Source organism: Macaca thibetana, chromosome 13, assembly GCF_024542745.1.
Source record: "Macaca thibetana thibetana isolate TM-01 chromosome 13, ASM2454274v1, whole genome shotgun sequence".
Lineage (NCBI taxonomy): Eukaryota > Metazoa > Chordata > Mammalia > Primates > Cercopithecidae > Macaca > Macaca thibetana.
The window spans coordinates 5871051-5975218 of record NC_065590.1 but is presented as its reverse complement, the minus strand read 5'-3'; the positions used below and the strand labels follow the sequence as shown (position 1 = coordinate 5975218).

Sequence of the window (104168 nt, the reverse complement as noted above, 5' to 3'; positions counted from 1 at the left end):
AGTTTTGATTTCACAGATCTTTTTGAAGGATCTGTCAGGGACCCATACGGCTCCCACTCTTTGAGGACCTCTTTCTTAAGCTATAAATAGAGATTATTATTTATTTCCCCTACCATCAGCAGTAAACGAGGTTCCTCTATATATGTATATTCTTCAGGGTTTATGTCCTCATCCAAAACAAAACAAAGGTGTTACTATTTTTATAAAAGTCATATGATTTGCATTCAGAACTATTGCTATAAGCAGTGTTTCTAAAGTTATAAAGTTATTTCTAAATCTTTTTTTTACGCTATCTTTTTTCATTTTCACTTTATGAATAGATGCATTTGTGTCCTATCTTCTTTCTTAGCCTGAGGACTATATGCCAAGTCTAATGGGTATAGTTGCCCTAGAATGTATGAAGTTAAGACAGGTCATCCCAGTCCCCTGCAGTGCCTCTCACTGGACACTTCTGACATTGCACTTTGCCACTGATTCTGTGAATCTGAAACTTAACTTCCTGGGATGGTCTCTGTGCCAAATGGGTTTCCTGATACATGGAAAATGAACACTTGGCTTTGAAGGCAGAACTGATTCCAGGCATTGTAAACTTAGCAATTAAAAATAACAGGAAACCATAACATTTACTGCAGATTCTCAATTACCTGGAAAAAAAAAAAACCTTAAATGTATTCATCTCCTTCGAACATTAAAGTTTTACCAAATGTATGTTTTGCTCTTATAAACATTGCTGCTCCTAAGATTCCTGGTAATGTCCTTCTCTGCGAGTATTTCAGGGGTCGTTTAGTGAATGGAATTACAGAATCATTGGGTAGGTACATCCTCAATTGTATTAGAAAAGCCCCAATTTTTTGCCATAACTATATCCTTTAGAGGAAAATAATTTCATTGCTTCATGTTCTTACCAATATTTGGTAATGTCAGACTTTTAAATTTTGCCAGTTGTGCTGCTCTGATGTAAAAGCTATCCTGTGATTTTATTATATATATGTTTAGATAGGGAGGTAAAGCCCATTTTTCAGAGATGGCAGTGGTAAAGCCTCCATAACAGGGTGTATAATATGTAATAGATGCTTATCACCATCCCCCTGCTTGTCTAATTCTCTCCCACTTGCAGATATTTTTGCAATGGGGAATATTCTTAATGTTTTCTAGCATTAGTCAGTGGCCATAGGAAATATATTTTCAGTTGGTTTTTTTTAATGAAGTAAATCAACTTCCTCTAGAGATTCATTACTTCATTCTGAGAGCAGACAAAAAGCAACAAATCTGTGTGTGAAGAAGGCATTACAGAATTCTGCTTGGTTGAATTTTACCTTCAATCTATTTGGCCCTCAGACTAGGATATGACGGCTACTCAGAAGGGTAGCAGGGCAACAATTTGGATTAAAGATTTCATATACAAATGTGTATTTTACATGATGCCTGATGTCTGATGTCTAAATGTCTGATGATTTCCCATTGGCCATAACCCACAGATAAGGTTTCCCAATGAGAATGAAACAGAAATATATTCACAAGCAACAATTAAACTTTGCAAAACTCAGTATTAGGTTGGGGTGGGGGTTTCGGGCTCCACCAAGATCTTTATACTTTTCAGGCCCTTAAGTTCTCATATTTCCGCTCCGTGAGGCTTGGGAATATATAGCAGCATTTCTGTAGCAGACTGCTATTGTTGGGATAAAATGAACTTCCAGAAATGGAAGCAGCAGCCAGGGAGACTAGAGAGAGGTCCTTAAAGCACTTGGTTTCCTGCAGTACTGGGCTTAATCTCTCCCTTGAGCTCCGTTCATTAGTTCGCTCAGTCCCTCATCAAATATTTATACAGTTCCCACTATGTTCCAGGTGACATTCTAAGTGCTGGAAATACAGCTGTACAGAAGACAGACCCTCTTAGAGTTTACAGTCATTCTAGTGTCAAATAAATAGAAACTTTTGAAGGATGATTTCAGGTTGGTGAGAACCCTGAAAGCAATTATGATGAAGTGATGGAGATGGTGTTGGGGAAGTCCTCCCTTCAGAAGGGTCTATGGTGCAGCAGAGGCCCGTGTCAAGGCAAGGAGTCCAGCACGTGGAGGTCTGGGAGAAGGGCTCTCCCCAAAGTAGGAAACAGCTAGTACAGAATCGCAAAGGAGGAAACAGTTTGTAAATTCCAAAATAACACAGATGAAGCCAATAGCCTCGGCTGCCTCAGCCTCCCACGTGGCTGGGATTACAGACATGTGCCACCATGCCCAGTTAATTTTTGTTTTTTGCTTTTTGTGTGTTTTTGGTAGACATGGGGTTTCACCATGTTGGCCAGGCTGGTCTCAAACTCCTGGCTTCAAGTGATCCGCCCACCTCAAACTGTAATTGTTAAGTGAAACGTTCAACCATGTTAATAGTTAACTGGCAAAGTAGTGCTTATCGCAAAGGATAACCTTTTTTGTCTATCAAATTCACAATTATTTAATAATGAGTATTCTCAGTGCCACACACTGCTTGTGTAAGAGGAGCAAATGTCTCTATGGAACATCAAGAACCTGAAAAGGAACTTGCCCTCTGAATATATGCTAAGCAAATGATTAGGGAAGTAAAGATATTAGAGAAAGGATAACTATTGCACTTTGACTACTGATAGCTAAAACTAGAAATAATCTGGATATCCAACAAAGGCAGCAATGCTATCAGATTATGGACCATCCATTTGGTAGACTTAGTGACTACTTATAGATTGTATTTCATATAATAGTAATGCAGGCAAATATTTATGCTAAGTTTTAAAAAGAGTATTAAACTCCATGTATATGGTCTCAGTTATGTCCATAGAAAAGTAATAAAATATCAATAATTATCTTTAGATTGTGAGGTTATGGGTGACATTTTTCTTCCTTATATGTTTTAGAAATTTCCACATTCTCTCAAACCGTTATTGCTTTCATAATAAAAACAATTTCTCCTAATTTATTTTATAAAATGTCTTAAATGTAATTGACTCCCAAGGGGATTACTATACCACCTTCCTAACAACCTCCCTATGTAACCTTTTACCTCTTCCCAATCTGCTGCACAATAGTGCTGTATCAATGTGTTTCTTTGTTCTTCCAACCTGTTGCCTCCAGTATCTCCCATATACCTACTCCCAGTGGTAAAGTTCAAATATTTCAGTCATGATTTAAGACCCTCTATCATATGAGATTGTTTCCTGAACAACTTTCTCTTCACACTCTTCTTCTCTGGCTAGATTTCTGTTTTTTCTTACTTTGTAATTTTCTCCGTGTCTAGCATAATGTTATCCACATGATTAGCACCTTTTAAAAATCTAAAAGTAGGCTTCAGAACACAAATATTTCCCCTGTGTTTTTGCATTTGAGAGAGGACATGGGTCCAGTTTTAGGAAAGACAAGCACTCAGAAGCAATCAAGTATAGTGTGGAAGGCGGGACTACAGAATAGTATCTGATGATAAAAAGTGTTGAGACAGGTGGCGGCTGTCCACAGCCTTGAAAGCAAATGAGAAGCTGCAGTCTGTCCCTGGCTAAGCAGGGTAAGTGACATAACATGGCTGAGGAGGGAAAATGCAGTGTTAGCCAGGGAAGGATTAACTACATGAACCAAAGCAGGAGTGGGTCCCCACACAGGCTGTGAAACATGCAATACCCTTTCACTACAGAAGCCTAAGGAATCTCATTCTGAGGACGTGTAGATTGACAGGAAAACCAATGAACACTGTAGAATGGTATCATTGTAGCCCTTCCCTTCCGGAAGCAGAAACCAAATGACACTTGGGATCACTGCCAGGTCAAAGGTTTTAAGAAAAACAAGCTTCATCGACTTCACCCTGTAGGTAAATTAATCTCTCAACTGGTTGAGCACAGCTTTAGAGAAGTCAACAGCCTCCTATGAGTCTAGAGTCAGGTGATACAGGTTTAACTGGTCTAACAGCTACAAATTTTGAGAGACTGCCATGCTAACGTTTGGGGCTCAGATTTAAGGCACAGGTAGGATTTACGTATTTTAATAGCCAAGGCTTCTTCAGAAGAAACCTGAGCGGTGTGTGGTAAGATGAGCATGTTTTTGTTTTGAATGATTAATACTCATTTTAAATAGTATCACCTATTCCTGTAACTCTCCCTCTCCTTAAAACTTAAACACCCTGTCCCCCCACCCCATCCCCCCCCACACACACACTTTGGTTGTAAAATGAATGTTATCACATCAAAAATTACCCCTTTCCTCTGTCTTCCCACACACATTTTTCCATGTGTACTCCATTTTATGAATTATTGCCACTGTGGTGATTCATTTATGTATTTTATTTTAGTAAAAGAGGAACAATTTTTCCCTTCTAGCCCAACCTGCTTTCTTCTCCAACTGCTATGCTCCCTATGCCCTGCACGCTAAGCCAACCTCACCACACTCCCAGAGTCTCACGTCAAAGGCGAAAAGATTTTCTTTTGACAAATAAGCTGGAGGAAATCTCTGATTTCATAATTGCATGGTATTTATGCTTAGAAGTCCTTCAATTACTACTTGGGGAATGTACTATATGAAAAATGCTAAACCAGATCCTGACTTGCTAAAATGGGATTAGGTAGCAGCTGTGATCACTTAAAAGTTAACACCAACATTATATCGCCCCTCAACCCACACACACACCTAAAACCCTAGCATTTGAAAAATATATATTTTGGATGAATAAGTTTTTTTGTTTTATCTGTACTCATCAAGTGATAAAACTAAGGAAATATATTTTGAGATTCTATCCCATATACTGGACAGAGGCTTTCTACATATAAACATCTTGTAATATAGGAAGTCCTGTTTTACACATGAGAAAATGGAGGTTCCATACAACCAGGTGCTGTGTTCTGGTTTCAAAGCTGTGACAGTGCAGGAATTTAGTCCCGGGTCTTTTTCTACCAGATGGCATTCTTGTTGTAAAATAATTCCACAGACTCCCTAAAAACCTATTTTGCATTTACGGGGGAAAAGTTACCTGATGAAGAGAGGAAAAAGGATGACTTTTAAATGGTGGTTAGCACTGATTTTCCTAATGGTTTGCACATTAACTGGTATCATAACCAAAATGTGGTGCAAAGCTCCCTGAACTCCTCCAGTGAGAAACATTCTTTCAGGCTGGGGGCTGGTGGAGGGGCTGGGGGCTGGACAGGGCTCCTGGCCTCTGTGGTTATACAACTTCAATTTGACATTGTGTACTTTGTCCGTAGTGTCAATTGTCATTTCTAATTTATAACTCCTCTCTATCCCTTCCATTTGCACATTCTAATAGGACTTCAGATAAGCAATTCATAGAACTGCTACTAACAAAGCAACCATTTTCTGAGAACCAGCTTTAGGCTAAGCACTAGACTTGTCATAATATATTTAATCTTTTTAATCCTAATTCTGTGAGTTACATATTATACCTATATAATGAGTAAATTGAGGCTCAAGTACTTTGCCTAAAGTTTCACCCCAGGTAGATGGTGGAGGCAGTGTTCATTCATAGTGGACTCAGACTCTAAGCCAATCTGCCCCTTCTCCCCAGGTACTGACAGAGTCACCTGCCCTTTAGCATTGCTATGAGGTAAGGAGGCACTGACTGGGTGTCATCTCTGACCATCAGAGTTAACAAGCTTTAGAGCATGCATTTTGGAGAGCAAGTTCACCAATTTTACCCACCTTCTGGGTCAAAGGAAAAAATAAAAGCCCTTTGTAAAATGTAAAAGTCTATACAAATATCCCCTTCATCATTTTTGGACAGGTAAATGGTAAGTTAATAGTAAATTCATAAGAAGCCAATAAACAAGTTAATGATAAGGCTCACATTTTAATCCATTTTAGAAGCAGGTGAGCAGAGGGAGTAGAGTTTAGCTAGAAGAAGGGAGTTAGGGCTCACTGTTAGGCCAATAGCCTCTGACCTCCACTCCCCTCCCCTCCTCCAGCCCCTCCCCACCCCCTCCGCGCAACAGGAAGAACTCTCTGCAGCAGGTCTCCTCACCTTGTTCAGGCCTGGGAATGTGAAAATGCGCAGGTAAGCTGTGGACCAGACAAAGAACAGATTCTCAAGGATAACACTCAGTACAAAGTCTGAAACTTTTATTGGAAAATAAGTACAGTCTATTGATCCGTGATGCATGCTGTACACGAATTTGGTGTTTTAATATACAAAAATTTGGCTTCTGCTGCAAAATTATATAAACAGGTTTAAAAAAACTCCTTCATCATAAGCTAGTACAAACATAATTTATCAAAAATGTCAGTTAAAAAAATGGCTCAATACCTTTTCTTTTATTGCAAATAAGAAAGGCAAGAGAGGGAAAATATAAATTGTGCTAAACCAGTTTTAACAACCGGTAATTAAATATTTTGTTGCATTTGCAAACTCTTCTTCAACACTTAGGGCATCTTTTTAATAATACCATTAAAAACTGCAAGAAAATCTAATTAAAGTGGAAGGTATTAAACGTGTTTTGTTTTGTTTTAGTGGGGGGACAATAAGTCAAAGGAAGTTCACGGGGAACTAGGAATGTGTCTTCTTCCTCCAGAATCCAACCCTTGGAAGATAGGGAATAACTCTGCACTTTTCTGTTTGGATCCTCCTCCACCCAGGCTTATCCACTGATTCTTGTCCTTCCTCAAATTCCAGCTGCCATGCTACTTGTCATTCTTGGTCCTCGTCACCCCCACTCTCTGGCCAATTTTGTCACTAACCTGAGTTTCCAAATTGGCTTGCTTTCTTGGCACTATGGGTGCTCACACATTTTCTAGATGACAGACTAAAATAATCTGCACAATTGAATTTGTAAAACTTCTAATAGGCTTTTCGGGACGTGACACCCCTGGCCCATGGGCTTCTGGCTGCAGTCTGTGTGCCAAATGCAAGCCAGGCCCTGTCTGTTGGAACAGCAGTTCCCGAACAGCACTGGTCCTTAAAACGGGCAAAGTGGACCCAGGAGAAAGCAGGTGGAAACGCAAGAGTCAGAGACTTCAACTCAATGTGTTTTTGTTTAGGAGGAATATTATTATTCCAAATAAACGTTTGTGTTCACCCATATTAAATACGAGAAATATAAACACCAGAAGACCCGCCCATGTTCATACAACTCAGAAAACTGTGCTTGTGTCCTGCAATTGGTGGCATATAAATTTGGCTTTCTGGTTTTGCAGGGTTTCTCCAATTATTCTGAGGCCTGTCATCCCATTTTTAAAAATATTTTTTCTATACCAAAAAAAAATGTGCTTTCATTTTTAATGAAAATGAAACATTTTAAGAAATGTTTGCCTCTAGGGAAAGAATATATGAAAGTAGAAGAGTTTTTCATAAAATCTAAATATAATTTTTGAAAATTCCAACATTCAGAAGTTCGGAATTTGGTGTCTTGAATAAAAGCATTGCTAGACTCGGTCGCTTCCTAGCAAAATGTCATTTCTTCTCACAAATGTGCCAGTGTGGAGTGAGGGGGGACCATGATTGACCTGAAATCAAGTACTCAGAACACCAGACTAAAGCCAGAAATGAGGCTCAAGTCCTGGGTTCAACAGAACTTAGAGTGTGATTTTTTAAAAAAATAGGTCACTTTCTCTATGTATAAAATTAAAATAATTGCAAAAATTAAATAAGATAACTGGGGAATGTTTTTAAACATAAAGCACTATATAAATCTATGTTACATGTGCAAATTGCTCCTGGAAGGCAGTGAGGGACAGAGACAGCCACCCACAGCCTCTTCCTCAGACAGCAGCGATTCCAGCTGGAGGGAGACCAGCCTCCCTGACGTGCTCACTGCCGTCACTGCCGTGGGCCTGACCGGAGAGAGAGGGCTGGAGAGGGAGTCGCCTCTTAGGGAAAGAAAGTCTCCTGGAGACTGTGGAATTGGAGGATGTTCTGAATTTCGGTAAAATTCTGATCAGCTGGAGAAAGTAAGAGAAGGCCTTTTAGGCAAAGGAGGAGGAAGGGGGGCAGGCAAGAGCACAGACAGAGGAGTGCTGGGGGCAGGCGCCATGGCCACCAGGCCAACCTGGGAATTCACACAGCGGGACAGCAAGGGGAGGCTGGAGGACAGGGCAGGGAGGCGGGCTGGGAGTGACGTGCTGGTGGGAGAACATGGGCTTCAGCTCCAACAGGTGGAGCCTGCGGGAGGTGTTTGAGCAGGAGCGGGATGACAGAAGAGCAGCATCACAGAAAGGACGGTTCATGTGTGGGCTATGCAAGGGACGTTGCGGAGGGACGAAGCCGTTAGGGAGCTGTCCTTCCGAAGATGTAAAATGCAGAATAATAACAAAGGACAGGATGGTCATGCCAGGGAGGAAAGCATTAAGAAGTGGATCAATTCCCTGCTACTGTTGCTTTTTAAGTTCTGTCTCTCCTGTGGAAAGCTAAGATGACTTCAAAACCTTGGAATACCAGAGAATGCCTTTGTTCAGTGAAGTGAGCTTTCAACATATGTAAAATAAAATTCGGTCTTTGGAAACTAACTTCTGCCTGGGGATGTGTATGGAAAATGCAAGCAGATGGAAAGTTCTCCAAGAATACATCTCCCTTCCTCAGTGAGGTGTCAGTCTCACTTCACCTGCAGCACCTCTCAGGAGAGCCGCTCCAGGGCCAGTGACTCCACGGGATCCCCAGACAAGGCACAGCCCCGCCCTTGGGCTGTGGATGACTTAACAAAGCCATCTATAGATGGTGGCCATTTCCTGCATGCCCTTTCCTCTAGTTTGCTGTCTCCATGCCTTTTCTTGGCAGTTCAAACATTCAGAGAGGGCATTTATTGCCTCTTTTTTTTTTTTTTTTATTTTTTGAGATGGAGTCTCACTCTGTTGCCAGGCTAGAGAGCAGTGGCCCCAACTCAGGTCACTGCAACCTCCGTCTCCCGGGTTCAAGCAATTCTCCTGCCTCAGCCTCCCATGTAGCTGGGATTACAGGCGTGCACCACCATGCCCAGCTAATTTTTTATTTTTAGTAGAGATGAGGTTTTGCCATGTTGGCCGGGCTGGTCTCGAACTCCTGACCTTTGGTGATCCACCCACTTCAGCCTCCCAAAGTGCTGGGATTATAGTCGTGAGCCACCACACCCAGCCTACTGCCTTTCTAAAAGATCTTCCCAAGCCCTCTCCTCCGAAGTGCCCTGGGCTGCTATTGACATCATGGCTTATTCCCTTAACAATCTGATTCCTGATTCCAGGTGACCTCAGGGATAAAGGATGATACAGTTACATTCCATGAACTCTACAAGTCAGCATGAGGCACAGCCTGGCCTGCAACGCCGTAAGATAGGAGGCACCCAAAGAACTCTTGGCAATTTCTCCATGCTACCCGAGAGGCACATGAGCCTCTCTTTGCAGTTTTTCCTTAGTGGCCGGTGACGGTAACTGGTGTTTAGATGAAGGTGACCGTCGCTGGACTGGCATGTGGTACCTGACATTCTTCCAGAACCTTGTCTTTGCAGACTGTGGCCCCTGTGTAAAGTCCCCTGACCAGCGGATAACCCCATGTTTCCGCTTAATGAATTTAATTGATTCTGGCATTTTCTCATAGTCTTGGATTTTCTCCAGCTCAAGCAGGACAACTTTAATTCCATCCTGAACAAGAGCATTATACATGGCTATTTGCTCTTCAGATGAACCACCCAGCCAGCTGAAGCCTGATATTTCTCTGACTAAAATGATAATCAGTCTTCTGCTTTTCTTTACGTTTTCATTAATGACCTCAACAATGTCTGAAAAACAGGAAGCACAATATAGTAAGTAAATTTCTATTTATCATCATTCTCTCCTGAACCAAAGTCACACACGGCTTTCTTCAACCCTATGGCTCCTAATGCCCCTTTCTTGCCTTATGTAAAATTAAAGGAGTTTCCCATTTTTAAAATTAATTAGTTAATTAATTAATTTTAAGAGACAGGCTCTTGTTCTGTTGCTCACACTGGAATGAGGTGGCATGATCTTGGATCACTGCAGCCTCAAACTCCTCAGCTCAAGCAACCCTCTCACCCTGGCCTCCCGGAGTGCTGAGATAACAGGCGTGAGCAACTGCAAACCTCCCACTTTATAGACGAATTCAAAAATTGGCCCTCAAAAGACAAATATGTCATTTAGAACTCAGAAAACTTTGTTGGAATTTTAAAAACTTACTATTCAATCATTTGATCTCTACCACTCCTGTTTTATTTTATCAGTTGTAAAGCAACTGTTGGGTTTAACTAGTCATTAAGTTTTTCAAAACGAAATGAAAATCACTTAATTATTTCTCTGACAAAATATGTGAGAAGTAAATACTTTGCATTTAATGTAAAAATCATCATACACTTCTGAAGAGGTTCTTTAAATTGTGAAACATACACCCCTATGCCACAATCTTCTGGAAAGATGGAATCCACATTTTACTAAGTAGTTTTATAACAATAAGCCTTTACTTTGTTCCATGACACACATACCTTCCCCAACGTAGTCATCCCTTCCAAAAATGAACAGCTTATATCCACACTGTTTTTCCAAGACCTCAGGCAAGACTTTAAACACAAAAATATCACAGTCAGAGGTAGACCCTTCCCCAACTGTCTTTGGATACAGTATATATGCGTCATAGGTCTTTCCATCTGAAGCTAAAGGAAAAACATAATGTATTTAGAACCACAAGGCAAAAATAAGAGATTTGATAAAGTTAATATCACAAACATTCATTTCATAATGAACTATTCATCTTTTTTTGTACAATGGCATGACTGAAGCAGCAATACCAAAAATATAATCCCTTTAAAAAGTGTTCATCTCTTACAAGGTTTCTATTTCTTGTGTTTTACAGCAAATTTGCTCTTCTATTTGGAGGCTGCCTCGTATACTCTTAGTATAGAGCCATCCTTAAAGTCTCACTGTTCTCATCTTCTTCCCCAAAGGTCTCAGCCCTGAATTCTATCCATTTTTTTTAGACATTGTGGTATTCCTTTTTTTTTTTTTTGCAAAGTTTAAACAAAGAAGAGAGAGAGAACCTCCCCGATGCACGAAGATCTAGTCATTTAATTTCTTTCATTAAGGTAAGATCTATGTCTGTTCTACTCATCACAGAGCAAGGCCTCCCAATGGCTTGTGCATAACAGAATTTATAAACAGATGCTCTAAATACCTGTTTATTCTACCAATATGAATGTTGAGGCAGGAACTTAGAAAACAATGATATTCAGCCTAACGAGTTATAAAACTATAATTCTGTGTAAATATAACTAATATTCTTATATATGCCACTTTTCATTTTAGAACTTAAGTAAAAACCCTCTTAGTCATCTTCTACATCTCCTAACTATCCCCTATCTCCAATAAGAAATACTGCATGGAATACAAAATTATACCTTTTATTGGGAGAAAATCATAGCAGGAATCCCTGTACCAAAGCACAATGTCAACCTTGAAGATTTTATAGATGAAAACAGAACACATAATTATGACTGTCAATGTGACACATATACCAATCATGTGCTTCTGGAATTTAGTGACTATAGGAAAAAAAAGAGGAGAAAAAATATTAGAACCAAAAAGAATTAAAACTTTGAGCACAGCAAATTAAATATCTTCATCTCAGAAAGACCATATTTGGGACTGGCCTGTATTCAGACAGTATTAACTCATTCATGATTATCACTTTGGAATGGATACTAACGTACAAAGCAATCTAGCATGGATTATATAAAACTAAGGTGCATTCTATGAAGTTTCTACCTAAATAGTATAATATACAATAACACGGAAAAAAAATACCAAAGACCACAGGATACAGCATTCCACAGTAAAACAGGGAAAAGTTAAAATCACTCAAAAGCCTACAAAAGTTCCCTGAGGTCAGAGAGTCCATTGGGTAAAGACTGGTGGAAAGGGAAAAAGGTAGAGGCTTAGGGAAGTTTCACATTTCCACATTCTCCTGGCCTCCTTCTCTACTTAGTTATTCAATAATTACAGAGGAAGTCGGGGAGCAGATGGAGTAGGTGATGGGGAAGGAGCTAGAGAAGAAGAAACAGGAAAGAAAAAGAAAGTACCTTCTAAATATCAGGAACCATGTAAGCATCCAGAAAAGGGAATCTAAAAGCTTTATTTACTTTTCCAATTTAGATGATTTGGATACAAAATAGAAATCAAGTTATACCATTTTCCAGACAAATAACCAGCTGGCCCAAATGATAGTTCACATTTACGATCTTAAGTACTGTCTCTTCATACAAGATCATGATGCCTGTAGTAATAATCCTCCAGATTTATTTTTCCTATTTAAGACCACCAGGACTATACTTGGTCCTTTACAGTTCCCTGTGACTTTTACAGGTGTCCACAAAAACACACCCATACAAACACTGACTCTCACTTGCACAAATGCTGCTGAGATTTTGATTAAAATTTTTTGGAATCCATACATTCATGTCGGGGAGAACTGACATCTTCATAATATTGAGTCTTTCAATCTATGAACATTGTATATCCCTCCATTTAGTTCTTCTCTAATTTATCTCAATATTTTTTGGTTTGTATTACAGAGGTCTTGAACAGCTTCTGCTAGATTTATTTTTAAGTATTTGATGATTTTTTATGCTACCATAAATGTTATCTTTTAAATGTAATTTCTATTTGTATGCTGCTAGTATTTAAACATAGATAGAAGTTAATTTTTAGGGTCTTTCAGATATTCTTCCATGCACACAATTACAATATCCTATTTTTAATTAAACCACAAATTACCTTAAAATGTTTCACAAATACTTTCAATATTATGTTTTATTATACCAATTCATGAAACCCAGTGACTTTTGATGTCCTCTTTGAAAGTGGATATTTATTTAATCTTACTCTATGTATCCATCAATGTAGTCACTTACTTCAAAATATTCATTAGGTACCTACAATGTACCAGACCTAACTTGCCATTAGCTGTGGAAATAGAATGATTACTAAGATAAATGGTTGCCACCATCACAGAATTGACAGTTAAGTATAGAAAACTAAGTACCAGAGATCCTGTGACATATGGTGCTACAGAAGTAAATACAGAGGCCCTAACCTCCTCTCTTTGGGCTGAGAGCTGGGTTAAGGGCAGGCAGCAGGACAGAAAAGCTTCCAAGAAGACAGAGTAAAAGAGAAATAGAAGTTACCTAGGTAATGAGGAAGTGAAGAGTGTTCTAAGCAGAGGAAATGGCATTTCAAACTTCAAGGTCATGGAATCTTACTACGGTAAAACAAAATTGTGTTTCAATTAGCTTGTTGTTTACCTGGATATATTAACTGGACATATGCTGCATCCATACCATGTGTATTCCTGGCTAAACAGGTAAATGGATGTTTATAAAATCTACTTTCAGTTTCTGATATATTAAGCACTGTGATGAGGGTACTCCTTCTTTTGTTTGCAGGATTTTCCACACTATTCACGAGAGAGAGTAAATAAACTTGTGTAAGTAAATTGCATCGATTACAAATACGACATGTATACCCTGTGTATTTCCTTATTGGTGACAAAATTGCAGCTGAAATAATCACCCTGCCCAATCATAGTCACAATATTCAGACTGCTGGCAACACTAATCTGAGATTTTACAACCCCAAGACCACTGTCAGTAACAGGCTCAGGAGAAGAGAAAGCAAAAAATTACCACTTCCAAGAAGAAAAATGTAGACAAATGCATTGTGGTCTCCATGGGGCACAGAGAATAATATACAATATACTAAACAGAGGAGATTGGGGCAGATGACAAAGTGCTTCGCAGGTGATGTGAAGGAGAAGTCATAGGACAGGAGATCCTTGTCCCATAGATGAGCAGTAGGAAACCAGTAGAGGCTTTTGACAGCAGTGTGGATTGCCTGATTCTTGAGCTCATTAATGAGTCTCTTCTAAGCTACTTGAGGAATATGAAGAATAATGAAAGATAATTGCTTCGTTGAAATGTTGCAATATGTATAACTTAAGAGAAAGGCTTCTAAGTGGCCTGTAATTTGCACCACAATGGCATGTACTTTTTATCTTAAATGTACAAGATCTTGTAAATTCTACTTAGCAAAATAAAAAGGGCAGCAAAGGGTGAGGGGCAACTAACACTTGCTTTTAAACTAAACCAACAAGGTTATAGAAAATACCATGTGGGATTTAATATCAAACTGTGAATGACTCTGAGCATACATACCTGTAATAGTCTTCCCCTAGCACTGGGTCATCTTCATCAATGAAGGACCCATTCCACTTCCAGTAGGCAGTATCACTCAACTGGCCAGTGACATTACAGATCAATTGTATCTGGGATCCTGCAAAGAATGTATTTTTAATCGTAACATTAATTGATCTTTTCTGATCTATCTAGATTAATAAATGGCTATTGAATTAAAATTTTAAATATAGAAATGCACAAAGAAAAAGGAAAATTACCCTAAACCCACCACCCAGAGAAAACCACCATTAGTAACCTTATGTATCTCATTCCTTATCTTCTCTGTGAACACATGCAATTTTTGAAATGGGGTCTTATTGCCTACTATTTTGAAATTACTGTGGATTGGGAATTTGGGCCCACATGATTTGTCTTCCAAAATGGACTGTGTCATGGCTGCTTAGCACTCCATAATACATATACACTATGATTAACTATTTCCTATTGATGAACACAATTTCCTAATTTTTCATTATTAAGATTAATATTTTAATGAATATCCTTGTTTGTACACATCCTGAAGTATTAAAATCTGGAAGTAGGATTGAATTAAAGAAACATATTTTAAAAGCTAACCTCCTCTCTTTAGTGAGGCTGTATCAGTCTACATTCTCTGCAGTAGAGTATGTGAGCACGATTTTCCCCCAAACCACCAGATAACAAGTGTTTTTGGTTAGACATTGCCTTTTGAGAGAAGAAAATGTCACTTAAGTTTTCATCTACATTTCTTGAATTCACGGTAAGTCAACATGCTTTTTGTTAGCTTGGTGCTCATTGACCTTGCTTTTAAAAACTGTTATCCCTCTATCCATTATTTAATTGCATTTTTTTAAATGAGACAGAGTCTCGCTGTCACCCAGGCTGGAAGTGCAGCGGCGCAATCTCAGCTCAATATAACCTCCTCCTGAGTTCAAGCAACTCTCATGCCTCAGCCTCTTGAGCAGCTGGAACTACAGGCATGCACCCCCACACCCAGCTAATTTTTGTATTTTTAGTAGAGACGGTGTTTCAACATCTTGGCCAGGCTAGTCTCAAACACCTGGCCTCAAGTGATCTGTCCACCTTGGCCTCCCAAAGTGCTGGGATTACAGGCCTGAGCCACTACACCCGGCTGGATGCATGCTTTAAATTTCAGTTTTCCTGAGATTAATATTCAGGGTTTTGGGTTTTTTTTAGTTTTTTTCCTCTCTTATAAATTCCACATATTTTCAAAGTTTTTCTAAGATATTTTATGGACACTTCTAAGACATTTACTGGTGCAAATGGCATTTGTTTTCCTATTATGCTTTCTAGCTGGTTATTGCTAAAAAAGTCTTATATTTTAGAACATTAATTCTAAATGTTAATTTGTTATCTGACCAATTTATATAGAATTAATTCTAGTATTTCCCAGCGATTTTCTTGGGATTTGTATGATCTGGAAACACTAATAAAAATGTCTTTTTTCCCTTGTGGTAAGCATACCTTGTTTTTTTCCTTCAATTGCATTAGTAGGCACTTCTAGACTGTGTTCAGTAATAGTGGTTACATGGGCATCTTTGTCTTGCTCTTGGCTTTAGTGAGAAGGTCTATAGTATTTCACCATTAAGAATGTTAGTGACTATTGGCTTGCACTGATGTTATTTATTAAGTTAAGGAAGTATCTCTCAATTCCTATTTTTCTAAGTCATCTTAGGAGTAATGGTATGGGATCGTATTGCCTATTTAACACCCTTCAGGATAATCTTACGACAGGGTACTATATGCTTCTGATCCACTGTCAATACAATACATTAAAATAATTATTTCCTAATTTGAAGCTTTTTTTTTTAGATTGAGAGATCAATGCAGCCTAGGCATCAGAGCCCTCAATTACACACTTCTGGGGCAGGCACTTCCAACAGGGGCTGTGGCCAGCAGGGCAAAACCTGGTTCTTGGGGAAGAGGCAACAAAACCTTAGATATTACATGGTTTGTGGTACTCCAAAGGGCCACAGTATATCAGCAGATATAAAAATCACTGTGGTATTGAAATTTGAAGACAGGAAAGAGAATTAGGTGGAGGAAGACTTTTTAGACTCTAAAGGGGAACAATCTAAAACAAAAAAGATGATTGAGAAACATTATTCTAGAGCCTATTGGCCCATATTTAATTTTGAGTTTTGACATTTTTGTTTCTATCTAAAAATGTCTTTCTACCACCTTCTACCATAAATAACAAGTACAGAACTGGCCAAGTACAGAATTCGCAGATCACAAACATGAACCTTTGAACCTCTGTATGGTTCTTGACTGCTGTCATGTAGTTACTGTTACAGAAGGCAATTCCAAGGCCAGCCTATTTTGGGTCCTCTGATACAAAGAATCACTTTTTCTCTCTGGATCAGTGGTTTCCAGTAGAACTTTCAGTGATGATGGAAATGTTCTATATTCGTGCTTATCTCTACAGTAGTCACTTGTCACATGTGGCTGTTAAGCCCTTGAGATATGGCTAATGTGACAGATGAACTAATTTTTAATTTAACTAAATGAATCAACTGACTTAATTTAATTTTACACGTCTGTAACCCCATGTGGCTAGTAACTACTGCACTCAACAGTGCAGAACTAGACGCTTGTGGGGTTCTTTATTCTTGAATAAAAAATGTTCACTAACTTGGAAAAGTACTTTTCTAGAATGACTACCATCTTTGGGGCCTGTAGTCTTACTCTTCTGACTCAAAGCTTGGATCTGGTCATAAGAAATCCAGTCCTGAAATTGTAACACTGCTGATGTCTATCGTACAATAATTAATTCTTCAGAAGTTCTCTAAGATGTCAAATATAATTTTTGTTTAATTCAGAGATAAGTAACACCTGCTCTATTGATTCACTATTACAGCAAACCCTAATTTTGTCATTAAATATTTTAACTCTGTACCAGTCAACAGCATTGCTGGTTCTTAGGCCTTTTAACCTTGGTGTCTGGTTGGTGTTTTCATGGTAGTAAGTGTCCACAGAAAAGTAGGGCTGGAGATATCAGACATGGCAAGATGTTTGCCATAGAGGCAAGAAATAGAAAAAAATTAAGATATAATTTGTGTCACTTTCCCTCTAATTATAGATATATGCAGTAAATGGCTTGGATTATATATAGTAAAGATACAATTTATCATACTCTCACGTTTAAAAAAAAACTGATTCCAACATATCCTGACTGGAGCCCACTTACCCAAGTCTACTTCTATTGTCTCATTAGCTGGGCTCACAATCACAGGCCTTGTGGGTTTGTTTTCCTCTGAAAGAAAAACATTCATAAGGTTTGTCAGTCTCTTATAGATCAGAATCTCAAGTGACGACAACACTTAGCAAAATACACTAAATTACTTCTGGCCAGATACTCCATCAAGTGTTCAAAGCACATATGCCAGGAGACAGGAGGCAGAAAGTGAAGGAAGAAAGCTGAGGCAGAGGTCACAGCACCCTGTGAACCCTGGGGCAGAGCTAGACCTTGTGAACCCATAGAGTGGGGTGCAACTGAAAAAAAACACATCACCAGGTCCCTGGGTCCCCAGACAAGTGCCTCTCATAAGTGAAAGCACATCAGGAAAGGCAAGAGTAGTGGGAAGTTAGTTCCTTGAATTGGGTGTTATTGACCAGCAGGGCTAATCAGTACTAGACCTGCTTGCATTTAATGACTGTGGTAATGACCCAGTAGTGAGAACTACAGGGTTATGGAATAATGCTGTAATTTATTAAAATAGGCAAAAAGAAGTATCAAGGAGCCCCAGAAATTAATCTGACTTATTTATGAAAAGATTGGCTTCAGGGGTTGACCTGTGGCCATGAAGAAACTATGAGAAACTATAAAATTGAGTACTCGGTATTCCCCCAGTCAAAAAAAAAAAAAAAGTGAACACCATGAAGGTAGGATATTCTCTCTTTTGTTCCCTAACGTATACCTATAACAGTTCCTGAAACATAGTAAATGCTTAATAAATATTTTTGAATCCTTGAGTGAACAAAAGGCACTAAGCATCATTGGGGTGGGCCTTGGGAAGAAAACAAAATATTACCCCACCCGGAGTAGAGTATATTGTTTCTACAAATGGGATCAGAAAAGGGAACAGAGAGTATCTAAAACACACTCAACCTAGCTTAAATATTCCCCAGTGCCCAGTTCTTTCTCAGGTTCTACTTGCTGGTTTGGTTGCTATGTTTCAGGAAAGACAGACCAGAGCTACCCAATGATAGGCTGCTAAAGACTCAAGAACATGGTTTGATACAAAGACCACTGAAAATTAGGATTCACTGATGCTTGTGAATGGCAAGGACCATGGCAAGGAATTAACTTTTGTTTAATAAAAATATTTTTAGGAAAATAAAGTATTATATAACTAGAAAAGTGAAGCCATTTATAGGGTGATCATATTCTGAGATTGCTTGGGATAGTCCCAATTTATACCTGTTGTCCCAGCATAACTACTAATAGATACGCCTCTAACCTACAAAAAAGTTCTGGTTGGAATAACACTTCTTATATTACATAAAGCTTACAACATCTCATTATTTACAAAAAGTTTGAGCATTCTGACTATCCCCTGGTAATTTGCGCATTTTGTTTAATTTTGTTGTGATATAGTTTTCAATATGAAACATGGTTAATGCAGAATTGAAAGACACAAGAAAATGAACAAGAACAATCACCGTACACCTATTAATTGCATAGCTGTTTTGCACCAAGCATTTCTTTGCACCAGGCACACGAGTTTAGTGGACCCCATATCTCTAATCTTCCCAATAATCTTGGGAGATTGCATCATCTTGTTACAGAAGAGGAAACAGGCTTAGAGAGGTTAACACCTAACACAGAACAAACAGGAGGTAGATGCTGGAAATGTGACTTATTCCAAAGCTCATTAGTGTCCACACCCATGCTTGCTGCTAGACACTGAGACTCACTGAGATTCCCCAAGTGCAAGCTCTCAGAACATTCCCATATTCCAGCCAGAGGGAGCCCCAGAGCTTTCAGTAAGAACCATTTTTAGCCATGCCAAAGAACAACCCTCTTAGATCAGTTGGAAAACACAGCTCATAATGTCTCTATTTAATTAAAACTATATCTGAAGCAGGAATGGAAAACATTACATAGTGTTTAGTAACAAAAAAAACAAAACTAAAGCCATGTGACTTTTGTGGTATCACTGAGGTCGTCTTGGATTTTGTTTCTTCATGGACAATGAAAGTAATATTACAATCATAGTCTCTGGGCCTTCCCAGATCTAAACCTTCTAGGGCTGGAGCTATGACTCACCTAGAGTAATAAATTCTATTACCCGGGTAATAGGATATTGCTTGCCCAAGTATGTGTAGGATGCATGACAAGTATAGTTCCCTCTATGCTTTTCAGCCACATTCATCACGATGAGCCTATCTTTGACTCCACTAAAGTGTATATTGTCAAGAAGTAGAGGTTTGCAATCCTAGATAAAGGGAGAGAGAAGCATTGAAAACCAATAACCAATAACTTTCCCCAATCTACCAGTCAAAGGAACTCCATTTTTTTCACCTTAGCAAACGTTATATTTTTAGAAAGAGACTGGAAAACTTCCTTACATAGAGTAAGTTTTAATACTGGTTTTTTGGAAACAGTTAACTATATTCCTATGACATTAAGTTTTCAAGTCTATGAGACTTCATAGTACAAGAAGTGAATGCCAATTTATTTTGCAGGAAAAACATGTTTGAAAAAAAGTTAACACTATATAGTTTCTTAACAATACTGCACTTCATTTCTTCATTGATATTATTTATTTAGTATGTCTTACGCTCTACGAGAAGATTCCCCATTTGAGTTCCACCAGACTAGGCAGATTAAAGATACCACAACATGGGGTGTTACATGGAAAGCTAGTCGACTCACTTTTAAGACAGTTATGGAAACTAGCAGGTTATTTGAAGACCATAGCTTTAATAAAACACACATAGTATATTTTATAATAAATAGTTATATCTTAAATACCTTAAGCTTATAATCAGCCTTCTCTTTAAATATCTATTTATAGTACTTTTCTCAATTACATCTTATTAAATTAAATAAAAACAATAGCAAGTAAGTTTCTAGTTAACCTTCAAATTAAGTGAATGCAGTCTTATTATTCTTTTTAGGTTCCCTATCAAGTGTCACCATTAAAGAGAAAACAATATGCAAAATAAAAAGGTACCTTGCAGATTCATTCTATTGTCCAGGGAACTATTTTATTTTCCGGAAAAGTGAAATGTCATATTTAAAATAAAATTACCTTATACCACAGTAATTTAGGTAACTCATTATTTTCGTCTTTAAAAAACTCCATATAAGGGCACACAAGTCCTCCATCTCCTGCAACGGGTAGTCTCTGCTTAAATATGGCTTCTGCATTATAACACAAGTTAGGCTCATTCTCCACAAATTTTGCAGTTATTTTAATTCTGAGGCAGTAAGATGAATTTCTAAAATAAAATAAAATAGGTAAGTTAAGCATTATTAAAAGTATTTCTGTCCTTAACAACTGCAGGAAACTAGAACACGTTTGTAACATACTAATTCCTCTCTCACCTTACCACACAGTAGTAATGTCCTGAATCTTCTACCTTAGCAGGAACAAACCAAAGTTTCTTTTTGTGCTGATGAATCCTGGAGGCTTGTTCTGTAGATATAGGTGTCTTGCTGTCATTTTTATACCATGTTATAGTGCCTTTGTATTCATTTGGGTTAAGAGGACAGGGACGAACATCAATTTCATTTGCAGATGACACTAAAATTATTTTTTCTTCACGTTCATTGCATTTATCTTTAAAAGGAAGAAGGGGGGAAGCAATTTATATAAAAAATCTGTCAGTGTCTCTTGATTTAATATCTACGAAGAAATACATCGATTATTAAATATATCAATTCACATTACATATAAAAGCTTCACAGCCTTGTGATAAGGGCATTATCCTGGGAGTCTGAGAAGCGTATTCAAGTCCAGCTGTGTCACTTACTGCCTGTGTGCTGTGCCTTTGGCAAGTTATTTAACCTCCTTCACCCACTTTTCACTCATCTAAAAAGTGGGGATAATGTAGGAGAGTCATGCCTTTCAGCACAAGATGGAGTAACAGAAACTGGATTTACCTTCTCAGATGAACAACTAAAAAATGGACAAAATATATGAAACAACGGTATTCAAGACATTGAACATCAGAAAACAAAGGACAGAAATCCCAGAAAGATGGGGAAGAAAGGAGGTGAGCTCTACTGTTGTCCAAAATTACAGCCAGGCCATGACATTGCCGAGAAGAAACACAGGCAAAGCCCAGTGAGTTGAAGAGATGGAGCTGAGAACCTGGGTAGAAAAGTTTGCAGGGCAGAGTCCCCAAGTACTTAGAGCTGCATGATGACAGGGAGAAAGAGTCTCATGATAACTGAGAGTCTCCCCCAAGTTTTCAGCTGAGTATCTATCAGTCAGCGTAAGCATATAAGAAAATTACCCAAGGCCAGAGGGAGTATTGTCAAAAGAACTGGAGGGAGTAACACGTGGAGCACAGCCAATGCTGGAAACAGTTGCTGTTCCCAACAGCCAGAGTGGAAAGCCTCATGAATGACAAGGCATCAGGCGCAGTACCCAGAAGGCTTCTGACTCAGGCATTCGGGAAAATTAGGCCTAGAATAAACTTTTTCCTGATCCTAATAAAGCTTAAAAGCAAGACCCGAAAGGATTAAACCATTTCCAAGTAACAATCATGTGGCAGAACAAAGCTCAAGAACATTTTGGGGAATATGAAAATATCCAGCACCCAACATGGTAAAATCCACAATGTCTAACATTCAAAAAAATCATTAGGCATGCAGAGAAGCCGTAACATACAACCAATGATAAGGAGGAAAAAAATCGATCAGTCAAAACTGACCCAGAAATGACACAGACAATAGGCTTAATAAATTTAAAAATTAAAATAGTTTATTACTATTGTATTCCATTTATTCAAGATGCTACAGGAAAGATCAAACATGATTGGTGAAGACATGAAAGAGATTTTTAAAAACTTTTAGAGATGAAAACAATAATGTTGAGTTATAAAAAAACAATGGATGGGATTAACGGCAGATTTGACATTGCAGGGAAAAAAAAGATGAGTGAACTTGAAGACACAGCATTAGAAATTATCCAAAGTTAAGCACAGAGAAGAAAATAACAGAATAAAATGGGCAGGGAATTATTTTACTTAGGACAACTTCAATACATGTAGTATGAATCGCTGAAGAAAAATGTGGAAAACAGAAAACATATTTGAAGTTTTCCAAGATGTGACAAAACTGATGTATACATAGGCTCCCAAATCACAATGAACCCCAAGCAAAAGAAACATAAAGCAAACTACAAACGCATAATAATCAAATTGTTTAAAACCAGTGACAAAGATAAAATCTTCTATGTAGCCAGGGAGAAATGACACAATTATTGCAGAGGACAAAGACAAAAAATGATGCAGCCTTCTTTCCAAAAACAATACAAGCCAGAAGAGAGTAAAACAATATTGTTAAAGTACTGAAAGAAAAAGTCTACTTAGAATTCCATATCCAGTGAAAATATATTTAAAATTTAGGAAAAAATATTGACTTTTTCAGATTTGCCAAAGCTGTAAAATGTCATCACCAGTAGACCTGCATTACAAGAAATATGTAAGTCCTTCAAAAAAGACAATATTCTAAGATGAAAATGAATCTACACAAAAGAATGAATAGCAACAAAAATGGGTAATTATAAGACCATCTTTCTTATTATTTAAATCTCTTTAAAGAAAACTGAGTGTTTAAATAAAAAATAACAAAATGCTATAAAGTTTATAGCAAAGAAGTAACACGTATGGAAAGAATAGGGCAAAGTTCAAGAAAGGAGAAATGGGAATATAATGTCTTAACTTTGTATACTATATGTGAAACTGTATAGTGTCACTTGAAGGCAGACAGAGATAACTTAGATATGGCTATTTAAGCCCCAGAGCAGTCATTAAAAAACACATACACAACAAACAGTTATGACTAAAAAGCCAAAAAGCGAAATAAAATGAATCCTAAAAATGCCAATTAATCTAAAAGGCAGCAAAAAGAGAGAAAAAAATAACAGAATTGATGGGACTAATAGAAAAACAAATAGCAAGATCCCAGAACTAAGCCCTAATATATGAATAATCACACTAAAATTTCAAATAGTCTAAACACTCTCATTGAAAGGCAGAAATGATCAGATGGGCTAAAGAAAGGCCCAACTATGTGGTGCCTAACATAAACACATACACCTACATACACAGATTTTATAAATAAAGGTAAAAATAGATTAAAAAGAAAAGAAAAATATTTGCCATGCTAACACTCATGAAAAGAAAGTTTGATTAATTAGCTAGGCTTAACCATATCACAATTGTATACATATACCAAAACATCACATTGTACATTGTAAATATATACAATTTTGTCAACTATACCTTAATAAAAATTAATTAAAGCTTGAGTGACTATTATTATCAAAGTAGATTTTACAGTAAAAAAAATTACAAGCAAAAAAGGGGCATTTCATAAAAATAAAGAAGTCGGCCGGGCATGGTGGCTTATGCCTGTAATCCCAGCACTTTGGGAGGCTGAGGCAGGTGAATCATCTGAGGTCAGGAGTTTGAGATCAGCCTGGCCAATATGGTGAAACTCTGTCTCTACTAAAATACAAAAAAATTAGCCAGGTGTGGTGGTGGGCACCTGTAATCCTAGCTGCTTGGGAGGCTGAGGCACAAGAATCACTTGAACCCAGGAGGTAGAGGTTGCTGTGAGCTGAGATCGTGCCACTGCACTCCAGCCTGGGCGACACAGTGAGACTTTGTCTCAAAAATGAATAAATAAATAAATTTTAAAAAAGTAAAGAAGTCATTAATCAACAGGAACACAATAATACCAAATGTTTAGGTAGTTGCTAACAGTGCTTCAAAATACATGAAGCCAAAACTGATAGAACTGCAAGAACTACAGAAACTAGTTCTGCAAGAAACTAGAGAAACCCCACTCACAAGGAGTGATAGAACAAGCAGTAAAATTAAACAATCAGTAACAACATAGAAGATTTGAACAACACTATCAACCAATTTTACATAATTGATATTTGCAGAAAATTCCAATCAACAACAGTAGAACATTACACTCTTTTATAAGTGCACACATAAAACTGAGCAAATTTTCCATATTCTTCCCCATAACCCAAGACTCAGTAAATTTAAAAGGATTCAAATTAAACAAAACTTATTCTCTGGTGACAATGGAATTAGATTAGAAATCAATAACAGAAAGATATCTAAAGAATCCCCATATATTTGAAAACTAACATACTCCAAGTAACTCATGAGTCAAAGAAATCAAAAAGAATATAAAGTATTTTATCTGAATGATAAGGAAAACATAACATATCAAAACTTGTGGCATTCAATGAAAGCAGTACTTAGAGGGAAATTGCTAGCATTAAATCCTATATATTTTTTAAAAATTTCAAATTGATGACTTGAGCTTCTACCTTAAGAAACTAGGAAAACAACAAAGTAATTCCAAAGTAAGCAGCAAGCAGAGATTTTACGCCTGAGTCTTCATTTATGGAGCTGACTGAGTGACAAAACAGAGACTAATGCCATTGAAAGATTTGTATTACTTAGTGGTTTGGACAGAAGGGGTATGCCATACCACGCAAAACCACAAAGAGAATCACCAGATTGGGTTAGGAGGCAGAAGCAGAAACAAAAAGAAAGCCTAGGCCAGAGTCTTCACTGGGGTTCCCATGGGAAAGGCAAGGCAGGACAGCATAAACAGCTTCAGACTGGGCTGTTTGAACCATTTTTGCAGGCTTTGGGCATAGAGGCTGTCCCTAGTTCTCTGGTACCTGGCCCTGTGTTGACTGAGGCTGGGGTAATATTGGTTTGGGTGTGTGAGAGTTGGATAAGGAGGCGAGTGGGGTACAGTCTTGGGTCAGGCAGTCTCACATGAAGGGCAAGCTGTGAGCTGTCCACAACACACCTAGGAACTGCTTAGCCCTTGGTGGGCAGTCTCTCCCTAGATATGAAACACCTTCCAGAATGTCAAAATATGTAAGACACAGAAAATAAAAAACACAATTAATATAGCAGAAGAAGTAAGAAGAAAATAGTAATATAGATCAGAGAGGAAATCAATGAAATAGAAAACAGAAGAACAATGAAGAAAAATCAAAGATACCAAAAGCCAGTTCTTTCATAAAAACAATAAAATTGATAAATCTTTAGCTAGACTAATCAGGGAAAAAAAGAGATGACATCTCTTTTTTAAATAATTTGTAAAGGGTCATGAGGAAATATTATAAACAATGTTATGCCAATAAATGTAATAACATAAATGAAATGAGCAAAATTTCCAGACTACTAAAGCTCCCTCGAGAAGAAGTACATAGCCTGAATTGCCCTATATCTATTAATACTATCTTCTATTCAAAGAAATTGAATTTGCAGGATTTCCGATATGGCGGGGGGCGGGGGTGGTCTCATAAATCATTCCTCCAAAAAAGCAACAAAAAGACTGGCAAAAAATTTCAAAAATCAACGGCTTGCAATAACCAGAAGAGCATTTATTAGAAAATAAGGAAACAAACAGAAACACGCCAAATCACAGATCAGCAGGGTTTGTAGCTTTATAACTTAAATGACTCCCATCCTACTCTTCCCAGCTCTACGACAGCCATGAATAGCAGGAGCTCCGCAGACACAAAGGCTTTGAAAACCAGCGGGCTTGCAAGAACAGAGAGGGTTTGGAGCACCTCAAAAAGTCCCATTTCCAGAGCATTGCCACTCTTTGACTTGACCAGTAGGCCCTCAAAGTCACATTCATAGGGTGGCGTTGTTATTGACCTCACCAAGAGCTCCACAGAAAAAGCACTAGCCCCAAGGTGTTTGCTGGAAAAACTCAGTGTTAATTGCTTTTTACAACTACCAAAAGCTGCAATACCAGAGCCATAACCTCCAGAGGGCCTTGAAAAGCTCTGACACATTCCTGGGGAACCTAGAAGGGTGCCCATGTATGCAGGGCTGTGTGCATGCCCAAGAAATTGCATAGAAGGCACCAGACTCTCATTTCTGGATGACTCTGAGGTCATACACAAGCAGGAAGTGAAGGCTAAGGCAGAGTTGTAAACAGCCTTAATGTTGAAGGCATGCTCCAACACACATGGAGCCCCTCAGCAAAGGGGAGAAAACTTACTGAACCAAGGAATTTAAGTCAATCTCTGGCTCAGTCCTTAAAGTTCTTACCTTTCCTAACTACACTCCATGATCCCATTCAGTCTCATGGTTCTCATACCAGCCGCTTGCTGAGGTCTCCAATTTTATATATTCAACCCAGACCTTTCCCTCAGGCTGCAGACTGCCTAGTCAAAGCCACCATTTAAACATCTAACGGACAGCTAAACTTAACACGTCCAGTCTGAAAACCTGATCTTCCCTATCCCATCAATGGCAATTTCACCTTGTGTTTGCTAAGGCCAAAATTTCCTAAGATAATTCTTGATTCTTCTGTTTCCCTCACACCTCACATATGACCCAACTCCAAATCCCTCTTGGTTCTGTTCCCAAAATATTTCAAAATTTGTCTGCTTCACACTTCTCCTTGCTATGCTTTGACAAGCCATCAACATTTCTTGCCTAGATAAAGCCATCATCATGGCTTACCTCTTAACTGGCTTCTCTATTTCTCTCTTTGGCTCCCTCGGTTCTATTCTCAAAACAGGAATCAAAACATAAGTCAGATCACCTCTCTGGTTCTGAACAAAGAACCCTGCAGTTTTCCCATCTCAGCCAGACTACAAGCCAAGACCCTAAGAAAGGGCGCAACATTCTATATAATCAACCCTCCGCCATCTTGCCATTACCCAGATAGCCTGGCCCCTTATGACTTCCCTCATCTCTCACTATGCTCCAGCCTCGCTGATATTTTTATTCTGAAAGCACGCCAAATACTCTTGGCCTCTGGGCCTTTGCACATGCTGCCTGGAATATTTCCACACCCCAATCTGATATCCAAATAGCTCTCTTTTCCCCTTCCTTAAGGTCAACTCAAAAGTCAACTTCTCAGGGAGGTTTTTTCCGGCCACATTCAAAAAATTAACCTTCTGCCCACTCTAATGACAAAACCTTATACTCCTTTTTCCTGCTTTTTTCCTCCCTATACTTGCCATCATATGACACAATATATATCTACTTATCTGTCTCTTCTACAAGAATATAAACCCTATGCAGGCAGGTATTTCTGTCTGCACTATTCCCTGCTGTATCCCCAGTAGCTAGCACCTGGCACACAGAGAACAGATTAGAGAAAATGAAGAAATGGAAAGAAGAAGAAAAAGAACTGTATCTTGATGACTTCCAGCTGTGGGTTCATAAAGACTATACATAATATCTCCTCCAAATGAAAGTCAGAATTTCCTGTATCACACTTTCAACCAGCAGTCAAGTAGAAAGAGGCCTGAACCTAGATGGGAGACCTAGATTTTAGCTTTATGTTCCAAAACTAGCCACATGACCTTGGGCTCTTAACCTCACTGGGCCTCAGTTTCCCACTCTCTATGTGAGAGAATGAGAGGAAGATGCTGAAAGGAACTTCCAGCGATACAGGTCTATGACCAGGAGGCTCTGTGCCCAGGGATTCAACAGAAATGAGTATGAGAAATGACTGTTAGGGAAGGCACTTCATGTATTCTAAATAACAGATTTTCTTAGCAGACAAGAACACAAAGAAATACTTAACTTACCAGCCTCCAGAAAAGAAATCAGTAGAGCAATGAAACAAATAAGTCGGAGTAACACTTTCATATTCTCCTGGAGAAATGGAGGAATGGAAGAAAGACAAAAGCAAAAATGTTACTTTTCCAGCAAATCTCTAAAACTAAATATACCGACACCATCCCTGTCCCCACCCTCACCTCCAAGACAAACTGATGAATTGGTTTTTCTACATCATGAATGTTATCATGTTTGACTTTTGGTTAAAAAATGGGATGGGGAACGAAAAGGGATAAAGAGTTTTCACAAAATTGAGAACAAACTCAACAACTTAAGATTTTAAACATTTCTACCTTCTGTCCCATTATACATTTCCAGTCTTACATCCCATTTAAATTTCCCCAAATCTAGTTTACATCCAAAGTCAGCTATGCACTCGCCCCTAAACCAGTTCACCTCCGTTTGTGTGAGGATTTGTTCCCCACTTATGTCCCCTGCCGTCAGGACCCATTTGCAAAAATCAACCCACACTTTTGGCCAGTTCAAAGGTCATGCCTTCATTTTATATTGCAAGATACTGAATTGCTTGTACAATAGGATATAGCTACATAGAAATTCACCCAAAAAACCTAAAAGAAATGATAACAACAATTAAAATTGGGTTGGGTGGGTTTCCCCTTGTCAGGGCTTTCTATACTTTCTAAAATATCTACAATGAACTTTGTATGAAAAAAAGAGGAAAGGACAAAAGAGAAAAAAACTCTTATCCCCTCTGCTCAATCTTAGGAGCAATGTCTACAGTAGACCATGTAATTCTGTGCTTTGAAAACATCTGCCTCTTAATTTTTACGGGAGATTAAATTTGCCTATATTCTTATCTGTAGCTATAAGTAAGTAAATAAATATGAAAACACAAAATATTTTAACACAACACTCATTCAGATTCTAATGACATGCAGTCATTTAAATATTAGCTGGAAAATGTCCTATTTAAGATGATGTATTGTGGCTGGGCATGGTGGCTCACCTCTGTAATCCCAGTACTTTGGGAGCCCAAGGCAGGCAGATCACTTGAGGCCAGGACTTCAAGACAAGCCTGGCCAACATGGTGAAACTCCATCTCTACCAAAAGTACAAAAATTAGCTCGGTGTGGTGGTGCATGCCTGTAATTCCAGCCACTTGGGAGGCTGAGGTAGGAGAATTGCTTGAACCCAGGAGGCGGGGGTTGCAGTGAGCCAAGATCATGCCACTGCACTCCAGCCTGGGTGCCAGAGTGAGACTCCATCTCAAAAAAAAAAAAGAAGGTGTATAGGTATTTTTTTAAGTTACAACATGCTTTTTAAAACAAATACAGGGGGAAAAAAAAAAAAAAAAAAAGATTATCTAACCATGCGAGACATACCCATTCATATTCTCTTCACTTTACCCTCAGTATCAGGATGATGATCCCTAAGCCTGGTTCAAGCCTTGAAACCTACCTCAGAGCAGCAAAACTGCATTCCTTCATTATCTTTTAACTCTGACCCTTTATTTACATTACTGGCTTCCCAAAATAGTCTAGAATACCAGTATTATTACCATATTTACCTTTAAACTATTTTCAGATGACTAAATAAGATAGAAGCCTTTGAAGCCCTGCAGCCTGATCTATGAGCTCTTTCTGTGACTGCATGAAGTGTGTTTTAAGTCTTTATGATAGAGAGGAAGGAAAGAAGGGTTAAAATGTTTCCCAATCACCAGTTCCAGGCCAACCAGCTATTTGCATTAGTTTATCAACAACAAAATAAGGGCATTGCAAAATCAGCTGAACACTGCCAGCTGTCGGTTCATTTAGTTACAAGATCTGGTTTGTCTGATCATTAGGCAAGGGAGAAGAAAAAGAAGGCATGTGACTGAACTTTATGGAGTGTATCATGAGATAATAATTCCAAATTAATTGTGGACAATGTTTAATCACAGGTCCGAGGTGGGTGACCTGTACCACGAGGCAGGGTGATATTGGACGCGACTCTCCCTGGGCCCCAGTGTGCTCATTTGCACAAGGGGTAATGAACCAGCTGAAGTTGGACCTCATCCTCCTCTAATAGACGATAAAAGGACAAAGGGCCATGACCCTGGGTCCAAGTTTACTTCTGCCCCAGAGCTGCTCTGGGAAACAGTCAGGGGGGGTGGGAGTGGCCCTGTCCTCTCAGGAGCAGGCTTGTGGGATCCATGTTGATCCCCAGGACCCTGGGGCAAGGAGTCAGCACTGAGCTTGGGAATGGGCGTTAAGGGTCACATGACCAAAGGGAGCGAGGACATCAGAAGGGAAGGAGATGAGGGTTGTACCTAGATTAACCCACACACTCCCAACAAAAATCAACGCAAACCCCATTATGCCCCTGAATAACAGAAATTCCAAGGCAGGGCCAGTCTGACTGGCCTCCATAGTGCTCACAGTTGAATGGCCATACAAGTCAGAAGTCCCTCAACATAGATGGCACATTGAGTAAAAGCTCAGCCTCCATGCCCCAGTTCCCCCTTTTGACAAGCAATGCAGTGACAGCATGTCACTGATGGCGCTATGTGGGTGAAATCAATGGCCGCATGCAAAGAGCTTAGAACAGTGCCTGGCAAATGGTCACTCCCAAATCTTAGCTATTGGAAATCGGCCCATGCTCTGATGACAAATAACAGTTTTGATAGAATGTTTTCAGTTAACCATTCATGTCTTTATTCACTTACTGCTGCATTCAACAATCATACATCAAATATCTATTTGGCTCTGGGAACAAAAATAGGAACAAGGGTCCCACAGCCTGGCTCCAGGAGCTCAGCAGTCACAGGAAATATGGACACAGCGTTAGACTGTGATGTGGGGGTGTCTACCAGAAAAGCCATGCCCAGGGCAGGAGGGGAGACAGAGGCTAACTCAGCCTGGAGGAGGCAGAGGGGAGGGTCCAACAACATCATGTTCTGGAGCATAAACCAGAGGTGGGTTCTGAGGGGGAGGCTGAGAAGCCCCAGGTTCCCACAACATGCGGAGGTTTGATGAGGAACTGGGACTGTCATTTGCAGGTGGCAGAGAAGCGTGTACAGGTTTTAAGCCATGGGCCAATGTATGTTAGATCTCCATTTTTTGCAGACATTTTGGCACCTGTGTGGAGACAGGGGAGCCAGGGAGAGCAAGCCACCACAGAGGTTCATGGGAGAGAGGATGAGGGCTGGGCCAGCTGCAGTGACAGACAGGCAGGCGGGGGCATATTTGAGAACGCCCGGGGCCAAAGGGGAGAATCAGGGATGGACCGGGCCAGACTCACTGAGGTCGGGGCAGGGAGGGCAAGGGCCAGGTTGGGGGGCAGGTTTAGGTACCCACAGATAGCTCAGAAAAGATGCTCAGAGGGTGTCACCCACAGCATCATAGACCCAGGTCTCCTGGGACGAGGTGAGCAGTACTGACTCAAGCAGAAAGCAAGAATTTGAACATGCAGTGACAGTGGAGTGAAAATGGACAGCAAGGCCTGGAAGGGGCTGAAATTGGGAGAGCTTGGACACAGCACTGGAACCCACCATTTTACTGTAGCACAGCCAAGGTGACCTGGGAAAGCGGACAGGCATTGCCTCTTACTGGGGCTGAAGCCTCTTTCCAAAATTTAATAAAACCATCAAGCTGCCCCAAAGAGTAATGTGTCAACAGAAATAAAATATTTTTGCATACAATGGGAGATAGTCCAGGGCCCCTGGATCTGAGCGTGGAGGAGTTCAGCTATGTGTGAGAAAACGCCGTCCGTGGGATCCTGGGGTGACACAGCCCTGTTACCTTGGAGAAGGCCTTGTCTTTTACCAAGGGGTCCAGCTTCTCAGGAGGGAGTCACCATCTTCAGAGGGTGCGTCTACCTGGGGAAGGAAAGACACATGAGTGAAGTGTGAATGAAGAGGTCCAAAGGCACCAACTGCTGTGAGGATCTCAAGAGGTGTGTATTAGTCCGTTTTCACTGCTATAAAGAAACCTGAGACTGGGTAATTTATAAAGGAAAGAGGATTTAATTGACTCACAGTTCCACATGGCTGGGGAAGCCTCAGGAAACTTACAGTCATGGTGGAAGTGGAAGCAGGCACATCTTACATGGCAGCAGGAGAGAGAGCAACGGGGGAAATGCCAAACACTTTAAAACCATCAGATCTCATGAGAATTCACTCACTATCATGAGAACAGCATAGGGGAAACAGCCCCCATGATCTAATCACCTCCCACCAGGTCCCTCCTGGACACGTGGGGATTATAATTTGAGATGAGATCTGGGTGGAGATACAGAGCTAAACCATATCAAGGTGTCAGAAAGGTCATGACATTTAAATGATCATGAAATGATCATGAAAATGAGTCCAACGTTTAACCAGTGTATGTTCCATAATCCTTGGGGACAAGATACTTTCAAGAAATCAAATCACAGGGAGAAAAGAATATCAAGAGCTTGACAACCACAAGCTATTCTGATTAAACACAGGGAAGAAAGCAGTGCAGAGCAGACCCTCCCGACTCCCACACCCATGAGGAGGTCCATCCTACACATCTTGCACATCTGTCGTAAGAGCTCAATAAATACTTGTAGAAGAAAGGAAGGAGGGAGAGAGGGAAGGAGGGAAGGAATCCACCTACCTACCTACCCACCCACCATTTTTGCATGAGACATACAGGGATGAAAACCCAGCCTAGAATCAAAGAAGAGAAAGGATGGAATAAGGGTACTGGATGTGGGTCAGAGAATAGGATTGCAAGGGGAACCGTCACTGGGGTCTGGAGATGGCCAGAATCATATAAGAGAGGGTAGAATCCTACATAAGGAGTTAGATAAAGAGTTCACACCCAGATGGTTATCCAAAGAGTTGAGGGGTGGGGATGACCCCAAGGAGAGGGAACTACAGGAATAGGACTACAGACTAAGAAATGTTACTGCCAGAAGGCATACTAGGTAAAGAAACCTCCCTTATTCAGAACTAGTTAATCAAAGTCCATTGTAATTTTTTTTAAATGACTTATAGTAACATTCAAAACGTATCTTTAGAAAATACCAGTAACAATAAAAAGTCACAGATGTGTGTATGCCACTGTGTTATTTTTCAGATTGAATTTTCCACATAAAACAAGAAAGAGAAAAGGATTAACTTACTGAATACATTAATAAGCCACAGCATACGGTTCCCCCTGTTTAGCCTTCAAGCAAGGATGCCTGTGTTATGTGTGAAATCCCCGGACTGGCTAACATCCTCTCCATAGCAACTTCCAAGAACGACAGCAGGGAGTGCTCAGATGCTGATGTCCAGACCCAGGGAGTCAGCCAGATCCTAGGGTGACCCGAGGCCTAGGCTGGTCATCCCCACTTCCGGAGGCCTTGTCCATTCACCGCAGCACACCACGGCTTTATGTGACAATCACATCCAAAAGCTTGCGATTGTGAAGATCTTCCCGAATACGGCCCCCATGGCTGTTTGGTGATCGTGACGTATTTGGAAACACTGGCGTATCACAACATGACTACAGCAGCACGTGCAACACACACAAAAAGTTATTTGTTGATTAAAGATAAAATGAAAATGCATATTTGTGGCATAAAGTAATTTCCCACTAGTCCCAGAAGGAGAAACTGTAATGTGAAACAAATTACAAAAGTAGAAATTAAGTACAAGAATTAACAATGAACATATTGGCCCCCAACAGAAGCTCCCCTTCCAGGAAATACTGACTTCATCCAACAACGCCTTCCTGTCCCTCTGCAAGGAATTTCATACCCAGGGCACACACGGGAAAAGTGGCAGCTGGGGAGAGAGGGGCTGTCACAGGAACCCAGGTTTCTTCCTCAAGGCCTAGGCCTAGTGCAGGGGAAGGAGGCATTTTTCCTGCTCTGTAGCCACAGTGCATTTATTAAACAGCTTCTTTTTCTTGAGGAATTTCCCACAATGTTGAGGAATTCCATTCTTATTCTGAGGAATTCCCCCACATTGTGAGCCCTGCCTTCTAGGATAGAAGCTCGGCACAGGCAAGATGGCACACAGCAGAGGCACCCCCGATCAGAATCTCCTGAAGGTCCACTTCTGGGAACAGCGGCAGCAGAGGTGCCCAGAGCTGGGGGAAGCTCATACTGGCACCTGGCATTCCATGTCTGTCCAAACACAGGCTGTGCTGTCCTCACCATGAGACCTGCACACAGCAGTCCCACCGCGCGGCTCCTGCTGTGTCGAGCTACGTTAATCTCCATTCCTCTGTCTCCAGCCTTTCCTATTGGGAGGGGCCCTGAGCATGTACACGCCAAAGTCTACCTGTGTCTATCCCGCTCTGTACAGCCCTGGCCAGTCTATGAACCAGGCAGTAGAGTCCATGGGAATGACCACACAGGCCCTGGAATTAGGGCCCAGGGTGTTTGGGGAGGGAATTCAGGGGTCCCAGGTACATGAGGGACATGATTAAGAACAGGGGTGCTGGTGGATTAGGATTAGGCCAAGTGGGCACATCCTCTTGACCTTCCACACTTCTTGCCATGCTGAGGGATGTGTCTGTCCAAGCTGCAAGAGCAGAGCCCTCCAAGGCACAGGGCCAAACCTCTACAGAGGCCCAAGAGGAGAGAAGAGACAGCAGTAGGTGACTCCTCCTTCTTCCAGGGACCTGACATAGCCAAGCCCCAAATCTGAGATTTACAAGAAAATCCTCACTGCACTTTCTACATGTCCACCTGATAGCAACACACTCTTCTACCTTCCCATGCAGTGATGAGTAAATGCATTTACAGCATCATTTAATACAGCCTCTCATCCCTAATATTAACCAATATGTGCATATGTGTAGATCTGATGTAATGGAGAAATACTCAGAAAATTAGGCTCCAACTTATTTGCCGTAACTGAGAAGTGGCCATGGATGAGTCCTGAAAAAACAAGAGCTAAAGCAGGTTCGTTAGCTCATCAAATGTCAGAGCCCATGTGTTCTACTGAAAATCGGTGGAAACTTGTACGGGGAATGTGTTACAGTACTGAAACCAAGCCCATAATTATGATGTTCTCCTGTTACCCTTTGTTTGTTTGTTTGTTTTTTGAGACAGGGTCTTGCTCTGTTGCCCAGGCTGGAGTGCAGTGGTGTGATGACAGCTCACTGCAGCCTTGACCTCCTGTGTTATTCCTTTGTTATAAGAATTCAGACAGTCCTTAAAAAGTCCCCATCATTGTTAAAAACAAAAATGTCAGTTTGAAAGAGAAGATTAAAGGAACTTACAAAGCCATAGAACCACACACTTATGGAAAAGACAGTATTTCCTGGAAGGGGGGCTTCTGTTGGGGACCAATATGTTCATTGTTGATTTAGACATCCATACTTACCCAAGCCCTGGTTTAGAATCCACAAATTCCCAGGGAGAAGCTACAGACAGCCGGAGAGCCTGAAGTCTATCTCCCTGGGTTACTAATTTCACCCATAGATTTTCTCAGGGGAGTTATTTTTCTATTAGAGCAAACATGGCTATATTATGAAGCAGAAAGAAAAATCTCCACGATCTAAGATAAAACATGAGGCTTCAAAGAGGCATCACTTACAGTGAGCTGCTTTGGAGGGCTAGGTTGAGCCTTTGCTTTTTATTTCCCAGAAGGAATCCCTGGGAGGTAAAATCCGAGAGGCACTGTCCTAAGTAAATGTTCATAATAATCTCTATGCAATTCTGATGAGAAATGGAAGCATCAGGGCCCCACACACTCACACCTCTAATTAGAGTAACCAATAGGGGTAAAGTAACCTACCCCTAATGATCACAGAGCCCACCCAGGAACTTCCATACCCAAGCTAGAGCAGGAAAGTGTGGAAGTAACCACAGAGCGTGCTGGGGACCACTGTGTTACGTTCCAAACGTGACACAATGGTTTCCACACTGTGGAAATTAGTCACCCTCACGCTATCACATGCACACAACCCAAAAACCCAACTGTGTGTTCGATGTGGTCACCTCTGCTTTTCCCCCAGAGAAACAGCTCTACCAAACTATGAGCAAACACTCCCACGGCAGGGAAACAGAAGCTCACTCACCCTCTCAGAAAGCCCAGGAAACACCAAGCCTGGCAACATTCCTATCACTAGAGGAATTCTAAAGCCTCGCTCATAGTTATCAATGGCTTATTTACCCATATAAATGGGAGAAGGAAAGTTTTATTTTTCATTGAGGATGCACAAGGATATGAAGACAAAGTAAAAATTTCCCAAGAGGTTTCAGGTGTTGCTACGAAATCTCAATTATTCAGCTAATACAAGGCGAAAAGCCACAAGATTGGTGGTTTCAACTAAGGCATGTGGATTTTAAGGGCAAAAGGGGCAATGAGACACAGTGAGACAGGATCACTGTCACCAGATGCCACAGATGGGGATGGACCTACCCCAAGCCTCTTGACCACTAGGTTCTAGGTTGAAGTCTGACTTTTCCACCTCACCCCTACAAACCTCCTAGGGCTCCTGGACAACAGAACCAGAAGCCAGACACAGGGATGGGCCTCGTCTCCTGTCCCTTGTCCCCTTTCTAAATGCCCTGCCTTGGGTTTCCCAGCCTCCCCTGTACCTCCAACACACCTCCTCTCCAGCCACCAGGGGCTACGATGCCAAGGCCACTGTTGCACTGGACTTGTCAAAAAGTTGACTCAGAACCAGAGACCTTTCTCCCTGGAGCACTGCCTCCCAGTCAGGCAAGAACAGCTGTTTCTCAGATTGGGATCCACAGACAGTTTTAGAGGACTAAGTCTTCGCTACAAGAAGTGTTACATTGTTTTCACTTCTATAATTTTTTTATTGGGGTAAATATTTTTCACCATATTGCACATGGTGAAACACACAAAACTTAAGTGAACAGTTCCATAAATTGCCACAACTGAGTGTACCAGGAATACTTCATCAGGATGTAGACCTGCTACCCCTCAAAGTTCCCTTGTGGCCGTTCGCCCCCACGTACAAAGCACCAACATTTCTGATTTCTAATTTGACCTCTACGATCCTATAGCAAGTAACGGAAGTGCATTCCTGATGGCTGACTTAGACATGTCCGGTGCCCTGCTATCTCAGCACCCACGCCTGCAATGGCACTTTAATCACTCACTACCCAGCAATGCAGGGAAAGCAATGGTTCTCACTGGGGTGGGTATGACCCTTGAGGGAACATTTCGGAACCTGTGGGGAAGGGGACCCTGGGTGATCAGGATGCATTTAGCATTGGAGGCCATCGAAGCTTGACATCTGGAACAACACAGGCAGTTCTGCTCAGTAAAGACTTGTCCTGCATGACCTCCAGGGGTCTCACAGACGTTCCTACTGATGGAAACATATTTACAGTGTTTGAAACTAGCCCCCCAACTCCCTTCCACATTTATATAAAATACATACATTGTTGGCACAAGTTTATACACACTAAATTTTTCAGGAATGCAATCACTGTGAAAATTGAGAGAAGAATGGCCTTTGGCTACCATCGAGACCTTGACCAAGAGTCACTCATCCTTCAGTGGCATTTGGATGGCCACTGAGACTCACCTGTACCCACCCCATGCCAGCTGTCCTGCAGTCTACAGAAAGCACCGGCTCACCTCACTAGGTTGTAGTTCAGCTTAGCTCAAGCGTCTGCACACTGAAATGCATCATTTTAATACAAATTGCTTTTATTTCTCCTTAACATCTAAGCATTACATTGATTTTTTAAAGTTATGATGTAGATAAGTTTTATTATATTGTTTCAAAATTATAAAAGGGGTGTTTTAAAATATTTGCATTAAGGGGGGTGCTGGGTTTTAATGAAGTGAGACCCACTGATGGGAAGTGACACCATCTAACTTTTCATTTAACTCTTGGTCATCAGTCATTGGCTGTATTTTCAGGGATCTATGAGTTCTCATGTTTGGGATGCCAAATGTGCAGAGATCCGCATGGCTAGACTCTTCCTGTCCACAGCTCGCTAAACCATGATTACCGAACTGCACTTACAGGGAGGGTCATTTCAAGAGACCACCGAAAACTCACTATTCTCACCTCTTTTTCAGGGATCTTTAAAAGAAAGTTCCCACTTCTCTTTGTGCCAAGAATGCTTTTGCTCCTGAGCACTTTGCTTTCATCTTGAAGACACTGCTAGCTGTGCCCTGCACGGTTTCCTCTTTCCCATTGCTTACAGGAAAAAGCATTTATGTTGTCAACCTTGGCTATGCGTTAGAACTACCTGGGGGGCTTGGAAAACACCCCTGCCCAGCACGCCCCCAGAGATGCTAGTTTGTTTGCTCTGCATCCAGTCCTGGCATTTCCCTGAGTGCTTCAGGCAGTGCTAAGGTGCAGGCAGAGCTAAGACCCAGGCTTCCCTCCACATTCACGGCCCTACTTGGGTAACTTTACCAGCATCTAGGTCATCCAGGTTTACACTGCACACGTCAAGCCTCATTTCAGGCTCCACTCCATCTCCACTCTTGTTTTCCTTTTCCCCTACTTTTAATTTATGGGACCCCTGTCCTCTCGTGAGCATGAGTCCTCTTGGGAAGTGATAGGTGTCTCCATCAGGCCACCACTATGTGTGAGCTCCTGGATGTGCACGAAGAGGAGACAGCACACAATCCAATATGCAGGTGACTGGGGCCTCAAAGAGCTCCAGCCCCTTTCAGTACTTGGTAAGATAACTCGGTACCAGGGCTTTCCACGTGCTCCCTGCGCTAGACATGGCCAGGAGGCTCCGGCAGCATTTCCTGGAAACACAGCAGACAACCAGAGGAAAAAGAGGCTGCTGACAGTTCTGATCCTCGTCTTGTGCCACCAGCCCACCTCACAACCTCAAGGAGATGAAAATGCAAACCAAGCACCCACTCACAGCAACAGATGGGCAGCATCCTGGAGCTGTGCCATGGCAGGTGAACCACAGGTGCCCCTGACAACTTCTTTTCAAATGGCAAGTACCTAGCATATCCATTATGTAGCATAAGAATATGAGGATCTCTGCACTTCTCCACCCACTATGCTGTGGTAGTTGCACCACAATTGTCCAGCTTTGCCTCTCTTATTACTGAGATGTCTTTTCTGTAATGTCCCAGCTGGCAGGTGGACACTCAACTCGCACTGATGCATCCCGGCCACAGGATTTCCATCCGCCCTGGTCCCTGTGCATGGCCAAGCCACAGAGTGTAGCTCCACATCCTAGAGCTCCACATCCTAGGAACTGAGGCAAGGGACACCATGAACTTGGAGAATAGCAGCCCTGCAATTCTCTAAGGAACGGCAGAGCTGCATCTATGCCCATCATCTCCTGGTCCTCTCCACTGGAGCTGCTGAGTGGTGTCCTCTAGGCAGCCAGTGCATCCACAGCCTTGTACAAAGGGGCAAATTTCAAAGACCCCCCTTTTGAAGAGAGACTGCTGACATCCTATGTCTTACCAAGAAGACTCACATCCATGAGGGGACAGAGGTTTTCCTTTGTTGTACTCACTGCTGTCTCCCCACCACTCACCACAGTGCCTGGCACATAGTAGATAGTTAATAAATCTTTAATAAATTAGTGAATCTAATATTAAGCAGTGTTTCACCAATGGTGAGAGGTTGACTCAAAACATGTCACAGGTTTCAGAACCATTAAAAAAAAAAAACAAAAAAAAACTTGATGTCACATTATGACATACAAGCAGGGACTATTAGAAACGAGGGGGGCGGGGGTGCTGCTCTGGGCCTGCCAAGGTCATGTAAGAATTCAGATCAAATACCCTTTCCTGAACAGCAATGGAGGCCACATGAGGGCGGACGGGTGCAGGAGAAGTGTCACACACAGCAGCTTGGCAGCTAGCCAGAGACTGAAAATAAATCAGAGTTCCACATCCCTGCCCCAGCAAACCCCATTCCCAAAGGTTCTACCTTTCTGTCTAGCATAAACGTTAACGTCGGATATGAATACAGAATATTAAATGAAATATCAAGTGAGATATCACACAATAAATTAGAAGGGATTGAGAAAGAAAACAACGCCAATAGCCGCTTGGTAAACTGAATGGCAAAAAGGACAGTGAACGTCCCCATGCCACCTCTGGCTTTCCTCAGATCATCAATAGTCATGGAATTCTGTTTCACACATTCCATTTCCAGAAGCCTGGCACCAAACCGCAGTGACTGAGACATCCATCACATTCCTGTGACAAGTGGACCCTTGCTCCTTGGTATCAGGAGCCCAAGTTCATGGTGTCCCTTGCTTCAGTTCCTAGAATGCAGAGCTAAATCACAGGAATGTGCCCATCTGAGGAGATACCCTGCCCCAAAGATAGCGCAGTGGACAGCCACCCCACCCTGGAGCCAGCATCTGCATGGCTTCCCAGCGGCCTTCCTTCCTCCTGGCAGTGCAGAGGAGAAAGCCCTGGCAGGCAGGGACGAGTGGGAGGGAAGACAGAGGAGCTTGGATGCAGAGGTCTTACCCTCCTTCAAGACATCATCCTCCAACAAGTTAGTCACCTAAGCTTCTGCTTCCTCCTCTGAAAAACAAAGGTGATGACAGCACCCTCCTCACAAGACTGTAGGGAGGATAAAAGACCAGTCGCTGTAAAGAGTCTTATAAACTGTAAAGTGCTGGGCATGCCTGTGGTAAATAATGAGTGTCTTCTCAGTGCCTACTTGCTTGTAGCTACATTCCCTAGCACCATTCTTTATCTGGAGGCGCAACAAGTTACCCTCCCCAGTACGGTTAAGGCCTCAGCCCTTACCTTGTTAAGGAGACTGACGGTCCTGAGCCTAACCTCTAAGAGGGACCCTCCCGAACCTGTAGAACGTAGCCAGATAAGAAAACCTGACAGCCATTTACACGGGAAGTCACACATCTACTAGAACCCACCTCCAGAACAATCTGCAAGTTCCTTCCAACGACCTGAACAACGTTAACTCCTGCTCCACACAGGAAGCACAAGCAGACCTCACTGCCATCCCTTCTTACACAACACACTCTGACAGCCAAGTACCACTCACGGAGGACGCTCACGGCGCCCTGCAGAGCGGGGCACTCCTAGGTGTCAAGGCCGGGTCCGTCTCACCCCTACCTAGTCCCCGGATGCTCCAGCTTCCTCGTACCTGGACGGGCGGCCTTGGAGGGTGATGGGATCCCAGCCCCCGGCGGAACCCGGCTCAGCTCGGAGGGGCGAGAGCCTTAAGAGCCGAGCGAGGAGTGCTTCGCAGCGCGGGCGCGCGACTGTCACATTCCTGCCGCTCCCTGGGGCGCGCGGGGCAGGCCGGCGCCCCCACTGCCCGGCCCGGCCGCCCTCCGGCTCCTCCCGGCCGGCGCCGCGCGCTCCGAGTCGGCTCCGGGCGGCGGGCAGTAGCTGCGCCCGCCCTCGCGGCCGGGAACTGCCGGGCGCGGCTCTGGCTCCAGCCCCGCCGCTGCGGGGGCGGGGAGCGGGCGGAGACGGCTCGGCTAGGCCAGTCCGCTGGCGGCGAGCGAGCTGGCCGGGTGTCCCCAGCTCGCCACCCGGAGGAGTAGGGGCAGCTGGACAGACCCCTCCGGACGCCGCCCTGCCTCAGGCAGCCCGCAGGGGTCCCGCCGGCTCCAAAACTTTGGAGAGCTGCCGCGCGCTCCCGAGTCGCAGCCCGGCTCCTCCAGGGCTGCGGCGGCTCCACTAGAGTTAGTTGAGACAACTCACCTAGCCACCACGACCTGGCTCTACTACCCCCATGGAGCCTGGCGGCGACCCGCGAATTGAGTTGGCGACTGCAGGGCATCAGATCCCGAAGCAAACGCTCGCCAGAGCGACCTCTGGAGCTTGGTACCTGGCCCCGGGCTCTCTCCGACTGGCTTTGTGCATTAATTTCTTTATACCTCCGTTTCCTCTTCTGTGAAAAGGGATCATAACAGCACTCATCTCATCTCCGGAGTAGTTGAGAACAGTAAAAGAAAAATGAGCTAATATATATAAAATAGTGCCAGGCCCAGAGTGGATACTACTCACGCGTCATCTGCTGGTTTCATTGTTGCTGTTACGCGCCCGGATGAAAAAAGCAATTTAAGTGTCATACCATAAAATCTTGATACCACACTTGGGGGCAGACAGGGTTTTTAAAATTTTAAACTTCAAACCCATTTATGCCCACCAGCTCACTTTGTCAATGAGAATTCACACCCAGGGGAATGGAAGGATGGCCAAGGTCATGCAGCGAACGCCTGGCAGGATCACACCTTGGGTTCCTTGCAGGGAGGGGAGGGGAGGGCGCTGTGGTCAAGTCTGCAGCTCCCTCAGGCTTTTCCCCTCCACTTCGCTAGTCTTCAGCAAGTGACTGGCCCCTCCAGCTTGTTTAGAGGTCTTCATGGGCCATCCTCCAAGAAGACTTTTAATAAATGATGATAGCTTCCTTCCTTCTAGTACACACCGCCCCTTCCTGCATCCCTTTCAGACTGGGCAGGCTCTTGCTCGCCTAACCCACCCCTGGATATGCCCCTTTAAAAACTCAAGAATTGAGGTAACCTGAGCCTCAGCTGTCCCGGAACAACTCCAGGCTGGAGGAAAAGATGAAGGAATGAGCAGCAGAAAGAAGCTCATCTGCCCTAAAAGCTGTCTTACAACCTGGCATGATGACAATTTCTCATTCTTAAACAATCTGGTTCCAGAAGCTTTTATAGTTCCTTTTTCTTGAGAAAGCAGGCTTTCATCAGAGGCCAGTGACGTAGCATGATGAGAATTCCTTAACAATCCCAGCTCTCAATATTCCTTTACACAGCAGAGGGTCTCACAGCCTTGACTCCACTCAGAATCACAGAAGGACATGACACTCCTGTATTCAGATCAGTTACATCAGAGTCTCTGGGGCTGAGGCCCAAAGGCAGTGTTGGTAAAGCTCCCAGGTGATTCCAGTGCGCAGCTAGGGTTGCAAGCAGTTGTTCCTCTAAGCTCCCACAGTGATGCCATTACTGTGAATCCTCCAACTGAAGGCCGCTTTAACCACAGGTTCAAATGGCAGTTCTGAAAGCTACAGCAGGTGGGCCTGGCTGGATGCTGTGGAACCAGCCCAGAAGCACTATGATGGTGAACACAAATTCGTCTTTCCATTTACATAGCAAAGGGTTTTAAGCAGTTGACAAGTAGGAAGTGAAATTGATTTGGGCAACCATGTAGAAATAAAATCTATAATTTTTCTCTTTTGTAAGTGTTGTCCCCTTTCAGCCACTCCTGCCCGGTGTCCTGTTAGACATGCAGGCCTCTAGACCCCGGTGGGACTCTCAAACACCCGCGCAACACAGAAATGGAATTGGAAGACCTCCTCTTTCTCACCTGATAACCACTGTTCTATCTGGGACTTGAAGTCACTTTCTCCCTCACTCAGTTGTCCTGACCACTTTCACTGACTCTCTCCTTCCCTTTATTTCCTTTCCTTGGATAATTGGTGTGCCTGCCTGCCTCACTCCATCCCCTGGATAGGAGGTTCCCATAAGGTGGAGACTATAATCCCTGTATTCCTATCTCAGCACCACAAAAATGCTCTGAGAGCACATCAACATGCTTCACTGCAAAGCCTACCGCTTACACTGACATTGTATACTAGTGACGCAATCCAATGGTCCACCTCTTGGACAAAAACTTACAAGACACAGAAATAGCATTCTTAGCCTCTGGACACCTTCCGGGGTGTCTCTCTCCCACCTCTGAAATGCTTATCATTCAGGAGACTTGACTGAGACCCTGTCCCCCCATTGGTTTTCAGTTTCTCCTCCACTGGTCTAGCTGATCAGATCCCAGGACCCTCTTTGGGAAGAGTCTCTGATAATGCACATGAAACAAAATCATATTGACCGACACAACATAATCCAATGCCTGAAAAATAAAACATCTCCTATGGCACATGTGGCAGGACATTTTGAAAGACTGTCCATTATAAACATTAAGGCTAGGCTTGAAAGAAGAAGTATTTTATGCTTTTCTTCATTGAACCTCCAAAGCCAAAGTATTGGACAACTTAGACCATAACGTTTACATCATAAACCATGGAGTACAGAAGAATGTGTGATAATGTCAAGCTATTTGTTTTTGTTCCCACTCCAAGGACTTGATCAGCAGGTGGGAAGGGGAGAAGCAGAGGGAGGAGGCTGCTGTTTACTAGACCCTGAAAGGTCTCTGAGGGGTGACTCAAAGCTTCCACTCTTCAGCACCACCTAACAAGAGAAATCCTGGTGTATTAGGCCATTCCTACGTTGCTGTTAAAACAAACAAACAAAAAAACCTGAAACCGAGTAATTTATAAGAAAAGAGGTTTAATTCTCTCATGGTTCTGCAGGCTATACAGGAAGCATGGCACTGGCATCTGCTGGGCTTCTGAGGAGGCCTCAGGAAACTAACATCATGACAGAAGGTGAAGGAGGTGCAGGTACGTCACATGGCCAGAGCAGGAGGAAGTGAGAGAGAGGTGTGGGAGGTGCCACTCACTTCTAAATGACCAGATCTCATGTGAACTCAAAGCAAAAGCTCGCTTATCACCAAAGGGATGGCCCAAGCCATTCGTGAGGGATCTACCCCCATGATCCAACCAACTCCCACCAGCCCCAACCTCCAACATTCGGGATTACGTTTTAACGTGAGATTTAGTCAGGGACAAATATCCGGACTGCATCACCTGGACTCCTCCTGAGGGAAGAGGTTGATGGAGAAGACTGGAAGAGAGGAATGCCACTTGGTTTCCCAGGCCTAGTTCTGGACTTCACCAGGGTCATAGCAAAGCCCTGTGTCCAACATGGCCTGAGCCAAAGAGCAGGCCTGGCAGCAGATATGCCTGGGCCTCGGGACAGGCTGCCTCGAGAAAAGTCCAGTGCATCCCAGAGTGTTCAGGTAAAGCAGCTGAGAGTCCCCAGACACTCAAAGGGGGCAGTGAAGAAGCTAAGAAGACCAAAGAGCCCTTGGACTTAGTCTGATGGGACAAGCATGGTCCTAGCTGAAGTTTTCAAGAACGGAGGATAACTCACGGACCAGAACCCCTCCTGGGACACCAGGACAACCATTCTTCAGCTCTGTCCACTTCAGCCCCACCACCCGCAAAGAACTCCATTGATCCTTCAGAAAAAACAAATGCAGGGTTTGGAAGGAAAGAATTCTGAAGAGATTGTGTTCCTACTCCCAGAGAGACTGAGTCTTGAACCAGTGGAGACAAAACAACTCTAAATTAGCGAGATCTTTTTCTACCATCAGGTGGAAATGAGAATTCCTAAGTCAAGTTGACTTCAATTGTAAAGAAATAAAGAAAATTACATTTTTGCACAGAGGGCCTCTGTGATTCTTAATTTGCTACACATATTTTTGTTATTTATGGCACTGCCGGTAATCTCTCACAGAACCACAACACAGATTGGAAACCACTGTCCTAGATGGACTTCCTTCTACAGCCTAGGTTTGTTTTCCCACCTCTCATACATTTTCCATCTGCTGACTTTCAAGTAACTATTTTCTTATCTACATTTCGCTTTACTCTTTCTCACTACAACTTCTCAGTTTCAATCTACTGAACACTCTCCCTTTCCCTAGGCAATTGGTGGTGGGCTACTATGATCATCTTTCCATTCAAATTCCTCTGATTTAATAAGACCTTTACCAACCAGAAAGCCACATGTGAACAGGAAATAAGAGCTGATGAGAAAGTGTGACATATTTCATAAGGCGGTCACAGGCAATAAACCATTTCTTAACCTCTTTAATAAGAGAAGGAAGATAAGACATAAGTGACAGGCAGACCAGCCAACTGTTTGCTCTAATTGCAGCTTGAATCTTGCTCAATGAAGGCAAATGACTGAAAGAGGCTTCTGGCACCTGGTTTTTCTCATGTTAACAGATATAGCACAGTAAGTTCCAGAGGCCAATAGACTTGACGACATCCAAGTACTATTGCACCTAACAGAACCAGATTGGTGGCCTCTGTCTCTCATGCCACTGGCTTCTGATTGCTTTAACACATAGAATTTGAAGCACCAGGAAATGAACTGTCCATGGCCACCCAAGAGGCAGCCCTTCCCATCATCCAAGAAGTGGCTATTCTAACCTCTGTGCTTCATCATATGCCAGACATGTGACAAGAATACAACCCTTTTTAAACTTATTCTTAAATTTAATACTCTTTCCCTTGTAATTCCACACAGTCCCACCAATCTTTGGTTTTCTGCAATTTTTTGTAACTGATCTCTAAGTTTTGTCACTTTTCCTTTTACACAATCAATTTCCAAAAATCTAGATTTTCATGTTGGAGTCTTTCAACCTTTTAATCTTTCTGAATATAACTGTCAATGTATTTTCTCTAGGTGGCTTCCTTTTAATAAGATCAATGTAGTAAACTAGAGATAACTGCAAATTCTTTGCTCCTCATCTAATTTAGAGATAAAGTCTAATTTTCCTCCTCTTGAGTCTGGACTGGCTTAGTGACTTGTTCAAACAATTTCAACCAATAGAATGTGGTGGAATTGACTTTTTGGGATTTCTGACCTCAATCATAAAAAGCCTTTCAGGTTCTTCCTGGGCCTCTTAGAACACTCAGTCTTGATACCCTGAGCTGCCAGGTAAAGACCATGACTGTCCCGAGACCACCATAGTGTTAGGAAGCTTGAGCCACATGTAGACCATGTACAGGTGCTCCAATCCACAGCCCCAACAGTCAGCCACAGTACATTCCAGCCATGGGGTGCACCATCTTGGATGTTAGGCCAGTCAACTCCAGTTAGTGGCTGGCTGGCTACATCTGCATGACAGGCCCCAAAATGAGAACCACCTAGCTAAGCCTTATCAACCCACAAAATCATGAGAGAGAATAATACACTGTTGTTTTGAGTCATCGAGTTTCAGGGTAGATTGTAGCACAATAATAGACAATCAAAACAATAACTGTCATAGTTCTCCATAGCTTATCTTGTACTGTATAACTTCAGTCTAGCATGCAAGGTGTCTCAGAATTAAAATAACACCTATCCTCCCTTCTCCAGCATCACCTCTGAGCAATGTCCAATTACGAAGGGCTTCCTTAAGATTATTATTATTATGACCAGCAAACAAATAAAAACTGAGAACTATGAGATGGTCAAATAGGTTTAGTTTTGAATATACTATTTTGAGTAAAAGAATTAGCTATAACTATGTACTTTCAAGGAGATGCTAACTAGAATGATTTTGTTTCTAGTGTTGTTATTCAAAGATTTTCTAAGAACTACTAACACAGCCCATGAGAAGTAAGTCTCCACTAGTAAAGACACTTGGAAGAGTGAACAGCAGGCCACTATCAGCAAAGGAAGAATAAAAGTCTGGTCAGATGCAGGAGTGCCATATTTATTTAATCATTTCCCTAATGTCCAAATATTACATTCACATCCAACCATTCCTCTTATATTTCTTCAGAACAAACAACTTGGCAACAGCTCAGCAATAGGTGAATGACTTTCCATCAAGAATTACTGTTATCCAGCTGGGCACAGTGGCTCACACATGTAATCCCAGCACTTTGGGAGGCCGAGGGGGCTGGATCACGAGGTCAGGAGTTCGAAACCAGCCTGGCCAACATGGTGAAACCCCGTCTCTACTAAAGATACAAAAAATTAGCTGGGCATGGTGGTGCACGCCTGTAATCCCACCTACTTGGGAGGCTGGAGCAGGAGAATCGCTTGAACCCGGGAGGCAAAGGTTGCAGTGAGCCAAGATCGCGCCACTGCACTCTAGCCTGGGCGACAGAGTGAGACTCCAACTCAAAAAAAAAAAAAAAAAAAAAAAAAAAAATACTGTTGTCCATGACTGCCCTGAGGGAGAATGGGAGCTAGAAAAGTTCCCTGCCTTGGCCCCAGGGGTTGGGAGAAGAGGTGATGGGACCACTGATTCCTTCTTTGCTTCTTGCACTATGATGAATAAATTACTATCTTAAGAGCCTGGATGGCAGTGCTGAGTTGTTCCTACTCTGGGATGGTTAGACCTGCTGATGAGCTCAGCATACCATCTAGAATATAAGCTTGTTTGTCCTCAGAGGCCAAAGCCACTGGATCTTGAGTCCTCCTGAGAGAGAGAATAATAGAAGCCTATCATCTGAATTCCCCAGTAATGGCATGAAAGTCTTAGGACCCAGAACTGGAAAAGATTTGGGGCAGAGGTTCCCTGAGTGTGACTTAGGCATGGGGTCTCAGAAGGTGGCTACAGGATTCCCCTTTTTTCCTCTAGATCTGTGCTATGCAATTCATGTAGCCTCTGGAAACATGTGACTATTTAAATTATTTTAAATTAAATGAAATTTTAAAATGTAATCCCTCAGTTGCACTAGCCACATTTCAAGAGCTCAACACCCACACATTGCTAAAGGCTATCATATTAGACAGAACAGATATAGGACATTACTTCACTGCAAAATGTTCATTGGACATAACTGCTTAAGGTTTAGATAATTCAGGGACTCTAGAACAAAGGTCCTTCTCTGGAAAGCCAGTCTTCATCCAAAATGGACAATCTGGTCGTTTTAAATCCATACTCGAGCAAGAATCTTCTTCACACTCTTCCTCTTTCCTTTTGATCAACCAGGTGATCATTCATTTTGTATTTCATTGCTTGATCAAATCCTACTTGCTCTCACATGTCCTCTGGATATTAGGTTCTCAGTTTGAATAATATTATAATTGTTATATTCATTAACATAATACTTTGTAAATACAAGGATTCGTGCCAATATTCTAATTTTTCTAGTAAAAATAAATGTAAAATCTTCAGAGACAGGAATGCATGTACTTTGTAGGGGTGAGGAATTTCTTCATCCCCTATCCCAAAACACTCATGGGCAACTCGATCAATGCTCAGAATGTCAGAGGCAGTCAGCTAAAAAGAATGTAAAGCATTTTTTATTGTAGGTATCGCCCCAAATCAACAAGAGTGTTTATTACCTTTTGATTAAAAAAAAAACAGATTTTAATAGCATTACATTAGCCAATAAAATTGTAAAATCTTACCATGTTCCTCATTTTGTCATTCCTTTTTGTTTATTCTCCAAGAAAAACAAATGAGTTATGGTCCTCTGCCCTGTTCCTTTGACATATTAACTGTGTGCTGCCCCCACAGTGATATCCAGCAGAGGCAACACTGTGGTTCCCAGGCATGGGGTCATAAAATCAGTAACAGAGTGTTTATTACGTTTTGATTTAAAACAAAACAGATTTTAAATAGTATTACATTAGCCAATCAAATTGTAAAATCTTACCACATTCTACATTGTTGTCATTCCTTTTTGTTTATTCTACAAGGAAAAAAAATGAGTTACAGTCCCCTACCCTGTTCCTTTAACATATTAACTGTGTGCTTGTAAATAACCTAGCAATATCCCAGCTAAATCCGGGCATGAAAATAATGACACAGGGAAACAGTCTCTAAATTAGAAGATGCCCATGAAAAAGAGGTGTAGGTATGCACCCAGAACCCAGGTTTTCCTAAGCGCATGAAGAATGAGTCCCAGCATGTAAAAGTTTAAATGAAGAAGAAAGTCACAAGTTTACTAGAATGAGAATTTCTTCCTTCTGCAGTGTCAAGAGAAGGAGAGACCCTCAGGAAGAACATGGTGATTGAGAAAGTATTGATTGCTTTTTCTGTTTTCTCTGCTATCTTCTTGAAAGTAGTGATGCCAGCCGGGCATGGTGGCTCATGCCCGTAATCTCAGCTACCCGGGAGGGCAGAAGAATCGCTTGAACCCAGGAGGCGGAGGTTGCAGTGAGCCGAAATCTGTGCCATTGTACTCTAGCCTGGGCAACAAGAGCGAAATTCTGTCTCAAAAAAAAAAAAAAAGAAGAAGAAGAAGAAAGAAAGAAAGTAGTGATGCAGGTATTTGAAGGACCCAGAAAAAGCTGGTAATTTGGAAAGACCCTGAAATAGACTGCAGAGAGAGCAGCCTAAGCCAGGAAGGGTAGGGTGCAGTGAACACCGACAAGAACAGTGTCAGGCACATCGTGGACTTGGGGGCAGAATAGTCTCTGCCATCACCACCACTTCACATACAGATCTTGCATATCTTTGGCCAGATGTATTCCTGTTTTTCATAGTACTGGATGCTATTGTGAAGGCTATTGTTTTTAAATTTCAATTCCTGAATGCTCATTGCTAGCATATAAGTATACAACTGATTTTTGTATATTGATCTTATAACCTACAAAACTCACTTATTAGTTCTAGTAGATTTTTAGTAGCTTCCATAGGGTTTCCTACATAGATTACCATGTTGTCTACAAATAGAATTTCTTTTCTTTTCTAATCTGGATACCTTTTATTTCATAGATTGACTTTTTTTTTTTTGCACCAGCTAGATCCCTTAACACAATGTTAAATAGAAGTGGGGAAAGTGGACGTTCTTGCCTTGTTCCTGATCCTGGGAGGATAGCTTTCATTAAGCATGATGTTAGCTGTAGACCTTTCGTACACATCCCTTGTTGGGTTGAAGAAGTTTCCTTCTATGACTAGTTTGCTGAGAGTTTTCACCAGGAACAGATTTTGGACTTTGTCCAGTGCTTTTTCTGCATCTGTTGAGACAATTACATGATTGTTTTTCTTTTTTTAGTTTCATTACTATAGTGAATTACATTTATGGATTTTTCCAATGCTAAGCCAACCTTACATTCTTGCGATAATACCTACCTGGTCATGATGCATTAGCTTTTTTATATACTGTTGGATTTGATTTACTAGTATTTTGTTAGAATTTTATATCTATGCTCATGAGGAATACTGGTCTGTACTTTTCTTGTAATGTCCTGTTTGGTTTTGATAGCTGGGTAACATTAGCCTCACAGAGTTGGGGAGAACTCATGAGTTGAAAAGCATTTATTCCTATTCAATTTTCTGGAAGAGTTTGAGTAGAATTACTATTATGTTGTTCTTAAATGTTTGGTAGAATTCACAAGATGTGTTGTCTGGGTCTGGAATTTGCCTTGCAGGAAGAATTTTTTTTTTTTTTTTTTTTTTTTTTTTTTTTTTTTTTTGAGACAGAGTCTTGGTCTCTCGCCCAGGCTGGAGTGCAGTGGCGTGACCTCGGCTCACTGCAAGCTCTGCTTCCCAGGTTCACACCATTCTCCTGCCTCAGCCTCCCGAGTAGCTGGGACTACAGGTGCCCACCACCATGCCCAGCTAATTTTTTGTATTTTTAGTAGAGATTGGGTTTCACCGTGTTAGCCAGGATGGTCTCGATCTCCTCAAGATCCACCCACCTTGGCCTTCCAAAGTGCTAGGATTACAGGTGTGAGCCACCGCACCTTGTGGGAAGACTTTTAACTACAAATTCCATTTCTTTAATAGATAGAGGGCTAGTCAAGTCATCTATTTCTTTTTGAATGAAGCTGGTAGCTTGGGTCCTTCAAATAATTAATCTATTTCATCTAAGTGTATATGTTTTATGCGTAATTTTGTTCCTAGTATTCTCTTATTATTCTTTTACTATTTGTAGTATAGTGTAGTGATATCATCTAGTTCCTACCATTGATTGTTCTGTCTTCTCTTTTTAATCCACAATCAATCCAGCTAAAGGTTTATCAATTTTATTGATTTTCTCAAAGGTGTCATCCCTTTGGTGTCCTTGATATTCTTGATTGTATTTCTGTTTTCTATTTAGTTGCTTTCTGCTTTGATCTTTATTATGTCTTGTCTTTTGCTTGTTTGGTGTGTAATTTATTCCTTTTTCTAGTTGCTTAAGGTGGAGGCTATGGTCACCAATTTCACAATTTTCTTCTTTTTTAAATAGGTATTTAGTGCTAAAAATGTTCCTATAAATGATACTGTATCACCCTACATATAAGAACCCTACAGTAGTATAGTTTCATTTTCCCTTGCCTCATCTTTGTGCTATTTTGTCATTCATTTTACTTTTACGTATCCTATAAACCTCACACTACATCATTATTACTTCTGTTTAAATAATTTTCATTTAAAGACATTTAAATAATAATTTGGCATTTCTAGTGCTCTATCCTTTGGATAGATCCAGATCTCCATCTAGTATCCTTTTCCTTCTGTCTGAAGGATTTCCTCTAACATTTTTGTAGTGCAGGTCTGTTGGTGATGAATTCAGCTTTTATATATCTGAAATGGTTTTATTGTGTCTTTGTTTTTGAAAGATATTTTCACTGTGTATAAAATTCTTGGTTGACACTTGTTTTTTCCTTTAGTGTGTTAGAGATCATGCTCCAAACTCTTCTAGCTTGCATTGTTTCTGTGAGGAATCTGCTATCACCTGTGTCACTGCTGTTTCTTGGTAGGCATATTTTTTTCCTCAGGCTTCTAAGATTTTTTCTTTATTGCTGATTTTAAGAAATTTAATTATGGTGAAATGATGTGTTTGTCCTCAAGTTTCTTAAGGTTCACTGAACTTCTTGGGTATGTGGGTTTGTAATTTTCAGTTCAGCTTGGAAAAGCGCTCGCCATTATTTCTTCAAATATTTTTTTCTGTCACTCCCTTTTTCCCTTGAGTGACTTCAATTACATGTGTGTTTTCATGACTTGAAATTTTCCCACTGTTTCATGATGCTCTGTTCTCTACTTGTTAGTTTTTCCTCCTCTGTGTTTTTTTTATATAGTTTCTATTGTTATGTCTTTAGATTCACTAATCTATTCTTCTGCAATATCTATTCTGCTATTAATCTCATCCAGTCATTTTTTTTTTTACCTCAGAAATTGTAGTTGCTATCTCTAGAAGTTAGATACAGGCATTTTCACATCTTTTACTTCTCTACTTACCTCTTTGTGTTTATGGAATACAGTTATAACAACTGTTTCCATGTCCTTGTCTGCTAATTCTAACATCTCTAGGTTGGTTTTAACTCATTTTCCTCTCCATTATTATCACCCTTACTTGCAGACCTGGTAATTTTTTGGTTGAATGCCAAACATTGTGGATTTTAACTTGTTAGCTGCTGAATATTTTTGTGTCTTGGGATGCATTTGAGTTATTGAAAATAGTTTGATTCTTTTGGATCTTACCTTTAAGACTCGGCAGACAGGACCACAGCACCATTCACTCTAGGACTCATTTTATCCCACTTCTGAAGCTTGACCCTTATGAGTCCTCTAACAAATGCCTGTGACTTATGAGACTTTCTAGTCTGGCTGGTGAGAATAGGAATTATTCCTCCTCTTGTCCACTATTTCATCTAATGTTTTAGGGAGGTGCTTTTTCTGACTTTGGGTAGTCTTCTCACATGCACTGGTGTGCCAAATTCTTGAGTGGGACCCTCTGAACTGAAGAGCTTTGAAGCTCTTCCTCTCTATAGCTTTCTCCTTTCCTGTGAACTGTAGCTTCCTTGATCTCCCTTGGTTCTCAGCTCTGTCTCATCAAGTCAGGAAGTTCACTGGACTCTGCCTGGGTCACCCTTCCCTGTGCCATGGCCTGGAAACTCCCTCACATCAGTAAGCCAGAGAAGTCATAGGGCTTTGTTTTCTGCATCTCAGGGATCACTGTCCTTCCTTAGCTGATGTGCGGTTCTTAAAAACCCTGGTTTTGTATATTTTGTCCAGTAATTTAGTTGTTTCTTATGAGAAAGTAACTCTAGGGCCTATTACTCAATCCTGGCTGGCATCAGAAATCAACTGACATAGTTTCTGAAGTTCATCAGTGAAGATGCCTGAGATTCTTTACACATGCCCATCCCCACCCTGCAAGTTCTTTTTTAAACTTTGGTTGAAAAGGTTTTTGATATCTTTATAAAACATAACCAAGAATTAATACATTTTAGTCAAAACCAAGACTTTTGGGGAAGGAAGTAAACTGTGAACGATGTCAGATAAAGAACAGCCTGGCAGCTGTCAGGCCCCAGAGGCAGAGAGAGAGAAGACGCACCGGCCTGGATGGAAAACCCCCAAGGTTGTGCCACCAAGAGTGAAAAGGAAAGAACAGCTGTCAAGGAAAGAGGAAAGGTGAGAGTGAGGAAGACATCTAAAGGTCAAATCTACTGTCTCCAGGGTTGCCAAATCTAAGAATTTTGAAAGAAGAATCATTAACAATTGTGACTGCGTGAACACAGGCACCAGGAGGAAGCTGAGAGGGAATATTGAGAATGTTCAAAAACATTATTACAAAGAAAATGATGTGATATTATTGGTTCTCAAAGGTTCCTGAGATCCTTTCAGAGTCCTCAAGGTCAAAACTACTTTCATAATAATTCAAACACGGTATGTGTCTTTTTCATACACATGTACAGGGGACTTTTCCAGAGACTGCATAATGTATAACTTCTCCAACATTGAATGCAGAAGCAGATGTGAGAACTTATCTGTATTCTATTGAGCTAAGCATTAAAGAGATTCACAGAACAATGTAAACAAAGTTAAAAAAAGTAATTCTTTTTGATACTTTTGTTTTTTAAAAATAATTGTTTTTATAAAAGAGATTTATGTTAACAGGCAATGAGTGTATCGGCGTTTTTAAATAATTGCTAAAATTTTATATTTTTGACTTTGGGCATTGGTGCGTGTGTGGAATGGGAGGGCGCGCTGTCCATGGGTGTCCCTGGCCTGTGCCGCCCAGATCTGGTGTTAAAAGTGAGGATCCAAAGTGAAACTCCAGTGAACCTCAGGACCACCAGGTAACCAGGAGGCAAGGTCTATAAGGATACTTAAAGCTCATTACACGTGGTACTCTATGGAAGGAAGTGTCAATGCTATGGAAAACAACCCCGATAGAGAGAACATCATGAGAGTTTGGAATGACTACGTTATTGGCAATGCCATCATTGTTACAGAAAAGCCATGAAAGCCATCAAGCCTGAAACAACAAATTCCTGCTGGAGAATGCTGTGTCTAGAAGTGCATGGCTTCACAGGATTTATGACTGAGCCAATCAATGAAATCGTAAAAGAGGTTGTGCGTATGGCAAAAAAACAAAAAAAGTAGGGGTAAAGGGTTTCAAGATATGGGTCTTGGATTAATTCAGGACCTAATAAACGCTACACCAGAGAAATTCACAGTAGGTGACTTGATGGAGATGAGTGCTTTCGAACCAGTGCCAGATGATGAGGAAGAAGTCATAGAGGATGCAGGACCAGGAAACAAGTTGACTTTAGACACTCTGGGGGGAGGGTTCCAGTTATTCAAGAATGCTTTTGACTTCTTTTATGACATGGGCCCTTCTATGATACAGGCAATAAGATTAAAGCAAATGATAAAGAAATATTCATATTGTATAAAAACATTTTTAGAGAAATGAGAAGACAGGAATTCAGATAGAAATTATGGTGTATTTCTGTAAAGTTACACCAAGTGTGCCTGCTTCTTCTGACTACTCTTCCACCTCCTCCCTATCTTCCACCTCTATCACCCCGAGACAACAAGACCAACGCCTTGTCTTCCTCCTCCTCAGCTTACTCGATGCAAAGGCAACAAGGATGAAGATCTTTATGATAATCCACTTCCACTTAATGAATAATAAATGTATTTTTATAAATTAAAAAAAATTATTTTTTAATTTCTCAGTTTTAATATCGAATGTGCTTAATAGCAATAGAATTAACTAGGTAGACGGAAGCTCTTTAAAGTTCTGGAGAGTTTTTAAGAGTATGAAGGGGTCTTTAGACTGAAAGTTGGAGAACATCTGCTGTACATAAAGCTTCTGCAGCCCTCTGAGACCACTGCGTAGTTCATGAAAGTGTCTACCTAGGAGCAAGAAAAAAGGACAGACCAAGAGGTCAGAAGAGAGGGGCACCCTCATCAACAGCTGCTTCATCCCTGACCCTGATTTCAAAGCAATACTTCGCAGCACAGCAGCCCCTGTCAGGTTCACCATAAGGACCTACGTCCTAAGTCATCACTGAGATATGAACTGCTCTTTAGGGGGCCCAAATCCTGCCCCGAATTCCCCAAAATCACCAATTCCCTTTCCAATGAACTGCACCACAGCTTTCTTAACTGTTCATCTGACCTATGTTCAATAATTGGCCCTTATGCAGGAATGAAATATCTAGATTTCAAGCACCTATCGGGTTCCTGACCATGATTTAGACACTTCAATAGGACATCACATTTAATGCTCATAAATATGAATGGTATTACTACTTTTGTTTGGGAGGGAGTTTTTTTTGTAGGTTTTTGGGGTTTTCATTGTTGGTTTCTTTTGTTTGTTTGTTTGTTTGTTCGTTTGTTTGTCGTTGAGACAAGGTCTCACTCTGTCACCCAGGCTGGAGTGCAGTGGCACCATCTTGGCTCACTGCAGCCTCAATCTCCTGGGCTCAAGTGTTCCTCCCACCTCAGCCTCCCAAGTAGCTGAGACTACAGGCCTGGACCACCATACCCAGCTTATTTATTGTTTACTTTTTTATTTTTGTAGAGACAGGGTCTTGCTATGTCACCCAAGCTGGTCACAAACTCCCAGCCTCCAGTGATCTTCATGTATCAGCCTCCCAAAACTCTGGGATTACAAGAGTGAGCCACTACACTGGCTACTACTCTTGTTTTGTAGACAGCAACGGACATCCTAGAGAGAAGTTAAAGAACTTGCCCAAGATTACCCAATGAGCAAAATAACTGAACCAGGATCCAACACACTCTCCAAAACTGATGGTTTTCCCCCTTCACATTGCTGCCTTTTACTGTTCTACCACTGACCACTGCCATTGTTTTTAAAGTTAAAAATGACCCTAAAATACGTAGGAGTTTGAGATTTGCTCTCTAGAACTAGAGGAAGTGCAGAATGATGGTTACTAACATAGGCAATAGAGCCCAACTGCCCCAGATGTATCCCAGCTCTACTATATACTGTCTGTGTGGCACTAAGAAAGTCACTTAACTTCTCTTATGCCTCAATTCCCTTGATGGCAAAATAATGTTATCAGTAGTCTCCACCTTATTGGGTTGTTGGGAGAACCAAACAAGTTAACACATAAAAAAGTATTTAAACATAGTCAATGATAGAGATGATCATTACCTGCCAAACATTCATTATATTTGGGTACTTATATACTCAGCCTCTTTGAACTTTTACAATGAGCGTAATATACCTATTTAGTAATACCATAGAGGTATTGAGAAAATTACAGAAAATTCGTGTATCTGACAGTATTTCTACTATGCAAATAAGCAAATGTTACTGGAGCTTCATTAGGCATAAACTCATAGTGTGATGTCATTTTGGAATAGGGAGTTTTCGGGTAAAGAGCAAGCTAATATTTCTGGCTAACAGAGTATATACGAGTCACCACAGCCGATAAATTCCTCATTCCAAAAGCACCAACCGAAACCACATTTAAAAAGGAGGGTATTTCGACACAAATACTCAAGTCTAAAGTAACCAAGTGTAAAATGCATAAATAACTTGATCTCTGCATGATAGGACAGCAAACTCCGTCAATATGTGAAGAACTACTGAGAATTGAAATCTAAACACTCAAAGATAATAAAGAACTTAAAGGAAACAAAAGGTTGGCTTGCAATGAGAAGTTTCACAACATTTTTTACGTAAACTCAGAAATCTAATTATTGCCATGTCAAAGTGGTTTTGCTTCTCTTCATTTTCATTGTTAAAAAGTTCTATCCAAACTTGAATCATTTCCTGTCCTGATAATTGCAGTATGGCTTTCTCATTTCTCCTATACTACTAATATCCAAATCACTATTGCCAAAGAGATTTTCCTCTCTTGTTGCCAAATAGGTATCCCAGATCATTGGATGTTGCATGGACACACACACACACACACACACACACATCTCTGTCTTACCTGAAGTCCCTACTGGGGCTTCCTATCATGTGTCACCATCTGACTTACTGTATATATTACTTCTTGATCTTGTTAATTAACTGTCTATCCCCTCTAGAATGTAAGCTCCATGAGGGTAGGTTTTGATCTGTTTTTTATACTGTTGTATTATCATTGTCTTGAATGAAGCCTAGTAGGTGGTAGATGCATTTTATATATTTATTGGATGAATAAATGTGTCATTTAACTCTGCCCATTAAAGGTTCTTGCACTTGATTTCAATATTTTTCAATCTCTTCCATTTAATAATATTTTCTCTTCTCTCCCTCAACTCTTTTCCACAACCCATTATAGCTATCTCTGCCATCTTTGCCTCCTCTCACCATGCACTGTCCATGAATGTGCCGGTATTAATTTTAGGACAACCTGTCCTGGATCCTTCTGAAGCTAAGTGGGGAGCTGACTCACCCAATGGGACTTCAAAGGATTGAGACCCAGGGCAAACTGTTCCTCACTTTTGACAAAGCAGGGGGCCTGAACATGACACTGGGCAAAGCAGAGAAGGGAGAGGCTGAAATCTGGATCACCAGTCAACCATCTCCAGGACAGCCACACCCAAGGGCTCACAAGAGGAGTTTGCACACAAGCTTAGAACAACCTTCTAGGCTGACAAGGGGGCCTCTGCATTAAAAGGGCCGGGAAGAGAACTGAACCTACTAACATTCTTCACTGAAACCCAGCACCTTCAAACCCAGACTGGACAGCCATTGGCCCAAGATATGTCAGAGGGATCCGGTGAGTCAGAGAGAGGCATGGCTTGAATCAGTGGTTCCCATGCCTAGCTGTGCAGCCTCTTGGACATTCTAGAGCCCTACCTGAGCAGAATCTCTACAGACAGTGCCTGGGAATTAGCTATAACCTAAGGAAGTTTTAAATACAAGCAGGAGTATTTTTGGTTGGGTGCGCATCTACCAGGCAGAAGTTGGGGCTACCAGACATTTTGCAATACCTAGGACAGCGCAGCACAACAAATTGTCCTCTATCCTAAAAAAAATAAAACCTTTCAAACATCTCACCAGACCTCAATGGAGGTAAAATCTGAGTTTGAAGCCTAGCTCTGTTTGTCATATAAACACAAAGTATTTTTTGCACAGTTTTAATATGCATTAAATTTTCTAGAAAAGCAGCTACCGTGTCAATTGAGGACAAGCTGAACTTGATTTTCTTCTGAAAGTTTATAAAAGATCTTTCACGATGGGGGGAAAAAAATCACATCTCCAACAGGAATGCCACTCATTCTATTTGGCTCTCCAGCGAGGCGCAGGCTGTTTCAGTCTGCATTTGCCGCTGCTGCATTAAAGACTTCTCTGTGCATAGCTCAAGCATCTGACAACTTCTTTCTGTCTTCTAGCTCAGTCATGTCTACACGTGTATGTACGGAACTGAATATGGACTAGCTTTTATATCTTCTTTACATTATAGCTAAGGTAATACATTTAAATTTTTAATATCATGCATAAGTAGGTTATGTTGTCAATGAATTTCACTTAGAGGATATTACGAAATAGTTGTTAAGAAAAAGAACATTGTAAGTCTGAAGAACCACTGATCTAAACCTTCTAATTGGTCCCTCAAAAAAGCTAATGGTTGGAGCTGAAGACACTATTTTCTTTGATTTTTCCTGACTGTCTACTCATTCACTCTTGACTGTATTCCACTCCTCATCCACGGTTTGTGACCTATTCAGCAATAAGTCTTCTGGGGAGAATCATTTCCAATTCCGTGCCTTATTGCATCCCAGGCATCACAAAAGAGTTTTGTTCATGGATGGATCCCTGGGAAACTGTGCATTACAGACCCTCTTCACATTCCTCAGTTTTCCTTTAGAAGCACAGACGACTATTTAGACCTTGTTTTTATTCATGTGAGCCCTGATTTGAAATATTACACCCAAGACCACCAGGAGTACTGCACCTGACCATGTCAGCTGACACCCCAGCAGTGAGTGCCACAATGGGGCTGGAAGGGCCTAACAAGGCCTAACATTCTGTGTTTCTTTCTCCCTTTTAGACACCCCACTTCTTCCTTGTATCTTGCCTGGGTGCCACCCTGTCTATCCTGACTGCTACATGTGACTTCATTCTGAACATACCTTCATGACTGTCCTCAACCCATGCCAGAAACTCTCCCCTTCACTTCCTCAGGAAGCTCCCAGTCCATGAAACAATAAGAAGTTTATCAAGAAGAACAGGAGACCAAGAAGAAGAGGAGACATTGTTTGTGCCAGTCTAAATCCAAGCTAGAATTATTCTTGATGCAAATATGAAGAATTTTCTTTGTTGGTTTCTTTTGTTTATATGTTTGTTGTTGAGACAAGAATTATTCTTGATGCAAAGACGATGAAGGGAGTTGCAAGAATATGTTCTCTCCCGTGGTTTTCCTAGCAAGACACTCTACAGAGTAAAGGCAGCACGTGTTAAACAATCAATGAGTTCCAGACAGTTGTGTGGTAACTGAGGAAGAGCCACCATGAGAGGCTCCCAGCAATCAGCCTGGCAAGTCACAAGGGTGAAGATATGGTTTGGCTCTGTGTCCCCACCCAAATCTCATCTTGGATTGTAATCTCCATGTGTCAACAGAGGAACCTGATGGGAGGTGATTAAATTATGGGGGTGGTTTCCTCCATGCTGTTCTCGTGATAGTGGGTAAGTCTCAGGAGATCTGATTTTTTTTTTTTTTTTTTTTTTTTTTTTTGAGATAGGGTCTTGCTCTGTCACCCAGGCTGGAGTGCAATGGCACAATCTTGGCTCACTGCAACCTCTGCTTCCCGGGTTCAAGCGATTCTCCCACCTCAGCCTCCTGAGTAGCTGGGATTACAGGCGCCAGCCACCATACCCAGTTAATTTTTGTATATAGTAGAGACAGGGTTTCGCCATGTTGGCCAGGCTGGTCTCAAACTCCTGACCTTAAGTGATCCACCTGCCTCCGCCCTCAAAGTACTGGGATTACAGGCATGAGCTACCGCACGCAGCCAGATCTGATGGTTTTAAATGTGGCAGTTTTTCCTGTGCTCTCACTTCACTTCTCCCACCTGCCACCATGTTAGATGCACTTGCTTCCCCTTCCAAAATGATTATAAGTTTCCTGAGTCCTCCCCAGCCATGTGGAACTGTGAGCCAATTATACCTCTTTTCCTTATAAATTACCCAGTCTCGGGTATTTCTTCTTTTTTTTTTTTTTTTTTTTTTTTTTTTTTTTTTTTGAGATGGAGTCTTGCTCTGTCACCCAGGCTGGAGTGCAGTGGCGCAATCTCAGCTCACTGCATCCTCCACCTCCTGGGTTCAAGCAACTCTCCTGCCTCAGCCTCCTGAGTAGATGGAATTACAGGTGCGCCACCATGCCCGGCTAATTTTTCTCTTTTTAGTAGAGCTGGAGTTTCACCATGTTGCCCAGGCTGGTCTTGAACTCCTGACCTCAGGCAATCTGCCCACCTCAGCCTCCCAAAATGCTGGGACCACAGGCATAAGCCACCTCGCCCAGTCTCGGGTATTTCTTTACAGCAGTGCAAAAACAGACGAATACAGATGGCTACCTTGCCAGCTCCCACACTACGCTTGCCTAACCTTTCCCTGCCTCAAGAATAGAGGAGGTAGTGTGTGAGTACTTTACTTAGGTGATCTCACCAGATAAACCCTTTTCTTTCCCTCTTCCCCTTTCCATCCCTTTCACCTCTCTCCTTCTCTCTCTTGTTCACCATCTCCTTCCTAATCTCTGCCAAGCCTCATTCCTTTCTATCAACCAAGAAAGACCCACATGAGGTGCTGTAGGCATATTTCTATATTTTTTTACAATTGAATTCATGTTACATTATTTTATTTTATTTATTTTGTTTATTTATTTATTTATTATTTTATTTTATTTTATTTTTTTGTTGAGACAGAGTCTCACTCTGTCACCCAGGCTGGAGTGCAGTGGCGTGATCTCAGCTAACTGTAAACTCCACCTCTAGGGCTCAAGTGGTTCTCCTGCCTCAGCCTCCCAAGTAGCTGGGATTATAGGTGCACACCACCATGCACAGCTAAATTTTTTTGTATTTTTAGTAGGGATGGGGTTTCGCCATGTTGGCCAGGCTGGTCTGGAACTCCTGACCTCAGGTGATCTGCCTGCCTTGGTCTCCCAAAGTGCTGGGATTACAACCGTGAGCCACTGACTGGCAAATGTATATACAAAGTATTATTTTGATACAATTTAAAAAGATTTCCCCTAGCCTTTTCATTTACCATTAATATTTATGCTAAATTCTGCTTTGATTTACTCTGATTTGTTTTAACCACGGACCTCTGGGTATACCTCATTCCATAAAAAAGTTAAATGTATTTATTAAAAAATCTCAGCTTGCTTCTCAAAATGAGTTTCATGACACTTTTTCCATAAGATACAAACACAACTTCACAGATAATAAAGATAGCATGGTATTATTACATGTGCAGTAATATGTCTCTGATTGATAAAACTTTGGCATTATACTACATCATCTGATGTAATACAATGCAATAAACATTACATCGGAATGCAGAAGTACCTTAAGGAAATAGAGTGAGTATCCTGCATTCGATCTTTCACGATTTCCATGTCTTTGGGTTGATGTTTACTCAGTTGATATCTGCTCAGCATGCCTGTATTTCGTAGTAAAGTAAACCAGTTTCCCTGATCCCTGCCTTCAGTCTACAGGCATGGGCCTAAAAGACACCCTGGCCATGACGGATGGGGCCATGAGAATTCACATGCTCTCCCCAAGAATTTCACACTGAAACTGAAATACGTGGAGTTAATGCCTATGTGTTATAGATGGAGTCAAACCAAAGTGTTTAGCATTGGACATCACTTGGGAGATGCAGAGTGGCTGTTTTCTGAAAACAAGGAAAGCTGGTTTTCAGAGAGAGAGAGAGAAAAGCAAGGAATGCCGACAAGAAATGAAGAATGATTCCTTCAGACCCTGGCAGACAACCTCCCGGGCTGGTCCCAGTTCTTCCAGAAACGTGGCTATGTCCTTGCTCTTGGGTTTCGCGAGGCCCTTCTGAATATTAACTATAATTCTTCACTTGAACAAACCTGGCCCATACCTGATCCTGGTGCTTAAAATCACCAACTCATAACTGAGCGCCCCTCACTCATGCCTGTTAGTAAACTGTTTTTTTAGATTCAGTTGCTATTGCCAGTTACAGCACTTCTCTATTTCATGTCCACTCGTTCATGATTGTCTGTGCACGTGTGCGCACAGGAGAGAGGGAGAGAGAGAGAACTGACACAGAAAACTGACTTCATTCTAAAAGTTTTAGGCCTGGATCTCAGCAAGCCTGACCCAGAAATGCAGGCCCTCCATGTCTCACACTCATAATGTTCTCATGAGACAGAGGCATGGAATGGAATTCTGACTTATTCGTGGAAAATTACATCTATAACTGCCAAAGGGCCAAGCTATTCTTATTTACTGACCAATATGTTTTCTTCTTCCAGGAAGGCCAGGCCCCTATGAGATGGACACATCTTTTCTTTGGCCTCATTTCAAAGTATAGCATGGAGTCCCAGCTACTCGGGAGGCTGAGGCGGGAGAATGGCCGGAACCTGGGAGGCAGAGCTTGCAGTGAGCCGAGCGAGATCCGGCCACTGCACTCCAGCCTTGGCGACAGAGCGAGACTCCGTCTCAAAATAAATAAATAAATAAATAAACAAACAAACAAACAAACAAAGTATAGCATGGAAACCAGTCCATGGCCTTAAGGTGGCCCAACCCCGTGTGTATTGATTCAAAGGGTGATCTTAGATACCGGGAATCCTATTTTTGAATGTCTGAAACAAACGTATATCTTCCAGGGCTGCCCTTTTCTTGATTCTGGTTGCCTGGCAGCTTGACAACTTTAAAGGAGGGGCATCTATTACCTTGAGGTGAAGAAGATGAAGGCTGAGAACAAAAAAGGTGTTGTGTGGCTTTAAACTCCAGTATAGAGTTTAAGTCCATAGTAAGACAATAGCCTAAGCAAAAATATCATTAGCTGTAATATGTACAATAAGAAAAAAAATGCTGCCAAATAACTAGGACCTACTATCCACTGCAAGATGCATCCTAATTTCAGAAATATTAAAATGTGGTTTTAAAAAATGTGGTAGGCTTTGTTGAGAGAGAAAAAAGGGTATTTTTTTGAAATCCCCAAACTGGGCTTGACATCTCAAGAGTCATGGAGGAAGACTGGACCCATAAACCCTAGAGTGAGCCAGGCTGGACTTGGACAGTGGAGACCTTTTGACCACACAGCCAGGGAGGCCCTTCCTGTAGAGCTAGAGGGAAGATCTGCAGAAGGAGAAAGAAGGAAGGCAAGAGCTCAGCTCTGATGGTCAACTCTGGAAGATGGAGTAGAAGCTGAGTCACCGGGCTGGCAGAGGAGCAGCCTGGAAACGGCAGTCCCCTTCCAGAAAGCAGTGCTCAGTGACACCTGGCTCCACGGCTGCAGGGGCTGCCTCTGGCAAAGTGGAGGAAGCTGACAAGAATTCCTAGGTGCCGAGGAGGGGAATAGAAGTTGCTAGAGAAACCAGAGGAACGGAAGAGGCCTGGAAAGAAACCAAGGGGTTGGCGGAGGCACATCTGCAGGCAACAGCAAAGTCCACGGTGGTCAGCACCGGGTGGCTGGATGTCCCAGACCCCTGGGTCAATGACATACAGGGCACAGCCTGCAGCAAGGACCCAAGGGCACAGCATGGCCATTGACCAAGCAGAATGAACCATCTCCCTGGGGCCAGCTCCATGATGACAGCCTAAGAGGCAAACCCTTCAGGACGCAGATTGACACTAGGGCCCGACAGGAGCAAGAGGAAGAGTCCCCAGGAAGCTGCTTACCAAGACCTGCTGAGATTTAAAGTAAATTGTGACAGACGTCATATGTTCCTATGTTCCGCTAAAAACCTGGATGTGGACCAAATGTGCCAGAGCTCATTTACTCTTGCATTTGATCATTAAACCAATTTTATTGTGTGCACACCATGTACCAGGCAGGGTTCCAGGTACTTGAGGTGTACCTGGGAACAAATCCGACAAATCCCTACCCACCTGCAGAGCGTGGAGGGATAATACATGGCAAACATAACAGCAAAGGGGATTGTGTAGTGCGTGCAAAGGTGAATTGAAGAAAACAAGCTTCTGCTTCAGGAAACCTGAATTGAGAGCAAATTCGTGTTTAGTTATACAATACATGTTTCCTATCTAAGCCCCACATTTTATGCTGGAGTTGCCTGCGTCTGTGTGACACTGAAGGACAGAAAAATGAACGCAACACAGGCCCTGTGCCTAAGGAATTGACAGTTCACCAGTGAGTTTACACAGTGAGCTTCATGGAGGCAGGAATTCCGCCTTTCCTACATGTCACAAATGTTTACTAAGCACCTAGTAAAATACATGCCAGGTACTTGGCAGATGCACACAATGCACACATGACACACATTCATGCAACCCACACCCACATAGCACATGAAACACACACAAAACACACACAACAGACACGTACATTCACACCATACATACAACACTCATATACAACATATGATATACACTGACTCAACACACATGAAAACCCACACACACATTCATAAAACTACACATGAACACCCACACACTCAAACACGTACACTTACACAACGCACACATCAAAGGTTTCATGCTAAAGACTTTTCACTTTTTTCACTTTAAAGACCACTGAGGGCTGTAGGTCGATCTGGCCAAAGAAGCACTGAAAGTTAATTATACTGAGGCAGTAAATGAAAGCTTTGATGCCTCAGGGGGAGGTTTGCAGACTGAGCCATTTCAGGAGATCACCACTTGTCCACCTGAGTTCCCAAAGGGGCCACGACAGAGTTCTGAGAGGGGACTAATGACCACAAGAATGATTTACAGAAACTAGAGTGGTGGCTGCCAAGGAGGGAAGGGGGAAATGGTATCAAAAGGTATACATTTTTCATCATGAGATGAATAACTTCTGAGGGCCTAATGGACAACGTGGTGACTATAGTGAGTAATACTGTATTGTACACTTGAAGTTTGCTAAGAGAGTTGATTTTAGCTGTTCTCACCATGCACACACAAAACAGGCAACTATGTAAGGTGATGAATGTGTTAGCCTGATTGTGGTGATCATTCCATAATGTATACATACAACAACTCCTCATGTTGTATACCTTAAATATACACAATTATTGTTGGTCAATTGTACCTCAATAAAGCTGAAAACTAAGATAATAAAAGAAAATCTACCTATGGAACCACAGCTAACAGTCTGGGGTTCTTATGTAACTTTTGTTTAAGACTCTTCAAACTATGTCCCTGTTAGGCTGAGAAAGCCACTGAGCCCCAAGTGGATCAGGGATCCTTCCCAAGCCATGGTGTTTAATGAGTGCAACAATTGCATTCTGAAATTGCATCACTGGCATCACAGTTCCAGAACTTAATCTCATGTAGTTAAGTTTAAAACAATAACCTACTGACTATACAACATTTCTTTTCTAATTTTCAGCAGACCAAAGGAAATACAATTTGGTTTCCATAGCAAATATTCCAACTTCATGAGGAAGCACAAAGTGTTTTGAGAAGAAATGCCCTCCATGGACAAAGGAATATTTCTGAAGTGCAATAAAGAACTTACAGTATCACTAGATATGCTTGAATTATCGAAGAGAAGTTACCACCCAACATCAGCATGAAGTTACAGTGTTTACCACCATTACCCTCCCATAAATGTTTTCATTGCTCTACACAGCAGATATAACCTCAGATATGCTTATTTTGAGTAATCTAAAATAAATGTGAGATGGATAAAAACCAACTATTTTTCCTTTTCTATACCTGCACTCCACACACTTCTGTGACCAGGGATTGAAGGGATGTCAACGAATACTCTGCCACCAGCTGAATGACACCAGCTGAGTGTCCTAAAATTCAATTCAATTCTGATACTAACCAGAGTTAGCACAGACCTCAGGTTGAGGGTTCAGTCCCCCAAGACTGCCCCCTATTTCAGACACCAAATACAAGTGCCAGGTTGTCACCTATATGTCTGACTGACTGGCTGTAAACCAGGATTCCTACAATGCCCTCCTTGGGTTTGATAATTTGCTGGGATGGCTCACAGACCTCAGGGAAACACATTTCCCAGCTTATTATGTGCCAAAGAATATGATCAAGGATACAGAAGACAGCCAGATGAAAAGATACGCAGGGTGGGGTGTATGGGGGAGGATGTGCGCTTCCTTGCCCTCTCCGGTGGGCTACCCTTCACATGTTCAGCAGCCCTGGAGCTCCCCAAACCCCAGAGTCCAAGGATTCTTACAAGACTTTGTTACTTGAGCATCACTGATCATGAACTCAATCTCCAGCCTCCAGGCCTTCCCAGAGGATGGGGGTAGGACTGAAATTCCCAAGCTTCTAATCTGTTCTTTCTAGTAACCAGTCTCCACCCAGGAGCCTCATTAGAACAAAAGATGCCTATCACCCAGGAAATTCCAAGAAGTTAGGAGCTCTGTGCTGGGAACCAGGGCCAGAAATCAAATATATATTTTGATTATGTCTCTCTATATATTATATATATATGTATATTTCCTATATATTTTTCCTATACATATATATATTTAGAAAAATTATATATTTTTTTTCTTATTCCTTTACAAACGTATTCTTCACCATGCCAGAGGACTGATTTTGACGGAAAACTCCCAGGAAGTCACAGTTTTGGTACTCTTCCAAGGTCCTAATAAACGAAGGTAACTATGGAAACTCAAGCACTCGGAACACTGGGCAATGTAAACGCTCTCTGCTCGGCAGGGTTCCCTCACACGCAAACACCATTTCTGAGAAATCCTTAGTACACCTCCCCGAGGGGACCGCACAGACTCAGACCACATCTAAACAAGCCACAGCCTTGCTCCAGTTCTCTTTGGAGTGGGTGAGATTCACTAGAATAAATAAATATGCAGGGAACAGGCCAGAAGAAAGTTAGGATGGATATTCAGAAATAGCTCTTTGTGTACAGAAATAACTGAAGGGAAATGTTGGTAGCTATTTAAGGGTCCAAGAAGTTGGAAGACACTAAACAATAATATTTGCATCCATTTTATTTTGTAATGTCAACAGGACATGTCCACGCCTGCAGAGCCCACAAACAGCACCAAATCACTGACGGGAGAGGCCCACGGTGACCCCCCGCCCCTCTCTTTCCAGCTGTTTCATCAGCTTCTCTTCCCTCATCCGTTCATGGGGATGACAATGTCCACCTTGGGGGAAGCACAAGCATATGGATGAATACAGACCGAGTCCTTGTTGTGGTTGTTGGCACTCAGGGCTTTGTGGTGTTGTTTAGTCAAGCCAAAAACAGAGAGGCACCATGATTGCAGGCGTACCATTAAGTACAGTAAGAATGTCTTCCTAATCCAAAATTGGACATGCGGTTTGATGAGAAAAGGGATAAACTTGAGATGGTGTTACCCAATATTTAAAACCAAGACGTCAATATTTTATTTTCTTAGTCATGTGTCTCAGATTCATGTCATTAAGCATTACCTTTTATTATAAAAGTCATTTTTTCCTTCCCCACTTATCATGAGAGTCTTTCAAACTCAGCCAAACACGTCACAATGGAATTATGAATGAACATGAGAACAGTAAGAAGTGGAACTGAGAAATTAGAGACATGCAAATTTTATCTAGGAAAATGTTACCAGGTCATAAAGAAGACAGTAGGACCAAGAGCAGAAAGTGCTAATGTAATTTCACCATTTCCGCCGCTAGAAGGAAAAGTGAACCCAAGAGGAAGGAGGTTTTCGGCACGGGTGGATGACCTTTCTGCTGCTGTTTTTGTTTTGTTGTTATGGTTGTTTGTATCCTCTAACGTTGCTAACACAGTACAAACCACCCAATTTAAAATCAGACTTGGAAAAAGTGATCTCAACTTTGCGAAAGTTGACCTCCCTCTACTCTTCTTTTTGGCTAATCACTAACAGCACTTATGAACTTTATTACAAATAAAATTATCAGAATACATGCAAGAGCAATTAGATGTAATAAAATTAATCCAGAAATGCTATTTGTAGAAGAGTCAGCCATTTATGCCAAAATCTGGCTTCCCTTAAATTTTATCTTCGTATTTTGAAAAGGAAAAGCAAAAGCAGTTACCATATTTACTTGAGAGTCAACACAGCCAAAAATTTTTAATGCCATGCTAAGCAATCCAGTCTCCGAACATCAACACTTCTTTCTATCTCCAGGGTTCACTGTTATTACTTGCCAAGATTATGTGGGGGAACAAGAAAAGCTCTTAAACTTTTTTCTCAGCATGGTGGTTGAAGAGAGACAAAGAAAGTGTTGGAAGCTAGGGAAACGGAGAGATGTCGAAGGCAGCAATGCATTGGGGGACGTCTGAACCATCCCAACCCAGGGCAACTCACCCACCTCGTCAATGCAAAGTTGAGGATACTGCAACTATGCAACCTACATGGGCCACACAGTGAGACAAAAACACAATTTCCTTCTAAATAATCCAGATTCACCATATAAATACTCCTGAGCAAGCTCCTACTTGCTGTTTGCTATAAGCTTGGATGTCAAAACCTGCCATGCAGGACTCCACTCTCTCCCAAACAAAGTCCAGACCACTCAGTCTAGCATTCCAGATGCTCCTCAATCTCCCTTGATCCTACCTTTTGGAACATGTCCCTCTCCTTGCCCTTGATGGGCCTATGTTTACTATGTACCAGTTTCCTTGCAAGTTTCCCTCATCTCTACCTCTTTTCTTGCTCATGCAGTTTCCTCTGCCCAGAATACAATCCTTCTTTTTCCTCCAGCTCAAGTCCTCTTCTTCCTCCTTCTTCCCCTCCAACACCTATCCTAAATACTGCACCACTTCTTTAGGGTTTTCCCACCCCTCCAATGAAGAGAAACAGGCAACTATCTCTCCCTGCTCTGAAACCTTGAGGTTTTTCATCTCCCTGTCTCCGATGGCACTCTGCAGCCCCTACTCTGTATTGCTTGAGTTCTCTCCCCTGCTGCACGGTTAATATGCTTAAAAGTAGGCTGAGATTGAGTACAGCTTGAACAGAGAAGATGTTTAAATATTTGCCAAATAAATGAAAGTGGCTACGTTTATACAACTTATATCTACAGTGCCTTAAAAAATTGAAAGCACACTTACTAGGTGGAGAGCCCTTGATAACTTCCAGTACAAAGTTTTCTGGGGAAATAGTCCTAAATTCCCCCACCAGGTCAGATTTGGCAATCACTATGGACAGGTTTGGTCTAACCAGCTTCTTGTTTATTTGGGTAATGTACTGACTCGGTGACTGTCTACTTCTCGGGTCAGTGGTTCTCAATCCACATTATACTAACTGCACAGTATGATTACCTAAGGAGTTTAAAAAGCCAGGCTGCATGCAGTCCCATCACATTAGAACCTCTGGGGTTAGGATCCAGGCACCAGTGTTTAAAACGCTCCAGGCACCAGTGTTTAAAAGGCTCCCAGGTGATTACAATATGCAGCCGAGGTTGACAACTACTGGCCTAGATGACAAAGAGTAATTCCACACAGCAGACATTTCCCCTATTTGTATGTCACTGAGGCAGCAGCAATGTCCACTTTCAACACTGATGTGGCGGACTGGGGCCCAGCCAAGAAAGAGAGTTCAACTCTAGAGGCTTATGTTCACACACACTAGGTTTCCCTAGAACAATAGTTTACAATCTGGACATCAGTTCCAGACTAAAGTCAATGTCTGCCTCTACCTCCAATCCAAAGCATTTTTTACCTTCCTAGGTTCTATATATACACACACACACACACACACACATAAATTTTATATATATACACACACACACATATATATAAGACATATACACATATATATTATACATATATAAATATATATATCACATTTCCTTACCAACTTAAAATAAATTTCAGCTGGAGAAAAAAAGAAGCTTAGAGTTCTGATCTTGCAGTTACATAAATCCCAGAGTTTGAGGTTGATGATAAAGATTCAAGCACAGTGAGTGATACTGAGTGTAATTTCCCACATTATCAAAATAGCAAAAATGTAACCCCCCCCTTCTCCCTGTGAGTCACTCCAGAAACCCACTGTGTTAATCTTGAGAAATGCTTAAACCTTGAGGGAAACTTATTCAAAGAGGTTGTCATGGCAGGTTCACATGAGACTTTTTAAATCAAGTAAGTTCCAGTACACATTTCCCTCACTGTTGACAATCATCACATATTTTCCCTCCAGGAAAGAACCCCTGTGAAGTGAACCTCGCGTGTGGTTTTACAGATTCTTTAGCAGACAGCTGACACTATTTGTGAAACCAAGTTTCCCCATGGACTCCACGCGGTATGTTTAACCATTCCAGAGAAACACCTACAAAGTCCCTACTTTATTTGAAGTTGTACTTTATTGTGATATGCATTTCATTTGTATTAATTTGGGCTTCAATCTTATATACTGATCATTTCAGTAATCCTATCTCTTTTAAAAACTAGTTTATGGGTACCATGCACCAATTTGGATAACTCATAGAAGTGGCAGAAGAGAGCGTGAATGGCATGCTCGATATGAATGGACTCAAAAGCCAGTGCCCGAACAAATATGACTGCTTGAAGGACATCTGAGAAAGAGCTCTTCCATAAACTGGTGTTTCCTTTCCTCATGTTCCTTACTATTTCAGCATAATGATGTGTACAGAGCTGAGAGAGTCCAACAGACCCATGTTCAAATTCTGACTCTTGTTTTTGATCTGCCGCAACCTGAAGAAACTCACCTGCTATTTTTAAGCCTCAATTTCCTTAGAGACAAATCAAAATCATAAAGCCTGCGTAAGGAACACAGACAATGTGTAAAGCTCCCAGTCATCGTGGGGAGGAGACGGATGGCTGCTGATCCTGGCTGGTTCTAGAATAGCAGATGAGGTGGGTACCCGGGCTCCAGGATGAGGAGGCTGAGCGTCATTGGTGCAGCCTCCAAGATTGGCTACTAATCAGCCTAGAGCAGGGCAAGTGAGACTAAGGAGACAGCAAATAAAATTGCAGGCAATGAAAAGTCTAGAAAAATTGTTCCAGGATTTCCAGTCAAGTTCTACCCTCTCACTAACTCCAGGAATAGAATGAGGGAAGCCACATCAATATTCAGGGGGCATAATCGTGGCTTTGGAATGTTTTGGTTTTGTGGCCCATGTTGGAATATGTTATTGGTGTACATGACCAAATGGCTCTGGTCACCAAAAGCAACACCGCCTCCCTCAGACAAGAAGAGACTCATGGTTAAGACGTTCAGCATTTTTGGAGAAAAGATGGGTAACTTATAAGCACATTCACTGCTAATAATTTCTCCCCAAGGATAAAAGAAGGCAAACTTCCACAAAAGACATAAATGTGCTTTGAGCCTATTCTATAGCAATGGCTCATTCCCTTGTTCATTGATTCAGGAAACAGACCTGAAACTTAGTAAAATCCTTAGTCATACCATTGTCACCGGCTGCTTGAACACAGTGTCTTAGCCTGGGCTGCTGTAACAAATGATCACAGATTGGATAACTTAAGCAACAAATATTTGTGTCTTACAGTTCTGGACACTGGAAGTGTAAGATCAAGGTTCTGACAGATCCAGTGTCTGGTGAGGGCCCACTTTCTGGTTTGCAGACAGCTGACTTCTCATTGTATCCACACATGGTAGAAATAGAGCTAGCTAGTTCTCTGACCTCTTCTTATAGGGGCACTAATCCCATTTATGAGGGCTCCACCCTCATGACCTAATCATCTCCCAAGCATCCCACCTCCTAACTCCATCACTGGGATTAGGGTTTCGACATAGGAATTTAGTGGTGGCTTGGGGGACACACAGATATTCAATCTATTGTACACAGATAAAGGAAAACCCAAAGCCTAAAAAGAAAATCTATTAATCTTAAAGTATTTATTTCCATTACAATTAACACAGACACATTTCAACTTTTATAACTACATTTCTAGACTTTTCTATGGTAAACACACCTTTTGCTGCCTCTTTCACCTGGCATTAGCACTTGACAACCCCCATCCCATGTTGCATCTGATTGGGGCAATTCTGTCTGCGTTGAGTACCTGGAATTCACCAGAAGTCCCTTCTCAGAAGCAAGCCCTGCCCTCCTTCCCTGGACTGGGAGGTGAAGCTCACTGAAGGGGGTGAGCTGACTTTGCAATCGTCCCACTTCCTGCTCAGATGTTCCTGTGTCCGTGGAAACCTGATCCATCAGTACCTCCTCAGGGCCAGCAGTTCCTGAGACCTCCCCCAAACACCTCCCACAACACACACACTCACACTTGCACACACACACACACACACACACACACATTAATCCCCACCCTGTGCTGGCCACAAATGATGGTTTATGACAGTTTTGCTTCCAAAATGGGCCTGAGTGTCTTATCAACAATATTTTGTCTCAGTCTCCTATGTTTCTTCACACAATGGAAGCACCTCTGGGCTTAGAGTCACCAAGACCCTAAGACTGGTAGAGTACACACCCCTTCCCCAGAGCCGTGACAACACTACAGACTCATAAGCAAAGCAGCCTCATCATCATGGAACCGGGGTGGCCAGCATGAAAGACGATGCATAGTAGAGACACTCTCCTCAATGCCTTCCCCAGGTGGTTGGGCTTCAGGAATTTTGTTCTATTCTGAGCACAGAGAGCCATGGCCTCAGATTTCAGGGGTGGGAGGAAAAGTTCCAGTTCTCTTTGCCCACTCAGTGGTCCTGAGGAAAGCTTAGTTGGTCACCTCTAAAGTTAGAAAGATAACCCTACCTACACCTGGAGAAAAGGATGTCAGAGAAGCCCTACTTGCGGCTCTCTCCTGAGACCCCATCCCTGAAGGACTCCCTGGCACCAAGCAGGCCCTGGGGGCAGATTTACCCGTGCTCTGGTCCAGAACCTAGAGGTGGCTAGGTCCTCTTCACCGTCCCCTTCCTGCGTTCCTTCTCATTGCTGACATTTGATTCTATCTCGCAAATGGACTATAAGCTGCTCTGAATTTTCTTCATCTTTCTATTTCCCCTTCCATTCCTTCTTCCTCTCACCATCCCCAGCACTTAGCACAGGGCTTAGCACAGGTAGGACATGCAATAATAATCTGTCAAAATTATCAGTCAATTGATGCATGAGATAATGAATGAGAAAGCCCTTTATAAACTGAGTTTTATTTCGGAGAGACGTAGAATGTATTTTCGTAAAATGTCTCCACTTGTCTCACACGGAGGACAAGGCTGGCCAAGAGAAACAGTGTTCTGGTCGCCAGCCCTATATGCAATGTCAGCCCCATCGTGATCTCTTGTGGCAAATACAACACAGTCCGACAGATGCTTGTGTATAGAACCACACCTCCCTGGTGTCATTCAGGTGGGCATTTACATCTACAAGGTAAGAGTTTACAGACCTTGGCACCATCTTCCCAGCCCATGACTAAAGTCAACCTGAAACTCACAATAAAAGCCAAACTCCTTACCATGGCCCTAAACGCCCCCCATCCTCTGACCTCTGCCTGTGTCTCCGGCTCACCTTGGTCTCCCTTCCACTCTCTTCACTGGCCATACATAGAGCTGCTTTCTGCTCCTCATGCTGGGCTTCTATGATCTGCTTCTTCTGCCCTCTGTCTGGCTGGTTCCTTCTCATGCCTCAGACCTTATCGCTTCACCTCGAACAGTCCCAGTCACCAGGCTAATGTGGATCATGGCTCCCTAGTCGCTGTCTCTGCAGCCTTCTGTCTCTGTGTTTCACAGTGCTCAGCCCACGGGTGCCAACTCCTGCGGCTGCCTAGCTGTTTCGTGCAACCCTGGTGGGGTCCACTCACCCTTGTGCCATCCCATGACTGGACACACAGCAAGGTCTCAAAACACAATCATCAAATGAAAAAAGTTGTGATTGCAAATGGTTTTAAACCAATTGAATAGATGCCCAACCTGAGTCAACAAAGTACATGTCAAACGTGGTTGTATTTGCCACAAGAGATCACAATGGGGCTGACACTGCGTGGGTCATGATATGAGACAGGAAAATTCAGAAAACTTACTAAGTTTGCAGCTTTTTCCTTTGAGACTGCCAAAGTCTAATAAAAACCAGTTTGTTAGCAGGCACTGTTGACAAGCACATGGAGAAGCATTCTTTCAAACATTCCTGGTGGTGGTGTTAATTGGTGTGACCTGGTAGGGTGGGGGTGGGTAATTCTGAAATATATATCGAAATCACAAGAGTACACAGCCTCTGACCCCGCAATTCTGCTTCCAGGAATTTAACCAACAACTTGTAAACACTTCCGCAAAATTACAAGGGCAGGCTGTTACTGGTTGCAACATTGGCTGAAATAACAAAAGATTACAAACAACCTAAATGTCCACTGAGAGGCTGAAAATGCACCTCCTTTGATACAGCCATGGATCAAGGTACAGAAGGTGCACACTATAAGTATGAAAGAGGTGGAAGAAAAAACTAGAAACTATTAACCAGACTCACCTATTGGTGACGAAGAGGGAAAGAAGAGTCTGCAGAAAGGGAGGAGAAGGACACTTCCCTGAGGAACCTTTTAAATTGTGTTACCCCTTCAAAAGCAAATAAACCACGTGTCATCTGCTCAGAAAAATTAAAGAGTTTCAAAATCATATGGAAAAGTTTAACCAAAAAAAGTAAAATTCCATTTTATAGTCTTTTCCCCCATTTTATAACTGGAAACACTAAGCAAAGGAAAGGGAGATAAGTTGCCCAGGAGAAATGAAGCTGCCCTTGGCTCCCAAGCTAGCACTCACCATACTCCATCCCAGCCTCCTTGGAGACATTCTCTGGAGTTCCTTGCTGCAGATATGGAGGGTCAATAGACAGGAAATATAAATAAATATCTCTCAATATTTTAAACGCCCATCATGTCTAGGTTGGCGTGATAAATTGGATGGTCCTTCCAGGGAGGATCTGGTCTGAAAAATCAAATCCATTTCACATTGGCCCATGTAGGTTCAGAGAAGCTGAGGCTGAGCCCTGCCTGATCCCCAAGTTGAGGGGTTATTGGGGCTGAGTTTTCAGGTTCAACACCTCCAAATGCAGTAGAACTGGACTCTCAGCACCTTGGGATGGAAGAACCGAGTAAATCGGCACTCAATTGTCCAGGCCAGCGTGGCTCAGGGGCTCAGAAGGCACATAGACTTGGCGCAGGCTGATGGATCTCTCCTCACTAGCCCACAGCTTTGGGAAACTTACTGAACTTCTCAGGGTCTCAGCTTGTCTGGACCTAGAGTTGGAATAATGTTTCAAGGTTGTGAGAAAGATTCAAGATAATATACTTAAAGAACCCAAAAGAGTGCATGTTCCTTTAGTAGGTGACTCAATAAATGGTAGTCATATGTGCAAATAAACAGCACAAACATCACCAGTGGCCTAAAACCATGTGACATTGTCTCTAAAGTTCGGTCCGACCTACCTTCACTGACCCACGGGCTCCAGAGTGAGCCTGTCTGCATTGTAATTCCAGCTCTGCACTAACTACTGGTATAACCCTAGCAAATCACTTCTCTGTGCCTGTTTCTTAATCTGTAAAATAAAATAATAGTACTGATTATTTCATACGAGAAGTACTTAAAACCAGGTCTCCTACCTAGTAAGTGCTGTATTACATATTAGTTTTTATTATTATTATTCAGTGCCAAGTTCAAACCATGACTAAATGTCAGTTTGGTCCTGATTTCTGCAGCCCAGCACTGAGCTGGGAGTCAGAGTGAAAATCGATGCCTCCTTAAAGTTTTTGACATTCATGCCAAGTCCATGACACTTGTACCTATAAAGACAGTGTTCTCCATTTTCCTGGTCCTATCCTTGGCTTGCATTCATTTGTTTAATATCCTTTCAGAGCGTTAAAGATTTACTCAGTAGAAACTGAGACTCACCCAAACTAAACTAAATAAATAACGAGTTGCCCCTAGAAAAGCTCCATTTAGGTTGTTTTTTTTAATCTTCTGGGATTCCTTTTTGGAATATTCCTTTCTCCACAGAACTGGGTAAATATGTTTCTACCTCCCTTACATTGACTCATTTGAGAAACATTGATTGATCCCCCCTGTGGGTGTCAGACCCCAAAGCAGGCCCTGGAGAGAGGTATACACATGAAACCAGCCCCTGTCTTTGAGGAGCTCTCACCACTGGGGAGTTGAGCAAAGCCCATGGATGATGAGAATTCTACAGGAGGGGGATGGCTGGTTTTCCTCCAAGCGAATGAAATAGATAAGCAACAAAATAGAAACCTTTTAAATCTAAAATGTATCCATGCACTGCTGGAACCCACCAAACACTGCTACTGAATCTAAGAACCAAGAAACATAGAAATATGTTATACACACCACATACACACACACACACACACACACACACACTTCCCAACTTTAGAATTAGAAGACGTCAAAATTTCGGCATGCAGCTCTCCAGAAACTATATATTTTAGAAGGCAAGACTTATCACTAAACTTTACAGTAACAACAATAATAATAATGCCATTTTGCATTTTTACTTTTCTACTATTCAAAAAGCTTGCCTCTATCTTGCCTCTTTATAATCCCAGTACAATCTTGTGAGGTGGCTAGCACAGGCCTTCTCTCTACATTTTATAGCTAAAAAGGAGACAAAATCACAAAGACTGAGGTTTGCCCCAGGTTACTCAATCAGTAAAAATTCAGAGCAAAAGCATCCAGTTCTCTCGCTCTCTCAGCAGACTTTCTGAGAGACATCAAATGAGGTCAAAGTCCTCAGAAATTAGGTTGGCAGGAGTTACTGTTAGAGGTGACTGCCTTGGCAATGAGTAACCAAAAAAGATGAGAGGCTGAACCCAAAGGGGCAGAACTGGAAGCCAGCAGATTTTGCAAAGGGTTTCCTTAAGGTAAATTAAGACAACAAAATATACCTTTGCCTATTATTAGAGTAGTACACTTTTTAAAAAATTATAAAACCCGATGCCGATGAGAGTGTTAGAAAATGTTCACACAGTGCTGGTGGGCATGTAAATTAATAAAACTTTCCTAGGATTAATTTAGCAGCAGGGATCTAGAGTTTCTAAAATGCCCATGCTCTTTGACCCCTACAATTCTACCTCTGGGGATTTATCTCACGGAAAACTCATGAGGAGATGCAAAGGTTTAGCTGCAAGGGTGTTAGTTTTAGTACTGTTAATAAGAGAAAAACAATCAACCACCTGCCAACAGGATTTAATAAACTATCTATGCAATGAAATGGAAAAGCTTTTGTAAAAGAAAATTCATTCTCATGACAAGATGCTCGTAATACATTGCTGTGAGGTAAAAGCAGATAACCGAATAGCATGTAGAGTACAAGTATATTTCTTCAAACCGTAAATGGACTCAGAGACAAATGTACCTACCAAAACGTTAACAGTGTTTATCTCACAGTGGTGTGTTTTTACTTCTTGTCTTTTACTATTATCTCTATGTATTTTTTTAAATTTTATTCTTGACAATGAGCTTGTGCTGTTTGTGTAAATGTTTCAAGGACGTATTTTAGAAGTATACCCTCACTATTCTTTGAGCACTCATGTCAAGTTCTCCTCCTAAGTAAACTAACAGTCTTGTGCCCAGTTGGGTTTGTCAGTTCAATGATTAACAACAGCATGTAGCATTAGTAAAGGTCATAAGAATCTTCTTAAATTCATCACTGCCACTAGGCAGATCAAATTCATCTCAAGCAGTTTTCTTGGTTCTTTCTGGACAACTTTGTCTCCTTCCTTTTCCTAACGGATCAACACATTTACAGTAAACACCAATCTCCTGCACTGAATGCACACACACACAGATACACACACAGACACACACACACACGTCACTGTTCTCCAGCTGTCTCACAGGTGAATGCCATGACTCACCAAACCAGTTGATCCTTAGCTGTATTTTTTGAAGCATCCTTCCCCACCATCCACTCCTCACACCCTCACCAACACAACAAAAAATTCACATTTTACATAAGCAATAAGGAGTTATAAATTGAATTGAATAAGCTTCATTTGATTCTTTTTGTTTTGTTATTTTCTTTCCTTAATCCTTCAGGTTCAGTCCCATTTTCTCATTCTGATGCACAACAACACTATCAGTAGGAATTATGGGGATCAAGGATAAATGGAGATCAAGGATAAATTATGGAGATCAAGGACAAAAATGCAAGACAATGTTTATAATCCCCTCTGAGAGTGCACGGTCTTCTCTATAGCTGTAGGTGCAACACTGGCAAAGCTTCTGAGTGGGGGTAAAAAAACATGATCAGGCTTTTAAGATTACCTTTGAAGTCCTTATTGAAGAAAGTGTATACAAGTTTTGCCAATACAATGCATTATACCTTTAAATGAAACCAATAGAGCCTGCTGTTAATAATATAACACCTTCAGGCCGGGCGCGGTGGCTCACGCCTGTAATCCTAGCACTTTGGGAGGCCGAGGCAGGTGGATCACAAGGTCAGGAGATTGAGACCATCCTGGCTAACATGGTGAAACCCCGTCTCTACTAAAAATACAAAAAGTTAGCTGGGCATGGTGGCACGTGCCTGTAGTCCCACCTACTCAGGAGGCTGAGGCAGGAGAATCGCCTGAACCCGGGAGGTGGAGGTTGCAGTGAGCCAAGATCATGCCATTGTACTCCAGCCTGGGTGACAGAGCAAGACTCCATCTCAAAAAAAAATAAAAAATAAATAAATAAAAAATAGCACCTTCAGTCAAACATTGGGTGAGATTACGCCTCTCTAACATTGTAGAAGCTTAATGGAAAGTGATAAAACAAGTCTCAATTCTTACAGTAATAACAGTCTTATAAAACGACTTCATTTACAATGCCTTTCACTTCACATCTCTTACCACATACCAAAAGTCAGGTAACTATTTGTGGTTTATAAGTAATATACAGTTATAAAGCATATTTCCCATATATTTCATAGTTAAGTCTTCCATAGGTAATCACAGTTGATCTCTTAATATGGCTCATTAACACATCTTAAACACATCTACGCTCTGTATAACACATACAGATAACACATACGCTCTGTATAACATACACATATAACTTCAAGAAATCCTTAAAATGTTATTTCAACAAACAACATAACATAACACAACATAACATTACCTTTTATCAGATTCCGTTTGTCTTTCCTAAATACCTCATTAACGTGTGAGTAAACCCCAAAAAAGGAGGGAAAAAAATGCAGAAGCAAAAAACCTGCAGTGCAATTAATCATCTTACCTTCTCCGTTCATCCTTGGGGCGTCTGGGAATGGCTGGCCTCTCAGGAGGTGGAGAATGTCGGGGTAATCGGACAAGGTCTCTTTTCCCAAATGAAGCCTGCTGAGCTGATGTTGGTTATTAAAAACGAAAGTGCGTTTTGAAGTCAGCCCTGGCTAGAGTTGTTCATTCAGGTCTGTGCCGCAGCAGACTGACAGCTCACATCTTGCCAGACGCCCCAGCTGGTGCGGAGGCTCAAAGGAAGGAGAAAGTGGGGTTTTGGAGATGGCTGTGTCACAGCCTCTGAGGCCTTTAATCCCTCGGCCATGACACATCTGGGGAATGATGAACAGAAAGCTCAGAGCCAGGCAGACAGCCAGAATCACTCAGCAAATGTGCCAGATCCTTAAGAAACACCAACACCCACTACTGCACCAACACCCACTACTGCACCAACACCCTCTACTGCACCAACACCCTCTACTGCACCAACACCCTCTACTGCACCAACACCCTCTACTGCACCAACACCCACTACTGCACAAACACCCTCTACTGCACGGTAACCTCTAACGCTTCCCGAAGCTGGTGCTTTCCTCTCATGACTTTGTGTTGAACCTGGACAAGGTCTGCTGGCTGAATCCAGCTCATTATCATGTTCCCATCATCAGAGTATTGACCGGTCAGTCCCAGGCCTGTGGTGGTATAAGCTTTTCCTTTCTGCCTACCTCCCAATCCTGAGAGCAGTCTCCCTAGAGGCAGCCCAGGCCATGCTGCAGGACTCTTTATTCAGGTCTGCTCATGTCCTAGATCCCGGCCACTTCTCATGGTGCCCACCAGCCCTGCCATGTGTACTGAGAACTCTGGAAGTCTCCTTTCACCACACCCTGGAGGTAGGGTGACCACTGATCACCCCTCAGCTCATTGGAGATGAAAGCCGGAGCCTCCGGCTTCCACAAACGCAACCAGATCCACCTAGGAGAGCTGGTGCTGCCAAGCTTCCTCCTTTTTTTTTTTTTTTTTCCTGAGACTGAGTCTTGCTCTGTCTCCCAGGATGGAGTGTAACGTCACAATCTTGGCACACTGCAACCTCTGCCTCCCAGGTTCAAGTGATTCTCCTGCCTCAGCCTCCCGAGTAGCTGGGACTACAAACGCCCGCCATCATGTCTGGCTAATTTTTGTATTTTTAGTAGAGATTGGGTTTCACCATGTTGGTCAGGCTGGTCTCAAACTCCTGACCTCAGATGATCCACTTCCCTTGGCCTCCCAAAGTGCTGGGGTTACAGGCATGAGCCACTGCACCTGGCCTGCCTCTTCTTTTATTTCTCTCATACCCCTTCCTGTGCCCTGCACTCAGATGAACATTCTCAACATGATACAGCGTCCAGCCTATCACAATGCTACTCAAAAATCTGCAGTGTAGGGAGGAAGAGTCAAGCCTCCAATTCTAGCATTCAAGGCCCGCAGACATCTGGTCTCACACGCTTTCCTGTCATTGTTCCATTACCCTTTCCAAGAACCTTTTGTGCTCACCTGGATGGGCCGCCTGCTGACCCTGAGAGGCACTGCTCAAACCTCTGCTTCAATGCTCTGCAGCCTCAATTCTGCCACTGCCGCTCCTTACCCTAGTCAATGTGACACCACCCAGCACGACACAGCCCACCTCCTCTTTGCTCCTTCTCCTTCTTTCCAGTTTTCACCACCATTTGCTCAAGCAGACCCCTACTCAAGCATCCTGGTGTGATTTTCCCGACTCTGAACCTGTGCCTTCTCTCTGTGATGATAACGGAGATAGCAAAAGTGAGCACTTACAGGTGCCAGGCATTCTTCAAGGAAATTTAAATTATGTATTCATTTACTTATTTATTTTTAATTTTATTTTAGGTTCAGGGGTACTTGTGCAGGTTTGTTATATAGGGAAATTGTGTATTCAGGGGGCTTGGTCTACAGATTGTTTTGTAACCCAGGTAATAAGTATGGTACCCTATAGGTAGTTTCAATCCTCACCCTCCTCCCACACTCCACCCTCAATTAGGTCCTGGTGTCTTTTGTTCCTTTCTGTGTGTCCATATGAACTCAGTGTTTACCTCTCACTTATAAGTGACACCATTCAGTATTTGATTTTCTGTTTCTGTGTTAGTTCTCAGAATAATGACCTCCAGTTGTATCCATGTTGCTGCAAAATACATGATCTCGTCCTTTTTCATGGCTGCATAATATTCTATAGTGTATATGTACCACATTTTCTTTATCCAGTCTACCACTGATGAACATTTAGGTTGATTCCATGTCTCTGCTATTGAGAATAGTGATGTAATGAACATCATGTTCTTATGGTAGAATGATTTATATTTCTGTGGGAATATACCCAATAATGGGATGGCTGAGTCAAATGGTAGTTGTGTTTTAAGTTCTTTGAGAAATCACCAAACTGCTTTTCACAGTGGCTGAACTAATTTACATTCCCACAAGCAGAATGTAAGCATTCCCTTTTCTCTGCAACCTTGTTGGCATCTCTTATTTTTTGACTTTTTAGTGATAGCCATTTTGACTGGTGTGAGATGGTAACTCATTATGGTTTTGACTTGCATGGAAATTTAAATTCTTTAGGCCCATTTTACAGGTGAGGAAACTGATTGAGATTATGTAAGTACTTTCCCCAAGCTCCCTTAGTCAGGCAGGGGTAGAGCCCAGGTGGAACCCAGGCTTGCATTGCTCTTCAAGTGTTACCAGGGATCCACCGCAATTTACTTGACAATAGGTCTTATCTCCTCAGGAACAGTGCAAGTTCCTAGCAGCCATTGTCTCATACTTCCTGGCACCCTTTCCGGAGAGCACCCCAAAGACCTTCCAATTCCAGGCTATTACCAAGCAGCTGGATTAATTGGCAAATTATTAGTTCAAGGATTTTTCCGGCCCTCTTTTCCACTCCAGACAATTTCTTCTGTCTTCCTCCTTCCCAATTCTCAAAAAGGAGAAAAATTGGAAGAATCTGCACTGTTTAGCTAACATGTGTGAACACACACGCCACACACATGCACCCACACACGCGCTTTTGCCTGGGTTTTCTCAGCTGTATTATTCCCCTACAGAGTTCAGGGAAAACAAATAGTCATAGTTGGCAACAAAATTTCAATACCAGAAGTTAATGGATAATCTCCCAAACTCTAGGGTCCTTTATGAATGCTAGAGTCTAGAATTCCCTGAGCCAAGCCCAGAGCTTTTAACATTTAAAGTATCAGAAGGCGTCATTCTAATACAATTTTATCAGTAACGTGGTCTTTGCCGAACTCTAGAATGTCTGTGTTTATACATAAAAGGTCAGAAATAACTCAGTATTTTTCCATAATATTCTTATGGAAAAGTTTACACATTCCGAATTGATTTGTATTTATAAATGTCTCTAACGTGGCTGTAATCCATGTGCTTCTTATACCTCCCAATTGAAAAAGAAGAATAGGAAGAAGCACGTTCAGTATATGTGTGCACGCATGTGCATGAGCATGTGTGTATGTGTGTGCATGTGTGTGCAAGTATGTGCATCCTTAGAATCTAACCGTGGCTCCCCCTCAACATGCTACAGGTCATTAAGAGAGCGCAGGAGATTGCTTTCCTAAGTCCAGCAATTCTGTAATTAGAGAGACACCAACCCAGACGCCAGCAGACCTGGGTTAAAGAGTTAGCTTTAACTTCATCTATTTATCTTTGGGAAAATCACTTCACCTCACTGGATCTCAGTTTCTACATCTGACAAAAAAACTAAATAAAACAGAACAAAATAAAACAGTATAGTCTAAACTCTTGGGACCCAAAGTGTGGCCCATGAGCCAAAAGCATCACCAAGGAGCACAATGGAAATGCAGACCATTAGGACCCACCCCAGAACCACTGAATTCAAATCTATATTTGACTAAGCTTCCTGGGTGACCTGTGTGCACATTAACATGGGGAGCACTAATTGACCTGATCTTCAAAATGCTTTCCAGTGTGACACATTCTGTTAGTTTAACCGTTGTCTCTTTACACTAGAAAAGTAACCATGCCATCCCCGATGGCCACTGGCAACCTTTGTGGTCAGGCCCTAAGGATCTGGCTTGAGTGCCTGGCTGCTTATCATACTCCTGTTGCAGGCAATGATACATGAACAATTCATATCATCCCCATGACTCTTCCAGACCGCACAGTGTCTTCAGCTTTCTATCAAACCTCTCGGGAGAATGCCATTCCTTAATTCTTCATACCTCCAGACAGACAGCTTCCACATCCATTACCGAGTTTAAGGGATTTTGCAAGCACAGATGAGGGAATGGGAAATATTCTAGATGAATGATTACAGGGATAGTCTTTCAGCACTTAATGAAGCCACCATCGCCAAGGGAAAGCATGAACTGACTGAAAACAAGCCAGGTCTGGTGAAGCTCATGCAATCTTTTGTTTGATGGGGTTGTTAGATGGTGAGATTACCACAGTTAAATGCTGTAAACTTAGTGAATCAGAATTTCATGTAAGTATCTGCAAACATCTGTCTTGTGAGTAAAATGAAGAATATGGTTAGTAGAGTTGGATACATGTATAAACACCCATATTCAATGGTAAACGAGTCCATCTGAAGAGTGTGCTCTACGGGAAAGCCTCAGGCTCAGTTCCAGGTATTCGGTTCCATCCTAGCTCTCAGGTGTGGAGCTGACCTCTCCTCCCAGAAAAGAGGCAGCCAGGCAGGGCATGGACATGGCCATGGCACTCTTCAGTTGTGGAGAGTACAGAGCAGAGGAATGCAGGAAAGGAGGGAGGGTAGGGAAGAAGGAATACATTTTCCAAAGAAAGCAAATACAAATTTAGAAAGCAGAACTGGAAACTGAAGCCAAAAAAACATTATCAAGTGAGCATTGGCCAAAAGAACCAGATGATGTGCAGATGGTGTGTGGTAATATTCCTGGAGGCCATGAATGCAGGAAAGGAGAATGCCTGGAGGCCAAGCCAGGGGCTGGGGAGGGAGCTACGAGGTACAGAACAGGTTTCTACAGCAGAAGGGCAGAGCAGGCAAGCTTACCACATTCTGGGAGTCCTGGAGTTAAAATGGACTGTGAATTCACTGAGAGAGCAAACCAGGATCCCAAAAGATGCCATTAAGATAGAACCATAGGCTAAATCTAACATCGTGAGATTTATCACAGACAAATCTAAAATCCCATTCTTATTTCCCTAACCTCATATTGTTAAGTACAGGACAAGGCATATGAAAAAGCAAAGCACTGGTGGAAAACAAAACCAAACAAATGCCAGAGTCTGCTGACCAAGACGTCCACAGTGAATCATGTGTGGTAGGAGGTTGTGTGCTTAGCTGCCCCAGTGGGAGTGTACCTTCTGATACGAAGGAGGGTCACACTGGAGAAAGCCCTCAGACACGTTCCTGTCATGGCATGCAGAGAAAACAATAACAAAGGCTGTTCATGGCCAAAGAAGACCAGCTAGGCTCTCCCATGGGCCCTTAGGCTAAGAAGATTGATATCCGTACACCTGAAAGCCACCAGGCCATGCCAGGAATCGTGGTACCCTAATCCAGAGACAGAACGAAGGCAATGGGGTAGATGTCCAGGAGGCCAATGTGAAAAAGGTCTTTGTAACAATACATTGAGCACTCAGCAATGCAGAGACAGTGTTTGCCCCATCCCTGGAAGAACTCAAACAAAGGCCACTTGGACGAGTATGAACAGCCAGTGGAAACTGCTTCTACCATCTCTTCTAGGCCCTCTAATTTGGGGTTCGGTTTTGGGGTTCTTTGTTTTGCCCTCATGACAAATCAATGTTATAAACAGGGCACTTTCTCACTATTCACATTTTGAAATAGGAAACCAAGCCTAGTATGGGAAAGCCAAGACTAGGATTTGGATCTACAGACTTTGTTTAACTCCTTTTTCTTCTGTTTTACTCTATCACAATGCCTCAATGTACATTTCTGTGAAGTTTGGGTGCAGTGCCATTTTCAGTTATTTTAGTGAATAAGGAAGTTATTGTGTTTCATAAGGTAAGATGATGTCTTACCAGTATTCATTATATGTCAGGTTCTAAATATGAGTCATAACCCAATAAATGTGTCTGACTTACTGTGCAGTTAAAGGTTAGGTGAAACTGTATTGTCTACAACGACTCTCTGACACAAGTCAACAAGCAACACTAACTCTGCAGGAAGATTCCAAAGGTTCTCATTAGTACAAATTTTAAAAATACTTTTGTTATAAAAAATATAGCCACAACACAGAAGATATGGGACATAAAGAATACATGGAAAATTAATTCATGATCTTGCCACCTAACCCCCTGTAGCACTAAGCAATATTCCCATCTACTCTTTTTTTCTATGCACATATATCTTTGTAATCTCTTTTGACTTAACAAATAGTTTTTATGCTATTACCTGGCTCTCATAATCATACTTTTCAGTGCAGTGTATACTATGCAGTTCAATAGGGATTTGATGAAAACTTATTCCAGAATTCTTGACTGTCAAATATGATCCAGCTTCTCAACAGTAAAAAACAAGCATTTTTTGGTGGGTTTACCATGTAGACAGGTCATATTATCTTCAAATAATAATAGCTCTGTTCATTTTATTACAGTGTTTTTTACTTTTGTTATTTTCTTATCTTGCTGCATTGGCCAGCAACTCCAGTAAAACATTAAATAAAATAATTGATAATAGTAATTCTTGTATTGCTCCTGATTTAAAGAGAACCAGTGTTTTAAAGAGTACGAGACTTACTTCTAGGTTTTCAGTAGACATCATTTATCGGGTCAAGAATGACCTCCTCTCTTCCTGGTTTCCCAAGGGAGTATCAAGAATAGATATTGGATACTATGATAAAACTATTTTTGCATCTATTAATATCAGTTTTTCCCTTACTCTATATATGATATACAATATTAATAAATTGCCTGAGATTAAACCATCCTTATATTTCTGGGATAATCATAACATGGTCATGGATCCTCATCTTTTTAAAATCACCATGGGTTATACACTGATAATTATATTTTATTTTAAGATTTGTACCTCTTGGTTGAAATACAATATTATTTTCTTATACTGGGATTTTCTAGTTTTGGTGTTAATGGTATTCCAGCTTCATATAATATATTAGAATGTGTTTCTTTTAAATTTTTATCCTCTAAAAATTTTGTATAAGATTGATGTTACCTGTTGCTTGAATATTTGGTAGAACTCACTCAAATATCATTTCGGTAAAATACTTTCTTTGTAGAATCTATTCTATTTTCTTTATACAAACTATTCTTTGTAGGATAGTTATAATATGAATCAAATATTTAATATTATATGAGACTATTCAGATATTTTATTTTTTCTTTAGTCAATTTGATACATTATGTTTTATTTGTTCTTTGATCTAAAATTTCAAATGTTTTGGCTTAAAGTCACTCTTGGTATTCTCTTATCTTTAAATATTGCCATGTCCATAGTTATACATCCCTGTTCATTCCTAACATTTTATAGTCTTTTTTCTTTCACCAATATTTCTAGATGAGGGACTTGTACAAGCAGATATCGAAACTTATTACAAAGCTTTAACAATTAAGGAATTGTTGCAAGGATATACAAATAGACCAGGAACAGAATAAAGAAACCAGAAAGAGGCCCACACTTATATGGCAGAGACAATAAATGGTCATTAAATATGTATACGTGCTCCCCAAATTTGACAGCCTCCCTTGCTTATGGTTGGGGCCAGCCATAAGCCCCAGGGCAGTTAAGAGCCCATGTGACTTTCCATCATCCCAATCTTTCTCTTATATGTGAAGCTATGGAAGGAAATAATTCCCAGCTTATAGGGTTGCAGGAAGGAAACAGCCCGGATCCCCGATAAAGTCACCATTCTAAGAGAACCCCCAAAAAGAGCCAATGACCAACTTCAGACTTAACAAGCGTGAGAAATAAACTTGTGTTGCGCAAAGTCACTGAGATTTCAAGCTTTGCTACTTCATTGTAATGTTTCCTATCCTGACAAATACGTATGGAAAGTTAGCACATGACAGAGGTGGCAATGCACATTGTTCAATAACAATTTTGGGGACAACTGGCAAAGCATATGCTGAGGAAACAGAATTAGTTCCTTATTTCATCCCTTGCAGGAAAAAAAAAAAAAAAAAAAGATCCACTTCAGATGAATCACATACTAAGGCAAAACTTCCCATCTTTAAAAATAAAATACAAAAGAATATACTTATCTAAAATAAGGGAATATCAGGATGGTAAAAATTGAAAGCTTTTAAAAGACTCAAAGGTTTTAAAAATATATAAAAAGTAATAAATTTGCCTACATTCTTATTAAAAACTTCTACTCACCAAAAGACATCGTTTAAAAAAATAAAAGACAAGCCAGAAGAGAAAAATATTTATAACACAAATAACTCACAGAGAATTAGTAACACAAAAATGTAGAACGCCTAGAATCAGTTAAGAAGAGAAAAAATAACTATTAAATAGACAAAAAAGACAAAAACAGGCATTTCACAGAAGAGAAAACCTGAAAGGCCAATTAACTAAATAAAAAGATACTTAACTTAAAAATCCAAGGAAATTAGAAACACAAATGAGAAACTATTTTACATTTCCTAGGTAGGCAAAAAACTTTCAAGTCTAACAAACCAGATGTTGGCAACAAGTAGAAACTCTGTTTGATGTGATAGAAACCGTTGCAACCACTTTGGAAAACAATATGAACATGTGCCTGTCTCAAGATTCAGCTTATACTTTGTCTAAAGAATACCACGAGTACACACCCTATAAGGCCAGTACAAGAACACTCAGAGAAACATTTTTCATAAAAGCAAAAATCCAGTGAAAGTGCCTAAATCCATTGACTGTAAAATGAATGCACCAGTTACAGTATATATTACACCACTGAAAAGGACACAGTGTGAAAACTAAGTTGTGCTACATATATCAGCATGAATGTAGCTTAAAAACAAAACATAAAATGAAAAAAGGAAGAATAGCGCATTATTTTTATAAAAATTTTTAAATGAAGCAAAATAATATATGTTTTGCATGCAAACATAAATGCTAACACTATAAAAACACTAACGTTCAGGGGAGTAGCTATCTCTGGGGGGAAGCAGGGAGGTAGAATGAGAAGTATACAGAAAACTGCAAAGATGCCGATTATGTTCTATTTCTCAAATTACTTAGCAAGCTCATGGGTGCATGTTGTTTTCAACCTAAGGCCTTATACGGGTCTTATACATTACATTTATTCTTTGTAAGTTTCCAGTATCCTTTAACGTAAAGATTTTTAATTAATCAATGTCCTCTCATCTTCTTGTTTTTAAAGAAAAAGAAAACATTTTATAGTGAAACTTCATCAGAGGAAACAGAATTTATAAGCAAGTGGAAGTTTTTTCCTAACAGATAAATTGGCTTCCTTTCCTGCATTCTTTATCATCGCTGCAATCTTTTTGCCATAACACAAGTTGAGTGTTCTGTTTTATGCTTTTCCCATCACTATCACATACACACATGGCACCATCATGACTTGCTGTGCAAGGGTTGTATGTGTGTGACTCAGGGGAAAGACTGGTTTATGATGTGGCAATGAGAAAGGACACTGTGTGAGTGGTAAAATTTCACTCAATCTTGAGTAAACCTCTATAGACAAGATGTACTTCCTCTGGCTGAAAAAAAAAAAAAAATCATAGTCATGGAACTAGAGAATGGAAAAGCATCTTCCTTTGGACACGGCTCCAGCCCCATCCTTTCTTCTCTCGCTGCCCTCCTACCACCACTGTTTTGCCAGTAAATTCCAAACCTATTCAGCAAGAGTTCACTGATAGAAGAATTAGTGTCATAAACGTGATTCCCTTTGCCCTGTTCTCGGAGTTTATATGAGGTGTGCAAAATAGAATTTTCAATGTTATGTTTAGAACAGGCCAAAGTGTTATTTAGCTCATTAATGAGGAAATGAATAGGGAAAATCCCAAAAAGAGTTAGTTTAAAGAGCACTTAAGAAACATAGATTATATAGCCAGGAAATGAATATCAAAATAAGATTTTCAAGAGCTTCTGCTTCTTGGGAGGATTTCATTGATAAGTACATGGATACATTGAAGAAGGTGTATTTTTTTAAGAATCAAAGAGCTAAGAAACTACTAGGAGTGGGAAAAAAATTTTCAGAGAAGAGACAATGACACTGATTAAGATAAGAACTGATGATTGCCAGCCTCCCGCCCCCCTGCCAACATTACCAATTTGGGCTGCAAGCTGAAGACTTGGCTTAACCCAGACAGAGGACCTCTGCTGGAAAAAGAGAAACCAGGAAAGCTTTTAATGGTTATGTGGGGCTACTCTGACAATCAAAAACTCGAGGGATCTCAAACAAATGATGAGTTTGCGAAATAGGGATTTCCTGAGCTCTGGGGTAGTGTAGGTAGCTGGAGAAGGACGTGGAAGCTTTGGAAACGGCAGAGTAAAATCTCATGAAGCTTTAAGCTATTACAAATCAAAAACCTTCTATTCGGCCATTAAAAAGTAATGGTTTTATGTCATTTGCAGCTACATGAGTGGAACTGGAAGTCATTACATTTAGTGGAATAAGGCAGACACAGAAAGACAAATTTTGCACGTTCTTCTTCATATGTAGGAGCTTAAAAAGTTAATCCCATGAAGGTAGAGAGTAGAATAATAGATACTAGAGGCTGGGAAGGCTGTGTGGGTAAAAGGCGGTGAGAAAGAGAGCTTGGTCAATGGGTACAAACCTAGAGTTAGATAGCATAAATTCTATTCGATAGTAAGATAGGGTGACTATAGTTAGCAACAGTGTATTGTCTATTTCAAAGTAGTTACAAGAGAGAAATTGAAACATTCCAAACACATAAAAATGGTAAATACTCAGGGTGATAGATACTCCACATACTCTGACTTGATTATTATACATTCTATGAATGCAACAAAGTATCACATGTACCCCATAAATATGCAAGATAGTATGTATAATTTTCAAAAAGAGAAAAAAGGACACATTATTCATGAAACTGCCTTGTTAATTTCCACTTTATCAAGATTATAAAATCCACTTCCACTTTATTGAGATTACAAAATCAGTTTTCATAGGATAATGGCCAATAAAGTGAATGTATTTTAGAAATTACTGTGAACCATAGAGGCAATGCTTGTCAAGTTCATACACTCATAGGCTATCCAAGATGCTGTTAAAGATTGATAATTAAAAAACAAAAAAATCTACTAGAAGCAGCAGCTCTGCCTCAAGCACATAACCTGTTTTCCATCAAAACATTTGCCAGATTTTTCATCTCTATGAGACCGATCACTTGAGATCTGGACTGTGACTCTCTGGAGGGCATATCTGGTTCTCCCAAAATTTCTTGGAACTAAGGCAAGAGAGATTCACAAGGCTCTCTATGAAAAGCCCAGAAAAGCCTCGACTGAGAAACACAAGTAAACCAAGATCTAATCTGTTTTTGTAAAATGGAAAATTCTGGTCAGATTGAGTTTACCAATACCTCATTCCATCTGCTGAACAGAAAAGAAGAAACTCCCTGATCAATAATAACATTAGCTGAAGCCTCTATTGTCCTCTCATACACATTGTCTGGCAAAATTAAAAACTTACCAAAGAGAGAAGAGAATATGGCTAATAATTAAGGGGAAAAAAGCAGAATATGGAAACAACTCACATATAATCAAGAAATTATAGTTAGCAAATTAAGACTGTAAAATAACTGTGATCAATACCCTCAAAAAGATGGGGAACTAAATAGGTAAAAGGACAAAAAATACCAGCAATGAATTGAAATCTATAAAAAGGAATCTAACAGACAATCTAGAACTGAAAAATATAATAGCTGAAGTGAAAATTCAGCTGATGGGTTAACAGCTGATTAAACACAGCAGACCACAGGGTTAGTGAATGTGGAAGTAGATTAACAGACAATATCTAAACCAATGCATAGAGAGAAAAATAATAAAAAGAGCATAAGAGATATGTGTGATATACCCAAGAAGTCTAATATATGTATAATTAATCTTAGAAGAAGACAGAAAGAGCAAATCAGAAGCAACGGTTGAAGAGATAGTGGCCAAACATTTTTCAAAACTGGTGAACCACATTTTCATGGAACTTAGCAAATTCCAAGTTGGTTGGAAAATAATATTTGATCTGATGGACTTATTTGTTATTACATACCCCCAACACAGAAACTTTGTGGGGATTTAGGTTCCTGTGCCCAAAACTCCCCATGGTAGGTGGTGGTGGTGATGAAGGAGGGAACAAAGGACTAGAAGACCAAATTACTTAAAAAAAAAAAAAAGTGTAGGCCGGACACAGTGGTTCACGCCTGTAATCCCAGCACTTTGGCAGGCCAAGGCGGGTGGGTCACGAAGTCAGGAGATCGAGACCATCCTGGCTAACACGGTGAAACCCTGTCTCTACTAGAAATAAAAAAAAAATTAGCCAGGCGTGATGGTGGGTGCCTGTAGTCCCAGCTACTCGGGAGGCTGAGGCAGGAGAATGGCATGAACCCGGGAGGCAGAGCTTGCAGGGAGCCAAGATCGCGCCACTGCACTCCAGCCTGGGGAGCAGAGCGAGACTCCGTCTCAAAAAAAAAAAAAAAAGGATAAACCAAAGATAACTATACCTTGACCCATCTTAATAAAACTCTTGAAAACCAAAGACAATATAACAACAATTTAAGAACAGTCAGAGGAACAAAGGCATATGTCATTCAGAGGAAGACTTACAGCTCTCTCCTTGATAGAAACAGTAAAAACTAGAAGACAAAGAGGTACAAACAGACCTCATTTTATTTCATTTTGCTTTATTGTGCCTCACAGATATTATGGGAGTTTGGTTTTGTTTTACAAATTGAAGGTTTGTGGCAACCCTGCACCTGGCAGGTCTATCAGCTCCATTTTTCCAACAGCATGTGCTAACTTCATATCTCTGTGTCACATTTTGGTAATTCCCACACTATTTCAAACTTTATTATTATTCTATGTTATGGTGATCTGCAATCAGCAATCTCTGATGTTACTATCGTAATTGTTTTGAGGTGACACAAACCACACTCATAAGACAACAAACTTAATAAATGTTGTATGTGTTCTGGCTGTCCCACGGATCAGCTACTCCCCCATCTCTCTCCTCCGTCCTATTCTCTGAGATGCAACAGTATTGAAATTAAGTCAATTAATAGCCCTACAATGACCTCTAAGTGTCCAAAGAAGAGTCACAATTCTCTCACTTTAAATAAAAAACAAGAAATGATGAAGCTTAGTTAGGCATGTTGAAAGCCAACATGGGATGAAAGCTAGGCCTCTTGCACCAAATGGTTAGAAAAGTTGTCACTGCAAAGTAAAAATACTTGAAGGACATTAAAAGTGCTACTCCAGTGAACACACAAATGACCAGAAAGCAAAACAGCCTTATTGTTGATATGGAGAAAGTTTTGGTAGTGTCAATAATGGATCAAAACAGACCCAACATTCTCTTAAACCAAAGCCTAACACAGAGCAAGGCCCTAACTCTCTTCAATTTTAGGAAGGCTGAGAGAGGTAAGGAAGCTGCAAAAGAAATGTTAGAAGCTAACAGAAGTTGGTTCATGAGGATGAAGGAAAGACGCCATCTCCATAACATAAAAGTGCAAGATGAAGCAGTGAGTGTTAATGTAGAAGCTGTAGCAAGTTACACAGATCTAGGTAAGATCATTGATGAAGGAGGCTACACTAAACAACAGATCTGCAATGTAGACAAAACAGCCTTCTGTTGGAAGAATATGTCATCTAGGACTTTTATAGTGGAGAAAAGAAGTCAATGTCTGGTTTCAAAGCTTCAAAGGACAAGCTGACTTTCTTATTAGGAGCTAATACAGCTGGTGACTTTAAGTTGAAGCCAACGTCCATTTCTCATTTCAAAACTTATGCTAAATCTACTCTACCTATGTGCTACAAACTTAACAACAAAGCCTGAATGACAGCACATCTGTTTACAGCATGGTTTACTGAATATTTTAAGCCCACTGTTGAGAGCTAGTGCTCAGGAGAAAAAAAAAAAAATTCCTGTAAATATATTACTGCTCATTGGCAATGGAACTCGTCATCCAAGGGCTCTGATGAAGATGTAAAAAGAGATTAATGTTTTTTCATGCCTGGTAACACAATTTCCATTGGATCCAGAGGTAATTTTGACTTTCAATTCTTATTATTTAGGAAATACATTTTGTAAGGCTATAGCTGACATAGATAGTCATTTATCTGATGGAACTGGCAAAGTAAATGGAAAACTTTCTGGAAAGGATTCACTATTCTACATGCCATCAAGAACATTCATGGTTAATGAGAGGAGGACAACATATCAACATTAACAGGAGTTTGGGAGAAGTTGACTCCAACCCTCATGGATGACTTTAAGGGGTTCAAGACTTCAGTAGAGGAAGTCACTGCAGATGTGGTGAAAATAGCAAGAGAACTAGAATTTAAAGTGGAGCTTGAAGGTGGAATCAATTGCTGCAGTCTCATGACTAAATTTGGATGAATGAGGAGTTGTTTCTTATGATTGAGCAAAGAAAGTGATTTCTTGACACGGAATCCACTCCTGGTGAAGATGCTGTGAACATTGTTGAAATGACAACACAGGTACATTAGTTCATTTTCACTCTGCTATAAATAACTGAGTAATTTATGAAGAAAAGAGGTTTAATTGACCCACAGTTCTACATGGCTGGAGCGGCCTCAGGAAGCTTGCAATCATGGAAGAAGGTGAAGAGGAAGCAAGGCACATCTTACATGGTGGCAGGAGAGAAAGTGAGAGAGCAAGGGAGAACATGCCACACTTTTACACCATCAAAACTCATGAGAACTCACACTCACTATCGTAAGAACAGCTCCCATGATCCGATCACCACCCACCCGGTCCCTCCCCTGATGTATGAGAATTACAATCTGACATTAGATTTGGGTGGTGGCACAGAGCCAAACCATATCAAAAGGATTCTGAATATTACCTCAACTGAATTGACAAAGCAATGTCAGTGTTTGAGAGGACTGACTCCAATCTTGAAAGAAGTTCTAATTTGGGTAAAATGCTATCAAACAGCATCACATGCTACAGAGAAATCTTTCAAGAAGAGAAGAGTTTATCACTGTGGCATGATTAATTGCTGTCTTATTTTAAGAAATTTCTACAGCTACCCCAACCTTCTGCAATCACCACTCTGGTCAGTCAGCAGCCATCAGCATCAAGTGTAGATCTCCCACTAGCAAAAAGATTACAACTTACTGAACCCCAGATAATTGTTAGCATTTTTAAGTGAAAAAGTATTTTTAATTAAGATATGTACATTGTTTTTTAGCCATAAAGCTACTGTACATTTAATAGACTACAATAATTTACATGCCATGGGTAACCAAAAAAAAAAAAAATTGTGACTTGCTTTATTGCAATATTCACTTTTCTGTGGTTTGGAAGCAAATCCACAATATCTCTGAGATACACCTACAATATATTTAATGTGTGAGTGGAAAATAATTGCAAAACTAGAATTCTACGTCTTAAAAAATATGGGCTTCAAAAATGTACGTGACTCTGAGTAGGTCCAGATGTTGTACATCAATATGCTCAAAAAGTAAAGAGAAACATGTTCAAACAATTTTTAAATAAGATATTGGTGAGTGAACAAATATAAAATCTTTGACAGAGAAAGGAAGGCTCTATGATGTTTAAAAACAGCTGGAAAGAACAGTAGCTGGAATTTTTAAATTTACGAGGTAGTTCCCAGAGCAGATTAGTGATAGAAAAAGAACTAGTGAGTTTTTTACACAGTTGAAAGATCACAAAGAAAAAAAGACTGTAGAAAAATAAACAGAGCCCCTGGAGACTTGTGAAATAATATTAAGCTACCAAAATATATGTAATTAAAATCCCAGAAAGGAGGGGGGAGAAGGGGGTAGAAAATATTTAAAGGAATAATGACTGACAACTTTTCAAACAGTGAAAAATATTAATTTGCATATTCAACAAACTCAACACAACCTAACAAAGAATAATCACAAAGAAAGCACATCATAATCGAAGTGTTAAAAGCCAATGATAAAGAAAATATCCTGACAGCAGCTAGAGAAAAATGACCCATCACATACAGGAAATACAATGATGTGATTAGCAACCGAATTCTCATGAGAAAGTATGGAGGCCAAAAGGCATTGGAACGACATACTCTGAGCACCTAAAGAAAACTAACCTGTCAATTAAGAACTCTTACCCAGTGAAACCACCCTTCAAAAATTAATGCCATTATTTGCAGATGGCATGATTGTTTTTCTGGAATATTCACAAGCATGTACAGATTATTAAAATCAGTAAACGAGTTTAGCAGTGTCAGTGGATAAAAGGTCAATATGAAAATCACCTTTACTTCTAACAACAAACAGGTCATAAATGAAATGTTTCAAAAATTACATTGTATACAATCTCACTAAAAATAGTAACCACCTAAAAATAAAGCTATCGCTGCCACAAACAGTGATTCTTCTGAAAATATGAAAAACATGTAAGTTCTCTACACTGAAAAATTATAAAAATGGCCAAGAGAAGTTTAAAAATATCTTATAAATGTAGATATATACTGTAGCATGTTCAATAATTGAAAGATTTGATGTTGTAAAGATGTCAGTTCTTCCCAAATTGATTTATAAATTAACTGCAATCCCAATCAAAATCTCTGTTGGTATTTGGTGGGAATTTACAGGTGATTTTAAAATTCATGTGAAAATATTAAATGCAAAGAATTGCTATGGCAATCTTGAGGAATAGTAAAGATTTACCCTACCAGATATCATGTTATATTAGGGCTATAGTAATTAGGACAGCATTTCAGTGAAAATTTATACCAACTGACTAATACAATAGAATAAATAGTCCAGAAAAGGACTCACACACACATACATAGTTACCTGATTTACACCCAACACAACACTGAAGTGAAGAGAGAAAAGAGTATTCATTTCTCTAAATGGCACTGAATCATCTGGATGGTCAAATGGAGAAATGAAAATTGAACCTTGAGCCACTATTTAATACCATATCCAAATCTTAATTGTTGGTCTGCAGATCTGAATGTGAAAAGTAAAACAATAAAGCCTTTAAAGAAACGCACAGGAGAAAATTTTTGTGACTTTGGAGTAGGCAAATAGTTGTAAAACACACACAAAATATTCTAATAATCAGAGAAAGACTATTGATAACTCAAGGTGTGTTCATCCAAAGATACCATTAAGGAAATGAAATGCAGTCCACAGAGTTGAAGTAGGTATTTGCAATAGATATTGCTGACAAAGTGTTCTTACCCAGAATGCATTAAAAACCGCTGCAAATCAGTAAGAAAAATCTAGGTCATCCAATAGAAATGTAAACAAAAGACTGAACCAATCCTTAATCAAAGAAAATATTTAAATGGCCAAAAAAAGTTTTGAAAAAGTGTTCAACTTCATTAGCCATTGAGGAAATTCAATTAAAGCCAGAATGAAATTTCAGGACACTCTTACCAGAATGGTGAAAATGAAAAAGAGAAAATATTCAATGTTGGTAAAGATTTCCATCAGCTGGAACTGTCAAACAATCCCACTGGAAGTATATATGAGTAGAACCATGCTGTGTGGCAGTAACTACTGCTGAGGAACAAATACATATCTTATGATTCAGTAATTTCACTCACAGGTACAAGACCAACAGAAAATAGTCGAAATGTCAACCAAAGTATGTATGCAATAATACTCATAGCAGCCCTATATTTATTAGCCAAAAACTAGAAACTACCCAAATGTTCATCAGCAGTACAATGTATTAATAAATCATAGCATATTCACAAAATGTGACTTTGTGAAAATTAATTTAGTGGCCCATGCTGAGTTCACTGTTCTGTATGTACATTATACTTCATTTAAAAGTTTGTAAAGGATCCATATTATGTGTAAGACTGGTTAACTTTGTACAGGGCGATAAAATCATATCATCTTTGGGGATAATTTCTCAACCAGAATTTTTACTACTGTCAGTTGATTCTGAGTAACTTCTAATATTGCAGGGCTGTACACTGTGTGTATTTATTTAAGTTATTGATTGTGTCAAAGCAGACCACCAGGCCAGCTTATTAGAAAATGCTCTAGCATGGTACCGAGAGAATCATCATTTTGCTGCATTTCCATGTTTAGAACAAATGCCTCTTTTTCCAGAGTTCCTGGGAACCAAGGAGGAAATGCATGAAAGATGTCAACAGGCTCTTTAGTTTAACTGAGCTTCATATTAATTGATTTTTCAGTTAGGGTTTTTGTATGACCTTTCTCATTTCCTCCTCACATTGTAACTGCTATGTCTTAGTTCTGCAAACCAGAAAATTGAGATTCAGAGTTGTAAGAGATTCAGATTCGCGATGAGACCTTGATCAAGACCACAGAGCTAAATGGTAGGGCAAAAACAACAAAATTAATATTTAGGTAAAGCACATATTGCTATTTCCACCTTTTTTTTATTTTTTGTTTTGAGATGGAGTCTCACTCTGTCACTTAACCTGGAGTGCAGCGGCATGACTTCGGCTCACTGCAACCTCTGCCTCCCAGGTTCAAGCAATTCTCCTGCCTCAGCCTCCCGAGTAGCTGGGATTACAGGTGCAGCCACCACACCCAGCTAATTTTTTTTTTTTTCTTTTTTGAGATGGAGTCTTGCTCTGTCGCCCAGGCTGGAGTGCAGTGGTGTGATCTCGGCTCACTGCAAGCTCCGCCTCCCGGGTTCATGCCATTCTCCTGCCTCAGCCTCCTGAGTAGCTGGGACTACAGGCACCTGCCACCACGCCTGGCTAATTTCTTGTATTTTTAGTAGAGACAGGGTTTCACCACGTTGGTCAGGCTGGTCTTGAACTCCTGACCTCTTGATCTGCCTGCCTCGGCCTCCAAAAGTGCTGGGATTACAGGTGTGAGTCACCGCGCCTGGCCAATATTTCCACTTTTAAAAAGCATTAGCACAGCTTGTAATTGCTTCTAAGTACCTACTAACTATAGTTTTAGGTACTTGAGGAAAACGCCTAAGTGTGTCATCAGGTGTCAGACCAGAGGCACCCAAGGATGGAAGAGCCCGTATCTGCTTGTGTCAAGACCAGCTCAGGATTACTCTTGACCACTCAGACCTTCCAGCTACTTTATGAAAGGGAGTTAGTAGGATTACACACAAGGGAATAATATTATTTCACCCAGAAATGCCTCCGCACTTTGGGGAACACACCATCCATCTGGGGAGAAGGCAGCTACCCAAAAGGAAAAAAAAAGTTCTATTCTAGACACTGTCAGTAGAAGTCATCAGCTGATGGGTAGGAGAATTACATCTACCTTGCATTTTTTTTCCCAAACACCCACTCAAAGAAAGTGTCCTCTGAAGTGTGGAAATGAGTCAGGGCATGAATCTCACTTTCCTGATGTGGCCCTAGAACTTCTTAGAGTTTAGAGAAGGACTAGGTGTCCTCAGGAAATCAGTCAGCACTTGCTGGGTGCAGAAAATCCCTTTCTGCGGACCATCAGGGGTGCAAAGTCACGTGACGGCCCTACAGACGCTTACCATCCCTGGGAGTGGCCCCCTCTGGTCCTCATAACCAGGAATCCTGATGTTTTTGACATTGCTCCTGTTCGCTCATAGAACTGGCTGAGGTCCAAACCTCAGCCTTGAGTACAGTCCCTGAGAGGAAGTTGTTCTTCATACACAAAGCTCCGGTTTCCTAACATGGTTAGTTATTAGAAAACTTTTTAAAACTCTGAACAATCTCTGAGAGTACCCAGCCAGATGGCCTTACAGCGAGGCTATCACCTCTCATTCGCACTGACCAAACAACTGTCTACAACCTCTCCCAGCACCAAATAGCTCAGTGAAGACAGCCGTGCTGATGGCATGCTCACTTGAAGTATTTAAAAAAGAGAGAGAGAGAGAAATACTAGGGCACAATAGGACTCTCCGTCTCCAGGGTGTCTGTTTCGTTTTGTTTTGTGTAATGGAGGCTGAATAAGAAAAATCAGGAAAACCACCACTTTTGTTATCCCCTACCTCATGTTGAGCGCATGGAATTATCATGACACTATTCCTAAGAAACTACGTTTACTTTATGCTGATTCTGAAGTTATTATACCAAGTAAATGAAAGACGTTTGAAAACAAAAAGAAAGCAAATGTCCCACCTCAATCCAAAACATTCCAAGATGCACTATACATCCTTGGCTTTAGAACAAACAAGATAATCCCTTTTGAGAAGATTATCAGCAATTTTTTTCTCTTGTGTTTTTCTAACAAAATGGACCACATGGCAAACATGTCTCCAGAAATCATGTTTAAATAAAAGGATTAGATTTTAAAATGTAGTTAACGCAATGTATAGGAAGGGAAGCAGCGACAAAGATAGTTATAAAGCCAAGGAGAAACAGGAGAACATTTGAAGAAGGAAAGGGAAGAGGACAAAATGAAGAAAAGCTGGAAGTGAATGACAAGGTGTCAGGTTATTTGCCCACATCGACTGACTTAGCAGCTCCAGAGATGGGACCTAGGAATCTGTGCCCTCCAGGTATTCTGAAGCAGGATAACATTTGATAAACAATACACAAAAATGCTCTGTAACCCATGTTTTAACTTTTTTTAAAGTAGAACTGCCTTTACTTTTTCATTCTTCCAAAGCATCCCAGGCAAATGGGCCATTGATAATGATGACTGATGACACTGAGTAGTTCATCTCACAGCCACCAATGTCATCAAGAGAGGAAGCCACTGGAGCTGCTCAACCATTAAGCCCAAATCCACTATCAGATTGAAGCCATTATGACTTCCAGTGTAGGCTGCAACACATGTGTTTCTCTGATATTCACATGAGAATCAAGTTGCCATTCAGGCCTAATTTGCATTGGGCTTCTAAACGGAGGCGGCGGAGGGGTGGCGGTGAGCAAATCCCCTAGCCCTTTCCTTTGTCAGGAAGCTGGATATTCACTGATAGATGAGGTGCTTTTCAAACCCCTGACCCCAGGACAGGGAAGGAGCTGTTATTTCCTGTCCCTTGTACAGTTAGTGTAACTCAATCCTCATTCGTACTCTAGAATGAAAACTTGATAATTTGTAGAGCAACGCCTGAAGCCACTGTGGAGCCAGGCCGGTAGATGCCCTGGTACATTGCAGGTTGGAAGATTATTTCCACGGATCTTGGGAGAGCACCAGATGCAGGCCATTGGGTGTGGTTCAAACTCTCCCACCCCAGGCTCCCTTGGCTGGTTTCAACTAATTCAGCATATTTCTGCAGGATTTGCAAAAATCTCTACACTCAGAGACAGATATTCTCATATATTCTTATTTTAATGAGAATTTTACTGAGATGTCATTCACACACCATAAAATTACCCTTTTAAAAGTGTACAATTCAAAAGGTTTCAGTGTATTCGTAGAGTTGTGCACCCATCACCACTATCCAATTTCAGAGCATTTTCATCACCCCCAAAAGAAACTTCACACCCATTAGCAATCACTCTTCCTTCTCCTTTCTTCCAGCCCCTGGCAATCTCTATATTACTTTCTGGTTCTATAAATTTGCTTATTCTAAACATTCCATATAAATGGAATTATACACTGTGTGGGCTTCTGTAACTAGCTCGTCTCACTTAGCATAATGATTTCAAGGTTCATCTGCGTCGTACTATGCATAGGTAGTACTTCACTCCTTTCTACGGCTGAATAATATTCCGTTGTGTGGATATACCACATATTGTTAGTCCATTCATCCATTAATGGACATTTGGGTTGTTTCTATGTTTTGGTTATTTTGAATAATGTTGCTATGAAAATTGGTGTACAAATTTTTGTGTTAATTATGTCACATAGATACCTAGGAGTGGAATTGCTGAGTCATACAGCAACTCTATGATGAACATTTCAAAGAACCACAAACTATTTTAAAAGTAGCTGTACCATCTTACATTCCTTCCAGTAATAAATGAGTGTACCAATTTCTCTGTGTCCTCACTAACATTTATTATTTCTGGCCTCTTTCATTCCATCATTCTAGTGGAACGTATCTTAGTATGTTTTGCTTTGCATTTCCTAATGACCAGTAATGTCAAGCATCTTTTAATGTGCTTAGCAGCCACTTACCTATCCTCTTTGGAGAAATGTCCATTCAAATCTTTTGCCCACTTTTTAATTGTGTTGTCTTTTTATTGTTAATTTATAAGAGCTGTGTGTATATTACGGATAGAAGTTCATTATCAGATAATTTGCGAATATTTTATACGATTCCATGAGCTATATTTTCACTTTCTTAAGAGAGTACTTTAAAACATGAAAGGATTAAATTTTGGTGAAGTGCAATTGTCTATTTTGTTGTTGCTTGTGCTCTGGCGCTGTATAGTTAAGGAATCAGTGTCCAATTCAAGGTCACAAAGATTTATGTTTATATTTCCTTCTAAGAGTTTTGCAGTTCTAGATCATGCATTTAGTTCTAGGATCGCTTTTTTGAGTTATTTTTTGTGTATAGTACAAGATAGAGATGCAAATTTTTTCTTCACATGTGGATATCCAGATGTCCCAGCACCTTTCATTAAGAAGACTATTCTTTCCCCCACTGAATTGCTGAAATCAATTGATCATAAATGTAAGGGGATGTTTCTGAACTCACAATTCTATTTTTATTGATTTTTATATTTCTACTCTGAGAACATCCTACTGTCTTGAACACTGTTGCTTTGTAGTAAGTTTTAAAGTGGGAGTGTAAGTCATTGAACTTTGTTCTTTTTCAAGATTGTTTTAGATATTCTCCATCCTCGGCATTTCCTTGTGGATATTATGAGTAGCTTTTCAATTTCTGCAATAAAGACAATTTGGAAATTCATCAGGATTGTGATAGATCTGGGATACATTTGGGGAGTACTGCCATCTTTAAAAATATTAAGTCCTCTGATTCATGAATATGGGATGTCTTTCAATTAACTTAGCAATTTTAAAATTATTTTCAATAATATTTCATACTTTTAGTGTACAAGTCTTGCGCTTCTTTTCTTAAGTTTATACTATTTTATTCTTTTTGAAGCTATTGTAAGTAGAATTGTTTTCTTAATTTCCTTTTCAAATTTTTCATTGCTAATGTACAAAAATACAATTAATTTTCATATATGGATCTTGTATCTTGCAAACTTACTAAACTTGTTTAGTAGTCTAAGTTTTAAGTGGATTCCTTAGAATTTTCTATATACAAGACCAGGTCATTTAAGAAAAGAGCTAGTTTTTTCCAATGTGAATCCCTTTTATTTCTTCTGGCCAAATTTCCCTAGCTTGCATTCCCAGTACAATGTTGAATAGAAGTGGTGGGAGTAAACATTCTTCTCTTCTTCCTGATCATAGAGGGAAAGCTATTGGTCTTTGATCATTAATGTTAACTGTGGGGTTTTTTGGATGCCCATTATCAGGTTAAGAAAGTCCTCTTCTATTCCTACTCTGTTGATTGTTGTTGGTTTTTTTTTTTTTTTTAATCTTGAAAGGGTATCAGATTTTATCAGACATTTTGTCTGCATCTATTGAGATGATGATGCAATTTGATCCTTTACTCTATTAATATGTTGCATTACATTGATTGATTTTTGGATGTTGATATAATGTTGCATTCTTAGGATAATTCCCACTTGGTCATGGTATATAATTATTTTAAAGCTGCTCTATTTCATGTCCAGTGTTTTGCTGAGGATTTGTATGTCTATATTCATCAGGGATATTGGTCTTTATTTTACTTTACATATGATGTTTTCATCTGGTGTTGGTACCAGGGTAATAATACTGGCTTCTTAGGATGAATTGGCAAGTGTCCGTCCCTTCCTTTGCTACTTTTGAAATAGTTTTTTGAAGGATTGCTGCTCATCTTTTTTAAATGTTTGGTGCAATTCACCAGCAAAACCATCTGGGCATGGGCTTTTTTTTTTTTTGTGGGAAGTTTTTCGACTACTATTTCAGTGTCTTTCTTTATTACAGTCCCATTCAGATTATCTATTTCTTCTTGATCCAGTTTTGGTTGTCTTTCTAGGAATCTGTCCCTTTCAGCTAGGCTATTTAATTAGTTGGCATACAATTTTTTCATAGTGTACCCTTATAATCCTTCTTATTTCTGTAAGATTCCCTCTTTAATTCCTGATTTTAGTTATTTGAGTCATCTTTCAATTTTTTATCAGTCTAGTGACTGCTTTGCCAGTTTTGTTTATCTTTTCAGAGAAGAGAACCTATATTTGGTCTGTTGATT

General features: G+C 40.9%; 1 protein-coding gene and 1 long non-coding RNA gene across 9 annotated transcripts; one reads left to right on the top strand and one right to left on the bottom strand.

The window, feature by feature from the left end:
- The first annotated feature begins 3824 nt into the window (after positions 1 to 3824).
- Positions 3825 to 14022, top strand: LOC126934235 (uncharacterized). Its single transcript, XR_007718893.1, has 3 exons — positions 3825 to 4038; positions 5927 to 6015; positions 13370 to 14022. It is a non-coding gene; the product is annotated as an uncharacterized LOC126934235 (long non-coding RNA).
- Positions 6061 to 80306, bottom strand: IL1R1 (interleukin 1 receptor type 1). Of its 8 annotated transcripts, XM_050754850.1 has the most exons (13): positions 79874 to 80306; positions 75404 to 75879; positions 31714 to 31790; positions 27943 to 28009; positions 20715 to 20949; positions 20419 to 20608; positions 19431 to 19599; positions 17349 to 17414; positions 14138 to 14255; positions 13229 to 13380; positions 11327 to 11470; positions 10418 to 10585; positions 6061 to 9700 (listed from the first exon to the last, which is right to left on the bottom strand). In XM_050754850.1, exons 4-13 carry the CDS (start codon positions 28001 to 28003, stop codon positions 9294 to 9296), a joined length of 1710 nt encoding a protein of 569 aa, XP_050610807.1. In that variant the 5' UTR covers positions 28004 to 28009; positions 31714 to 31790; positions 75404 to 75879; positions 79874 to 80306; the 3' UTR covers positions 6061 to 9293. The 8 variants fall into 8 exon arrangements, with proteins under 8 accessions (XP_050610807.1, XP_050610802.1, XP_050610804.1 ...); XM_050754845.1 differs by lacking the exon at positions 75404 to 75879; XM_050754847.1 differs by lacking the exons at positions 75404 to 75879; positions 79874 to 80306 and adding an exon at positions 42083 to 47588.
- Positions 80307 to 104168: the final 23862 nt, after the last annotated feature.

Bases quoted from the DNA above. Each gene is read 5' to 3' on its own strand.
- IL1R1 (XM_050754850.1), bottom strand. From the start codon at position 28,003: ATGAAAGTGTTACTCCGACTTATTTGTTTCATTGCTCTACTGATTTCT. The intron at 20,950-27,942 runs GTAAGTTAAGTA...TTCCTTTTAAAG, and splicing joins GATTTCTTTTCTGGAGGCTG to ATAAATGCAATGAACGTGAA. The intron at 13,381-14,137 runs GTATGTATGCTC...TCTCGTGAATAG, and splicing joins CTAGGGGAAGACTATTACAG to TGTGGAAAATCCTGCAAACA.